Genomic DNA, 104,841 nt, shown 5'->3' with positions numbered 1-104,841 from the left:
ACTTACAGAAACCTCACTCAGCTGGAAAACATTTTTAACAGATACCTCAATCATTTACAGGATGACTTTTTTCACAATAGCCTTTTAAGGGAACCAAACATAAACTCAAAAAAGAAATAAAAAAAATACAAAAACACAAAATACACTCACAGACACACACACACACTACAAACAAACTCTCACCTCAGCAACCTCTTTGCAGTGTTTTAACTTCAAACATACAGATACTAGTTGCCAGTTGTTGTATAAAGAAGGTTGTCCAAGTAGAATCCTGTTGCCAGTAGACCAGTCAGTATATGAGTGGATCCCAATGTTTCTAAATGTTAACTGTCACTCTATCTCTCTCCTTTTTTTTATTTTTTTTTCTGCTTTACTCACTTTATCCTCATCTCTGCCTCATTCTCTGTTCTCTATCTGTACTGTCTCTTTGTTGTCTCTGTCTCTACAAACAGATGACGTGCCGCTAAGCTTTGGCGCTGCGTTTAACCAAACATACTACCTCTCCCTTCCGCACATATATTTTTTTTTTCTTTTTTTTTTGTCGCAGAATGATTGTGTTTATTATAAAGCATCAGTTTTTATTTTAACACTAATTTAGAAGGGTTTTGTTTTCTTTCTTTTTTTTTATGTATTTGTACAGTATATTCCTTTTTTTTTTCTCTCTTTTTCAAATGCTGGATGATTTTTACCTCAACGAATCTCAAGATAAGCCTACAAATCTTAAGTCAGTAAATCAGAGGCCTCTTTTAGCAGCACTTTACCGCTGAAGTGTGCACATGCATAAAGTCAAACTATGTTCATATCGCAGCTGAAAACAGCCCCAAACTCAAATCTAGTAGTTTCCAATGATTTTAAACAGCTAAAAGCATCGTTTCCATCTGGACGACATGGATCGGGGAGTGCAAATGGATCCAATTATTGAGGTAGCTGTAGCATGCAGGACAAAAGGAAAGCCAGAAAGCTAAATAGCGTGGTGTTTGGGGTGATTTTTGTGATGCACTTAAAACTGGAAGAAGCATTTTATAACAGAAAAGGGAAAAAAAGGACTAGCTTGACAGTTGACCATTCACGGTGTCGATAAAACTTAGCAAAAAAAAAACCCAACTGTCCAGCACTTAGCCCGCAACATAAAAAGAAAAACAAAGAAAAAAACAACAGCAACTCACTACTTGTTGGTTTTAGTTCTTCTTAGTTTTCTGCTTTTTACAATTGAAATAAGAAAGATAATATGGCCATTAGTGAGTTATAAAGATGCTGGAAGGTAGATTTTATGTTTTAGAAATGCTAAAAAAAAACAAGCTAACTGTTTCCCCCAGGCTCCAGTGTTTATGCTAAGCTAACCGTCGCCTGAATGTATCTTCATATTTAACATACAGAGATGGTAAAGATCCTCTCATCTAGTTCTCAAAAGTCAATAAGCTTATTTCACCAACATACTTGAGTTTCCTTTTTAATAGTAAAGAAAGAAAAATGACAAAATAAGTGAAGGTTGCAGCAGTCAGTGAAACAAAATAAACTGACAAAGCAAAATCTGTATCTAAGCATAGTTATAAAGAATTTTAAAAAAGAGAGAAAAAGAAAAAGTGGAGAGAGGACCAAAAGAGACAATGGATTAATATATATATTTTTTAAAGTTTATCCAAGAAAAAACATTAGCATTCTGAAGCACAGCAGACTGGATCTGGCTAATTCAGAGCGTCCTAGAATAGAAATAATCCAGTCATTTCACATGTGATCAACAACTTGGTGGTTTTACTCTTAGTTTTTTGCTTTTCACAGTTTAAACAAAAAGATAATATGTTAATTAGTGAGGTGTACAGGTGCTTAAAAGCATATTTGTCGTTTTAGAGCCAAGCTAGCTGTTTTTCTCCAGTTTTTATGCTAAGCTAACCACGGTCTCCTGGCTGTATCTTCATATATAACATACACGCTTCTCATTTAACTCTCAAAAGTAAAGATGCTTATTTCAAAATAGTGAGTTTCCTTTAAATAGCAAAGCAAGAAAAACGACAAAATAACTGAAGTTTGCACCAGTCAAACAAAATAAGCTGACAAAGCAAAATCTGTATCTAAGCATACTTAAAAAGAAAAAAGAAAGAAAAAGAAAAGTGGACCAAAAGAGACAGTGGTAAAAAAAAAAAGAAGTAGTTAACTCCAAGGGAAAAAAAGAAAAACAAGCAGTTTAAAGCATAACATGACTTGTTTGCTTGAGTTTAGGGATCTGGCTAATTCAGAATGTCCTAGAATAGAAATGATCCAACAATTTCACATGTGGTCAGCAATTTGGAATTGAACCCGAGGGTCTGCATTGTGAACATAGTATACAGGCTTAAAGGCTTAGAGGCGGTGTAGATTAGATGTGCATCTAACCATCAACGCACACTTCAGAGGCAAATGATGCATGAAGAGAATCTGCAAATCTGGAGGTCGCGCTTAAGGCCGCTCCTCCTCCAGTTTAGCGACGCCTTCAAAAACTGTAGAGCTACTTAACGACAGGTGGTGATGTAGTAAACCGCCTCCTGATTTGGCCAGAAGACGTGGGTTTTTTTGTTTTTGTTTTGTTGTGTGTTGTCTGATGGGACAAACTGCCAATTTTTTTTCCTCTGGGTTGAAAGTGTTGAGTCGGTGCCACACAGACGAGTAATCTCTGGATGTGGAGGCCCCTGCCAACACTTTCAGCTTCACACACGTGTCCAAAGATAAGGGATGGAGGTTTCTGCATTGATTCATACTGACTCAGATAAAAGGGAGTGGTAGTTAGAATTTGATAACCATCCTTTTTATGACATCCAAAATGTAAAAAAAAAAAAAAAAAAAAAAAGTAGTGGCTGTGGCCTGGTTTTAACACCTAACACTATGGTGTCTCTAAGTCGGCTTCTCTTTCGCATCGCAGGTTTCCTGTGCATTTCGTCTCTAGTTGTAGCTTTTTCCTCAAAAGGGTTGTAACATTGGGATCCCATTTTTTAGATATCCTAGAAACAAATAGTGTGTCAATCTTTCTGCTCAGTAGCCAAGCAAGTCTCACACACCTGCTCCAACCCAACCTCAGCACTCTGCCTTCTTCTAACTCTTCCTAACTCTGGATCTGACTCCTTTTTTTTTTTTTTTTTTTTAATTTTTATTTGCTGCTCGCACTCAGCTTTCAGGAAACCAGGCCTTCAAACTATATGCTGTGAATGACACACCAAGCCTTTTAGTGATCACTCTTGTATCATAGAGACAAATGAATCACATCTCAGCTCGCAGCATGTGGAAGTAAACGCTCTTCGAAGGTTCATTTATATTAAAATCAGCTGCCGTTGATGGAAGACCTCGGGCAGATACTCAAAGAATTGTCAGTAGCTAAGGATATATTCAACATTGAAAATGCTTTGATATATTATTAAATGCCTCGATATGTTATCTGTGGCTTGGCAAAAAAGTGAGACCCAATTTGTTGACTAATTGATGGCACAAAAAGCTCTTAGATATGGATATTAGGAAGCTCGTGTTGAATAAATGTTTACACTTTAAATGAGCTGCATCCTGAAAAATGAAATGAAAACAACTATTGAATATGTAGGTGGACAGATTATTGAGTAAGTCTCGTTGACCTCAGTGGAGGTCCGAGGCCCATACTGAAATAAGGTTGCCCGTGTTTGAACCTGATTAGAGCATGTAGGTAGAACGTCGGCTTTTCTACCGTCGCCACAGATGGATGGTTGTCATTCAAGACTGATTGTCATCTGTTGCTCTGACTGCATTTCTCTGCTACCTCTTTAAATATGCGCTTGCTCATACACACATGAACTTAAACAACAGCAGTCACAGGCGAACACACACACTCACACACTCATACACTCATACTGACTGACTCAACACATACTGAACACAGCACACACACTCAGATGGACACACACACATACACAACGCACACTTGTGTGCACGTCTCTCTCCCTCACCAGCAGTTTTTGCCAATGATGCACTTGTGTTTTTGTCTCTAAATGCTCTGCAAAACGTGTGACATCTAAAAAAAAAACAAAAAAAAAACATGATTTGTTGTCATCATTTTGCTTTTCTTTAAATATAAAAAATAAACTCTCTAATCTCTATAGTAAGACCTGGACTAGCCAGGTGGATAGACATACATTGAATATTAATTCATCCAGTGCATACAGAAGGTTTCATGTATTTACAAAAAAGAAAAAAGAAAAAACATAAATGCACATATTGCTCAGCTCAGTTTGTACCTTGGTGTGCCTAGAACCCACAGCCTTATTTTGGGACAATATCAGGGGTTTTAATGCAGGACGATCTGTCTTTGTATTGCTGATGTTAAGACAGTTTCATTGAGTTTCAGTAGCTGTTTTTTCCTCTCTTCATATCCACACATTTGTTAGTTTCTTCAGTTTTTGTATAGGTTTTATGAGTCAACAGTAGTTTGCTGGTGGGAGGTGCATGACGTTCTGCTGGTTGTTCTTTTATTCTATCCTAGCACTTATTCATTCCCCTTCGGTTGATTTGGCACTGACAGTTGGTTCTTGTAAAGCCTGCGTGGTTTAGATCAAAGGACGGGAGGTCATAAATGAATCCGGTTAACTTAATTAAACCAGCTTGCAGCTCAACTGTTATCAAGTTAAACCCTTTCTATTTGCCGTGATGCAACAGTCCAATTAAACTTCTTAAAAAGAGGTTTACAGATTTGATCTACTAAGAATACCCAGCAGACCGTAACCTTCCATAGCACAAACTATTCTCATTATTAAAACTAAAGAGAAAAAAAAGTTTTTAGAACCGTAGTTGAGTCCCAAGATAAGTACTTTTACCTTCACACATGCACACCACCATGCAGTAAAACTCACCAGACCTCAGTGCTTCTAGCGGAAACTTGTCTTCTCAAAATATACAGTTGCCATGGCATCGCTGTTGATGGCACCATCGACGGCCCTATATAACAAGAAATAGTATTATACATACAGGACCTTAATCAATGTCTCTCTTCGTGGTCAAATCACCGCCTGTTTTTGTGTTGCTGTTTTTCTTTTTCTTTTTTGCTCTTCTTCTCTTTGAAGTTGATCCATTGTACTTTGATTACATGCATTGTATGTAGTAAAATACTGATAATGTTTTGGGGAAATCACAAATAAAACAGCTGTACATAATGATGCAAAACATTCTGTGTGTCTGCTCCTGTTTTTTTTTTTGTCTGGAGGTTCATTTCTGGATGACAGTCAGGTTTAACACTCAGTTTATCCAAATGATCAACAGTTACAACTCAAAGTCTGGTTATATTTTCCCTCAGTTTGAGAGATCTGGCTTGACTTTTTTGGCACCACCCATACATAATGAGAATCTGTTGTACAGAAAGTGTGTACCTGTTTTAGGATTATTTCTCTGGTAGAAAGTAGTTCCAGTGAAGACAGCTTTTTAAAAGAAAAAAAAATCAATATATATGCTCCACTAATGAAATTTAATTCACCTCCAAATTCACATTAGGATTATTTTTAATGTTTAAAAGCATGGTTTGTCCAAGAATGAAAAAAAAAGAATTAAAAACGGTTTTCTTCAAATCACTTTACATCTGTACTTCCTGGGTAGAATATATATATAAAGCCAACATGAAGGCTGTTAGATACTATCACACAGACTATCACTTTATATGTTATGGTGTGATATGGATCATAAGTGACAGTCAGTGGCTATTGGGATGAATTAAAACAGATCTGATGTGTTATGATGAGCTGACACAGCTCCCGGGCCTTCTATCTGATCTCATTACATTTGATGATAGTCATTTATACACACTATGAGCTTTTAAATGGTGGCGCATGATGCATGTGCACGTTTTTGGTCAGTAGAGGGCGCTAAGATGCTATTATAGGCTTGTGTATGCAGGTCAAAAAAAAAGGGAAGAAGGAAACACTACCCTGGTTTGTTTTTTTTTTGGCTATTGTTAACTTTATGGCATAAGACAGGTTTTTATTTTATGATTTGATGTATTTCTCCATAAAATAGGATGATGATATATAAACAAATATAATGTTAGACTCAAATAGACAGGCAGCTGTATCCAACAAAGTTGCTCTAAAACATACCATCCAGCAGGAAGATATAGAACTTTTATACAAAGATATACAAAGAAAAGCTGGAGCTGCAATACTGAAAGTGTCATGGTATCAAAATATGATTAAAACATCCAAATATTTAGTTGTTGTCATTGTTAACCAATCTCATGATGTCTGGGCTGCAGTAAAGCTTTCCCTCCACTATCTTCAAATGCTGCAGAATTTCACATTTCTTCTTTAACAACTCAAAAAACATAGCCTACTTAACCATTTTTTTTCATTAAATCACATTTATATGTAAAAAGTTTCCAAATGTTATCAATTGCTTTTTTACCTGATTTTGAACTGATTACTTGCCTCAAAAGTCCACCATAGAAAATGACCCATGACACAACTACCACACTGCTCAGGTGTCAGCTGTACAAATGACATTGCGGTCGCTGTTGTTATTTTTAATGCAGCACTACTCCTCCCGAATCCCAGGGAAGTCCATTTGCATTTCTCTAACTGAACTCCTACAGTATACTTCTGAGGTCTGTAAATACTGTATATTTCAACTTGTAAGTGGAAATCAAAAGGAATGTATTTGTTCATGCACAGCTTATACAACATACAAACCATTAAATCATCCTGTAATTGCTGCATTTCCTTATTAAATGATCCTCATTTGTGTAAAGAGGGGAGATAGGAATAGTTTATTTGTATGTGTTATATTTTACAGTAGTAGGACCACATACAGTAAAGAATAAAGTATATTTGAATCATGTTTCATATATTTAAAGTGAAAAAAGCCCACAGAACTGACTCGGTAGTGTACAAATCCTTGTTTATCAGGGATGTTACATTCACTTCCCCTTCTCTAGTGATAAGACGGCAGCTGCGGCACCATGAAAGGACAGAAAAGATGAGCATAAACAGAATAATTCACCAGAACTGGAAAGCTTGGACGCCTGAAAGTCAAATCATTATTTTAGACATCTCTTTGATTGCGGATAAATGTGATATTTTCTTAATTTGCCTTTTATTTTGACGAACCCCACCCGGCTGAGCCCTCCTAGCGTGGATGAAACAAACGCTTTGGGGAGTTATTTGCTTTAAAGGAGGATGACAAAGTGCTTGGCCTGTCTGTGATGAGAGTCATCCAAACATCATTAGGCGAATCTCCTCCATGTGACCCTTGCAGGAGACGCCTCGCATGCAGATGCAGATCTGTGGACTTGGAAGAGTAGAGCAGAAGTTCTGATTCTATATATTTCTTTGAATCCAAATCTCATGAGGAAAATTCCAACATTTCAATCTAATATCGCACAGTTAATGAAGTATTTTCCCTCTTTTCTGTTTATTTTAATGACACAGCTCCTCATGGTTGGATAAATGTGTTCTCAAGCTTGAAGTAAACTACACTGAAGCTGCCATCAACACTTCCACTATATTGCGCTCGTTGCGGTTTTTCATAATAACTGCTCCTCGCATATTGAGTTCTCCTCCGACCGCCAACCAGATGCTAATGGCTCTCGCCGGGCTGTGTTGATTGACTATTATCTCACTGGCTTTCACGGCTCATATAAAAAGAGTTACAATTATGGATGAGACAGAAAAAGCCAAGCATCTCAAGTGTCTCTACAGTCACATTCCTGCATAATTACTGCGCGCGGCAGTGTTGGGAAACAGCTCTGACACACAAAGACATGCTGAGGCGTGAATACACACACATTCACATATACACTTGTCAGATGTTATTGATATGCCCGCTTGACTTCCTTAGTCACGTCCTGCTCAGGGTGACGTGTTCAAATTCTCTTTTACTGGAATGTTACAGTGACTTCGCAGTGAACTTGGAAACATCATGATCACACAGGGTAAAATGGAAATTCAGCTTACGCCTCTGAAATATTTTCAAAAAAACCATGGAGACAGTTTACATGAGCTCTGTTTATGTTGACTGATTACTTTTTCTTTTTTTTTTTGGACAGATAAGGGAGGAATGTATGTTCTTTTCTGGCCAGGTAATACGTGTTTGGAAAGAGAACATTGACATATTATCCAAAGATTCAGGACTTTTTTTCTTTACTATTTAATACCCAAAAAGAACGCATAACTGTGTTTTTGCTCTGTGAAGCCATCACTACTCAAACAGGTGTTTATAGCAGTAAACAGAAGTCCCCATGCACAGACAGTATATATTCAATAGGGAACATCTTCAAAATGAACCACTTCACACTGAACTGACTTAACTGTGACTGCTTCGGGAGGGATTTTGTTTTTATCAGGGACTATTTTCAGCAGCATATTAATACACCTTTGCCATACTGAGGCCGTGTATATGTGATGGGTTACAATAAACTACAGTGTGTGTGCTCATGGACAGTGAAAACAGTGTGGCCAAGTAGTTTTAAGACAAAGTTTAAGGTGGATTAATATTACATTTGTGGTCAGTTATTTTTAATGTAACATTATGGTCAGATATCAGTTTAAGGATGGAAGCCTGTTGTTATTCTACAAATTCCAATAAAAGCAAAAGTAAATGTGATGGGTCAAAATAAACTAGAGTGTGTGTGTGTGTGTGTGTGTGTGTGTGTGTGTGTGTGTGTGTGTGTGTGTGCTCATGGTAATTCAGGGACAGGTCACTCAGTGCAACAGTGTAGCCAAATAGTTTTTAGACAACATCAGAGGTCTGCAGCACAGAGGAATAAAATAATCAGAATATGGATACATTCATTGCTTGTTTGGTGTTGTCATTGGAATTTGTTGCAATAAAAAGATATAGACTTAATCTGATTTTCTCACCATAATTTGACATTAAAAATAAGCACAAATGCAACATTAATCCACATTAAACTGTGACTGAATCATATTTTCTACATAATATAAGCACAACACTGATTATGTCTGCTTTCTAATGAAGAAAACCAAGGGAGAAAAAGACTTTCTTCTCCTTGTATGTAACAAAACAAAACAAAGAGACAATATTGGCTTCATGTATCGGTCCGTTCACAGAAGGGAGTCACCTCCAGTATTTCTTACTTGTCTCATTTTCACATCAGCATTTCCCAGTGCTGCGCTGCATTTCCCAGCGGAGGAGTGTTTTAGTGAATAAGATTCTTGTTTCTCCAGCCAAGTGTCCGGCATCCACAGCTGTTGCTGCTGCAGACAAATGGAGGAGTGGAGTCTTCACTTTTACATTTTATATTTATGCCTCCTGTTTCTCACAGTTAATCAGGCCTGTACTGAAAGAGCCTGCCATCTTTACACGATCAATGTAACATAGTGTACATAACATAAAGAGAGGAGGGAGGGAGAGGGGGGGTCACAGAGGGACAAAGAGATAGTGAGAGGAAGAAGAGGGAGGTGTCGGGTTGAAAACCAGAGGGTGGGGTGTTTAAAACATGGAGGATCGTGGGGCTACAGAGAGAGAGACAGAGAGAGAGAGAGAGAGAGAGAGAGAGAGAGAGAGAGAGAAGTTGCGGTAACATTGCTGACGCACATGTGAAACACGGAGGGGAGGGAGGGATGGAAAGGAATCTCTAGCTGGGATCACCAAACCTCGAGACGAGGTCAGAAAGCCACTGGCGACATGATGAACACACACACCCACACGCGCATACACACACACACACGCTGGAGTCGCGGTAGTAATAATAACAGTAATAATAGTAGTTTAATAGGTGATAATCATCGATGGGGTTATAATCGTGAAAACCACGAGGGGCGAGGGAACCTAAAACCTTTCTCTCTCTCTCTCTCACTCACTCTCTCTCTCTCTCTCTCTCTCACACACACACACACACACACACACACACACTTACTTTTCCTTTTCAAAGGCATGCTACCTCAAAAAAGTAGAGCTTTGGTTTGTTACTCAGGGGGCAGCCCTCTGTCACCACTCCTTTGTCCCTGTTCATTTCCTCTATATATGTGTGTGTGTGTGTGTGTGTGTGTGTGTATGTGTGTGTTTATGTGTACAAGCATTCTAACATTTGCCAGCATGTTGAATGGTTTATGTTTTGACTGTTTGTGTAGCTGTGTTTGACAGTTCTGCCGAGAATTTCTATTGTGCAGCTTTTCACCATAAATGTCTCACACACACACACACACACACACACACACACATACTGTTTTATGTCGTACATGTTTTCTGATTCGTGCAACAGCGCGTGTGCACACATGCAAAACTCAAGTGAGTGTGTGACCCCCGCAACTGTTTTTATTTTTGCACGGGCATGTGAATGAATGTGTGTGCGTGTGTGTGTGTGTTTGTGTGTACAGTATGCATGTAAGTGAGACAGATAGAGTCCCATCAGTATGTATACAGGGTATGGATGTGTGTGCGGTTGCATGCTGATGTGAACATGTGTGTGTGTGTTCTGGCCAGTCAGAGCGTGGGAATGTGGTGAAGGATTTCTGTGGTATTTTTAATGTTTGTTATTAAATATTACCACAAGGGACCACGACCAAACCCCAGACACTCCTCCTCTGCTCCTCCTCGTCCTCCTCCTCCTTTTCGATCCTCCTCCTCTTCAAATAACAATGAGACGAAGAGGAAAAAAAAAAAAACTCACTCAACTTGGTTTTAAATAAACTTGACGCTCAAGGAAAAAAGGTCATACAAGTCAAAACCAAACTAAATGCAGAATAACTAGAGAGTAACAAGAGAAGGCAAACCTGCGTATCAAAGCTATGGAAAGCAAAGCGAGACATTCGTAACTAATCTGGAAATGATGAACAACAGATCAAGTCATCAAAGATGTAAAGAAGCGATAAAGAGAGCCACGTCATGGCAGGTGTCTCCGGGTTGTTTCTTGTGTAGACAGTAATATGAGTCACTTTTGGAGCTTTTTCTGCAGCTCGGATGAAGAGGAGCCTCTTTAGTTAAACAGATCAGTTCAACAGGTAAACAACTGTAAGCAGATAAACAATAAAAAAAGATGTGATGTCCTTCTCTTTCTTTGGCTTAAGAGGTTGCTTTGGATTGTTGGTCCAGGAGCCAGCAAGCAGGATTGGAGAGGACGTCAACAAACTACCTGTACCTCGGTAGTTTAGGTGGTTCTTCCTAGGCCTCCACCAGCCAGATGGGTTCAGGTTTTTGTGTCACCCACACACTGCATTCATGACTGACTAACATGATATTGTAACTGAAGTTGATACTAAAAGTTATTTTGGAAGCTTTATTCCTGTGTGATTCCCCTTTTTTTTTTGTGTCTCTGACTCTGAGTCGAGTCATGATAATGTGGGGACTCTTCCAAACATTTTTCGCTATGGTTAAAGCCTAGCTTGAGTGTGACAAAAGGAGAGCTTTTGTAGGATTGTTTGTTGGCTTGTCTTGTTTAAAACCTCGGGGGATGTTGTGGTATCCACATGGCATTTTTTTTTAGTAGGCCTCGGTAGCATGCTTTTATGTTGCCAATGTGTATGGGTTTCAAACATGAAATTGTATATAAATTCTTCGCCGGATTCAGGTTTTGGGGTCAGGATGGTCTGGTGGGGTTGGGAGTTGAGGGGAAGTACTTGTGCCCTGTTTTGGTTTTATTGAGCTAACTTTGTTTTGCCTGTTTCAGTTGAAGTGCTTTCAATCGTGTAAGCATTGGGTCATTTCAATTACAATGCCTGGGCTTGGGGTAGCCATTTTTCCCATTGACCCATTGATCCGCCTCTTCCCATTAGGGAATTGGTCATGTAAATATTTAGTGTGGCTGCAAACATGGGTAGAGCAGTTGTCTCGGGAGCACGTCCCTGGATGCAAGGAGGTTGCTGGTTTTCTGCCCCAGCGGTTTGCGGTACATGAGAACCCTCGACAAGCAGTGGCACAAAGACTAGGGTTGAGTGAGAGTTAGATATTTTTTGTGACAGATGGACAGGGTTGGTGACTGTCTGGATCAGGGTTATTATAGTTAACTATAACTAAGAGTAAAACTAAAGTAAAACCAGCTTTTGTTTTTGTTGTTTTGTTTTCTCCCTTCATTTTACTGTGTCATGTTCAGTGTGTCATCTTGAGATAACGAGCAGTTCCAGTAGGTGGCAGCATAGCGGATGCCTGCTTCTGCAAAACGCTGATGCTTGACGTGTAATTTACGATTTTCTAGAAATGGCTAAAATTCCAGGCAGATATATGAAAAACTAAGATAAAGCTACTTAATCACGTGTTAAACTAACTAAAACTAAACTGAATTAACAAAAAACAACTGAAAAACGAAATGAAAATGAAAAACTAGTGAAAATTTCAAAACTATGCTAACCCTTGTCTGGATTTGATGGTAGCTGTCCCATACCTTGTATTGTAACTACGGTTACAGCACAAATATTCAAAGTATTTTGGGGGAGTTTTCCTGGTTTCCCTACTGCTAATCCACTGACTGTTAGACTTACACCTGCTTCCCAAAATCTGTGAAAATGACACTTATAGGTTTCATATTGTAAAGTAGTGGTTGCAATGAAGTGGCCCATTAAGCACGCTTTGGTGTTAGATGACTCAGGCATGCCTCAGGATTAACAAGCAACAAGTCAGAAGGTGCCAGCCTGTCCACATAAAAACTGATGGATGGAGAAGTCAACTACAATTCCCATGGTGCATTTCATCCAGTCACTAACCTTAAAATTCTGTTATGTCCGCTGCTAACAGTAATTGCGTTGCAGAGAAAAGAGATATAAATTTACAGGCACCTGCTACACAACTGATAGACAAAACATGATTTGGTAGGAAGCTAACGTAATTAAAACTGGTGGTCACGCCATAAACCTTTAGGATTTTGTTATGGTGCTAAGCTAACCTAGGCTTATTTGATGTTGCTAACACCCTACTAAGGCTAGCCCAGTATTTAACAAGTACCTGCGGGTCCCTACATGTTTTGTTGAACGTGGGTGTGAGACCTGCTCTTACCTGGGTGAGTCTGGATATCTTTCCTAGCTTGAAAGGGTTGTGGGGTTGGGACTCACCCAGTACGGCTCTCCGGGTGCTCCAAGGCCAGCGGTTCCGAGAAAATGGTAGGTTAATGAGCCCAAAAACACCACGCCCCCCTCACCTGTGCATATCAGTCTAGACCACACCAACACACCAAAGTAAAATATACTGAATCGGAAGGTCCTTTGTGTTTTTATGTAACATTGAGGATATCATAAAAACTATGTTGCATCTCTATTGTTTTCAGTACTTACCTGTCAGTGTGGGTCCATGCAATCAATCTACGTGACTTTTTGCCGAGCACTACTATTTTTGTCATTTCTGTAATCTTGCAGGCAGGCAGCACACAAACAGGAATCACAGTAAAAGATGAATAATCTTTCCTCCACAGACATTTGTTCATGTCTGGTAAAGAGGCCCACTTACTACCCTTTTCTTAAGAAATTTAGAATAATGTTTCTATGGGAAGTTTGCAAACAACTATAGACTTACTTCCTTTCTTGTCTTCCTGGTCAGTCCGTCTTTACCAGAGTCATCACTTTCATTTTGACAGTGATTGTGGTAAGATGCATTCAATGTCATCAACAGATACTACCTTGCACAGAGCTCTATCATGCCAGCATCCAGTCATGTACGTTTGTAGCATTTTTCACCACAGCATGAAAGTAAATTTAACCTTGTTAATTCTCATCTGACCACACCTAAACTAAGGAGTTGGCTCAGGACATTCATGAGTGTTGTCTAACTCGTTTATTACACTTTAAATCATATTTTTGAATGCAAACCATAACATTGGCTTGACTGCTCTTGTTTAGGCCATTGAAGACACAAAGATCCCATCCTACTACAATTTTTGGCTACACTAGTGGCATGGCTCAAAGGATGGTTGTCTGTCAGCCCATGTTAGTCCTCAAAGTAGTTTTTTTTTTTAGTGGTTACTTAATTTCCCCCCCAAATTTCATCAAGTTGGACTAACTTCAGTCCCGTGAATCACAGTGGGAGTTAAAGTCAGTTGAGAAACCTCACAGTGTGATGATGTGTTGGTCCGGTTGTAGTCAAAAAGGGAGGATTTAAACCAGTCAGATCAGTTTTCACAGTGATGAGTAGAGTAAGCAGTTGGAATGTTTATCTGATCTGTCTACAAGATCAAGACAAACCAAAATACTTCCTCATGTGGTTCAACATCTTATCAACTGTGGCGTAATTTAAGAGTTGCTGCAGCCTCAATGTACTGCAAGCGCTTCATCCCTTCTGACTGCAGTTTTGAGTCGTCTGGCATTAAGCTGCGTTACGCTCTCTTGTTAGAGAAGAGAAGGTCAAGTTTTGGGTGGAGCTGACAGATGGAGGGATTCATACCATACAGTAAACATCTTTCTTTACTTACCGAATGCAGGACTCAGGATTTTTTCTCTGTTTCCCTCCTCTTTTTCTTGTGTTTCTGTGGTTTTATCTACAGTTTGAATAACATATCACCCACTCAAACCCTCTCTCTCTCTCTCTCTCTCTCTCTCTCTCTCATCCCTCATCCAAAGCAGTTGATGTTTGTGTCCTCGCAGGAAAGCATGATGTTTATTTCCTGCCAAGTCAGATATGAAGAGATTCAGAGCAGATCAGAGGTTGTATAAACGAACGTTCAGAAATACACTGCAGGAGGGCCTATTTTTAGTTTAATATGAGGACTTACATTTTTCTTCTGTTTTACAAAAACGACTGATGGAAATCTTCCAATGACATGAAGTAACCTTCTTCTGGCACAGTTAATGTTATTGAAAAATATATTTTTAGCTTTGATGGGAGGGGGGGGTTTCTGTCATTATGCAGTCCACTAGTATATTTGTCTTCCTGTCAAGCTTTTTTATCATCTAAAAAATTCTTATAAATATCAAGACAGCTGCAGCGCCTTAAGGAAGTGCTTCAGGGTCAGAGCGGAACATTTCTAAAAGACATAATGCTGGTTTTTTGACCCACACATTATATGGTGCATTGGTAATTTTATACTGCAGTCCAAAGTGTACTTTTCTCATGTTTTCCCAGTGTAGACTCATGCTTCAAACTTTCGTGAGGAGTCCTCGTTTCCCCCCCAATCAGCCCGTTTTCCTTTTTATGTCACCCATTTCCATCTGTTCCCACCTCTCTCCATTCCTGTTTGTTCCCCTCATCTCCAACTCGCTGCCTCTTAGCTATCTTTCTTTCTTTTTTTTTTTGTGAAGAAAGTATGTGAGAGCGCAATCACAGAGACTCCAAGCTTTTCCGCACAAGCAGCCAAATTTATCCTTGTGGTTTTCCACATGTTTATTTTGGGTTTTCTTGAGGGACGACATATCTGCGGGAAAACCAAACGGCCCGAAGCGGGTGCTTTCCCTCAAGGGATCATCGCGGCGCGGGTAAAAATAGGAAAGTCTTTTTTTGGGAAATGGAATTAAGGATTGGTGAACGCCTCCTGAGGGTCTCGCTGTCTCAAAGCTGGGACAGGACCAGCTGACGAGAGAGATCATCACTCATTTATTCTTTTTGTTTGTTTGTTTTTTTTATAGTCTTCTCTTTCCATTCTGCAGAGCATGTGAAAACAGCAATTTGGCTCTTGTTTTAGACACAATAGAAAAAAGCACCACAGCGCTCGCTCAGTATTTTAATAGCACTGTAATTTCCCTGTACAATTAGCACTAAAACATCACATAATTACCAAACAAAAAGAAAACAATGAATTATTTCTTTTACAGATTTAACAAGTCATTCACCGTCGCCTCCTCCTCTTATCTTTCCTCTGTCTGCTTCTGTATGTAAATCTGACCCGAGGGGAGAAGATTCATCTCTGTCATCCCTCTCAAAAAACACTCTTCTGCACTTCTCCTCATGCTTCTCCTTCCAGCTGAACTCGATGGCTGTCATTGTAGGATGTGTGTGTGGGTTGATAGGAATTCTGGGATAGGAAAAAAAACCTCCTCTGCTCTGACTTCTTGGTTTGACCTGTGTTTAACATGCAGTCTGCTACGGCAATCTACTAAACTACTACTACTGCTGCTGCTGCATTCATGGAAATTGTTGCTCTGCAGGGTGGGCGACCTGCTCAGATTGCATCAAGGGGAATGGTGGGCGAGTATTTAAATTGTTTTGCTCACCCGGAATTCGGCACAGCTAACCTGCATGAGTTTTTATGTTATCGCACTTTGTTGACACTGGCCCTCATCCAGCAACTGTCAATGATATGATGGAGGTTCCTCCCTGGCAAAACCTCTGACCTTTGACAATTCATTCTTCACTTAAAGGCATTAATGTGAGTTTTCCAGTGAATGAATACGGGGGCTCGCCTTGCCATGAAGCTGTCAGCACACCAAAAAAGAATTTTATTCCTCCGGCTTTCAGCAGAGAGTTTTAGTGTCCCATATTGGTCTAAATCCTGCTGTTAAACACTAAATATTAGCATTTTTTCCAACATAGAAAATCATTAAATTACAACCCTGTCTCCTATATCTTTTTTTTTTCTTTTTTTATCATGATCGATGTCTTAACTTCATGATTTTAGCATATTCATTGTGCTTAGATGCTGCATAAGTAAGAGTTCACAATCATAAAACTTCAGAGGGATAGGTGCTGGATTAAAAAACAATCTGTTCAATTGCAATACAAGGAGTATCCACATTTATGACATTTTGACCAACTGCTTCCTCAGGTAAAGATGTTGCATATCGATAACTACAGAAATAAAATTAAAAAAAACATGCACTTTTTTGGCTATACAGTGTATGTAAGAGTCACTCCTCTGATTTTACATAGAAAGGTCAGTTTACTAGTCATGAGGTGTACTACGCAGCGTGTGAAAAGCGTTATAAAATGTATTATGTGGTGCTGGAGGAACTTTCCAAAGTTACAAATAAATAAAGAAATAAATGAAATGATGTCATATGACATCATGGCTATGTCAGGTTATCTCATCAGAAAACCTGTGTTATAAACTGGTGACTTTGAGTGCGGAACAAGTGGGTATTTATCAGGCAAGGAGAGTCTAATAAAAAGCTGCCATGGAGTTGCATTATGGAAAATTCATCATGGGATTTTGCATTTTTGGCCTCTGCTGCCTTGATTTTTGACCATTTTATACACTCAGAAGTCCCAGAACTGGAAGTGCAATTTTAAAGTAGTAGTAAATTACTGGAGTACCCTTTTAAAATTAAAAAATAATTAGTTAATTTATTGATTCAAAATGAATCTAAATGGCCAAACTTTGTTTCAGTTGACAGAGTCAAACCAATCAGTTATTCAGTGAGACGGTCATTTCCCGTCTCATCCCGCATTGTTCTGTAATCACTGCTCATAATTGTGTGGACAGATGTGTACTATGGAAACTAAAAGGGGATGTTAGTCTGTGGTTGGCAGCTGTTGTTCTGTTGGCATCAGCAAATATTAGTATGATGCAGAGTGAAGATATGTAGTGAACTGAGAGTGAGAAGTGTGATGTCGGGCAAACTGCGAAAAGAAAAACAGTGTGATAATTACCTTTGAGGCAAACAACACACAACTCAATACTTAAGCTGAGAACAGCACTGTCTGGCACTGAATAATTGTATCAAGTGCGATATGATGACTCTTCTTGCTCACTTTCTTATAATAAATAGCCTGAAAGCAGCTTTATGTCCACGTCAGCACTGACCACAGTTTTCATCACTCAGCCGGTCACTTGGGTGTGTCTGGGAATCAGCAGGCTGCTGTCACTGAGACTAATAAGAAACATGTGCACATACACAAATATAAACAGATGTACAGACTATTTTATACGCACGGGTACACATGCTAGCATGCTCACGTGCAAAACTCCTTAAACAGGAGGCTCCATGTTGTATTTGCGAGTGCTTGCAGAAGAAATTCATATTCGGAACATAGTTTGGATTCTGTTTGATATACAAAGTGGTTGTGTGAAGGCTGCTGCAGTGATTGGAACCAGAAACCAGGAGAGCATAGAATCCAAAACACCCAGAATAAAGACACAGATTTAACAGAGGGCATTAAAGACTTGAAGTGCTAGTCATTAGGATTTATATGCCATCATAACACCAGTGTAAGCACAGAGTAATAAATGGATAGACATACTAGTTAAAAGGGCAACAGTGTTTTCACTTACATCTTATGTAACTTAAGATCATTGTGAGACACAGTTTGAAACACAGTGTAAAAAAAAAAAGTCCAGACAAGAAAAGAGTCAGAGGTGGAAGAAAATATACATGGAGCTTGTGTTAAGTTCAGTTTAACATGCAGACCGGAAACAGGGAGAAACAGCTAGCCTGGCTCAGTGGAGACTTCAGGAAGTTACTGTTCCCTGTAGTACTAGTTCAACACATAAAACAGCAACTTGTTGTTTTTAAACTTTAATTTTAATATGGATAAAACCAACTACATATAATGTTTTGATTATTGAGATTTACAGGTGCTTTAAAAAAAAAAGAAGTAAAAAAGCTTGGACAGAGCCAGGCTAGCGGTTTCTCCAAGCTACATTTAGCTAAGCTAACGGACTCCCAGCTTTAGCTCTATGATGAAAATGAGAATGCTATCAATCTAACTCTCTGTAACAAAGCAAATAATTATATATTCACCAAAATGTCAAACTATTCATTTAATGCAGAAATTGAACAAATAAAGATATAATAAACAAATATTGGAACCAGCCAGTCTGTCTTACATGAACATTTGACAGCAACTAAATCTGTCACAACCCCAAAAAATTGAAGATCACACATTTTTATTGCAGTACAGTTTATTGTAATAAAAATACATGAGAAAATAAACTAAAAGCCAAAGTTAAGACCATATGACACAGCAAACACTAATGGTAAACAGTGACAGAATCAAGAGTAGAACACCCCCCCCCCCCCCCCCAACTTTATTTAAAGGTCCCATATTATAATCCTTTTCAGCAAGTTCACATAGGTTTCTGAGGTTGTGAGGTTTTCCCCATAGACCACCATTGTGAAAGAGATGTCTGTCAAAGTGCTGATAAGACACCTCAAACTTAAAACAAGGTCAATTATGACTCTTGCTATAGTGAATTGTAATCCATGGAGGTTTGTTAAACATGAGCCAAGAAAGGTGATTTAAAAACCTGTGACAGTGTAAAGTCTATGGACCTGGTGGCAACTCGTGGGCAGGGCCAACCAGAGAAACACAGCTACACATATTTAGTGGACCACATACCCCCAGAAATAAACCCGGGAGCTTGAAACCTTTTTGTACTAGTCAAGAAATTCTTATTAGAATTAATAGTTGTCATTTTCACTCTGGTGTCTAGCTCTTACAATACATCCATGCTATTATCAGTGCTGCATTAGCTAGCAAACTAGGTAACTAGGACCTTAGCTGAGTGTGACAGTTCTATTTCCTAATCGTCTCATGTTGCACTGAGAGCAGACTGGACGTTACAGTGAATCATTGCCACTTCTTGAAGCATAAAGCGCTATTGTGAGACAGGATGGCTTGGGGCTAGCTGGTTAGCATGCTTACTTCGGTAGATACCTCCGCAATAAAATACATTGATTTAAGTGATTGTGATTAATCAACTTTCACTACTCTTGTTTCACTGTTATAAATCTCATTTTTTAACATTCATTTTGATTACAGATAAAGAAAAAAGTGATTCAATAAAAGAAAAAAAACATGTGCTTTGGATGTCAACCTCTCTCTCTCTCTCAGACTGTGACCTATGTTAATCCAATTGCAGTGGCGGAAAGCACAGATGCTCCAATGTGCATGCATTCACCGTCATGCATTCAAGGCGATTCGAAGTTCCGGTCATCCTTTTGAACCTGTGTGCTTCTGAATGTAACAAATACCACAAAGAAGACCCATTTCCTCTACATGTCCTCACATGACTTCCTGTGTACGGATGACCATTGTGGTTTGTTTTAAATATATTTGTGAAGGGACCATGTACAATATTAAACATAAATGTTTCCTTTTGATGTATTGCACCAGAGTTAGCTTATAACTAATTTACATCTACACACACAAGCATTCTCCTACATTAAGTCCACCAGGTTACTGCAGCCAGGTTACTCTATGTGAAGGGACAGACTATAACCAGGCAGGCAATCAGTCCAGGTGAGTTGAATCTTCCTGACGAGCCCACTCTCCAGGATCGTGCAAGGAAAAGTCCATGAAGCAGGTAAATGTTTCCACTAGTCATCACAAATTCTCCTTTTTCACAAAAGATATTTTGACATGTCACGCATCCCGCGCATGTGTAAAGACTGAAATGAATGATGTCAAAGTCCTGGTATTTGTTCATGCTGGCTCACTGTCACCCTGTCATGGCTTACTGGGACACTGGAATAAAAGTAATTAGTAACACCTGTGTCCAACCATTCTTGATAAAAGTATATAATTTTTTTACTGTGTTGTTTATTCCTCATTTGTGACTTTGCTTATTTATAAAAAAAAGACCTGACACTGTAATTGATGGGTTTGACTGGGTTGGAGATTATCTCACCCAATCTTTGGAAATAATTAAATCTAGGATTTAAGAGAAATCTAATTGGTGTTGCAGTTTCTCTAACCATTGATTTATTTGTCTAGCTCATCCATCCACGCTTACTTGCCCTTTAAACCTCACCACACATTCAAGTACATTCTTGGAGTTCCTTTGTTGCAGGTCATGAGCCAGGTCGTCAGCCTCCAACCTGGTCAAAGGATTGATGTGTTTTAGAAAATAAAAGTTGACATTTTAAAAAAAAAGATGTGGTTAAAATTACTGCTGGGCAGATTTAGGGGGTTTAATTTAAAAAGTGGAAAATGTTACAACTTTAATAATTGAAAGATCATTTTTGATTTACCCTTTAATTTTTAAGCGAAATGCCTCTGGATCAACTCAGACTTAAAAAGCCAGCGGAGATCAATTCGACAATCAGTTTGTTATCTTGTCTATAACCGCTTCACATCCATCATTTTCAGGGTTGGATGACAGACTGAACCAGATGTGATTTTGGGCTCCACAGGTTTGGTCTAAAACTACCCAGATCCCACAGTGAGCCCTGGTCTAGACGATTGTAATTCTCTGTGTGTGCAGCCGCAGAGTCAAGGTCCCCCATCAAAGAGGAAATGACTTCACGAGACTCAGAGGCCTCTGCAGTGCCTGGGGGAAGGGCTGGTATGCACATACACACACACATACACATAAACACACAAACACACACACACACACACACACACACACACTGGTAAACACATGCAAGCATGCATGGACGTGCACAGCACAGCAGGCTGCCACGCACAAATGCACAAATTGCAAGTGAAAACACACCCTGCAGGAACACACATACATACATATAGGTAATTTAAATACACACACATTCCAGCCTGTCACCCTACATGGCTGGGTGCTGAGTGGGTAATTTATTTTAGCAAGCCTATGTGAGAGTTAAAAATGGAATGTTTCAGCTACATAAAACACTTCCTGTTTTGACGACTCCCTCACTGAGCTGTTCCCTCAGCTAAACAGTCCCAGAGCACCACGTAATGACACACAGGAAAAAATGTGTGTGTTTGTGTCTAAATAAACCGCGTACGGTTATCCTCTCCGTGTATGTGTTATTACACATTTTCCCCACCAGTCTGCTCGCTTTTGTGTACAGATGGAGATGTTTTTATGTTTGCGTGGCACGGCTGCATGTCTGCCCACAGTTTGTATGTGTGTGTGTTTGTGTATGTGTGTGTGTTATCACAAGAAGAACAGGGAGAAAAGCACTGTGGAGTACATCTCTCACATTTATGGTACTGGACTCACTGTATTTAGATTATGCGAATGATCTCATAATAGTACATTCAGTTTTTCCAGGATTATATTTTTCAAAGCACAGGTCAGCACCCACATTTGGGCTGCTGGTGCCTCTCCTGCTGGGCACCCGGTTGGGTCAATAACACAACACTAAGGAGGTGATCACTTTAAAGATTTCTTGTTCATGTTGGCTTAAAAGATGAGGTTCAAAGTTTTTTCTCAACCATGAAAAAATAAGTTCCATAATCTTGTTTGTTCACCACAAGGCCCATTTAGCAGCTGTTCTGGAGCTTTCAATCATATCACATGATGTTCATCAGCAGCTTTGAAAAAGTGAAAAATGTAACATTTACAAATGCATGAAACTGGGCACACTCCCTAATGACAGCTGATGCGATATGATCAAAAGCTCCAGAACAGCTACTAAATAGACCTTGTGGTGACATTGATTTCTCCGTATAATGTTTTTGTAATAAACCCACACAACAGTATAACAGTACAAAATGAGAGCGTAACAGTTCTCCAGCTTGCATTTACATCAAGAGACATATTTCTCCCACAGTCAAATTTATTACCCATGCAAACCTCCTTTGTGTAAGATTTACAATCAATCTGTTATCTCTCTCTTTGTTCCATAGTTATGATTAAAAACAGATAATCATCTAATGGCAGAGATCCCACAACCAGATGTTTAATCATGTGTACTTTGGCAGGATCCTCGCAGTCGTCTGTCCAAATCACCTCACAAGTTTTTCATTCACTCTGCTGACAAAACCAGTGAAAAGCTAAACTCTCTTGCAAAGAGAAGCAGGCTGCTGCAGATTGAGAACTGATTGCATCTCTCCGTGGTGTAACATGTTGACTTCTGGCTGACTGAAATTACAGGTGTTTCCAACAACAAAGTATAAGATCATACAAAAAACACATACACACACACACACACACACACACACCTCCCACTCACTGCATTTAAGCCACAAGCCCACCACTGAGACAAACCAACATATAGACGCTTACTATAGAGCTGTGGGATGTATAGTGTGTGTGGTGCTGCCGCTGACTGTGCTCATTATCTGCAACATGCATGGATTTTTTTTTTTTTTTTTTTTAAGCGCCTTTATTTTTTTCTCTTTGCGTCATTTGACATATTTGTCTATCGTACCCACTGCTCTTCTCTTTGTCTTCTCGCACGCACATAAATACACGCACACCTCACTTTACAATGTTTCACTCTTTCAGTCTCTGCACACCCCCCCTCCCCACACACACACACACACACACACACACACACAAACACACACACTCCATCTTCCCTTTCCCTCCCTTGTCTCTGTAATCCCTGCAGCTGTTGCTCTTACTCACACTGCTGCCTCCTCCAGACAAAAACTTGTGTGTATGTGTGTGTGTGTGTGTGTGTGTGTGTGTATGTGTGTGTCTGAGTTAGAAATAGAAAAAGCTTGATTCTGAATGAAGGAGCGGGGACAGAAAGAGCAAGGGTGAGACGTGAATGAGAGGATGGGAGACGGAGCTGTGGAAGAAAAATCCCCGTCCAGTTCCCCCCTGAGAGAGCCTCCGTCTTCCCTTTCTCCCAGACCCATTGTGTTCCCTCTTCACCTCCTTCCTCCCTCCATCCATCTCCACATCCTCAGCAAATACAGGCTCTGCACTCGGATATCACAAATCTATCAGCCACATCTGGCTCCATCATGAATGTCAAGCGGAGGGATGGCTGTGCGCAAATAATAGCTTTATAACAAGCATGTTATATCTCTCAAAAGACGATTGCGGTTTGGATAGCGTTCATTTCAGCCATGTTGTTAGGGAACAGTCTGATAAAGTAGATTTGTTTCCAAACTGAGGTTACAGTGACACAGGAAATATCTTGTTTTAAGCACTGCTTTCTTTTTTTTGGTCTCTTTTCTCTCTCCATTTGTGTTTTGGCTGAGAAACAGAACAGAAATTAACCCTTTTTGATTTAATTGACAAAGTCTGCTGTTCCAGTCACTAGTCCAGGATCTGAGGAACTCCAGTGTGGATTTCAGTGAGCAGATTGTCCTCTTTAAAGGGGAACTCCGCTAATTTTTCATATGAATATCAATTTACTAGTCATGCGGTGTACAATTCAGGCCGTGAAAACAGCTGTGCAGTATTTTCTGTAGCTCTGGAGGAGACTGTGAACTGGGGGCATGAAGTTGAAAAGATTGTGGATATTTGCCAGGCAGGGTGTAACTTCCGAAACACGTGTTTGAGTTGCAACATGGGAAGTGTAGGATATTGGTGCACAGTGTAGAAAAATGCACATTAATTCAAATTGTAAATTCATGTAGGACACACTGCAATCAGAAAGCTAACAGGCATCTCTTTATTCATCTCTTTAGGAGGCTCTCGAGGGACTGCTATCACACTCATCCACTTCTCCACTGGCTCTCATCCCCTTCTTTGCAGGATGAGTAACATTAGCTGAGTTAGAAAGGCTACCGAAGAGTAGCCAAGGATTCCTTTAGCTGTCACGTGACGCTCTCCTAGCACATTATAGGGGTCCCTCATGAGTATACTGTTATTTTTCCCTAGACTGGTTTAATAACAAGTCAGAACTAATCACAGTGTGATCAGAATCAAGATAAAGAACTCTTATTTAAAGCAGAAATAAAAGCAAAAGCCTGTGATCAGATGGGATTCATCCACATCCATACAGCATGTTAATACCAGGGAAAATGGTGTTTAAAAGTCAGGATATCTTAGGCTCTGCTGCATCATTTAGTACCCTTTAAAAAAAAAAAAGATATTTATAGTGCAATGTTAAATCACTGTAGTGCTGCTTTAACTACTCAACATCAAGACCTCAAATCCACATTCAGTTCCAGCCTTTATTTCACCACCAAGTTCACTGTCCAAGCTCTCTCTCTCTCTCTGCTTGATCTCTACAGTGTCTTAGAAAATACTTTAAAAAACAACCACTTGGTTCAATTTTCCAGCTGGAAAGAATTACCCAAAACTACTGTGTCACCCCCTGTGTTCTACTGGTAAAGAGTACTAGAAAAAAAGCTACCTGTGGTGCATAATATCTATCTTTAGTTCAATCCCCCCCCCCCACAGGTGTCGTCACTGTAACCACAGAGCCGCTATATAATCCTATTTCATTTTAACGGGCCGAATCGAATGTACAGGACGTCTAAATTCACACATGCAGAGGAACCTAAAATACACACACACACACACATACACACTTGAATCTTCAGTTCTCATTTCGGTGTTTTTAGCCCATTTTATAAATACTTAGTGATCAAGCAGATGTTCTATTAAGGTAATTAGTGACCTCACAGTGGTTCAGTAAATATACAAGCTTCCTGTTTTTATAAATAACGAATGAGTTCAAATCATCCGTACTAGTTCATTTTGTTCTTTCCTGCATAGAGGGTTGTTTTTCTTCTTTTTTTTTTTTCTTTTTTTTTTTTAATGTTCATTCAGTAATTTCTGACACTGCTTTGTGACTCTTGTGCGGGCTGTTATAAACAGTTCTAATGTGCTGGATACACTGAAATGCTTGTATACATCACTGGAAGCACCATGTACACACTGATGTTTGGATGAAGCCAGAGTTTATTTATATTCAGTCAGGCCAGCAAGCAGCCGTAACAACAAGCTGTTAAACACATTGAAATATGACTGTTTATGCAGGCTGTGCACAGCTAATGATGTGCTGTTGTGAGGCGCTGCTTCATATCTGGCTTCATCAGAGGGGTCATCGTATCATCACACCGTTATACAACCGATGATCACAATCTCAAATCATGTCGCTGTGCTTTAAAGTATGTCATGTGAGCCACTTTAAGTCTAGATTTGTGAATATCAACAATCTTTCCAAAACAAAAAGGGGGACAGCTCAAGAAGTAAATCCTGGATACACTTCATTAGAAGTGTGTGTACTGTAGGGCTGTATAGCAGCTTTGTTACCACAGTGACAGTAACCATGGGTGATAGGAACAGAAATATGGACACATCCTCTGCTCCATAACTCACACTGTCAGTCAAATATTTACTGTCAGAGCAGCGGCACTGCATTGCTCCCTTGATGATCTCATTTATGCTATAGGTTCAGAGCTATGGGTGTGTGTGCATGTGTGTGTGCATGTATGTGTGCTGTATGTGGTCTGCCAGAAAAAGACATGACCCGTGTTGGAAGGCTGCCGCCTGAGAGGCCAGAACCACACCACTTAACCTCTGCATTACTCACACACACACGCACACACTCTTCGCCACATCCATTCGTAAAATCCCCCAACATATGGATGCTATAAATTCAAACAGACTACGCTATAAATTCTTGCGCAACATATTTCAGTTTTTCAGTAGAATAGTTCTGACTCCTCTGGGTTTGACGCTGGTTTTTATAAGAAGTGAAGACCATAATTCTTCCCAAAATGACAGCTGGCATGTTAAATTGGCCATGATATTGGCGAGCAGTATACTCTGACACCAGGGCTTCAAACGGCTCTGTTATATATTTTGTGATAAGAAGTGAGAAACCTGAGGTGATGCTAGCACTTTGTAGCATTAAAAAGACATAAAATGGATGAGAAAAGGTTCAAAATTCAAAACAATTCACCTGGCAAACGTTTCTGAGGCAGGACTTTTACACAGACTTATTTTAAGGCTCAGCTTCCCCAAATTATGTGGTCTTTCAGCAACTGCTAATAAAAAAAGATGGCAAAACAATGTGTGTCACTGCGCGTTGGGTAGGAAGTGAGTGAGTGAGTGCTGGGAAGTCGGGGAGTATTGCATGTCACCTAATACAAACATTCTTTAAGTAGGTCAAGTAGAGAAGTGATTCCCAGCGTTTTCCATAAACCTACTGATGTAATGCTGACCTACAAAACAGCAGCAGCTGCTAGGCTCAGGGGTCTGGACCCCATCTTATCCCCTCATTCCTCCTTCTGCTCCTCCTCCTCTTTGTCCTTTCCTTTCCTTTCCTTTCCATTTCATTTCCTTTCCCTTCTCTTCTATGCAGTTTAAACTCACCCACATCATTACATCACTCTTTGTCAATATCTCTGTCAACATAGTATTACCTTTTAATCCTAACCTAACGGACAGGTTTGAGTAAGCTAACCTTAATCCGTTACCATAACCGCAGCCGGTTACTTGTCTAAACATCCAGGTTACGTACATAGTTTCCTTGCAAACAAACAAAGATTTGACTTGATGACTTCAGTGTCTCGTTCGACTCAGCCGACTGTGTTGAATGAAGTCATTACGGTAGCAGAAACAGTGTTTGGAAAATCTTGATTTTTACGTTTATATAAGTGGACCACAATGCTTACATCTTGGGTTTCCTTGCAGTGGCTTGGAGAGGAAAGGTCCCATCTCTTCATTTGATCAATAGCCTGAGTCACAGATGGCCAGGTGACAATAACAGTGGCAGCTGCAGCAGGCAACAGGTAAGGAACTCTGCATTCTCTCTCTCTGCGTTTACTGATTTACTCTGTAGAACAAGGTGAACACATAACATTAATATATTATATATCACCTTATAAAGTCTTTATGGCAAATCAATACATCCAGCAGACACAAAGCAACATTAGAAAACTGCTACAATGAGGGTTTCAGGCCAGAACACCAAAACATCTAATCTAACTATAAAAGAAGGAGCTCCTGTGTGTGTGTGTTTGTGTGTGTGTACATGTGTGTGTCTGTCTGTCTGTCTGTCTGTCTGTCTGTAGGTCTGTCAGTGTGTGTTTGTGTCTGTCTGTCTGTCTGTGTGTCTATAGGTCTGTCAGTGTGTGTGTGTGTGTGTGTGTGTGTGTGTGTGTGTCTGTCTGTCTGTGTGTCTATAGGTCTGTCAGTGTGTGTGTGTGTGTGTGTCTGTCTGTCTGTCTGTCTGTAGGTCTGTCAGTGTGTGTTTGTGTCTGTCTGTCTGTGTGTCTATAGGTCTGTCAGTGTGTGTGTGTGTGTGTGTGTTTTTTTGTCTGTCTGTCAGTCTGTCTATAGGTCTGTCGGTATGTGTGTGTGTGTGTGTGTGTGTGTGTGTTTGTCTGTCTGTAGGTTCGTCAATGTGTGTGTATGTGTCTGTCAGTCTGTGTGTGTGTTTGTTCTGTGTGTGCGTGTGTGTGTGTCTGTGTGTGTGTGTGTTGGCAGGTGTTGTGAATATGATCTCAAAGTAATTGGTAATTAATGAAAATGATTACATTTTAACAATGCCTTTAACCAGCACAGCTTTTCTAGTCTTAACTGCAGCCCTGGAAACTCACAGACCAATTGCATGCATTGTAAATCAAATCACATGATGCCACTCAGCCAATCGAATCTGCGCTCTCCAGTAGGCATTGTTACTGGACCCGAAAGTGTTTTACCATCATGTAATTAGTGTTTTGCTAAACCCTGTCTCCTAGAAATGAAGTTGATTTAATATTAATTTGTTTCTCCAGCTGTGTTTTGAGGGGAAACTGTATCTCTACTTGAATTAGGTTCGGTGACAACATTTTTCCAGTGAAGAACAGTTTTATATCACACACACAAGATGGTGGGTGTACAAAGCGCAGGACTTTGACATTGGAGATTCACAGCCTGAGTCTCATATGTGGTTATAGGCTCATGGAACAAAATACTAAGGTGAAGGTTAGGGAAATATTTCTGTTTCAAAGTTCACAACTGGTATTTCCCTAATATTAACTAAACACTGTGACAGCCCAAAGATAAACACACAAATGTAAATCATGCTCTATATCCAAATATTGTAGGAAAACAAATTAAATACGTAATCAACAACTAGACAGATGGGTTAATTAACAATATTTGCTCTGTCTGTGGTGATAAAAAATGTAATCAGGGTGACATTATGTTGCTATAAACCATATTTGCTGAAGTATAGTTGCACAAAATAAAAGTCATTTCTAGGAGACAGGATTAGTTTAGTTATATGCTTGTAGTTACTATCATTGTCTGAGCAGCACATCTAGCAGGATACAAATGAAAGGAGAGTTGGATGGATGCCAGACTTTTTCAAGATATAGAATTTTGAACTTGAGGCATCACATGATTTGATTTAATCAGAAAATAAACCCCTTACCTCAGCTGACTTTGTTCTCCTGTGTTCCAAATTCAATTTTTTATTTAATGTGTGCAAGTTTTCTCCGGTTTCTCCGTTTGGAGTCCACATGACCGACTAAAGGCCACGTGGTTGTGACGTCAGCTTTTTCATATATATCTTTACCTGCTAAAATATGAACACGCTTTTCTGACCTGATATGACTTTTTTGGAAACCAACAGTTCACTTGTAACCTGACCGGCAGCTAATCTGTGTCTGAAAGGATTCATTTGGCTCAAACACTGTAGCGACCCTGAAAAAATGTGTTGATATAGAGTTCATTTCCTCTAAAAGGAAATTATTCTAAATGTTGATAAATCTTCTTTATGAATAAGGGGGGGGGGGGGGGGGGGGTAATCATCTAAAAGGCTGTATATTTACTATAAGAAGATCAGTATGGAGTGTGTGGCGTTCTGCCATTGACAATCCAGTCTATTGTATGTGAATTGTTCTGAATGTTCAGGCCTCGGTCTTGTGTTTCTTCTCCTGACAGCAGGACTGATTAGTGAGGCTTAGCAGACAAGGTTGGTAACCAAAACAGAGGGGAGGTGGAAACACACAACACAACACAGCACACTCACACACTAATCACCGCGTACAAGCATCACGCCCACATCTGGAGACATCTTTCCATGTATGTGAGTGTGAAGAGTTTAGTCAGAGAAGATGACAGAAAAGGTGTGTGTGTGTCTGCGTATGTGTCTGTGTTATGATGTTTGCTGAGGTTGCTGGTTTGACTCTTCAGTGGATGAAAGTACCTAACTTTTTTCTGTCAAACAACATTAGTTAAAAATGCAAATCTCCATTGTGTGTGTGTGTGTGTGTTTGTGTGTGTGGGTGTGCATGCTCTGCTTGTAGATAATGTAGCTACCCACCCCTCCAGAGGGACCTCGCCCTCCTGTTCAGTCATTTTAATGACAAACACATTCTCTTCCTCTGGACACTCTCTGTTTGTAATACACACACACACACACACACACACACACACATATTCACACTCTTTCACGTGCGCACACACTCCTTATGTTTGCCATGCATTTGACAGTGACGCACAGCATTGTTTTATTTGGCTAAAATGAGACTCAGATGTGTTGAGTAAGTCTGATAAACAACCTGCAGCGAGCCAGCCGCTTCATCAGGCGGCTTTACACATAATCAGCGGAAAAGCCTGCAGAGCTGACCTCTTGCTTCATAACGAAGCGTGAATTTTTATTAAAAGATTTCATCCCCAGATTCCAGTTAAGAATTTAGTGTCTTACTGTGAGACTTGAGATTACATATTGCTAGTTTGTGCTCTAATGGGACCTGCCAGAAACAGGCCTGCAACATATTTTGGGTCCTTACTCGTAGTTCAAGAAACATGGGAGGGGAACAAAAGCGGCCAAAGAGCATTTGAATCCGTCCCGGCAAAGTCGGACCAACAACTGATTCTCATAATATAAAACTGATGTAGCTCTGCATTCTTCATCTCCACCCTGATTTTAGTGAATTTGACTCATCACATGTAATTTTCTTTGGAAGCTGTAAGAAAAAACCTCCACAGAGAGACCTCCAGACCTCTAAAGGGGAAAAAAGGCTCAGCTTTAATTAGTGTTGAGTGCTTTTACAACTGGACTGTAAAAACTATAAATTAACTGTGTTGATGTAATCAAAAATACTGTTGGTTGGTCTTCATTCCCAGCTCATGTGGCTCACTCTGCTCTCTCCATATTTTTCCTGTCAGAAGAGAGCACACACACAGCGAGTCCCACAGTGGACGTTCATTCAGCTGAAGACAAAGTGAGATGTCAAAACACCAAACCAAAACATGCTTAGTCCTTTCTATTTAAGCAAGAAAAGACACAACACGGACTTGCTTTGCAGTGAAACCTGCACTGCATCTTAGGGCTGTTAGAGTAATATTTATAGACATTAAACTTTTGGCAACAACAACAAGCTTCTGGCACGTCCTCTCTGCTTGAGCAACAGCGGACTGGATGTTAACGTTACATTATGCGCAAGACATTTACAGCCGAACAGTATTTCAAACCACAAGTCAAAGCATCGAACTGCGCTGACTTTCATCACAATCTTACATTTTGTTTTAGGGTCGGTCACATCATCTTCACTTTACTTCACTTTTATTTAACAACCACGCGACAAGTTAGTGGAATTTATGTTTGGTACAGCATGGAGGAAAAAAAACACCCAGTATACAGTACCAATAGCACAACATAAAGGTAAGCATATTACACAATAAATAAAAATACTGAAAATATCCATTTTTTTCCATCTAAAATTGAAATGAAAGTTAACAATAGCTGGAGCTTTGACACAGTCACATATGGCAATAGACTCAAATAATTAAAGGTACCCTATGAATGTTTTTTTAAAGCATGTTTACATTGGCTGGTAGTCTTTCACTGGTGGATTCTTGACTGTCTTGGTATGTTACTGTCTGTCACCAACTGTCAATTGTAGGTGGGAGATTGCAGAATGCATTCCCATGAAATTTGGTACAGACAGCACCAGTACAGTCGATGGTCTCCAGAGGATGAACCATGTAGATGTTGGTGATCCCTTGATTTTTCCTCAGGTGGCACCATGAGGTTGATATTTGTGGTTCAGAGTCAAATATCTTAACAAATACTCCCCTGAAGTGGCGGCGGTTTCAGTTCAAAATCCTAAATCAGCCCCAATACTTGGGTTCACGATCAAATACCTGGAAAACTAACCCCATGACATTTCCATTGGCTTCAGCTATATTTTACTCTCCAGGGCTAATTAGCAAATCCTACCATGCTAACAAGATAAACTGAAGATGGTGTAAAATTCCCAGCTAAACATCAGCACGTGCTGACAGTGAGGACGCTTATCTGCTGACATTAGCATTTAGCTCAAAGCACCACTGTTTCTTGCAGACTGTAGCGTGGCTTCAGACTCAAACCACAATATTTCCTTAACCTCAACAAAGCCATTTTTGTGCATAAATCGGACCAAGTGAGAACCATAGCAGCATCAGATGAGAAAACAGTCATGTGAATATTTTTTGTAATGGTTTGGAAATGGATGACTTATGAATTGTTGGAACAGAAAAGGGAGGCAAAACGACTTCCTTTTCTATTTAGTTTGGAGGATTTGTACTGTATTACCTGTGTCATTTTGCATCACATTCAGTGTTCATGCATGCATGAATGTATGCATTACACAACATCCCTCTATACATCCTGCTTCACCTGTTTGTCTTCTTCTGCTCCATACAGAAAAGCTAGCGAAGACTGTATATAGTACCTTTGATGTTATATGTCTAAAATAACCCTGACAAACAGCAACGGGTACATCTTTTACATCAGCTGTCATAGCTGAAACATCTTGCTATACCGGATAACTGCTCATAGGACCATGAAGTATCTGGCACTCCAGCAGACAGAGTTTTACTTTCAATTGAGAACGGCTAGGAGCATTCAAAAGCTCCAAAATCTCAAGAATTGAACTAGCAGCTATGGTATTGATAAATGACTCCATCCACCCCCCCACAGGTTATTGCAGTCAGGTTTTGAGCATGCCGCTTGTTCCCTTTAACAACTGCTTATTAGTTCCTCCTCATATACTCACACACACACACACTCACAGACACTCTAAAGTTGACCCGGAGGGGAGGAAATTGAATTAGCAGGGTGTAATGCAGCTCCTTGTGTGTGTAATCAGAGCAGGCTCAGAATACAGGGCCATTGTAAGTCACTGTGGTCGGAGCCCGAGGAGCCAGCGACCGCTGGGGGAAGCTGTCCTTATCACTAGATATGATTACAGCTGGGGGAATGTGTGTGTGTATGTGTGTGTGTATGTGTGGGTGGTGGTGAGATTTGTGTGGGAGTCATGGCTGACTGACTGCGCGGGGGGAATGTGCATCTACACGCTCGTGATGGCGCACCAGTTAGTATGACATTAACTTTTAATGAAAAAGCTCTTGAACTCAGGAGCTATGGTGCAGGTTGTACGTTTTTGCATTTGATGTTGCACTTAGGAAAAATAACACAGACACTTGTAACCTTTATCGCCAGCAACCCTTTAGAATTTGGGGATTTTATTAATCCTGTGGTACCAACAAAAAAAAAAAAAAAAGAAGTTTGTTCTTACAGTCGTTTCCACTGTCATTGTTGAGTGCAGACTGCAGGCTGTGTTTTCCACGGTGGATGTCATTGTTTTTCACTGTCTGTTAATTATTTTTGTGCTGGTATTTTGCCTCCTCCTGATATAGTGTTTCCTGCTATTGTCTTTTCTACCAGGCTGGCTGCCTCTGGACTCCAGCCAGCCGGTCCCTCCTACCTTAAAATACACACATACATACACACACACACACACACACACACACACACACACACACACTACAACACACACTGCTACAACACCCACACACATCCATGATCATGAACACACATTCACTCCGGTCTCGCTCTGCTCTCCCTTCCTCCCTTTTGGCACTTGAGAGAAAACACAAGAAGTCAGTGATACGGCAAACTAACTCTGTGTGTGTGTGTGTGTGTGTGTGTGTGTGTGTGTGTGTGTGTGTATGTGTGTGTGTATGTGTGAGGGAGGGAGAGAGTCCACCAGTCAGCTCAGAGGGGTTAATCTCTCTCTCTCTCTCTCTCTCACTCTCTCTCTCTCTCTCTACCTCGATTTCTCCCTCCCTCCCTCTGTTGCCTTTTGTTGCGGCCCCTCACTTTCTCAACACTTGGACAGAGGGAACTGATACTGTGCCTGCATGTGTGTTATGTGTGTGTATGTGTATATGTGTGTGTGTGTGTGTGTAGTTTTGGGTGTCCTCTTCGCCGCTCTCGATCTCTCTCTGGACTGAACTGTACGAGAACATGAGTGACGGGACTTTCTGACAACACTCCTCATGCTGAATGTTCACACAACAGACTGGTAAGTCGTCACTCTGATGTGCAATTTCATGTTGAGTGTGTTTGGGTTGCAGAGGGATTAGTGTGTGTGAATGTCATTTTGAGTGTGTGTGTGTGTGTGTGAGGAGGGGAAATACTGTCTGGAATGCAACAGGTCATTTGTTTGAGCTCAAATGACACGTTTTCAAGATGTGGAGAAACGTTGCAAAAGACACTTCTCCTATCTTCCTCCTGTCTTCCTCTCCTTACTCCACTCTCTCTCTCTGTCTCTCTCTCTCTCTGTCTCTCTCTCTCCATTTCTCTCTCTGCCCGGCCCAAGTTACTCAAGTTACCGGCTTCCTCCTGTTGTTATGAGCCCCGTGGTTTCTCTGCAGCACTCCGAGGGCGCTCCCACGCTCTCCCAAAGAGAAATAAAGGAAGGAAAACAGCGATAACCATTTCAGAGCCACAAAAGAAGTGGGAGAAGCATGCTCGGTTCTGCCCCACGTCTTCTTCTTCTAGACAACTAGATGCATGCTTTTGTCCCTTTAACACAGAGCAACTTAGAAAAAAGAAGAAAAAGAAAAAAAAAACGCCTCTGCCTTTTTTGCATGTCTGGTTGGCTACTTTTTTTTTTGTTTTGTTTTGTTGTTGTTCTCTGGACAAAAGTTTTCTCTTTTCTTTGGAGGTGGTGGGGTGGCTGAGGTGGTGAGAAAATTGGAAACAGAGCCACCCACAGTGGAAGTGAGTCAGCCCAGCATTTAGTGGTGTGTTGACTTTGGAAATGGCCGGGATTCGGGGGTGTGTGTTGGGGTGGGGAGGGGGAATTGGGGGGAGTGTGGGGGGGGCAGTGTGTGCAGATGAAATTGTCAGAAGAAGGAAAAAACAGAAAGTGTCAATTTGTTCATATTTGCTGCTGAGTGTGCTTCAATCTCTGCAAAGTGTTTTTTTTTTAATGTGGTGGTGACTTGAGTTGAGGAGGAGAGAAAAGGAGAGGAAAGGAGAGGAGAGGAAAGGAAAGGAGAGGAGGGGAAAGGAGAGGAGAGGAAAGGAGAGGAGAGGTAGAAGCCAGAGGCTGTTTATAAAGGGAGGGAGCGGCTTGTGTCCATCTGGGACAATCCCAAGTGCTGAAAGCTTCCCCACCCTGATCCCAAACATCTCTTTTCCCCCCCTCTCTTCTCTCCCTCTGACTCTCTTGTTGTCTCTCCCTTGCTCCTTTACAATAAGGTGCAAGTGATTCAAAATCTGATTGCAGCCTGCAAAACGAATCCAACTTGTTGCTCTCGCTGCTTGTTTCATTTACTTTCTACGTCTTTCATTTCTTTCTCTCTTTTTTTTTGTTACTCTTTTCCTGACAACCTCTGTCATTTTCTGGCTCTCTCCTCTTCTCCCCTTGCCTGCAGCTGATCTGTATTTGCCAACATGCTACATGCAGTTGCTCCTAACAACATGAAAAACACAGCTCAAGAGTTTGGGGCCACTTGACAGTGATTTACGGACGGCCCGACACCTTCTCTATTCCCTCTTTTCATCCATGTTTGCTTCTCATAATCCTACTGGAGGTGCTGATGATGTCAGTAAATGGGAGACTAAATTTCCGGAGCGATTTGTCTTTCGGCTTGCATGCGCTGCTACACAAAGCGTTCTTTGATGTTTTACAAGCTTGGATATAGGCTACTGTATGCATGTTACAGCTTTGTTTCTTTGCTGTGTAATGATTAATATTAACTTGTAATACCCAGCAGCCAAATGCTACTGTATTCTCCCAGACAGCTGAAGGCAGAGATCACATTTAAATAAACTAATCTTTAACTAGATCTATACATCACCATAAATACTCTGCAGGCTTGCACGGAGACATTTTACACATGTTCTCCTCATCAACATCCTCCTTTGATCATGATTTACTGATTTCTTTGTATTAATTCTACCAGACAGACCCTAAAAAAAAAAAAAAAAAAACCCATTGGACACACACACACACATCCTTATCTGCCTCCTCAGTCCTTTTCCCTTTGTCTAAGCCTGCTTTGACCACCCTCCTTCTCCTCTTCCTCCTCCTCTTCCTCTTCCCTCCCTCCCTCTGCGCTGCCTGTGTATCCAGCGATAAGGGGACAGCGACGGTAGCACTTCCCCTTCGCCACAGGAAGCAGGAAGTGTTGATTTCCACCGCAGCCTCTCCGGGCAAACTTTGCTCTCAATCTGCTGGGATCCTCATCACTCGCACACACGTGCACGCACACGCTCGAATGCACGTGGCACACACACATACACACACACACACACACACACACACACACACACACACACACACACATACACACAGACAGGATAAAGACATAGAAATGCATGTGTTCTCTCTCTCTCTCTCTCTGTGTGTTTGTGTGTGTGTGTGTGTGTGTCACCTGTCTGCATACAATGACTCCACTATATCTTTATTTTACCTCTGCCTGATGGTTTTCATGGGAAACCACCTGGGAACCAGCAAACTCTGCCCCTCTTTGACCTCAGGGGTTGGCTCACAGGTCAGAGGATGATTGGCTAATTATTCCTCTAATCACAGCAAATGTTTGGTTATCTCCCTCTTTGGCCACGCGGGCCGGGGGTGGCGCTGTTGAGCTTAAAAAAACACAAACAACCATTCATCAACTAATGGATTCCAGTTATACTGCAGAGTGGGAGGGCTGGGTGTGTGTGTGTGTGTGTGTGTGTGTGTGTGTGTGTGTGTGTGTGTGAGAGAGAGAGAGAGAGAGAGAGAGAGAGAGAGAGAGAGAGAGAGAGAGAGAGAGGCTGACATGAAGAGAAAGTGGGGGAGGACAAAGAGAAGGGCGTCTGAGGGCACGAAAAGATACCTGATGAATTTTTTCCAAAGAGAGAGAGACTTCTGTTTGTTGTCAAGTTAAGACTTTTATAATTGTCACGGTGGTTTCCATGATTGTGGCTTTCAGGTTCACACTGCCAAAGAAGTGACATAAGCTTTACTTCTCTTTGGAATTTGTTTGTAACAGCGTTTGCAGTATCCTGAAACAAGGCACAAAAAAAAAAACGGTTGAACACTCGAGTAGTATTGAGAAAATGACTTTTGATTCAGGCCGACAAATTATTTCCAACTCAGATTTTTTTCACTCGGTCAAAAATAGAGTCCAAGAATATTATTTTGCAGCACGTTAATGCTCGTAAAACAAGTGGGGTTTCGGTGAATGTGTCTAAAAGTTAAAAAAAGACACTATATATCATTTTTCTCGACACTTCTCTTTTGTTTCTTTCTTTGAGGTTTGCGGCATCTATGCATTTCTAAAAAAGAAATACAAGGAAATAAAACCACTCAAAAAATAGGTCAAAATAATGCGTGCAGTCCTGTATCACTGACCAGATATGCAATACATTTATAGTTCATGTATACCACAAACTATAAATGTACAGTAAGTTAAATGTATTTATATCAGAGTGTGATGTGATGGTCTCTCACTTCTCAAATGGTAATTTGTACTTTGTACTGATATAGGCTTAGGCTAGTTACTATATAAAAGTGTGCCTGGGTATATTTATAATACAGTCTTATTATAAACTTGGCACTTGTGAACATTTTTTTATTTTTTTAATGATGTTGGGAGATCATATGACAGCTAATCAAGCTCATGATGGACAGGTGTTGGCATGGCAACTTAAGCAACAAAAGGCCAAGAAGTTGGATCATTTTTAGTGGTTTAAAATGTAATCACATACCAATATTCTACCATTATTTCAACAAGTCTTGAATTATTTCAGGGGATTATTATTTAGTATTTCAGATATTTGTTTCTATTATTTCAGAGAATTTCATTTGTTCTCATTAAAACTGCATTTTGTTTAACCACAAATCTTTTATTTCAATGTACACTGTAAAGGTTTCTCCTAGTGTGTATTTAATCTAATTGTAATGGCTTAATATCCCAAATGAGTAAATATTTCCTTATTATTATTATAAAGAGATTAAGAAGAGAACATAGAGGATATGGGTGGAGAAGGGTTGGAAGTATTTTGAATTGGAGCAGACAAAACAATTAAGAGAAAAAAGGAAGGAGAGAAAATATAAAAAGTGACACCTATTAAGTATGATGGAGGAGTTATAGCAAAGAGGCCGATGCAAAATTGAGAAAGAATGAAAAGATTTGGGGGCGATTAGGAAACGTTAGAGATGTAAGTTAAACTATGAGCGGGTCAGAGGTCAAGAGGGGTGAGGAGGTCACTGTGGGCCCAGCAGCTCTACTTAGAACAGGATATCCTGCGAGGAAAACCCATCTGTCTCTCTCTTTCTCTCTCTCATTCTGCCTCTTAAATTCTCACCGAGGGCGCTGCGGAGAAGAGAGGTGTAACCTTTCACTGAAAACACCAGAGAAAACACAAAGTTCCCAGCTGAGAAGCTTTCATCAATCATCGGTGACAGAGACAGATAGCAGATATGCACGCCCGATGTGTCTTTTATCCGACAGAGCGAGCGTGTGAAGTGTTTTATAGTGTGTGATGATAGCTGTGCAGTGTTTCCATCCTGCCCTGTGCTGCTGTTTGTTGCTGTTTTAATGCGCTCGCTGCAATGGCTTTACCAGCCAAGATAAATTTCCCTGCTGGGACAATAAAGTTGTTCTTACTGTAATCTTATCTTAGTCAGACAGACAGTGTGTGTAAATTATGAAATGTTCCCCCTACTATTTGAATTATACTCAAGCTTAAGGTTAATATCAGCATGATGGACCCTGGAATAACAATGTCATCCAGCTGTGGGTTTCAAAACGATTGAAAAAAAAAAAAGAAGAAAGTATCCTTTGTGTGAGATATTAAACACTACAATAAGAATAATACAGATATGGCATCAAATACTGTTCACATACTGTTCAGGTTTGGATGATAGAATTGCCCAAACTTGTTTCCTTCACTACTGCTGAAGTGTCTTTGGGCAAGCCAGCTCCTTCCTGACCCCTGACCCTTACTGCAGAGGAGAAACACACACACACACACACACACACACACACACACACACACACACACACACACACACACACACACACACACACACGCAGGCGCATACAAAAAGACAATCTGCTGTACAGCTTGTTTATGTGTAGGAGAACAAATAGAGCAGATAGAGCTTTGCGTCAAACTGAAGCATTTCCTTTACCTTTCCCCTTAATTGTGAGGCTCTTCTAAGAAAACTGTGCTGTGATCTGTCAAGTATAAAAAAAAAAAAAAAAAATGAAAACAAATAGAAAATGAACACCAGAAACATAAGACACATCATGATTTGAATAAGCTTGTGTTGCCACCGTTGGCCCAAACATACAGTAGAAGAATAATTCAGGCTTATTAACAAGCTTTAGGGTCTAATTTCATAGTTTTGGTCATCATTCTTATTCTCCATAAGAACTTAACAACTCATCTGGTGGCCTAGGAACACGTTTCTTTCCCCTTCAGAGTTTGTTGTGGTGACTTTGACGCATTCACAGATCTCTACGATTACTCTAGCGAGCACGTTGTTATTGTAACCAAAAGAAATGATAGCACAAAACCAAGCACATAAGGCCAAAGTTATAATAAATCAGAAGGATCTCCTCTAGCAGACGCACAGAGGAACACATTCACTCCCACACGCTTTGTATATTTTACAAAGACTGCAATTACATTTGTTTGAAAATCTCCAACCTTGCAGGATGACAGGTTACTAAAACTGTCCAGTAAACACACTAGCTTGTGAGTCAATGTGACTTTTTGTTTAGAAGTAGCTGCTTCACTTGTAATCGGGTATTTTTAAGCAAAACAAACCCCCGAACAAATTTGCCACCACGGTTCGTACCGAAGCAAAATATATGTAGGTGTGCCTGCGTCTTAAAAAAAAAAAAAAAAAAAAAAAATAGTGAAAAAGATGCAGGGGGAATTTAGGCTGAGCATGTTACCAATTATTTCATTTCCTCTTAAATTAGCTTCTTTTAAACACGAGAGAGAAGAAAAAGTGCTTTTTAAATACCAGCTTTGCTTCGGTTTTTTTTCACCATTTTAACAACATTCTCGAGACCTTTCTCATCGGCTCGACGCGTCCGACTAAATATCAACCCGCTTAATGTTTTTCTTCCTTTTTAGAACCCTTTTTTTTATGTTTTTCCCCCCTTGTGCAACAATTAAGCCAAAAATATTCACAACTCTCTTCATACACTCATATACTCAGTCTCATATTCTCACATTCAAGTGGGTGATATTTTCCGTATGGGAACATTAACTTCTTTTTCCCTACCGATGGTTTATAGTGACACAAGTGATAGACAGAGAGAAACAGAGAAAAAGAGAGAAAGAGAGAGAGAGAGAGAGAGAAAGAATGAGCAAGGGATTGAAAGCGAGAGATGGAGAATGAGTGTAGAGCTATTTTTGGCCTGTCTGGGTGTTTCCTACACACACACACACGCATCTTAGCTTGTTGTTGTTCAGAATGGTGGGTGTTAAAAGGCTGAGTTTTGATTTGATTTGATTTGACTGTGCATTGTGAGGGCTTGTATGTATGCATGTGTGTGTGTGTGTGTGTGTGTGTTTGTGTCTGTGTGTGTGTGTGCGCGCACGTCGTCGATATCCCTGGGATTTTCCTGTGGTTGCTATGGTTTCTTGCCGTGTTTTGAACAACTCGCCATAACTCCAAACATCCTTTGACCTCAGTTCACTTTCAATTTAACCAGATCAAACGTCCAGAAGAGGCTGTAACTCATCCGGAAATGACCATCTTCCTATCCTGAGACTCTCAATCATTTCAATTTAAGACCTCCGTGTTTGCTGCAGTGTTTCTGTACTTATAGGAAGATTCCCCGAGATCTCCTCACAATCAAATACTGTCAACACTGTTTTCTGCCAGTGGAGGGGGGTGTGTGTGGGGGGGGGGGGGGGGTGTGGGGGGGACTTCCTTTTTTAAACCTATTCAGTTTCATTTCTGTTATTTACTCTATGCAGAATATTGGAATTTGTAATATTGCTTGTGAAATTGAATTGAACAATCAGTTGTTCTACTTGCCACTGAATAAAAGTCTCATAGCTTCCTGGTTAGTGATGAGTGCACATATGACACCGTTGCTCTGTTGTGGAAAGCGTCTGTCAGCAGTCCATTGTGTTCCTGTGGACTACACATGTCACCAGTACGCTCTCTCTCTCTCTCTCACACACACACACACACACACACACACATACACTCATATATACACACCATGGAAACATTTCAAACATACTAGTGTTTCTTGTGTGCTTTCTGTTGGGGAATGTATGACCGTGTCTTACTTGTGTTTCCATGTATTGTCTGTGCTGATATACGAGTGGGATGTATGTATTTATTTGACGTAAGCCACTTTCATGACAGATGTTGGGTCAGAGCTTCAATTTAAAATGCTAAAACTGATCAAAACCTGATCAAGATTTAAAAAAAAAAAAAAAAAAAAAAAAGACCTAACAACACACTTGGAACTGGAAAAACTAAATATTGTAAAATAAAATATTATATCTTTTCAAGTTTTCATGCTGGCTAATAAACAACCTTTTCTTTTTATTTCTAGGCGGATTATTTTATCAGAATTATGTTTTGTAAATTTCCCCAACGTGGGACTGATCAAGTAGCGTCTTATCTTAAATATGCCATTTAAATGTAGATCAAAGCCGTCATGATCAATGTCTTTGTGTTAAACAATGGATAATATGACTACTTTTATGTGGAGGGGACCGCTCAATGTGACAAAGCCACAGAAAAGTAACAACTGACTGTGCAGTTCCCGTCTATGAGGTGTTTTAACGCCTTGACGCTGACTGTTATGGCTGTTAAAAGTAGATTTCAGTTATGGCAATCTCTAGCCCAGACATTACCAAACCAAATATAATTTATACATTCATAATAATTTTTTTTTAAAGTTTGACATTAAAACACATGCTGAAAAATTCAAATTCTGCTCTTAGCTTTGTAGGTCAGTACTGTAACTTTCTTTAAAGTGAGTTGAGTGTGTGGAGGCTAAATGTGTAATTGACTGCTTTAAATAGCCTTCTTCTAGCCTTCACGGTTATCTTCCATGAAGCCCGAGCGTCACACACGATTTGAGTGTGTACGTACTGATGTGCAAAGTCTCTGTCTGTCTGTATCTCATGATTATCAACTGACTGCCACAAGACTGAATCAGACTCTCGCCAAAGGAGCCGTCACACACACACACACACACGGAAAGTGAATATTTTCTGTAGAATACTGCAGGTGTGAAGTTGAAGTTACTGGCACTGAAACTCAGAAGAAAAGTCAGCTGCATTTAGAAACCCTAACTGACCACACCCTTGATACTCTCCTTCTCTCTCTCTCTCTCTTTTCTCTCTCTTTCTCTCCACACACACACATGAAGTATGTAAACACACACAAACACATGGTAGCGTGCATAGGAATATCCGCATGCACAAAAATAAAAAAAAACACACAAATACAGCTCAAGTTTTTCCTCCCAAATATTTTCCAGCCTTATTATTTTCATCGTCTTTGTTCTTGTGTTTACTCAGCCCACTAAAGATAATAAGTCTTTTCCTCCATGCACCCCCCCTCCCCCCTCCCCCCTCCCTCCACCCCTCCTCATATTTCTCTCTGCCTTCATCTTCCCGTCTCCTTCTTTCTATCTTCATCTCGCTCTGGATTCCCCGCTTTCCTCCCTCTTCCTCCTCCTCCTCCTCCTCCTCCTCCCTCCTCCTCTTCTTCTTCGGCTTTTCTTTCTTTCCCATCGTCCTCTTCTGTTTCTCCCCCTCTTCTCCGCTCCTTCCTTTTTCTTCTCATGCAGCATTCCTTACATTCCTGTTGGCTTCTTAAGGGGAAGGACCCCGCTGGCAGACCAAGGCCAAACATTATTACAGTGCTCTCGGCCTCTCTCTCTCTCTCTCTCTCTCTCTCTCTCTCTCTCTCTCTCTCTCCCTCTCTCCCCCCCTCTCTCTCTCTCTCTCTCTCTCTCTCCTATCTTCTTTCCTTTTCTTACAGATTCTATCTCCCCGTTCACCTTCTCTCACTCACTTTCTGACTTTTGGCTCCCCTTTCTAATCCTTCCCCTTCCATAATTTCTTCTTCTCTAAATCCTCTATCCCTGCTAATGCTATTTAACAGATAGCGGCTGCTTGTACTTTAACTCTGTTAAAACAGCTTACTGAGACCACTGTGTTTCATAATTAGTGGAAATAAGGGTCATACCCTTCCCTGTTGCGTAAAACAGGCTCATTCATGTTTATACAAGCATGTGCTGTGTTTTTTAACAACTACAGACTGTCGACACATGGCAGATAAAATATCAGACACACAAATGTTCACAGAAAAAGCTCAGCACTCAACCAAAGGACCCAACACACACTCATATCCAGGCAGCCAGGCAACTCTCTTAATGAAGTGGGTGATACGGTTTGAGTGCGTATGTATCTGGCCTTGTCATTGAATGCGTCATAAATTAAGTTAAATGCGCATAATTAAATTTTATTTGACAGTAAATTTCCTTTAGATTTCCAGAATTGTGTTCAAATTCCTGTTTTTATTACCTCATTATGTCAGACAAAGAGATACTGCGTCACTGAGGATGATTAAAACAACAGACACGGATTGTAAATCAAATTAATTTAAGCCAGCTGCTTTAATATGATGTGCAGTTTACTATAATAGAGACTTTTTTATTTAAGGGAACAGAAAAGAGGAACAATGGTTGGATTTCTTGTTTTCTTATTTAATGATCTCAAGTCGACACTAGGAATGCATGTGTACATTTGTGTCACGCGTACAGCTTTTGGCACTTGACAGTTTTCCTCCTGGCTCTGTACAGATGATGAGGTTTGATCCCCAGCTACGAACCATTAATTTCTCGACTCCCACCCTGGGCGTTCTGACAGCCCTCACCTATTTGTTTAACTGTCATCCTGTGAGGATCTCAGTTGAGTATAGCGTACAGTTTTTTGTTTTTGAAAGATCACTTATTGTGTCAAACGCTTTTATTGTAGCCTAGCAGGAGCACATCTTTGCAGGTGGGAGGCAACTAGCACACAGTTGACCACATCCTGCCCCAAATAGTACTGACAAAAAGCTACATACGTCAGACTGACTGTTTTTAACGGTGTCGTTTCTGTATAATTTACATCTAACGTTTGACTGATCATGTGTCTAAAAAACTGATAACGATAGCACTCATTTTACACTGAAACTGTGTTGACTTGACCGTGTTGAATTAGCAGTGATTTCTGTTGGTATTTGCAGAGGACAACAAGGCTGGTCAGTGTTAGATTCTTCATAAAAAGCCATTATTGGCCACATACTGTATTTGGGCTAACCACTTTTTTAGGATAAAACCATTTTGCAGTTACTTCATACAGTTACATTCATCATGTGGAGGCTTTTACAATCTTTTGAAGAGCATTTTTGTGTTTAAAGTCTCAGTAATGAGAGGATAAAACACTCAATTAGGCACCAGTTCTGTAAAGGAAAGTGCTCTTTAGATAGATGTTTCTGGAAAATACCAGTGCCAGTACAAGTGACCAGTGCTGGACCATGTGTATGTGTGTGTATGTATGCATATATGTGTGTGTGTGTGTGTGTGTGTGTGTGCGCATCAGTGTGTGTGTGTGTGTGTGTGCATGTGTGTATTCCTCTCTCCCTGTGGGCGGTTGCCTGCTGTGCTGCTTTTCTGTCACCCTGTGGTTTTGTTATTTTCAGCTTGAAACCGGATGTGATTCAGACTGTATGGTAGATTGTGTAATTGAATGGACTAACCACATACACACATGCACATAGACACTCACACACATGCACATATGTGCTTACATACACACTTAAAGTCAACGTGCATAGACACTTGAAGCAATCACAAACACACCGAACACACACATACAGAAAACTCAAACGCACACACACACACACACACACACACACACACACACACACACACACACACACACATACACACACACAGTTATGTCGCTCTATACACCCACACAAAGGGTTTCTGGGAACGGTGTTGGGTTCCCCCCGTTCAAAGAGGCACCCGAGGGTGCGCGAGCGGACGATGCAGCACCACCAGAGGTAGACAGATGCACGCTTCTTGGTTTCAATATTGGTCTGAAACATCAGTTGTTGACCTGGCTGACGCTGAGATCGGAAAAAAGGATAAAACACACACACGCACGCACACGCTTGTGCTTTGTGGAAACAAAAGAACGGTTAAAAGCGGGGAAAACACTGAGAAGTGCTGAAACTCATAATAAATGTCAATTTCTGCCTGAAGAATTAACAAGTGTATGATGCAGGTATTATAAGGAACAAATAATGAGAACAAACTGAGAAAAAAGTAACTAAAGACAAAACAAACAATACAATATGCTCCACTGATGCTACATATAGGCTTCTTTTTTTCCTTCATACATTGGCTGTTAATTTGTTTCTATTGAAGAACATTTCATTTTAGGATAACATGTATACACTCTGTGTTTAAATGCAGGGGTAACAGTATATTGATTTTACAGATTTATTTTACTGGAGCAATTAAAATGTATAAATAAACAGAGAACGGACAGAGGACTTTAATCATGCTGACCACACTTCAGTGTATGTGTGTGAGGCTTTAGTAATGTACGTGACTCAAGTGTGAGCGGCTGCAAAAACAGCCTTTCGGTTCTAGGAAAACCCTGGACCAAAAAAACTGACAAGAAAGTAGCCATGCGTCATGTAAGCTACCACAGTAACGTATGTACTTTATGTGTGTGTGTGTGTGTGTGTGTACTTCTACACTATAGCTCGCATTGACAGGATGCTCTACTTCCTCTTATATGGGCCCGGGGTGCCCTGCACTGGTGGTCTAACAAAAGCCAGTAAAGATTTGTAACTGCATTGTCAGAAAACTGTAGAGAATAAACCGACTTTAAAAAGCAGCACGCAAACTTATATTATCTCCAACTATCACAAAGTACACCAATATAACCAATAATCAAAAGGGATTCAATTAAAGACACTTTTAAACCGTGCCAACTGTGATGTGTACTATGACTCAACCTTATTAAGTATTACGGCTACATATAAAGGAGGAGAAGGCTGCTTTACCTTTCAACACATCCCTGTTTTTACTGTAACTGTTTGCAAATCTTCTTAACCATATTACCTCACAGCTTCCTATTAAATGATTGTCTATGACCACACTCAGTCATTCTGTATGTCTTTAAAACTTTCACTTTTATGGGTATGTGTTTAAGTACAATGCGTTAAATTCAGTATTAAATGTGTCTGTTTTGTGTCAGAACTCATTTGAATTAGCTTTGATTCTTTACTGATTTAACTTTTAATCCCACAACACATGAGCATGGGTGGATTACAAGTCATTTGGGGCATAGTTTAGGTCATTCAGAGGATGAAAAGTACACTAGTGAGTAAAGCTATTTGTACAGTCAGCCCAACAATATATGACATTGTTATTAGACCAACAGAAACTATTCCAAATATTTCCCTTCATGTGGGCCCTTTCAACAGACTTTCTTCTACTGTTGCTGAGGATGTGAAAACAATGTTCATGAGACCCGTCGGTCCTTTCTCAGAATTTATGCCAAAGTGAGACCAGTTGTTCAAATCTAATGACTGTTATGAAATGGAACATATGGTAGTTTATACGTTTAAAAGGATGTTAAAAATTAATCATTCTGTTGTAAATTCTTTCTATAATTCTGTTAAGTGATTGTTTTGTGATATTTGCTAACATGTTACATTTAGAGCAGTTGTGTGACTGGCAGGAAAGGTAAGTTAAAAAGGAAACAAAATTTGATTGAAAAGAGTTTTTCCCCCCTGAAAAGATGTTTGTATCTTTTGCAGATGTGGTTTTCTGCAGAAACTGTAGCTTACCAGTCCCTACATGCATCCACACCAACATAATCATTTGTATAAAGGTTTCATTAGACATTGACTACATTTTTTTTTGTCCCCACCTACATTACAGACAGACAACAACATCTTGCCCCCCCCCCCCCCCCCCCCCCCCCAACCCACTTACTCGTCGAGTTAGTGGGAAAACTTCTGAATAGACATTTTAAGCATACAGCAGACTTGACACGTGCTTCATGTTGGAGTGTCACATGTTGGTCTAAATGCTATTTCACAATGATAAAAAAAACATGCTGGGTGAAACCTGAAATAGATTCTTTTTAATTTTTTTTTTTTTTTTTTTTTTTACATTTGAAAATTCACGTCAGTTAATGTAAAACACCAGAGCCAAGTGCAAAAACACACAAAAAAAGGGAAGTTGAAACCCTACCACTGACTGGTATGAAAAGTGAAAATTAAAGAATTTTTTTTTCGGGGGGGGGGGGAGACCCTCTCAAGAGCCCCTTGGAAGGTGTCAAGCCCCCTATAACCACATCACTCTACTAGGTGCTATAACAGTGCAGGTTTTGACAGCAGATGGAGCCACAGTGTAGAAGCCATTATTTCAACTTCACACTTTAGAAACAAAGTTAAGACTGTTGTACAAGTTTTTATAAAGGAGCCAAGCACGGATTGGCTGTTGTACACCCAATGAGAGTCTGTCAGTTGGAGAAAACAATAGTCCTGAAGGGTCCGTGTGAAGTCGAGGCTATTTTTGGTGGGGCCCGCCTTGCTTGCTATTTCTGTCAGCAGGAGAGCAGAGGGGTGGGGGCAGGACTTCAGGGGCCGGACTTTCTCTCTCTCTCTCTCCTACTTGCTCGCTCTCTTTTCTCTCTTTTTCTTTTTCCTCCTCCTCCTCTTCTGAACTGTCTGCTGACAACACCAGCGGTTCCTACACCATCACCTCCCGTCAAGGCTTTTGTTGTTTTTTGTTTTTTGTTTTTTTTAAGCTAGTTTCTCGGATGCACGCGGACTTGTCTTGCTCGATATTAAACTGGATTATCTTCAAGTGTGTGGACTCCCGACTGTTTGAAGAGGCTGTTTTAAATGTTGACGGGTTGTCTGTCTTGTAAGGTAGGAAGACACTGGTGGTGACAAGGGGCTGATGCGGGAACAGCTGGGAGTTGTTTAAATAGCCTTTACTTGTTTATTGTGTAGTTGTTTCTTGTTGTAGTGTTGCGTTACCTCAGAGCGCATTGTGTATATTGACGGCTGAGCTGCGCAGGTGTTTGCTCTGTTTAATTAAGTACGTCAAAAAAGAAAAAAGAAAAAAAGAAAACAACTCCTCTAATGAGCTTAGCAAAAAGACTAGTACTGTAAAGTCTATATTTTGTCCTTTTTTGTATATTTGGGCGTTTTTAAAGTGATATAAACCACAAAATCACTTTAACTCTTTGTTTCTTATAGCCTAGATGTGCTTTGTTTCTAAAGAAATTCCTATTACGAAGTGTTATAAAGTAGAATATTAACTTTTTTTTTAGCTTTCTTCATGAAGAGAGTTTTGTTGAAGCAGTTTGAAGCCATACACATTTACCTACTTACTTTTCTTATCTGAAATGTTATTTAAATATTATCTGCTTTATAAGCCATTATGTGTGACCCCAATCCTCATTTGCTCGTTTTGCTGCTCAACAGATGTTGGCCAGCATCAAGAGTTCAGCAGCAACAGATCTGACACACACACACACACACACACACACACACACACAGAGAGAGAGACACACACACTGAGAGAGAGAGAAACTACTTTTCTACTTCTAGTTATCTGTCTCATTTGAGTGTGTGTGCGTGTGACCGTTTTCTTTCTACTAACCACACAGCCAGCACACATTTGGTGGTTTTTCGGTCCAGATGTGGGTCAAATATGAGACATCACAAAGAGCACCTGGTGGGTGCCCAGCCGCACCCGTCAGGTGGCTAAGTCAGCTAATAAGAAGCATTAAGTCATCTCTGACTTTTATCTGCCTCTGTTGGCTGCCGGTGGGAACTGCAACAACTTCTGTGGGACAGCTGACAGTAGTCTGACATCGGAATTGTTTGTTATTTTTACATTAGGAAAGGAAGTGTTTCATTTGACTTTAAATGACAGGAATGTACTTTCTGAGCCAGGTTTGAACTCAAAGCTGACACGATTGCCATTTAAATTGTATAATTCTGTGTATGTGAGCTGCATTTCACCGTATTCTGTGTTTGTCTCCACAGATGGCATCAGCACCTCAGGGGACATCATAAAGACAGACAGACAGGACAGCACATACCATACAGTGGCAGGTAGGATTTTTAACCTCCTGAAGCACAACTGTAACTTAATAAGTAGTTGTGGTTTGGTAATATCTTACTTGAACCTGTTAAAGTTGGGCCACAGCTGTCAGCGCTGAAACATTTATGTGGAAAAATGCTGCCAGCCTACAGTAAACCCCCTCAGGACTACCAGGACTACGTCTTGTCCACTTTACAGCATTTCTTTTTTCTTTCTTACAGCGTACACACGCACATTACACACAGGCCCTCGCACTCCTCGCACTCCTCGTGGTGACAGCAGTTTTTCCACCGTGCAGAATGATCTAAGCTGTTCTGATTCTCAGAGAACTGCTGTAAAGTACAGAACAGGTGTTGGCCTAGTTGGAAAGACATAGTCGGTCCGCTGTATGTTTTTTTTTTTTTTTTCTCATGTGTGGGTTTGAAATCTGGTTTGCTGCAGGTCATGCTGAAGTGTATTTTATTATGTGTCAAAAAGTCCAACAGAGGTATGTGAAAGTTAAATTTAACATGTGAGACTTTCAGGGTTTTGTTGGCTTTGGCTGATTGTAACTCTGCAAAATATAGCCTTGCAGCAAATGTCTGCGGTGCCACTGTACAGTGGTGGGATTAACTTCACTTCCTGTTAAATTCTTTCACTTATATGATTGCATCATTTCACCTTAGCAATGGATTGATTTGCTTATTTGAAAATACTGACGCTTATTCTTAAAGAAGTCTCGACATAAATGAAACAAACACCTGGAATTTTTCAGTTGAAACCAGTTTTTCTTTCTGAACGTGGTTGTGGTTAGATCATGAAATGGACTACTAGTACGATACAGGATGTGTACCTGATCTAAACCATATACGCTTATCTCACCTGACTTTCAACTGAATATGAGACTATAATTGGCATGTTAAGACTCCCTTTCTTCACAATAACCATCAATTTTCATGCACAACAGCAAACTGCTTGATATCTCCATGGCAGCTTTCTCTCCATTCTGCTTCCCTTCATTATGTAAGCAAATTTTTTAGAAAAAAACAGCTCAGGTCAGCTCGGTTAGTGCTGACTCACATGGGAAACGCTCAGGTTTCTCCTTCAACCTGAGATCAAAATGTATTTGATCCACTGCTCCACCCATCAGAAACGAGTCACCCGGCCGTTTCTTTGTGTCCTGCCTTTTAGTTTAGATTAGCATTCTCCGCTGTAAGGCATGCCTGTGTGTTCACACTGTGTAGGATTACAATGCATGACTCTCTGAATGGAAGTCGGCTCTTTCTGTGCCAGGCTCCACTGACTGTATGCTAACCAAGGACCCACTATGTGCCCTGCGTGTGTGTGTGTGTGTGTGTGTGTAAATTTGCCTGTGTGTGTGCGTCTGTGGAAAAACCCGGTGAGGTCATGGCCATCACTGCAGGGTCTGGTTACATATGTGTTGTCCATGCAGGGCAACTGACACTGGCTCTCTCTTCTTTGTCTTACGGTCTAATCTCTTTTTCCTTACACGCATACACGCACACACGCACACACACAGTATATGAACTCACATCAAACAGTTTTCACTGTCCAGCATGATGCCCTGATGCCAGGTGTCTCTCAAGTTGGAGACTGGTCAGTTGTTAGATGGCATCAGTCAGAGCCAGGTGTGCATAACATGCGAAACTACCATTTTAAAAGCCTCTTGAGCTCAAACAGTGCTTTTAACAACACAGGATTGTTAAACAAAAGTCTTTGTGCCAGGACAATGCACACACATCGCACGCCATTTGTTCATATTTTTTTATTACTATGACTACTCACGTCTGCAAAAGAATCTCTTGAGAGAGCTACACACAAACCAGCGAGGTCAATCCTATAATATCCACAAACAAACTGAGTTGTATCAAAGAAATATAAGACTTTAAAATGTTTATGTCTCTTTTTTCCTACCTGGTCCATCGAACAGGGTTAGGAGGAACCTTCATGGACAGATAACAACAGGCCTGATTGTAAAAGCTGCAGTGGAGATCACATTTCCTCTTCCCAGTCTTGCTTTCCAACCACTGAGGTCAGCTGATCAGCGCTTTGCTCCTTGTTTCTGTTGCTAAATGGAAGTAAATATACACCAAAATATACCAGATTTTGATATGTTTAAAACCAAAATCTTTAGGTACTTCCCTACTTTCCCTCACGTCAGTACATATGTTAGTGTATGGGAAAAGGTTTTCTCTTTGATAACATCAGAATGCAGGAATTAGAGGGAGTCAATGAGTGACAAAGCTTTATTCCACAGAGCTCATGTTAAGCCTTAACTCCGGTTTAATATTCTCTTTCCTTCCTCTTCCTCACTTCTTTTATACGTCGAGTAATCCGACCTCACTTTAACATTTAATCAAGCCTTCATAATGTGCAGAGGTAATATATCACCAAGCAACGTACTGGAATGATAAGACATTTAGTTATTCAACACTAAATTCAGCTCGGTCTTGAATGTCGAGTTTGTGTGTAGCGCTTTTGTTCCATAACAGTTTAAAGTCATCAAATCCCCGCAGCTGCCCCCCCTCCCTTACCTACCCCCCACAAAAAAATGGATTGACTTATTTTTGTGCAGCCCTATTAACTGCTGCTGATATATTATGGTCATTGTGTGAGGCCCTTAAAGCCGGTGCAGACACAAGCGGCAGCAGTAGTCGTGCTAGTAATGGTAGTAATAGTAGACGGCAGTGAAGGAGGCGGCTATTTTTGACCTGCTGAACAAATGGCTCGATTGTGCTGCCTCTAGGTGCGTAAAATCACTGGATATGTCAGGGGTAATGTTATATAATACTCTCTAAGGGGCTGCAAAGCATTATGTGTGTGTGTGTGTGTGTGCAGTGTTCTGCCTTTTTATGTCAGTTAATTGTGCGAGTATGTGTGTGTGTGTTTTCTTATATTTCTGCACTTATTTACAGTGTTTTGGTGCAAAAATGGACCAGGAGACGGTGTCTAAGTGTATGTGAGGTATGGTCTGAGGTAATATCGTCCTCAGCATTTATTAGTGTGTCCAATCAATCCGTGTTGTGTTAACCTTTGAGCTAAAGGCCGCTCGCTGTGGTCAGCTGGGTAACCGGTCTGTTATTGGCCTCCAGCCGCAGTCTGTATCCCCCCATCAGGACATCTGTCTCACATACACGTAGACACACTTAATCCTGTCGAAATTGACTGAAGTTGACTGAATTATTTTTTGAAGGATTTATTCCTGTGGCATTTGGCATTTAGGGTTGTAGAGACTTCAATATTCACCTCAGTCCCACCTACTGCTCCAGACCAGGATATTTGGATTTAAAACAGCATTGTTGAGCCACTCACACTTTATCTTTTACTTCCATCATATAGCAGGTTTACTTTTAATTAGGACGACAGCATGAGCTCAGGAAATACGCTGGTGAATATTGATACAGACATTTCCATTAGTATCAGGTATTTGATCATTTTCATTCTTTTAAAATGAAGCTTGAAGCGGTAGCTCTTTAAGACATGCTGACCTCATTAGTTATTTGACACCTTAATGAAAAGATTATGTTTAACATCTGTAAACAATTGAAATCCTGATTTAAAATATTCAACTCTTGTAAAGTTGTATTTTAAACGATCATGATAAGAATGTATGATATCAGATATCTGATTAAAAAGCCAGTGTATTAGTCTAACCCTAATCAAACCAGACTCCTCACAGTATTTGTATTTGTTTGACCTGAAGCGCAGCAGAAAGTAACGGACGGCTCACATTCACTCCACATCACCTCGGTGACCGACACTGACCTCAGATCAGATAGCCTGTTGTTAGCATAGGTGTAATAGGATCTCCTCTCATCTGGACGGACTCCTGACTTTACATCTGACTGTGAGTGTGTATGTGTGTGACGAATGGTCTGCAGTGAAATTTACAGCTTCAGGCTAATTTCAACAACTCAGTGTTGAAGGAGAGGGAGAGAGAGAGACACAATGCATGTTTATTTAATGTGAGTCTGTGTGTGTGTGTGTGTTTGTGTAGATGGAGAACAAAAGGGGGGAGAAGTTGGGGGTAGTTTGTATACAGACTGGATTTCTTCATCAGATTTAGTGTGCACACAATCTTTCGATCTCTCTTAATGTTCCCATGTAGCTGTTAAAGAATTGTACTTCCCAATCCTGTGTTGACAAAGTGACATTTAAATGTTGTATATGCCCATCTATGTGAGTATGTTTCACTACTACTGTATCCCAGTTTGTCTAAAACTGTATTTATGTCTGGATCCTTTTTCGACTGTGTGTGTGTATGTGTGTATATATGTGTATGTGTGTGTGTGTGTGTGTGTGTGTTCGTCCCTGTGCAGAGTGCAGAGCATGTGCAGGAATGTTAATGTCTCCTTCCTTTGTTGTCCGTGCAGACAGCCGAGTGTGACTGTGCATATTCATGAGGCTGCCTTCTCGGAATGAGCCGTTAACTTTTACCAAGAAAGGAACGTAGATTATAAAAAAAAAAAAAAAAAAAAAGATGAAGATGTTGTTGAAAGAAAGCAAAAAAAAAAAAAAAAAAAAAGAGTGGGAGCGAAAGAGAGATACAGGCATAGAAAGATGTATCGAAAACGAGAACATGAAGTAAGAGACGGAGGCAGATGTCAGAGTCCTGTCAGCAAATCCCGTTTCAAATAGTCGCCTCGGTTCATTAATATTTAGCGTTTGCACCAGGAACTGAAGTTGTTTTCCCGTGTTAGTTGATTTGGCAGCTCAGTCAAAACTTAAAAAAACTTAAAAACGATTTTTTAAAAAGTCTCCATGTAAAGAGGTCAGTGTGTCCAGTATTACATCCTGAAATTGTTTTTTTTTTTTTAACAACAGAAAATGTAGTAGTTATTACTCTTTTAATTAGTGTAAAGTAAATCACTCATTAAGATGTGCTGTTTAACATTGTTCATACAGTACGAGTCTTTTCTGTACTGGTGTGACTGGATTTGCTGGTTTTGTCAACGGCATTAATTAAACCCTCTTTTTATATTTGCTCCATCTTACTGAACTGAAGGTGGATTGGAAACCTGCGCTGGCATTGTCATCCAGTTGACAACATAATAGTAAAGCATTGGAGTCTGTGTGTAATTTAGCATGGAGTTAATTCAAATAGTCTCCTGGCTGCAGGATAAGCAGATACATACTGTCGCTGTTATCAGCAGAAAAGCCTTTTCTACAGACTGTAGCTTTCTTTCTTTTTCTTTCTTCTTTTGTAGCTGCCACCACTACCACATGCTATCAGTCCATCAGTCACCAAGTCACCACTGTTTTCACCACTGATAGACAGCAAGAGCACTCGGTTCGTTTGAAATCATTTCCCCCCCTCCGCTATTGCAAACGTGTTTATGAGAAGAGCTTAAACAATGGACACTTAAGCAAGAGTTTGGTGGTGAGAAAGTTTTGTTTGTTTGTTTGTTTGTTTGTTTGCAGCGTGTTCATAGGTAAGTGATGAGTACACCGTGTGAGTGTATTGTGGGTTGCGGTGATAAAAGTGGACTGATATCCGTGTGATGTGTGTGTGTGTGTGTGTGTGTCATAAAAGATAAAGGGGGAGATCCCTTTGAGCGAGCTGCCGCGTTGAGTGGCTTTATCTGTGTTGGGAAATTTGGAGAATGTGTTTGATGTGAAGGAGCGCAGGAGAGAGAGATTGTGTGAGAAAGAAAGAGAGAGAGTGATGGAGAGAAAGAGAGCTGATGTATCAAGATTAAAGTACATTTATCAGTAAGGTTGCTTGTGTTTTCTTGATGATGAAGGGTTTCCCAGTGCTCTACTGGGAGCTGCCCATCATACCCAGTGCTGCTGTTGGCTGCTGAGTATTTGTATCACAGCAGCAGCAGCACAGAGGAGGTGGAGGTACTTTACCAAAGGACATTTCCACATTACTTGTTCCTGTTAATGCAACACACAGAAACATTACCTCCTCACATGTGTTATGATAAAGATGATGTCATCCCATGTTGGTTGAGCTGTCATCACTCATGCATACTACCCATGGCTTCCTCTGATTTGTCCAGATTTAAAAGAAACAAAATAGAGCACCTTTCTCTCCACTCAGGATTTAACCTTCCTTAGTACAATCCCATGTATTTGAAGCTGATCAAAGCTTTTACAGTGTTTCTATCAAACAGCCAGTGTATTGTGCTTAGCAGCATACAGCAGATAGTGTGAAAGACAACAAACAGAGATGGGAATGTCAGTAGGATCGTGAGCCGCCTCTTAGCTGTGTCTGTGTTGTGTGTGTTGAGTGTGTCTGTGTGTGTGCTCCAGATAGAGGATTTACTATCATTTCTCAAACAAGACAGCACACCTGGTGTCTCTTCTGACAAACAGAGGCATTCACAGTCCGCGCGTGTGTGTAATGAATGAGCTGCTCTAAAGTTTCCAGCCTCAGGCGAATTGCAACATGGAGTCAAGCGGATGACAGGGACACATGGAATGTTTATGTAATGTTTGTTGTTGTTGTTGTTGTTATTTAAATGGACGTATTGTTGGCAGGCGAAACCAGCGGAATCTGAAAGCACCTGTTTAGTTGCAGGATGTAATAGCTTACTTAGATTCCTCTTTCAGAAGTTTGCACGACATTCATAAATCTCTTTTGAAAGAAGAAAAAGCAGCCAGTTTGGAAGCCTGTAATTTGATGAAAGCAACATTGTTGCTGGTGATGACTTGTTTATCTGCATTTTCTCCAGATGTTTACCCGAACCCAAAATTAAAGCTCTTACTATCTATTAAGAAGTTCCTCTTTGTTACCTACATCCTTGCACTTTTGCATTATTTAGTATTTTTATTGGTGCAGTTCTTCTTTCCTAACATTTCACAGATGGCAATAAAATGGCCAATGTCATTTTGGCCTCTTTAAATAGAAGAATACAATTATCCCCCCCAGATTCACCATTTGTAGCCTCAAGCAGCGAGATTAACTGCAGATGATACAAAAAACACTAGCTGCACTCACTGTAGCCTCGGTAGACCAGAATGCATTGCGGTCACAAGACATGTAAGTTTGGGATGTGACTCTTTATCGCCATGCTAGAGACATCTATGAATGGCAGTGTGGGGCGGTGACTCATCCAGTCCACAACATAAGTCCAAACCTCAATATCTCCACATCTATTGCCTTGAACTTTGGTAGACATCCATGGTGTCCAAAGGATGAATCCCAAAGATTTTGATGATCCTCTTTTCTTTTTCTTTAGCACCACCATGGGGCTGATATATGTGGTTTTGAGTGAAATGCCTCAACAACTGTCAGAAGGATTGCCATGAAATTTGGTAAAAACGTTCATGCTTCCCACAGAATGATTTGTAGTCACTCTGCGGATCTCAAACTAAATTGAGCTCAGGTCAAAATCTCAGTTTGTCCAATGCTTTGGTTTAAGTCCAGTTAGCTGCAAAACAAAAATGCTAAAAGACTAAACTGAGATGGTGAACATGGTGAGCATATATAACTGCTATATGTCAGCTTAGCTGTAAAGTATTCTAATGTTAACTCTTAGCTCTGTGCTAAGTATATCCTTCCAATGCTAACATGGCCCACATGCTTTTCACCTTGTTTGTTTCAGTTGCAGCTGTTACAATTACTTCTTCTTCTTCAACAGCTTAGAAAAACCAGTGTAGCAAATGCTGATGTGTAAATATATTAATTGTAATGGTTTATAAAAAGTTAATGTTCCAGTAATCACTAAATTATTCATCAAGTAGTTTTACTTGTTTAAACAGAAAATATGTAAATACACTGCTTACTTCAACTACTACTGCTCCCAGTCTTCAAGGGTTCATTATCGCAGCTTTCCTCTGAATGCAGCTAGTTCAACATCAACACTCTGGGAGCTGTTAAAAGGAACTCTGGGAATTGTAGGTAATGAGCAATCAAAGTATAACGAGAGCAGGGAGAGAACACTTCCTGACTAAAGTATTCATGCAGCCAAACATTAAAGATTGATGGGCCGTAGGAGTGTGAGAGTATCTGAGTGTGGTCTTTTAGTGCAGATGATGGGAACATAGAATCATTCTTGCTTCAAAGAAGTCTCACATGAAGGCCCAGAGCAAGTGATCCACCAGTGACCCATGGATAATTTAGGTGCCTCCGGTGTCCTCACTTAACCCTCTGTAGATGTGAACAGCAGCACAAGTTTTTCACTCAAGAGGGTCATTCTCATCTCGCTCTGCTTGTAGCGCGCACACACACACACATACACACGCACTGATAGTCCTTAAACTTGACGACAGCCACACACACACTACCATTTACACTTGAACACTCAAGTATGCACCAACAGAGCAACACCATAAATATAGAAATAGTTTGGCGACAGTTGTAGGCAGACGGGCCCGAACACACACACACACACATGCACGCACACACACACACACACACACACACATAAACCACAGTCTGGCCAGCTGCTTTGGGAAGACGAGAGGTTTTGAATGGGAGTGACAGCTGTGGATTCCTCAGGATGAAGGAGGGAAAAGAGAGAGATAGGAGATAGATGGAGTGAGGGAGAGAGATGACTTGGAGGATTTGTGGCAGCGAGAGCAAGACGTGGAGAGAGAGAGAGAGAGGAAGAGACAGAGCCTGAATGGCAATGAGACAAGAAGAAATGAAAAGAGGTGAAGTATGTCAGAGAAGGAACACCGAAGATTTATTTTCTACTCAACTCCTTTTAGATACTCCAGCTTACTTCTTTTCTTTTTAAAGCCGAAATAAACTATCTAGAACCTGAACTGACACACTGATATCACAATAATATAGTATTCCATTACTCAGCTGACTGTATTTTCCTTTACTCTTCAAAAGAATTAGCTGAATCATGCGTAAAATTAACAATTAGTATTTAAATCAATCAGTATCTGTTCTAAAAGTCTTGAGGTCCAACGAGAGACAGACAGAGGGACAGACTGAGTTCCCAGAGTAAGGAGCATGTGATCCTAACTGTCAGTACCAGACTATTCATAGAGATCCTGTGTTACACAAGGCTGATTTAGCAACACTTCAGATTTTTTACTCAAAAAATCTGAAGCAGGACTTTTTTTTTACTGCACCTTTTTTTCCCACATTTTGAGTAATAACCACTTCTCTACTGATGAGTATTGTTTGCCCTGCACTAAACACTGAATGTTATAAACTGAAGATAATCAGCCAAAATGCTTTAATTGGCAGGAGATGATGAGTATAACAATCCCAGAAGAACAGGTCATTGTTTCGAACGAAGAAGCTAAGAAGGGAGTACTTTCATGATCCGCAGCACCCACCATAGTTAAACAGACAAAGACAACAAACAGCACCACCTACAGAGACTCAAATGTCATCGGGCAGAAACCACAGGGAGAAAGATGTCACTGTATTGCAACCAGTGTGACTGACAGGTGATCTCTGTAGGAACACCACTGCACAGCACCCTGCTGAAACTGAAGTAAGCATGTGTGGCATTGCTAAATGAGTAACAGTGAGCTGAAATGACCCATGCAAGGAAATAGTTTCTCTTCTATGGGCTATTAGGCAGTGATTGTAACTGAACTAAACATACAAGCCACAAGTTGTTTTACATACAAATATATTTTAAGTTCCTCCAAGTTATATTTTCAGTTAGTGACAGTGTAGTCCCACATGCAATTGAGACATAAAACACAATTTAACCGGACTGTCAATAGTTTACCTGGTACTTTTCCATGCTCCTATAATGGGTGTGTTGGTAAGTGAGTGGGTTGAATAAATGTGTATTGCCTTCAGGGCCACCGTTAGTCATTAATCTGATTTGTTAATCGATGTCAAAGTCTTCAGCTTTCACTTAAGCCACACATTGAGGGGAACAGGAACACAGATTTGGAAGTCTATGTGTGTGTGGGGGGTAAGGGGCACTCAGACAAGTCATTGGAAATGGTTGTTTTAGCATTACTGTCCAAGCATGTATTGCCGTGAGGAAATATTTACAGCTATAGGGCTCAAGGGCACTGCGGCAGCAGCGTCACAACAACAGCAGGGGGAGGAGATGGGAGGAAATGGGAGTCTAAACTCAGCTCTTAAACAGGAAGCCACCCTAGTTCTCTCATTGTTGTGTTTTTATAGACTTGACTTCCTGCCGGCTCGACCGCCCCCATTACCACGGTTGCAATCCTTGTTGTTTATGGGATGGCTGGTAAAGATTCTGGAGTGGTAAGAGCTGATGGTTCATCACTGGCCAATTTGTAACACTTAAATAATTTAAAGTGTTAGAGAAGAATAAATGTTGTTGCTGTGCAACAAGGTCCCTTTAAAAAGTATATGAGTAAGAATTTCTAGTTATTAGAGGTCTAATGTTTCATCACTTCATTAATTTCTTTGTAGTCTGTACACTGTCTAGTTTAGAGACACTGCCTTGTCTCTTAATTTCCCTTTCATTCAGTCTTGATTTTATTATTATTGTAGGCAGCATTTAAAATAAGTAAACTTATTTTAAAAAGTCTATTCTATCTATAGTCTATAGATCCCCTTCTGCCGAGGTGAGGTTCTACCACTATGTGATTGAAATGATTAAGTCAACACTTTAGTGTCATGCAGCAGCAACAAATAGAGACAGAGATAAATGGGGAAGGGGGGGTGGGAGAAGGAGTTAAAAAAAAAGAGGATGTGGCCGACAGTAAAAGATGACTGGAGGGGAGTGGAGCTCTCTTTCTAATTATAGATCCTGCTGTGAGCTGGCTGAGGCAGAAGTGCTACTGGGGTTTTCACATAGCCGGATATTTACAAGACAAACACGGGTATGTGCCTTTGAGCCTTTGACTTTATCACTTTCTTCATATTTTTGTGTGTACATGTGCAGTTGTTTGTCTTTGGATATATATACATATATACTGTGAATATGAGGTAAAATCGGTTGTATTAAATTCCTTGGATATGATTCGGCACTGGAAAACGACTAGTGTGTTTTGCAAGTGAAACAAAGTGATGATCGAGCCCGATCAGCCCAGCATGGATATGCAGAGGAAGAGGAGGAGGATGAGAGGATGTCACACACACACATACACAGAGGGATTTTCTCTCTGGTGTTAATTAAATGTTCTCTGTGTGTCGCTCTCAGCCAGTGACACTTTTTCCTGTGCTGAAACTTTTTACACCATTTTAACAGTAACAATCCATAAGATTGTGTGTGTGTGCGCGTGTGTGCGTGTGTGCGTGTGTGTGTGTGTGTGTGTGTAAGCTTGCTGATCTAACGGACAGTGGCCTTGGATGTTTATGGAAACTCAGTGAGGACTTAGGAAACTGGACCCATGCTGCATTATACATCAACCTTCCTCTGTTACTGTTACATACACACACACTGAGAATCCTCTCTGTCTCTCATGTACACACACACACACACACACACACACACGTGCAAATACCTGCTCAAATCTTTTCGTCACACACACTCGGTTTGTCTGTGATAATGATGATGATGATGATGATGACTTGAAATGCTCTCTTAATGTGAATGAGAACATCCAGTGTGCGAGCAGCTGCAGGAGGTCACTGACTTTGGCCTGTGTGTTATTGTTAAGTAACTGTCTGTTTTGGGATTGCAGCTATTTTGGGTTTGTTTAGCATCCCACCGGTTCGGTCCTCTGGGAAAGCTGCTGTACATCTAACTCACAGACAAATGTTGTTAGAGTGGCACCACGCCTCGAAAACTTGGAAAAAACCCCCCACAAATTAAATCAAATTGACAAATCATGTTATTTCCATGAAGAAGCCCCATCTGTAATCCTGTGCTCTGTTTTTATGTTTTCTCATCAGAGTCTTCTATACCTCCTGTCGTTATAAATTGTGTCAGTAGTCGAGTCAGCTATATAGAGGAAGGTTTTAAAATGCATTTTCAGCATTAAGTTCATGTTTTGCTTTTTTAAATCAGGAAGTGAGTAGTAGTAAGATCTCGACAATATATAACTGTGTCCAACAGTGCAATGAACTTCTAGAAGTAGCCTGCCGGCTCTGTAATTCTGCTGAATCATCAGCCTTTTCGATCACCAGTTTTGTTAGTCATTCATGAGGTTTGTCAGTTTCAATCTCTCAAACAAAAGGATTAACTGCTTTTCTTTGTTTGATCTAATAATCTGGGCTCGTTGATCATTTCAAAAATAATTTTCTTGAGTGACACAATGAGCTGACCGTTTCACATTCAGCAACATAATTACCGGGGCAGTATGTTATTTTTCTGTACATATTATCAAGCGTCTCCTCTTGCTTAAGAAAAGCCAGACTTGAACCTGCAGCTTTGACCCTGCGTTTGTTTGCTTTAGATGAAATGGGAACCGTCTTCTCTGGAATAGAGCTTGAAAGCCATGCTGTAAACTTGGAGCAGTAATTCTTTGGAACAAATACTGATGAACACACACACAAATCAAATATTGACCACCCTGCTGTCTACACACACACACACACACACACACACACACACACACACACACACACACACACACACACACACACACACACAGTCACACACTCATCATGGATATGTGCAATTATTTTTGAATTGCCATTACCGAGAAGCAAATCGTGTATCTTTTTTATTGCAGGAGAACAAAGAAAGTTGTGTCAGGTTTCTATTGCAGGTTATACCATGCAAAGAATCTATTCACCATACGCGCGCGCACACACACACACACACACACACACACACACACACACACACACACACACACACACACACACACACACCACACACACACACACACACACAGGTCTCCAGTCTTGTGGAGATAAAGGGAGTGACGGAGAAGGAGTCAGCAGGAGAACGGTTGTCTTTCTTTCTTTTCCGTGTCAGGTCATCCTGTCAGTCTTTCTGCTCTGACCTCTAACTCCATATTCCCTCTTTTTCCCCGCTTATTTTCTGTTCAAGTCTCAAGTTTTTTCATCCGCTCATCCTCTCTGACTTTGATTTTCCTCTCTTCAAACATCCAATAAATTGCGCTCATGACTGTCCCCCACTTCGTTCATTTACATCAATGTCTTTTTCTGGTACTTTCAGCAGTGACAGATACCTCGAAATAATGAGATCTTTATCTACTGAAAGTAGCTGTTGCTTCGAAAAAGGTGTATGACTTAGACACACTCACGCACACAGTACAGTCAAAACAGAAGAAGGCGTTGCAGCTATATTTGGATGTGTGACAAGACATAAAGTGGTGGTGTCCGCTCAGTGTCTATCTGTAGTGGCACTGTGCTGGCTGTCAGCTCTCCTTCAGTGTGAAGAGAACTTATCTACAGGTTGTTAAAGATTGCTGACCAACTCTGCCTTTCTTGTCTTTTTAGTCTGGTCTTACTTTCTTTCATCTTTCTGGGCTTTTTTTCTGTTTTTATTGCCCCTCTTGTCTCACGCTGTGTGCCTTTTTCTCTTTGGCAACATCTCTTCCTTACAGGAGAGAGTATGTAGGAGCAAGAGAGAGAAAGAGGGAGAGAAAGAGAAGAGGGAAAGAGACATCCTGGTCATACCTGTTGAACCAGTCCTGACTAAGCAGAAAACACGTTTAGAATAAAAGAAAATAAAAAGGAGAGGAAACTGCAAAATGCTATGTCTCTCTCTCTCTCTCTCTCGCTCTCTCGCTCTCTCTCTCTCTCTGTCTCTCTCTCTCTCTCTTTCTCTCTCTCTCTCTCTCTGTCTCTCTCTCTCTCTCTGTCTCTCTCTCCTTCTCACTCTCTCTCTCTCACTTGCTCTTGCTCTTGCTCTCTCGCTCTCTCTCTCTCTCTTTTTCGTGCACACCTACAGACACACCTTATCTACCTAAATCAGCACATTTTCAACGGACTCCATAGCCCGCCAGGCCCTATCACTCTGCGTCGTTGGTGATTTCCATAATGACACATTAACACAGACACATAACCCCCCCCCCCACACACACACACACAAAGTAAACTTCACAGTGTATTTTTAGTCTGCTTTGTCAGACAATGAGCTCACTTACAGTGCACAATTTAATCTGATCCGTCACTAAACTCAATATTTCTGTTTCACATACTTAAAAGTTATGAAGCTGAAAATTTGGTACCTGTGGTCACAGCTGGTAATGAGAAGTGTGTTTTCAGAAAACCACTTGAAATGACACCTGTCTCAACTTTTGGGGGAAAGCAAACAAGCCTTGAGCAGCTGCTCCGTCATGAGCAAGGCAGAAGAAGAGCAACTCTTGTATCGTTCTACAGTTGGTCCTTTTTAATGCTGTAGTCTGAGGCTCATTACGTCGCTTTATTTTAGTGAAGAAGAAGCAACCTTGTGTGACTGAATGATTCAATGAGTTGTGCATCATGCTCATGCACACATCCGTTCATGTTCATCCTCTTTTTTATGGTAATTCATTTTGACTCTTGTGTGGAAAAAGGCGGACTCTGCCAGTAGCCATGAAAACTGTATTTAGCCTGGGATTTTAGTTCTCTTACAACAGATTTCCATCATTGACAGTCCATAGAAGCCATTTATGAGCTCAGTATAGATCTGAGGAAGAAAAAAATAGAAGTGTGATGTAGCCTACTAAAAGCAATGTGCCAAATTGTTGTAACCTAACCAGCAAACAATTTAGTCTTTGCATAGTTATTTATTTATATATTAGCTTACCTTGTGCTTTGCAGTGATTGAAACAGCTGCACACAACTTAAGCTACAGGCTGTGTGCACAGATGACTATAGGCTATATGTAACAACAGCTGATTATAACAGCCCTACTTCTTGTGTAGCCATGCTTTAGCTTTTCATCCCAAAAATGCAAAGTTTAGTAGAGCCTAAAGCACAGTATAATTGTTTCATGTCTTGAAAATTAGCCTCCCCACTATTTTTACTCCTCAAACAGGTATCAGGTGTAGAAAAGCTCAAGGCTCATGGTTTCACTGCCAAAGAGAAAAAGTGAAAAGCACTCCAGAGACTTTTTAAAGTTGCACTTATTGTTCTTTAATGCTGGTGCTGTTTGGTGTTATAAATAAAAAAGAACATGTACTATGAGGTTATATAGATGGTTGATTACTTGAAAGAGTAAAACCTGAGACAAGCTTTGCAAGAAAGAAAAAGTATCAGTTTCAGTTCGTAGATAGGACATGTCATTGAAATTACTCAAAAGTAAACTCCTAATAGAAAAACTGTCACGAGCATTCTCTTCCTTTAAAACACTGTTAGACCAGAGTATGTAACTATTTAACTCTGTATAGAGACACTCAAAGTTGTCAACCATAACCATAATCAAAATGAGTTTCATATATGTTGATATGATATAAATGGTATAACTTTAAAAGAATTATGATGTAAAGAAGACATTTAAAGACCAATGTATTGTTTTTAGAAGAAGTGTTAGACTAAAATAAACAAATGTGATCATGACTGACAGTCAGTAGTCTCTATTTACACCTGTGATGACAATGACAGTTATAGGGGGCTGTGCTTTTATAACAGAAACCACATTTTTCCACAATTCCAGCCACGTCCTGACTCACTTCCACAAAAATTTATCACAGCTTTAAATGCAGTCTATGAAAATCCAACATAATGCTTGTCCCGGCTGTTGAGAAAAAGAAACTACTCCATCTGAACTGTGCAGATCATGTATTTTATGTTTTTGTCTTTTGACCTTCCTGACAGAGTTAGGCTAAGGCTTTCTCATTGCAAACATTTCATAATACCTCATGCTCTCACATGGACGTGTTGTGTGTGTGTGTGTGTGTGTGTGTGTGTGTGTGTGTGTGTGTGTGTGTGTGTGTGTGTGTGTGTGTGTGTGTGTGTGTGTGTGTGTGTGTGTGTGTGTGTGTGTGTGTGTGTTAGTTATTGTAAAACATGCCTTCCCCGCTGTATTGACACAATAAAACTGCTATTTAGGTAAAATGAGCACGTCAAGATTTATTTTCCCTTCTCAAAGTAAGACATGCAGATGTAGTGAACTGTAATAGAATACAATTCTTGAAGAGAACTACAAGCAATACAGCTGAAGAATGAAGCCACTACACTATTTCACGTTGGCTACATAGACACTGTTATTATCAGTTACTGAAGGATATTGTGTATTTACTCGCGTGATGTTCAGATTACAACCAAGTGAAAACCACCACCACCACCCCACTTTCCAAGCATGTAAGAGAACCTACAGTGGCTGCTAAACTTGTGAAATATTTGTGAATATTATCTTCCATTTCTGCCAAGTCTGTTCCACTAGATGCCACTAAATTCTACACCCTTGAAGAGACTTATTCTCCAACTGAAGGAACCAGTTTCATGTACCGCCAAAGTGCCATTACACTACATGCTGAATCATTTGAGGAAACTCTAGTTAACAAAGTCAAATGTAGTTACCGGTGTGAAACTAAACAGTCAATCTTTGAAAAGCTAAATCAAATTTCACTCCAATAGTCCGTAGTTGTGACATGGATCACGTAGATTCAGCCATGATGAGCTCCAAATGTCCTTAATCATATATTTATAAAAATAAAGGGAAAAAATATGGGTGTTGAGTCAGTGTGTAGCCCTCCCAGACATGTTTACATGCCTTACATTCTGAAATGAGCCATAGAGCCTCCTCTTTAGTGGTGTGAACTAACTGGGGAACTGTTACTGTTTAAGTGGTCCCTGGACAGAAAGTTAGGGGAGAAAGGAGTCAATAAAAACTGGCACAGTCTTCCAATGATTAAGTGATTTCTATTAGTAAGTGATTTATATGTCTTATTTCTTTATCAGCTGAAGAACGTTTTGCAACACTTTGCAATGCTGCAAAACCCTTTTTTACATTCACCCTACTTCTAACTGGAAACTGATGGTGACATCACTGGATTACGCTACGTGTGTGTGTGTGTGTGTTTTTCCCTGTAAAAATAAAAGGCCCTGTGCAGGTAAATGTTGGACCAGTGTGCATTTTACTATTTATAACCCGTAGGAGGCAGGGAACGAGAAAGACACTGGTGTTCCCAACTCTGTGTGTGTGTGTGTGTGTGTGTGTGTGTGTGTGTGTGTGTGTGTACTGTAGCAGCCTTTGTTTCCTTGTATAAGCATGTTCTCCTCTCCTTTTCCTCAGAATAAAGGCCTTGTTATTCATTGCTGTCATTAGAGAGAATATGTGTGCATAGCTGTGTGTGTATGTGTGTGTGTGTCTGTGTCTGTGTTTGCCAAGGGATTTCTGTTATTCCAGCCATGGTCGGCATTCAGACAGTCTCTCTGCATTTGTACCTCCTAATATGGAGGAGTACTGACACTGTAGCACATACTCACATACACACGCTGCTATGTCACATTAACCCAAACAGTGATGCTAATGAGACCACAGTAACTCAAGCTCACTGTGTGTCTGTGTGTGTGTGTGTGTGTGTGTGTGTGTGCGCGTGCGTGCACATTCGATGTAGACAACATAAGTAACAACATATCTGTCTCATTCCATTCTGTTGTGTTCCCTTTCACCCATTTCCAGTGCTGTTGTTGGCATCAGACCAACCCTCTCTATGAGTGACATTTAGGCCTACTTCACACACTGCAGCTTGACATCTGAGCACCAGGCGCAGCAGCACGGAGATGATGTCACACCAAGTTACTTCAAGGCTTGCTCTGTGCACGCTCATGTCTGTGTGTTCAAAGTTTTGGTTTAAGCGTCAAGGCAGGTTTGTGCAATAGGTGTTTGCTCAAGCCTGTCCTATGTGTGTATGAGTGTGCAACATGTGGATGTGTTAAAATGTCGTTGCAGTATGTGTGTGTCATGTTGGAGCACCAACGCACATGAGCATGGGCACAAGCGAATGTCTGTATGTGTTTACCAATGTGTTCCTGTGTTTGTGTGTGAGTCAGTGCGCATGTACAAGTTGATCTGTATGCCCGTGTGTGTGTGTGTGTGTGTGTGTGTGTGTGTGTGTGTGTCATAGACAGAAACTACCCCCAGCCTTTTCCCAAGCTGTTCCCTTCCTGGATCCTGTTTTTAGCTCCGGATGAGGCAATCTTTCCCATTGACTCAGCCATGCAATGCAAATAGCCCCAACAGCATGCAAAGATCATGGAAATGTGTGTGTGTGAGTGTGTGTGTAGGTGTGTGTATGTGTGTGTGTGTGTGTATGTGTGTGTATGTGTGTGTGTGTGTGTGTGTGTGTAAAAGCCAGCCAGTGAGTGTAAGATACACCTGAATAAAATGGAGAGAGAACTTATGAGGTTGTTATTCTTTATTAACAGAGAGAGACATATAAAGTATAAAGTAAATATAGCAACCGTTTGGTAATCTCTTGATCAACGGCTAATCAGTTGTCAGTTTTGAATCATTTGAACTGGTGTAGTTTGTGGTTGAGTGTCTTGCACTGGGTGGTTTCAGTAGGAAGGGAGAGCCTAGCTAATCATTTTTACCCATCCACTTGTCTGTGAGATGCAAAGACTTTGTACGTAATGCACACAACATAGGCAGATCATTTTAGCTTTGGACTGGTAGTTTTCTTACTGATAACTAATTGAAGTTACCTCCTCTCATCATTTTATAAGATGGCTCCAAAATTATGCTGTGCTTTTCCAACAATATTCAAAGCTAAACTGGTACATAATAATATATACTACTGTACTGGTTAATAAAGTTGCAACACCTCGTCATATTTTGACTATGACTGAGTGTGTACCAACAGGTAGACTCATATCCTGATGCTGAATGCTAACAAAATAGTTGCTTGATGAGGTGTATAATAGGAATTTATCTCACAACATGGACAGAAACCCCACAGAAACACATCTCAGACCACTATAAGAAAATGCATTTTCTGTCAGAGGCTAGTAGAACAGAGGCAAGCTTAACTGCTAACATAACAATCCCTGGAGCGGCCTAGTTGCGCTGCTAAAAAATAAGATACATTTATATCTTACTATATATAATTCATTTTCTAGGTTAGTAGAGCTTGCTACCAAAAAGAGAGCCTAAAACCAAGTGTTTGTTCTCTGCAACTGATTCTAAAACTGTAATTGAAGGTTATTAAAATATAAAATATAGATGTTGTTTAGGGCAGTTTACACAGTGAATTGTCTCAGTTAAGTTTACTGTGTGTTAGTATCATCTATTGGAACATACAGTAAGTTAACCATGTCAGACATTTAACTTTATCACATTTAAATGTTTCTACAGCCATGCCACAGTATCTTGGTTGTTTTTATAGCCTGCTCATATAGTCAGTTCTCCCAGAATGTTTGAAAACAGTGTTAATGTTTTGCTATGACTTTTGCAAATGTGAAATACCTGTTATATGACACCATAATTCTGGTGTGTATTTTGAATGTTTTCTCCAAACACTGGTCACATTTGCTTTTGTTTACATGTGCTTACAGTTTCCCAGGTAGGGTTTCCCACAGAGTATTGTGTAAACCAAGTCATCTTAGCGGGGATGAAACAAACTGACGCCTCTTTCTCTCTCTCTCTCTCTCTCTCTCTCTCTCTCTCTCTCTCTCCTCTCGTCTCCCAGATTCCTCGGTGGCAGTGCCGGTGTCGTGCGCGGCCTTGTTTCCCATGGACCTCAGGGTGGGAGAACGGGGGATGCGCCCTGGCTCGGACACGGCGCTCCTCACCCCGCTGCACCCGCCGTTACTCCTCTCCCCATTCTCCCCTCAGCCCCGCACCTCCTTCTCCCAACAGCAACTGCACCAGCACATCCGGGTAAGATATTGACAATCCTGATTTTCCAACATTAAATATAATATTCACTGTCTGAAAAATAGACTTCAGCGTACTCCCTGAAAACAAACTGTACATAATTTCCCTCTATTGCTTTTTTTATATGTTTCTTTAATGTAATTGTGTGTGTTGGTGTTTAGTTTAATATGGAGCAGAGGAGGCGGGAGCAGGAACACCACGAGAAACAGCATGAATTGCAGCAGCTAAAACACAAAGACAAGAGTCAACAGAGTGAGTCCCTTCACACATACACACACACACACACACACACACACACACTCACACACTCACACACACGTATGTATATATTTAACTTCAGTGACACTAGCAAGTTTCATTTTACAGTTAAAGTTTATTTTCATATGAACCTGTGTTCGCACACTAAAAATAATCATGAACTTATGAGTGTTAATCGTGATCGTCAGCTTTATTGAACAGTGTCACTCCGCTTTTAGAGCTGTTTGCTTTAAAATGGGAGCTAAATATAACCTGACAAGTGGAGCTACAACAGTGGAGTTAAATATAGCTTTGAGTCTGGGCACAGGTCACTGGGTCAATATTGACTTGAGCACTCCTAGCACTTCCTGTCACCTCTGTGTGCACACATTCACACACACACACAGGCGCACACACATAAATAGTAGAGAACATAGTCACAGACAAAGCTAGGGACTTTACCATGCGACACTCATAAATGCATGTTTATTCTCAACCATGCACACATTTTCTGAAACTCCTCACAGTATTGTTACCGTTATCTTGGTCATAGATTTTGCTATTAGTCAATGATTATGCACAAATATGCAACAAGGGATGGTTGTGCACAATAACCCACTGTGCTTTTGCTGTGTCTATCCTTGACCTTCTGTGATTTTGATGGTGTTTTTTTGTGTGTGTGGTTGATTGATTGACAGGTGCAGTGGCCAGTTCCCTGGTAAAACAGAAACTTCAGGAGGTGATTCTGAAGAAGCAAAAACAGGCGGCACTGGAAAGAACAAACTCCAACACTCTGAGTGCAACACCTGTAGCATACAGGTGACAACAAAATGCAAAACTCACACAAACAGATTAAAAAAGGAAAATATTGAAGTACAAAATAGGCTGATGAGCACACGTTTGAATGTGCTTATATCGTACTTATATTAGAGTAACTTTGATTCTTTTTCAGCTCTAAATAAGAATTTTAAATGAATCTCTACCATATGTGGAATGTATTTGTGTGTTGTGTTTTCCCAGAAAGCTGGGCCCAGACCCTAGTGTTTCCTCCCAGAATCTGGTCTCATCTCCATCGCAGCCTGCTTCTGAGGGGTCAGAAGGGACACCACTACGCAGGGCAGGTAATACATCTAAAATCAACCCTTAGAACTTTGACTTTATCCACAAGACATCTTCACATCTGTCAACTCAAAAGGCTTGATGAAACAAAATTCAGTTTAAGCAGTGAAAGTGAATGAATTGTCAGTGAATGTATTAATTATCCTCCACAATCACCAGTAGTAGTAGCTAATGTATTTGTAATTTTTAACTCCTTCCGAAATTACATCTTAAAAAGTTTTTTTTGTTGTTTTTCTGGAAAACCAGCTGTCATTGCATATGGGAAATTGTACATACAGTAGCCATCTACGTTGCTCTTCCTCTTTTCACTTCTTTACTTTTAGTGTTTGACTGGTAAATGGTAAAGATTTCATGAACAGGAAATGGGTTTAATCACTGTTGTCTAATGACTGTCACAATTATTTGTCAGCGTCTGAGCCCAATCTGAAGGTGAAACACAAACTGAAGAAACATCTAAACACACGAAAGAGCCCGCTCACCCGCAAAGAGAGCGCCCCGCCCACAATCAAACACAGAGTACCTGACACACTGGGTAACCACTCACACACACAGACAAAACTTCAAGAAAATGAACAGCCGCAGCAATACATTATTGTTATTAGACAAGATAACAGCAATGTCAAAATGATGTGAAAAACACCATTCATGTATAATAAAATGTTATTAAAATATGATCAAAATGTATTATCATCTACTAAACAAGCCCTCTCCCTCTCTTTCTTACCAGACTCGTCCCCCAGCAGCAGTAGTACTCCAGTCTCTGGCTGTAGTTCTCCTAATGACAGTCTGCCCAGTGAGAATGGACTACTGCCATCTGCAGGCGGCCTTTCACATGAGGTTAGCAAACACACATACAACCACATATACATTGACAATTGAGCACTTTCTGAATGTTAATAATGCTATAAAACTGACTAAAAGTGACCGTCTGACTAAAATAATCTCACCTCAAGATGAACTACAACATAAAAGATAAAGCTTTTTTTCCCCAATCAAATCGTGGGTAAAGGTTTGATAGAAAAATGCTTTGGCTAAATAGTTGTTAAAAAGCTTGATGTTTAAATTAAGCCGGTTAGATTAACACATTTATATTGATAAAAAGACAAAAGCTTGATGATGGTGAATGCTTCCTTCTTTCCCATCTAGACAGGCTCTTCTGTCTTAAAAAAGACGGAAAAGTACCAGCATTTTAAATAAGTAACCAGAATGTTTTGTTAAGAGGAGTTGTTGTTTCATGTACATGAACTGTGCTGAGACGCTGATTAATGACATGTTTAACGCAGCAACACAAGAGCATGAGGGCACTGACTGTGTGTCAGCTGTTTATACATAATTCATTTAATCACTGAAAGTCAGAACAAAGGAAGCTCTGTCACACCTGCTGTGGATGTCTGACTCATAATTCCCCAGTGTCACAACAACTCAGGTTTAAGTAGATTACATTATCGTAGATTACTGTTGATCTTTTTTCTAATTGTAGATTTTACAATTTGTAAAAACTAAACATTAAGCAGAGAAAATGTGTTTATCTGTCACAGAGCAGAGACCATGGAGAAGTCTTAATCAGGGAACACATTACCAAAACTGGTTTTAATTGTTAAATCAGATTTCTCTTATGTGTCTCTTGTGTTGTAATGGCAAAAACAGCTGTTTTTATAAGTCCAGGTGTAAAATATGTGTTGATATGAACACAGTTACATTCAGACTTGATAATGGATGTTTTCTGGAAAATAATCATGTTTGTTTTTTTCCAGGCACAGAAGCTGCTGCTCAGAGATGGCACTCTAGCTAATTTCACCATCCAGAGTCCTTCCACTTTGCCCACCATCACACTGGGGCTACCGGCCAATGCCAGGGTAAGCACTGAAATGCAAGACATGTTCATCATAACAACTCTTACATCATGTATATTCCCTAAAATGTGACAAAAGCTGGCAGTGGGATTAGATAATCGTAAGGATTAAAGACACACTTTTAAGAAATATTACAAATTAATCTCACATTCTTATGTTGACCAACAAGATTTATAGACTTTGGACTAGATTAATTGGGTGAATAAAAAGTGCAGTGTATACAGGGCTAGAGTAAACCAAATAAATGATACAAAATCCCATGACATGAATATCTCAATGAAATTAAATGAATGAAGTCTTCCCTTCCCTCCACTCAGTTTTAAACAGGAAATACATCAAATTAATGAAGCATGGTTCTCTCAAAATGCTGTTTCACTATGATACTGATACTTGTGAGTTTTGTAGTACCGTATATAGAAATGTAAGTTGCTTCTTTCACAGAATGATCATGATCATCACCTGATCACATTATTTAGTTTACTACAGTAAAGTACTTCAGTCACTGTTATTAGTTATATTTCATTTTATTCTATGTTGACCTTTAAATTCAGCTGTGATAAAAAGTTCAGATGGCATGATGGCTCCACAGTAACGCTGAGGCATTTTCACTGTCAATGTGCAGGCTGATGGAGAGCTGTCCTCTCTGAAGGTCGGCCAGATGCCCATGGTTACAGCCGGGGGCTCACCGGTCTTCCTCCCTCTGAGCAGAGAGGATCAAGCTGGGCAGCTACACCCTCACCTGCCTGTTATCATCCTCGAACCCTCCGGACTAGTACACACTCCACTACTCACTGGTGAGACACACACACAGATATATATACACATGCACATAAGTATACACACTCAGGCTCAGCACAATGTGCACATGTGCGGGAACAAAAGCTTTTAAATAAATTAATTCATTTTACATTTTTATGTTTTTACATTAAAATTTTAAACATTTTACAATTTAAGATGTTGATAAGGAATTAATCATTTTACTTTAATATTTCAGTCTAGTATCATACACACATGAACCATTGCACAATTCATCCATGTGTGCACACAAATACATGCATTAACTGAAAGTGATTGGGGAAGCAGTGGTTTTACATGCAGTAGGGCTTTTAATTTCACAGTCTGAAATGTTAGAGCACCACCCAGTGGTTACATTTAGTATAACCATATTTTCTTCTTTTTTGAAAGTAAACCACATTAACATTTATATGTGTTACAAGGTCAAAGAATTCTGTTGTAATAATCTGTTTCTGCTCACATTAACTACTTTTTCTGCCCCTCTATCTCTCTGTCTGTCAGCAGTTCCAGGCCTCGACGCCGTCTCACTGCAGTTCGCCCCTCAGTTAGACCATCTGTCTCCAGGAGGCACTCAACCCCACAAGCCACTGAGCAGAACACGCTCGGAGCCCCTCCCTCAGAGCCCCCGGACCCTTCACGCACATCTCCTGCAACAACAGCACAACACACAACTACTAGAGAGGCTCAAACAGCAGACGCATCTGGGGAAGGTACGAAGAAGAGAATGCTCATACTGTGATGTGTATTCATAAAAACAATCATCAAAAGCATTCCTCTTATGGACTTTTGAACTTGAATTTACTGCCTCATTAATTTACTGCCACAGTATCAGGTCAGACTGAAAGCTGCAGGCTGTAAACCTTTTCAAGTTAGCATAAATATATATAAATGTTTTATAACCTTTGAAATGACTTACTGTATTGTGGAAGGAAATCAACATGAGAGGCAACCTTGGCAGCAATTGAATGATATTTGAAAATGATTCATTGTGAAATTACATCAGACTGCTAACTTTAGAGTCACGGGGCAGTCATTCTTTAGATGGAGAGTCACGACAATCTCACAGCTGCAGTCTTGGATGTGGACACAGCAATTTAAATATTTCAACACAGAGAACACTCGGACAAGACTAATCATCATACTCCCACTTAAATCCACTTAAACCACTTCAGTAGGGTTTAAGAGGTTTTAATCATGTGGTGACTGAGACAGAAACTTTAGTTCAGAAGGTTTAATTGAACATTTTAGTTTTTTGGGGGGTTTATCATGTCTTCACGTGAATGTTTGAACGCAAACACACTTTGTATATTTGCCTGCATGCAAATTTTTACCGACTCATTCATACCAAGTATATGTATATGTATTTGCAGCTAATGGCCAAGTCTGAGAAGCCCAGACTGCATCAGATCCCCTCTGAGGATATGGACTCAGAAGATGGTGGCTGCCCATCGCCAACAGAGCCAGCCTATCAGAGCAGAGTGAGGTCAGAGTCTCTGAGGGAAGCAGAGCCAACAGCATCCAAGAGCCATGAAGAGCAAATCAACCTGCAACATGCACTCATACTCAACCAGGTCAGAAAATACAATACGCTTAAACACACAAGATACAAACACATAGAAAACAGGTAGATAGAATGAAAGAAGACCATGTGACTGTTCTTCATTCAACTGTCCTGTAGATGGCAGCCTAACATATCCACACATTATTCTTGTTCCCTTCGCATGCTGCTGTGGTTTGACATCTAGTCATTACATCAAAGTGGTTTCGTCAGCCTGTTGATATGATGACAGGGTGTATGTAAGCTGAGTTCTTACTCTTTAAGACAAATTTTCAGTCACTGTTTGGCAGTATGATCCATTCTGAATCTCACTTGCCAATGTAATAAGAGCAGGGTAAGCGAGAAGTAGTCTCTACACGTTGGTGAGAAAGCTAAGATTCTGGGAGGCCCATTCTGAACTAGCTGGGATATGGCTTTAGGGTCAAAAGGCTGCAGCACTTTGAATGAAGATCACATCTAGAAGAAGTAATGGCATGAAGGATGTTTTCAAAGTCAGCTCAGGATAGGCAGTGCTTGGTTTTGGAGATCATAAGATGGAGGAAACAGAATTGATCTTAGTAAACTGATGATAAAAGCACAAATCAGAGTTAAAAAGATCAATGACAATGGAGAGGTTTCCAGGCTCTACTCTCTGGGAAACACTTGTATCAAATGTTTCATGAGATTTTAACACCTTTCTAACTCAAGATGTCTAATGACTCAAATAAAAATTTAAAAAACACTTCCACCTTACTAATGCACTTTGTAGTCACATTCATATTTATTCTTTATCTTTGCACTGAATGTTACCTGATTTATATTGTTTGATGTACTGTTGTTGTGTTATATTTGCCTTGTAAGGTACCCTTGAGTGCATTGAAAGGCGCCTTTAAATAAAATGTAGTATTATTATTATTATTATTATTATTAGCTTCTCTTTAAAAGACACATGTATGTCTGTTGTCTTGAAAAAAGGAAAAGATCCCATAGATTCTGCTAATTATCATCAAATTTCATTGCTCAGTTTTGAAATATGTTTAACCTTTCTTTAGTCATTGCTATGGGAACAGCAGAAGCAGCTGCAGCAGCTGCATCGACAGATGGAGACCCTGGCAGTGCCCATGTTACGCAGCGGCGGAAGTGGCGGAGTTGGTAGCAGTTTGGGTGTCCATCGCCCCCTGTCACGTACGCAGTCGTCCCCAGCTTCAACATCTCTCACTCTGCCTGAGAAACCCCTCAGTCTGCCGGGACAGGATACCAGCAGCAAGCCACGCTTCACTACTGGTAATTCTGACACACTTGTACAATTTAACTTATTCTCATCATCTAATATGATGCACTGACTTGCGATCTTTAATAATGGACACCAAAAATGAAGAAGTATTCCAAATTGTGGTTAGTGTGTGTTTGAATATTAATAATTGCACAACTGTCTTGTCTCTTCTTCTAGGAAAGTTTAAGAGGTGTTCTAGATTTCTAGTATATGTCTTCCTGAGGAAGCAGAGTCATGTTGACTGTCCTTAAACCCCCAATTTGTCTCACGCAATATAGCGTATAAACTTAGTTTTTCTGATTGTTTTAGAACATACTTTAAAAAGGATAAGACGTAATGATAAAACCACCATTGAACAAGATCTGAAAAAGAAAAATGTAACTGGAGTAAACCTGCGGTCAATTTATTTTTTGTGTGGATGTGTGTTTCCAGGGCTGGTGTATGATTCTCAGATGCTGAAGCACCAGTGCACATGTGGAGACAACAGCAGTCACCCAGAGCATGCTGGAAGGATACAGAGCATCTGGTCCAGACTACAGGAGAGAGGCCTGAGGGGGCAGTGTGAGGTATGACATGAGACACACAAAACAAGCACAGGCGCATACACACTGATTTGGTTAGTCTGGTATCAATAATGTTGAGGATGTGCTAATTTGTGTAGAAAGTGAATGGAATTTTATATCAATCAACATTTTATCCTATCTACAAAAGTGTGAAAATAGAAAGAGTTTCTGTTGGAGCAGTTACTCTGCAGGCTGGCTGGCTGGCTGCTACTATTGATAACAGATTATTCATTATCTATATGCATCCATATGATATGTAATGTCAAATTCTTGATCCTCGGGGCTTCCAGGTGCGTATTGTCTGTTTCTACAGCATATAGTATTGAGATGGGGAAGTCAAATGGAAATTTTGTGTTCATACAGAGTATTCGCGGTCGTAAAGCCACGCTGGAAGAGCTCCAATCAGTCCATACAGAACGCCATGTGTTGCTTTACGGCACCAACCCTCTCAACAGACTCAAACTGGATAACCGCAAACTGGCCGGTATGATACACCCTAGACTGATAGATTTGTAAATTCTGCAAACTTATTTTAAATTCATAGTCAATTTGTGTAGTTTCAAGACAATTTCAAATGAACTAATAGTAAACATGAAAAGACATGTTTAATCAGTGTTCCAAATGTCCAGTTCAGAGCTAAAACTATATCATAACCATTTGCTTTTCAATTGTAATTTTGAGCTGTTAATTAAGTTAAAAAGAAATAACAAACATGTCATGTTGGTACATACCATGCTAGATACTAGTATAGTTTTCTCACGCTAGACATAATTCACATCATTTCATTTCATTTTGTTAGCTTATTATTATGATAAAATACTTATTGAATGAATGTATGGATATGTATGATGTGTTTCTGTTCCCTCAGGAATCCTCTCTCAAAGGATGTTTGTGATGTTACCATGCGGGGGTGTTGGGGTAAGAGAAAAGACACACACGCAAACAACTCTATTTTAGATCATAATCCTCCAGAGCTCTTAATGAAAGCTGTACGATGCAACATAATCACTGCGTTGATGAAAGACGATATTGTTTCAAATGAAAGCAACAAAGAAAATTACAAGAAAGACAGAAAGAAAGACAGGATATTAAAGAGGAAAAGAGAGAGGGCTTGGCTCAGTGCTAACGTTTGCCTGACAGTCCGTGTCGAACCATGGCAAGTCAGACTAATGAGAACAACATGTCCATGACCAGGGATAAAAGAAATGCCTTGGATTTCACTGTCCAAGCCAGATGGACAGTAATGCCAGTTTGTGAACAAACAGAGAAGAGAAAAAACAGAACGGAAAAGAAAATTACCAGCAAATATGGATCTGGCCTCAAAACGAGAGAGTAAAGAATACATTTTAAGTAATGGTTGTAGGTTTGGTCATTCATTTGCTGGAGAAGATTTTCTTTTATTGTTTCAAAGGGATTCGAGATGCAGTCAGGATTCATTCAACAGTAGATATTATAAATAGCTCCACACATATGGATAAGTGTGGAAAGATTTTTTTTTTATTCTATCATTTAGTGAGCTCCATCATTTGTCTGTTGATTGGCAGGTTGATAATGACACCATCTGGAATGAGTCGCACACCTCTACAGCGTCACGCATGGCAGCAGGCAGTGTCGTAGAGCTGGCCGTCAGAGTGGCCAAGGGTGAACTAAAGGTGAGACACTTTCTGTACATTTCTGTAGCAGTTTCATGTCTGAGTCATTCACTCTTTATTATTTACGGAAGTGATGCAGAAAATTCAATCAAATTAAAGCTTGGTTTACAGATTAAGTGGAACTAAAAACATTTAGGTCAAAGCTCACACACATACTTCTATAGGACTGTAAAGAGAGTATAGGGATCCACAATGCAATAAAAATGTAAATGGTTATATTGCTTTAATCGTGTCAAACTCATATACATTTATTATGTCAGAAGATGGAAAAAGCTGTTGTGATGTTTTTTTGGCAGATATGAAAATCACAGTTTGACTGTTATACACATGCACGCAAAGTGACTGTTTTTCAGTCACTGGGTAATGGACCAAAAACAACGTTGGGAGCACAAAATTCCTGTGAAATAATTTTGGAGTTTTTATCCACCACTGGCAATGTTTTATTCATGTGTGTCAACCATCAAGGTCAGAGAAAAACATGAACTTACAAATACATCCAGCAAAGGAGCGTGCCTCACCCTGCCTAAAGCAGAGTCTAACCAACTTCAAAGTCCAGCGGGGTTTCAGAAAAGAGCTTTTGCTGTCACATCATGGCCTCACAATGATGGGCCAGGGATAAACATGATTTGTTTCTTTTTTTATTTGTAGTGGTTAACCCTTAAAGGCACATTATAGACCAATTTTTCTCTTTTTTTTAAAGGGGGGGTTTCCAGGGGATCTTTAGGGCGGTGATAGCAGGTCAACAGCATGTGCCACATAGAAGCTGTATACAACATCTGAAAGCAGGGCACCTGAAGATTAATGTGAAATGCAGTTTAGCTATGTGTGTCATGTTTTTCTTGTCATAAATCTGTCAGGCACATTGTGTTTGGTCAGGTGCCTATTTTAAAAGTTTAAAGTATGTAACTTAATGCTCAGTTATGTCTCATAAATTGTTGCAGCAGTGTTTGGGTTGATGCTGATTTTGGTGCAAAAGTTAAGCATTTTTTACCTCTTAAGAACTGATAGAAATAGACAAAAATCCCTCCAAAATACCTCATGAAGACTCAAAGACCTGGAGAAACTTTACGCCAGGAATTGACATCAAAAACTTTTGACATTTGGAGATTTGTGTAAGAATTGACTAGTGAGCAATTGTGCTCTGAAACCACCTTATTGTCAGTATACCTGGGAGAGCCATTCATCCTCTGAATGACCAAGGTCTCTAGTTTGTGGTTGTAAACTTTCATGAGGCTGTCATTATCCCAGAGGTCAAAATAAGTCCTTTTATACAATGAAGTCAAGTTTAAAAAATGGTCTCACTACAATTAAATGACTATTATGGGGACAGTTTCAGCTTTCCAGTCATACCCAATTTATTAATTCCAAGACTGATTAGAGACCCTAAAATGTAGAAATATTCAAATATACCATTTTCAGAATAGGGGATTCCTGCTACAGCCTTTGACAAACAGTCATGTCAGCAGAGATTGTAGACACCCCTGTGGGTCTCTGAGGGTTAAATGTTCGGTAAGTATACAATTGGCTAAAAGCATTCATTGCTGGCAGCCACAATCCAAACAGTTATACCCTACAAAAAAAGATAGTCTTAAACAAGGCAGCCAGACAGAGAATGAAAACAATAAACATAGCATAACTCAGTCTATACAGAGCAGTGGTACAATGGTATACAACCTCAACACTACACAACAACCACATTACAACCACTCTGCTTTAGCAAACCTTTGGTTAAGCTATACATATTGCAGGGAGGGCTTACATACTTTCTAAACTGATTTAGAAGACAGCATAATAATTATCTTAAATGATCTTTATTGTCTTTACATTCTTAGAACTTTTGTTTTCTGTCTTAATGAAATGTTTGACTTTGCGTTTGGGATAATAAAGAAGTCAACTTCTGAAATTAAAGTGAAGAATACATTCAGATTCAGAATACACAGAATTTGTAGAATAGGCCTTTTTCACAGCAGCCATTTTAACTTGTTATATTAGGAAAAGCACAGGTGTTATCAACATTAACCATGGCTCCATTCTGTTTGAGTGTCTCAGTAAGCTGTGACAGTGACCCAGCATGTGCAGTACCAGGACCCAATAACACATAATAATAATATGACTACATAAAAGTGATATCAAACTAAACAGTAATGTATACAACAATAACAAAATAAAACCAGAAAAAGAAGTGTGCACATGTGTATGTATAAATGTGTATGTGAGGGGGGGTATTTGTTTATCTGTATATGTATGTGTATACATGATGACTATGAGTGAAACATAGATAGATGGACAAAAATACACTGAGAAAAGCAAACAGATGTTAAATGTTCCTTTCTTCTTTTGTAACATTTTAAACAGTTTCAGGTGGGAAAAGCCATTCTATAATTTAGTATCCCTGAATCTTGTAAAACTGCTCAGGAACATTCCCTTCACTTGAATGTATCTTATAATAAAAACACACATATATGAGAAGTATTTATGTCATGAGTAGAAATAATCTAAAGTTTTTGAAATAGAGGAGCAGATGAGCTGTGTGACTCTGATCAGGTGCAGTCCTAATAAAACAACTAAGTAAACCAACCTTTAAGATCAACAGGATACATTGATATTTTTGATTTACTGTGTTATGAGACCTGTCAAACAATTAAGTGATAGCATGTTTCCATACTGTCTTGAATTTTGGTGATGGGTATAATGCGTTTAAAGGAGCCTTAGATTGTGCAAGTAGTTCATATCCAGTGACACACTAATTAATAACACGTTTCTCTCCACAGAATGGCTTTGCTGTGGTCAGACCACCAGGGCACCATGCAGACCCCTCCAATCCAATGTAAGTGTGTGTGTGTGTGTGTGTGTGTGTCACATGCGTCACATGCTCAGCTTTCCTGCTCTCGCTGCACTGTCAGCAGCTTGTCTGTGGGGGATATTTATGAAGTGACACAGAGACAAAGGTACAAAATAAGGAAGATTAATACCATGTTTTTTAGGTATGTCGTGTTTTTTTTCACTAGTGCTTGTACTACTTATCTTTGTTCTCATTCATCCTGAGCACATACAAGTACGACTACAGTTTTCCATTTGTGATATATATACTAAAAGATACTTTTATTAAGAACAGCGGGTGCAACATGAAAACAAGCTACACACATACACACACACAATTCAAAATGTTCATCCAAGAATGGTGAAAAGGAAATGAGCCAAAGAAGAGCTTCAATATTTTTCTTCTCAATTAAAGTGATTATGTTATTCTAAAGTGTATTTTAACTTGTATCCACTCTGGCTGTCTCTACAGGGGTTTCTGTTACTTCAATTCAGTGGCCATAGCTGCCAAGCAGCTCCAACACAAGCTCAGCGTCAGCAAGATCCTCATTGTTGACTGGGTAAGAGACAGCTTGTCAACTCTGGCTTCATGCTGGTATTTTCACTACTGTTGTTTTCTATTGATGAAAATACGCATGTACGTACTCAAAGCATGTATGTGATAATAAGTAATGGGTTTAAATCGCCTGGTTCCACTACCGTAATATATAATATTGCTACCCCAATCCTGTTGCTAGGATGTCCACCATGGTAACGGAACCCAGGAAATTTTCTACAGTGATCCCAGCATTCTCTACATCTCACTTCATCGCTATGACGACGGGAACTTCTTCCCTGGCAGTGGGTCACCGGCTGAGGTGGGTGAAGCATCAGAAACTGCATATCTTTACTGAGAGATATTGCAACAAGGATGACATCATTACTAAATGAATTGTTGGTTTTAGGTGGGTTCTGGAGCAGGCGAGGGTTTCAATGTGAATGTGGCATGGACAGGAGGACTGGACCCACCCATGGGAGATGCAGAGTACCTTGCTGCATTCAGGTAGAACTACTACTCTTTTTAAACATAAGCTTACACGCTGATTAGATAGCATTATAATGTCATTACATCTTATGTGCAGTTATTCCTCATAAGGACTTATGATTGAACTGTATTCATCAGTCACATTTTGGATGTGTTTGGTGTTTGTTTTAGCGTGTACTAAAGTGGTGCCAATAACTGTTTTCAATTCATGTCTTAGATGTGAGCCCCAACATTAAAAAACAGTTTAAGTTGTATCACTGTTTTTGCTGCCACCATTACTCCATCTTTCATTGATCAGGATTAGGGTATACAGTGGAGTTGTAATGAGATGCTCTCACTCTCTTCCTTCACACTGAACCACAACAAACACACTTTAGCTGATCAGAGGCTCCACATCTCCTCTGACGTAATTAATAATCCCTGTCATTTGGAGAGCATGTGTCTAGCACTCTCTGTTTCCAATAACTTCTGATGCTTTACAGTAAATGGTCTCCAGGTCTTATGTTTGACGGAATGTCGACTGTTACTTCCTGCTTGTGGGTTGGATAATTGTCATCGGTGGGTGGTTGGCACCAATAAAGTTTCAGTAGGGTGGGCCTTCTGGTTGTCTGGTGCATCCAACCGACAAAGGAAAACTGTGACAACCACACGTTTACTGGAAAAGGGGCGCAGTGGCAAACCAGCAGACATGAAGGAGGAAACAGCACATGTACACACAAGCATGCGTGTGTTTATATGCAGTTCTCATTCACAAACACACGTGTTGAAACATGTATAGTCGGTGGGCCATAATCGTAACAGTAATAAAAGGACAACATAGGCCAGCACCCTCAGCAATCATCTGCTTCAGTGCATTTAGTTACTGTCATTATTTTGTACCTCCAGTAATACACAAAGTCATTTACAATCATTACTAGTGTCATGCACCCAGTGTTTTTATTAGTCTGGAGGAAGGAAAGCATTTAATCCATTTGCTCGTAATTTAGATTTGAATTTGTCCCACCCTGTTTGTTCCTTAACATCAGAACAGAAAATTGTGAGCACAATGAAGTAGGTAATGCTGGCTTCAGTGTTCTGTTTTCATGGTGAGTGACCTCCCTAATGTTTTTGGATGTTGTGGAGTTTTTGTTATGCTGGGAGGGAATTTTGTGCCTTCCAGAGTTTGATTTTTTTTTTCCCCCTTTTTTTTTCAAATTTAAAACAGAATATGTTATGGAAAGTATTTCATGACAAAACAGAGTTTAACCAATCTCCAAAGTGATCAAATCGAAGAAGAATTGAAGAGACATGCTCCCTCAAGTTCAATGGGAATGACAAAACTGATTCAAATTATCATTATTATTGCATAATGTCAATCGTATGGCCCAGTATTCAAGTTCTGGACCTAATAGAAGTTCACTTTTCTCAGAGCTGCAGATGGCGAGAGTTGACCACATCAAAACATTTCAGATAATTATCTGCTCAGCTACAGAAAATAAGACTCATCTCAGGACCTTAGAATGGGATTTGAGTTTAGATCACAGAGTGCATGTGAAACTTGAATTGTAGTGTAAACTCACACGTCTACAAATACAATGTGGTGCCTTTTTATACAGAGGGATAATTAAGAGTTAACGAAGGTCATGTTTTTTGGCACTATGAGCCTTTAGTTCAATAGTAGAGAGTGAGGCACATGACAGGAAATGTGTTAGTGAAAGAGAGGGCATGATACAGCTAATAATCATCATCATTATTTTACCATAAGTCTACATAATCTTATTGTAGGCCCTAATGGGGAGGCCTGTTGCCTTAACAACTCATAAAAAGCAATGTTCGTTTCATATGGAGTCGAAATCTAAAAAGGCCCCTACCTCCCACCCACCACATACACGCCATACACCTCCTCTGTAATTAATAAAGTTTTCAAAATGCTGAACGGTCTGTGGGGTGAAAAACTTTAACGTGTAAGCCATTTAATGGAATTCATTTTATGGGTTTAAGTTTGTGAGTGCTTCAGCTTCAGAGGGGGAGCTTTGTTGCATTTTCACCTTATCCTTCATTCTCCACAACCCCCCACCCCTCTTACCCCCTCCCCCCTCCTCCTTTTCCATCACCCTCAACCCCAGCCCCATCACCCCTCACACACACACACACACACACACACACACACACACACACATTCTCCCTCTTCCTCTCCTCCTTTGATTGATCTTTAATAAGCGTCCCCTTCTCTCCTCCACCCTCCCTCCCTTCCCTCCATCTTTCCATTAGTTTGTCTATAGTTACGCTCTCTGGGGGGAGCGTGGCAGCTTTAATGGGTCTACAGGGGAGGTGGGGTTGGTTTTTGCGGTTATGTGTGGGGATGAGTGAGGAGAGTGTGTGTGTGCATGCTTAATTTTCACATGACTATGATAAAGTTTAGGTCTGCTTCATGGATTGACTTTATTTAATGAATCATCAGGTAATACATCCTCAACATATAACATACAGCATTATTAAAGCGGGGACAAAGTCAAAATGATTTCTCGCGTGTCTGCGTCTGTATATGCGCGAACATTCCTCGTCATCATTCTATCTTGTTTGTCTTTGTGTTATTGTGTACTTGCATGTATACGCTCATGCTGGAATGCGTTTGTGTGTTTTATCTGTGTTCTCATTTTTGTCTATGAGCTCATGTTGCCATCTGCATGCAGTCATGGCAGCAGTATGTGTTTGTGTGCGTGTGTGAGTGTGTGTATGTGTGAGAGTGTGTGTGTGTACAAAAAGGGAGGGAGGGAGGTCTCCAAAGTCCCCAGGCAGAATAATGAAGGTAAATGGATCCCATATGGACTGTTTTTCCTCTTTTCTCTGTGTTGTCAATGACGTGAGGAGAGTGACAACCCTCTAATGGGAAACAGACTCACACGCTCGACTTTGAACTCCACCGACAGCATCAAGCTGCAGAGTCAAGTCCTCCCCTCCTTCAGGACAGCACGGCTCTCTTTCTTAATAAAGAATAGCATTAAGAAAACCTTCATCTGTTTCAAGTCCACAAACAACACCAAGCAGCTATAAGAGCTGACAGAACAATATGACTTTGTCAAGCAGACAGTGTTACTGAAGGCTCGGCAGCCTCTCCAACATCCAAACAAGAGTCAGGGATCAGACCAACTTTGGTTTCACTTACTATGTTAATGACTTTTTTTAGATTTAATTATTTGTCCTTCAGGCAACTGCAATGATTAGAAATGTGCACTTTGACTTTTAAAACAACTACTGTTCACTTAATATTAGGGACAACCCTCATGAGCATATGATGAGATGTGGTTGTTAGAGTGCAGTATCATTACAGGGACAGTGCATAGAGGTGTTCTTCTGTTGTGGTCTTCTGTGGATAATTAAATGTCACTGTCTCCAGTGATGTCTCAGTGGGAATGTCATTACTGTAATGTAAACACTTTTTCCAGTGTTAAAAGAACTCTCCTAGATCGTGTGATTAATGAACACATTGTAGCTTGGCTGTTTATGTGACTATAAACAAAAAGCCCAATTTCCTCTCTTTCTTTTCTTTCTGTAGTAGCATAAAATTAAAGGTGCAGTGTGTAGAATTGAGTGGAAACCAGCGGAACAGACTTGGCAGGAATATAATATTGTTAAGTATATTTTCATTAGTGTATAATCACCACAAAATAACAAATTGTTGTGTTTTCATTACCATAGAATGAGCCCTTTTTATAGGGAGCGACAAGGACAAACCAATCACTTGGTCTAGAGAGAGCCTTTCATTTTTTTTACAGTCACCGTACATTCCTCTGCATGCCTGTGCACCTTTTAAGGCTCAAATGTGTACGTGGGTTCATGTGACAAACAAAAGATCAGACTAACAGATGTTTCTGACTGTAGCAAACACAGCAAAGTTTGTATTACCTTTACCTAGTAAAGGAAAACTGGACTTGTATCAACCTTTATTGGCACCCAATAGGAACTGTAACAACACAGACATTTCCTAACAGCGTGTGTGTGTTTGTGTGTGTCTGCAGGACTGTGGTGATGCCCATCGCTCAGGAGTTCTCCCCGGACGTCGTTCTGGTGTCGGCTGGTTTTGATGCTGCCGAGGGCAACCCCGCTCCTCTGGGAGGGTACAAGGTCTCCGCCAAATGTAAGCATGACTCTCCACCACAGACTGCACAGTCTGTCCTCCAGTCTTCAGCCCAACGTCTGGTTTTTATCAAGGGATGCCAATAAGAACTTTATTTTGTGGTCCTGTGGGTATTTGGAGATATTAATAGATTATTACAGCTCCTGTCAAGCATGGACCAAAACGCAGGAGTTGTGCCTTCTACAGTACCATACCTCGGAGCATCACTGATGTAACCATAATTATAGTAATTAGTAGCCGGCATGGTACTGTGGGAGGATCCACAAGGTAAAAATATACTGCACATTTGTTTAAGAGAATATTGGAAATTATAGCAAAAGCGGTTTTAGTGCAGTAAGTCGTCTCATGATTGCAGCTTACCTGCGTAGCTTTATTCTTATTTTCTTTTGCATGGTTCATATCTCATCCTGACATTTCTGCATGTTTGTCTACCAAAGGTTTCAGCTTCCTGACCCACCAGCTGATGTCTCTAGCAGGGGGTCGTCTGGTTTTGTCCCTTGAGGGAGGTCATGACCTCACAGCTATCTGTGACGCATCTGAAGCTTGTGTCAGTGCACTCCTAGGCAATCAGGTAAGGCATGCTCGGTAATGGAGTTCTTATTAATACCTTCATCAGAATCATCTGCTTAACCAACAGATGAAGGGAACATCTGTCTTAGTGCTGAAATTCCCAGAGTTTGTGGAAGATCAGGGCTTTTTAAAGGTCAGACACAACAGGCAGGGAGGTCAGGGAAACTTCCAAGTCAAACTTACTTACTGTACTTACTGTAATTATGTGTCCCATGGTACTATGTTGTATACTAGCTACTGTAGAAAATGTGCACTTTCATATTCATAAGGTGCCTATGTTTTTTGTGGTTGTTTAAAACTAAGCATTGACTGCGTCTCTGGTAACAATTGAAATGATGTGATTGTGTTTTAATGGTTGCCTCTCTGTCCTGTAGGACCCACTGCCAGACGAAGTCCTGCTCCAGAAGCCTAACGCTAATGCAGTCCGCTCCCTGCAGACTGTCATACAGATACAAAGTGAGCAGCAACAAGTGTATTCATGTATTCAAACATATATTTGTTGTTTTATTTAATTGTGTTCATTCTGCTCTGCTACGTTTTCATACCATTATCATCAAGACATGCGGCATCTGGCCTCTGATACTTTGATCAGAATAGTATTAAACATGCAGTATTACCTTGACAACACCAGTAACCTGTAAATGTGCATGTCACAGGTCAGTACTGGCAGAGTGTGAAGGCTTACAGTGGATCAGTGGGTCTGTCCTTCCTGGCTGCTCAGAGAAGAGACTGTGAGGAAACAGACGCTGTCAATGCTTTGGCCTCGCTCTCTGTGGGAGTTCTTTCCAGCAAGAGGTACCTCACACACATTCAGCCACACACACACACACATACACACACTCATACAACCAAACAAATATGAAAATCTAACTTTCACTCTCTCACCAGCTCTCCCCCTAATGCCTGTTTTTTTTTTTTCTCACCTTTTCCTCCAGCCTTCCTGCTGAGCCGATGGAGCATGACAGTGACTCCATGTAGAAGAATCTGACCGATCACCTCACAGAACTCACTTTCAGGAATTTGGCCCAACCTGTAGCCTTGGATCTCCTGCGCTGTCAACCACCATGAAGGGGACATTTTTGTAATGCCACTGAGCCCCACCACCTACTTGCCTTATTCACACACATGTACATACACCAACACACAATGCTGAACCCCTACCAACCTGCCGCATGAGCGCCTCAATGCTGGCAACTATTCAGCTGAAGCCAGCAGCACTACCTGCAGCTGGGAATCCTTCTGAAACCTCACCAAAGAGCAATACAGGATGCTTTTTTTTTTCAATAGACTTTTCATGTCTCCTGACTGACATTGGATTTTGTGTGTGTTGAAAACTCAGAAGAACGGCTCTGTGACCACAAACCATATAGAAACAGACAGAATTCAGATGCAGAGTCCTGCTCTGATTTTTCTTGAAGCACTATATACCAGCAGCTGTTTTGTTGCCTTAACTTTGCCTTAACTTAAGGACCAACATCAGGGTTCAGAGGGAGGAGACTTTGGATTATAAATTCCTCTCTCCTGTGCCATTTTGCTTCCCATATCTGAGGCCAGCTGAACAGGATGCAGAATGGCTAATGACTGAGTGAACCTCTGACATCAGGTGAAAGCTTGCATGCTTACATCTGACGGATAAGATGAAAAACAATAAGAAGTGGTCACATCATAAAGAAAGAAAAAGAAAAAAGACACAGAGATTGTCTGTATTGTTTTAATGATGTCATTATATGCAGTTTAACCACTAAAAGAAGACAACAAAGAACTTGAGGTAAAGAGAGAAAATGAAGACACAAAAATGGACATCTGTGGTTTTGTAGAAACAAAGAAAGGGCAGACGTCCCTGTTGTTTTATTGCACTGTGCATTCCATAATGTGAACCATAAGAAATTCCAAAGCTCTGGGAAACACAAAACAACTCCTCTTTCTAGGTTATTTAATTGCTTATTGAAGATTTGGATGAATGGCGTTTGCTCTCTTTTTCCCACTCGCAATCTGAGATGTCTTATGAAGTCTCCGACTCACTCAAAGGACACGAATTGACCGAAATACTGTGGAGTTGTATTTCCCATGAAGTTCATCTGGAAAGTAGGAACGATTTTAAGAGCAGGATTTCATTTTTTCACTGCTATTCAGTGTCTTAAATGCACACACACACACACACACACACACACACACACACACACACACACACACATATAAATACCTAAACACACAAGTACTAAATAATGAACTTTTGATGTACCACTAGTATTGAATACTGTATATTATTGTTTATATTTGAGACTAAATGAGCGTTCATTCCACCACTGAGGACCATTGTATTGTTTTGTAGTAGCAATAATGTTAATGCACTTAATGGACATCACCCAAAGAAAACTGCCTTATAACAGCCTGCACTTGGCAGTGGGGCTGTGTGGAAGCAACACGAGGGACCAGTATGGATACTGCTCTTACAATGACTCTTGTTCTTAAGACAGCATTTAGAACCTGTGGATTTAGATGAACATCTTATATGCAGACTTTTGTATACTGTTTGTTGCGAGGATGAGTTCATTGATGTCCACATACATGCTGTATAAGGAGATACAATTTGAGAGTCCTGGTTTATAGTCCTTCAAATGTTTTGTTTGTCATATATGGTTAGGAAAAAAAAGAAAAAAAGTGGCCGAGTCACAATCTAATTAAGGAAGCTAATCCTTTGTGTTTTGTTTTGAAGTGAACATGAGTGTTTTCCCACATGACTCTTCTCTATGAGTACACACTTTTACTCAGCTTAACGTCACCGTGCTTGGAAGCAGCTCTGCTTGTCATGCTACCATCAGACGATGCTATGCTAAATGTGTGAAAAGTGTCTTGTCAGTCATCTGTACTGAAGTGATGTTTGTAGCAGAAATCATGTGGATCAGTCTTTTGAAGAATTTTCTGAGAGCTCTGCATTCCAACAATCAAAATAAGAAGATCACATTTCTTAGACTGGAGGTTATTATGTAGCAAAGCAGAGCTAGTTGAAGTGCATTTTCCCTGCATGCTAGAGGCTTACCAGTTTAGGCTTTAGATGGACAATACTAATGTTTTTAGATTAGAGCTGTAGATAAGAGTCTAAATGTCTTTAACTTTGACAAAATACACAGCCCAAAACAAACTTTCTGATTTAAATTTTTTTTTTAGGGTTTTAAAGTTTCTTAAAATAGCATCTAGACAAAAACACTCTTCAATGAAAGTGCTGGCATCTGAAAACAGCTTAAGAGTTTTCTCTTTTAAGTCCATGATTGGACTGAAAGCAGCATAATCAGATTTTTAACTCTTGTTGGCAAAGATTTCAAAAAGTGAGACCTGATTTGGCGTTTGTGTTTAAATGCCGTTTTTTTTTTTAAAAAAGGAATAAAATCTTGATTTGAAATGAGCACAATCTGAACAGCATGTTAATTTGACCGGCCAAAGGAGATATTGTCAGTTTAACGTGTAGGAAGGAATCTGTAAGTGCGCCAGGAGTTCAGTTTGCTTTAGTCAGACTCTGGGCATCATCTGCCCAACAGAAGGCCTCAGAAGCTTTTATAGAAACCAAAATGGTAGGAAGTCCCACTGCTGTCGTTCTACTTCTCCACCCTAAGTAGGAATTATGTAGGAAGTATTGCATGTGGAATTGGCATTCACTGAAAAATGCGTCATTCTTTTTAACGTTGTTCATAGTAGTCTTAGCAGCAATGAAACAATGTGCTGTGTCTCTCTTATACAGTGTGCCCAGCAGGTGCATGTGGTGTCGATGAAGTAACTGTCTGACGTGTCGATGAGCGTGTGTGTGTGTGTGTGTGTGTGTGTGTGTGTGTGTGTGTGTGTGTAAGTTGTGTTGGTATTTGCATGTGCACTAGTACATATGTACACTTGTGTCATGTGTTTCTGTGCATGCTTTTGCAAGTGTTAGAATGTGTGTGTGGGTGTTTTGTGTGTCTGTCAAATACTGTAAATGACTTCTGTATTATATTCCCAGTGGATGTATTATTGTCTTATGTAGAGGCCAGTATTGCCTCAGCTCTTAATTCCCTTTATTACTGATGTCATTTGTACCTTCTTCTTAAAGAAAGACACTGTAAATAGAAACTCCAAGACCAAAATACACATGTCACACATGTGCCTTGATGCATTCAGTAGTATGTGTATTGGTAACTAACTGGACTTACAGTAACTCTGTATCTATAAACATGACATTGAAATCTTTGTTTCATACTATTCTTTATTATTTACCTGTATGTGTTGTTTTTCTTCCATATTTCCTACCATTTGTATGTATAGAAAGATTGTCTATTTTGTACTGTTATTTTTGTCTTTTCCTCTTGATTAAAAAGAAATAATTTCCAACACAAGCTCTGGTTTTGCCTTTTTGTTAGAACATGATATAAACGCTGCATATATATACTGTGTGCATGAATGCATTTGATAATAAGAACATTTGTTGCGTACGGTTTCCAAAAAGTTATGGGGGTCAAACTGATAAATTATAAAAAGTTTTTCTATAAAAATACTAAAAATACAACATCACCAGCAAATGATCATGAATGGAATCCAAAGTCAGCTGTGAAGAAGATGCATATACCTGGTCTAACATGATTCTTCTTTTAAAAATTTTGTTCTTTTTAGAGGAAACACATACAAGGGAGGCCGCTATGCGCAATGTCTCTTTAAAAGAGTGCAGTTTGTTAGTTTCAAGTCCAACCAAAACAACAGATTACATATAGAAACTTTTGAAAAATAAGTACAATGGGAGATTATCAGAGTACAGTTTGAGTGACAGGTGCTAATTCCTCCAGACAGAAAGCTAATTTGCTAAATCAATTCCAGCTGTTTACACATTGTTTGCCAGCAGATTTACTGATGCCATAACTACAGCTAAATATTAAAGCCAAACATAAAGAATGAATGTATTCCATTTGTAAGAATGCTGAAACTACAAGCTATTTTTGCCAGAACTTTGTTATTGCTCGCTGCTAACTACGAAAACACAACTTATGTGAAAATGCCTTAAAAAAGTTAATAAACATATATATCTCACGTCAGCCAACATTCAACATTTAAGTAAATCCATTAAACACAATGTAGAGCAATATTGTCACAATGTGAGTGTGTACATGCACAGCGTTCTTTACCTCTACCACAGAGGCAGTAAGAAAACAATATTGTGTTCAACATGCCGGGTGAGGAATTTTTCCATTAATCTTAAAATGACTGAAGCCTTACTCAAGCATTAGGATACACAGCAGTAAACCTGCAGGCCAGCGTCGCCTAACTGAAAAGATCAAGCTACAACTCCGAATTGAAGTCCAAACAGGCTATAAATATTCCCAGAGCCCTTAATTGCACATTAACGTGTTCTTTTTGGAGGAATTAACTGTTCCTGACTGACCAGGCAAAGGCACACAGACCTCATTAAAAAAAAAAGAGCAGATGAAGGAGGGAGGGAGTTAAATAGAGAGAGAGAGAGAGAGAGAGAGAGAGAGAGAGAGAGAGAGAGAGAGAGAGAGAGAGAGAGAGAGAGAGAGAGAGAGAGAGCAAGAGACAGTTTAACAAGACAGACAGGAGACAAAGAGGGTGTGGTGCTTGTATAAATCTTGCACCTTTCATCATCCAGTTTTAACAAAAACAAGAATCTCATGAATAGTTTGAGAACAGTTTTTTATTCTTAAGACAGTCTCAAACTATTAAGATGATATACAAGCTGCATGTCCAGGGTTTTTTTTCTTACTCCTTAAAAAACAACAAAGCTTTACACGCCACCTATTAGCCTCATTACTGTCTGAAGTCTTGTTCCTTAGCTGCAGGTTTCAGATTATTTTACACTGACAGCTCTTATATAAGTTTCTTTAGGATAACATCTTAGGAAAAGTGGTTTAAAGGAAGAAAAAAAAAACCCACAAATACCAGTCCACCACATCCACCTGTACTGTCAGTTTCTTCTCAATGAATGACAGTTCTTTGTTGGTTAACTTGTCCCAGAGAAAAATGTCCTCAGTCTGCATACTGATCAAGATGCCTTCAAGTCCTTTTTTTTTTTTTCTTCTTTTTTTTTTCTCCAAAAAGTGAGGTACCTAAAATGTTTCCACTTCTTTCAAAGTCCACATGACTAGAATGGTAAAATGGTAGCACGGAGCAGAGATGAACAGGGAAGATCACAGTCACTTTATTCAGCAGCTGGAAAGACAAAAAGGCAGAAACGTTTCAGTTTACTTATACTCATTTCAAGTATGTGTCCGTGTGGGTGTGTGTTAGGGTGGGGGTCATATTGGCTACATTTTAACAATTCAACATTGACATATGAATAAAATCTTTCCAAATTATTCCCCCCCAAAAAAATCAAACCTACAACATCATTTCACATTTCCAAAATAACTCCCTTAACTTCTCACAATTCGTTTCGTGAATGGAAAAACAACATGAGGTAATTGTTACATATTTTATACAAGGTGATACACTGCACTGTAACATTAGACTGAGATTCAGTATTGACAGCATTGACAGTAAATATACTTTGGATCATAGTTGTTGCCAAAAATCACTGTTTAAAAAACCTCTGACACCAGTAAGTAACAGTAAAACTCAAAGCTGTCACTGCCTCAGCAAATAAATCCACATGTACTCAGTATTCATCTCTCTGATTTTTAAAGCCAGTCACCCTCGTTTCATTTACAACATGCACATGGGCTGCTTTTCCTTTTCTGGCCCAAAAAGTGAATTCTTTTTAAATGTCAAGTGTCTTCTAACATGTCAGTGAAGGTTAGTCTTCTGAGACCACACTGTGCTGACTATGAGGCTCAGTAAAAGTCTGGAGCTGGAAACATTAGCTACCTCCCTGGGACACTCTAATTATAGGTTGCAGGGCTTCATGCATATTCACAGTGATGGAGGAAGTTGTTTGTCATGGATATGCACCAAATACAAATCCCATGTCAAACCCTGTTCTACTGGAGTTTGCTTGTTTATATGAAATGAAAGCTCAATGTTTGCAGGTGATGCAGATTTGATTTGCATTAGTTCTCTTTAAGCCAAAAAAAAAAAAAAAATCTGTGGTACAATAACACACTGGATTTTTGTTGCTTTAGAGCACATATTTAATTTGGTAAGGCTGTCTTAGAGAATGGTTCTTTTTTTAAACTATGAAACGGGGGGGTGGGGGGGAAGGTGGGAGGCTACACCTATGCATGTGTGCGCATTTGTGTGTGTATAAATCAGCTCTCACCTCCTCCATCACTCCCAGCGGTTTATAGGAGCCCAGCAGGGAGCCACATCAGCCTCCCCTTTGATGGTGACACGCATGATTCATAGCTTTTAGAGACCGTTTGTTTTCATTACGCCTCCTCGTCAGCTCGCCGTAGCTGTATCACGGTTTCATGCAAACGCAAGCAAATTTGGGCCCGAATGAGAGGAAAGAATTTCAGAGGAGAGTTTTTCTGGCACTAGAAGAAACAAAGGGGCTTGGTTTTGGGTATAAAGAGGAGAAACTTAAGTCAGGACGACGGCTGCCCACGGCTACTTTTTCCACCGTCGTTTGGGTTCAGAGGCGGTCAGGGATTCATAACGTGTCAGAGTCTTGGAAAAGTAGGAGATCAAAGTGTACTGAAATAGTCCAAAGGTCCAATATCTCCTGAAACATCCAATTTAGTCTTTCCAGCTCTGACTTTCTTCTAATCCTTCATCTGCATTCTCTTTTTAGATTTTTTTTTATAAACCTTTATATACTTGCTAGCCCCAGAGATAAAGCTCCAATGTAGCTCAGAGTATGCATACCTATAATGATGAAGATGACAATGATGATCATGATACTGATGGCAGTTATGATGATAAAAATCAAGGGGTGATGATGGGGATGAAGCTTCAGCACCCAAGGAGGTCCAGCAGAATGAGCCGAGCTGTCACATGTGGAGGCAACATTTAACCATCTGGCTCGAAATGTTGTTGATACAAGTCCGGCTGTTTTTGTCTCTCACCTGTCTTGTCCTCCACTGTCATCTATGTAAACAGAGTGTAAAAAATCCTTTTAAAAAGCTCCCACCACAATCATACACCCACCACAATGTATGATGTATTTCTTCAAATGCCAAAATTGCCACACATGAGCAGGAACAGCTACAAAAACAAAAGCACCTCAAGAGGTCATAGTTAGAAATGATTGAAGATACGTGGCTGGACAATAATGGAAAAACTACAATGGATATATGTATATGTTTTTATGTAAGGGTAGTGGTTTAAAAATCAGCTAAATCCAAACGCTCAACATAAAACTACTGGACTCTCCTCTGGTCTAGAGTCACGCAGTCTTTCCATCATCACTGAGGTAAACAGATGATGTAAGCTGAGGTGTTAAAATACTATGAGTCAGCCCTCCACATCAAGTAACAGTATTTCCCTGTAATGAGGAATTTATCATACATTTAATGGCAAGAGTCAAGACAAGACAAATCGTGCTTTCCGGCAGGTCTAGTGACCAGCAGACATGGTCGACCAGGCTCCCTCCATCCTCCAAACCGAGAAGGCGTAGCTCAGTCTTTCGTGGGCCAGGTAGTTACACCCAGTCAGCTTAGAGTCCATCTCGTCACTCTGCAGAACCTGGTACAGAAAGTCAATGTAGCGCGATGCTAGTTTAAGGGTCTGGATCTTGCTCAGTTTGTCAGAGGGGAGCGTTGGGATTATCTTACGCAATGAGGCAAAGGCTTCGTTCAGAGATTGTGTCCTCTGGCGCTCCCTGATGTTGGCGATCACCCTTTGTCCATGTGGGTCCTCGAGGCCTGAGAGATCCCCTGGACTAGGACCGGGGACGGGAGAAAGAGAAGGGCCTGAGGAAGGAGGTCGATGCTGAGGACTCTTCTTGAGTCTTTTGGGTCCAGCTGGCGTGAAGACCTGGTTGTCCTCCCCTGGCTTGATCTTGCCATCATCCAACGACGTGGTGGCGATAACTGTGGTAACGTGATCCTCTGTGTGTGAGCCCGTCTGCCGTTTATGCCCGGTGATCCCCGGTGTTGCTACGACGACGGGACAGGCGTTAGAAGGTGGTCTTCCTGTGTTCTCCGCACTGGAAACCACCTCTCCCTCAGGGTGGTCATCATTGGACTGCTCCTCCTCTCTCATACTTGGCCACGGTTTATTTTTTTCTTCTCTTCTTCTGTCTCCTTTCTGTGACTCCCCGCTTCTCTCAGTATCTCTGGTGCTTCTCTCTTTCCTCTGGTATGTCTCTCTCTCTCGCTCTCTCTCTCTCTCTCTCTCTCTCTCTCCACTCCCCCTCTTCTTCTTTCAAACACTTTTCCTCTGTCCTGTTTCTGTTTGTCTTCAGGAACTCCCTCTGTTACGTTGCGCGCTTCCTCCGGCCTTCTGCTGTGTTCTTCTTCTTCTCCAACAGTTATCAGCTTTACATTTTGTCACGTCCGAACACGCCAAGCCAAAATGATTCACTAATCACTCCTCAATTTTGGGGTTTTTCTTCATCTACACACATGAAAACCTGCCTACGATCACTTCCCAGCCCCTGTGAGTGTACGCTGCATCGGCAAATCAGGCTCATGTCTCGCTCCTGTGGCTGCATGTGAGTCGACAGCAACCTGAATCTGACTTTTTAAAGGGAGGGAACTGTGTAAGTTACAGCTGCCCACTCGTCTGACTCGCTGATTGGTCCAGAGGTCTTTTTTTTCCGGACAGCTGGGCTTAAGACAACAGGAAGAACAAATCTTAAACGATTGGCCCGATCAAAGGGACGAGGCGGAGACAAAGGTGTGTCGTACAGCCAACCAAATCGAACCTTTGTGACGTTCGTTTCTTCTCATAGAAGTTGCCCAAGTTTATAGGTTCCAGATTTCCTCCAAAACAAGTCCTTACCATCCCCCCTCCTTCTTGCTCCCTGGTTCTCTGTCCTCCCCTGCCTCCCCTCTTTACAACTCAGCACCATCATCGGTTGCTTTCCGTTTGAAAAAATGTTTCTGCAGTTCAGACAAAAAGAGAGAACTGCAGAACAGTCTCTACACGTGCTTTTGTTTCCTGCTTGAAAGTTGTACAAAATTCGTCTACATTCTTTTGCCACATGGTAACTCTGCCTGCTTCAAAAACTGTGACCGATCTGATGATTTTCTTAACATGTAAAATTGGAGGCAGATGGAGAATTGGTGAAAGTTTTACTTTATGGCGGTGAATCAATTCTTTGAATTTTGGAAGATAATTCTTATTCTTCTTATTATTTTCTCGTTCTCTATAGAGTAAAAAACTGACTATATATAAATAACAGAAGGGTTAAGGTTAAACGGATATATGATGATATTGCAGTGTTTCTCTTTATCTACAGTGAAGTAGATAAAGATCATAATCATATATCCTTTTACCATCACACAAACTATGGCCTCCAGTCAACATAACAAAAGCTAAAAGGTATATCTACTGTGCTATGGACGTACAAAACAAAGATCTACTGGATTAATAATTGGACAAACGACCACATAAATATTCAAAGAACAGCATCTCGTGTTAACAGAGGGCTTTTCTTTTGTTTGTGAAACAACAGAGATGGGGTGTTTTATTTTACTGGCAGTGACTTGGCTGTAGTTTCTAAGCACAGACCTGGAGGGAGCATGGAGCTGGCATTCAGGCAGCTCTGCAGCACCGAGGTCCAATCACAGAATTAAGGAAAGAATGAGTTCTGTGGATCGAAAGTGAGGCCTGTGGGACGTTGTGTTACTTTCATCTACTGAGCTGCATGTAGAGAAAAGCCTCGGTCCAGGTCCAACGTGCACTTTGCTTTCCAAAGTTCTAGGGTGAACCTTCAGCGTGGACCACAGCCAAACCCCCCATAAGAGAAGAGTCTATTGTTAGGGGTTTCGCTTTTTTGGAGACAAGATGCTCTCAGATGAAAACGCTTGAGTGAAAATGGCTTTGAACAGGCACGCTTCGCATTAGGACTCAGAAGTGGAAAATCTTAATGTCAGTCCCTCCTCTCTCTGTACTGAGTCAAGATGGCTCAGGTCCACAACAAGAAGAGAAACCTCTATTGTCTGACCGCAGATTATACAATTTCTCTCATGCACACGTCACTGTTCACCACAACAGTGTAACTGTGTTTTTGTTGCCACAACAATATTTGCACTAATGTACTATGGGTAATCGCACATGGATAAAGGTGCTGCACTAGAGTCTCCTCAATGTTATCTTCTTCTTCATCATCTCCTTCTATTAAAACTTTTAATCATGTCAAACTTGAAAGTAAATAGCAGTGCAAAGAAGTGAGCAGTGTGCAGGTTTCTGAGATGAAATGAGGAACAAAGCAGCCAAAGAGCTCAAACACCTTTTAAAATATCATGGCTTAAAGATTGTGAGACTTGGGATTGGAACAACAACAAACAGATGCAGACATTGTGGTCAGGACATGGTAGCAGTTAAGGTAGCACAACATCTGGTTATATCTCACTGCCCATTCCTCCTAAAGCATAATCATGTGTGATTGTGATTAGCTGATGGTTTCTAAGACTAATGATAGACCTTGAGATTAAACAATGTGCTCGTTTTATCACAACCTCTAGTTATCAACTGTATACATTATGCATAATTGCACCAAGGAATTTCTGTCTACTTGTTCTGTATATTATTACATAGCTTCTGTTGCCTTAACCAATGTCAAATCAGGGTCAATTCATGACTCACCAAAAAATTGGATTCAAATGCAAGTTTGTCACTGTTAATTGCAGCCAGACTGCATGTACTTGCATGTGATCTGCCTGCAAAATATACTCTAAGTGACCCAGATCTTTTACTTGAAAGAGAACTGAGAAACATACGCAGTGAAATGAAATAAGATGAATTCTTTTCATGTTTGCATTGGTTTCCTCTCATCCAAGACATGTTAGATAGTAGAAATGCAATCCTTCTGACAAACTGGCGTTTTTCAACTGGTGCCTTCTTTTTTGCACTGTTGCTGCCCACTGTACCCAAATGTGAAAACGTTTAAAATGCACATTATTTACTTTACTGGGATTAATTTAGTTTGTATTTCATGCAATGCACATGCATCTACACAAGGATGCAGCAATGCAATCCTACATATACTTTCATATTGTTTAGCTGATCAACAGTTTCTGGCAGCTGTGCCAAGTAACGTGAAATGTACCTGCAAAGGTAAAGAGGAAGACTGGCATCTGGTGTAAGCATGGAAGTTTGTTGGTTTTTGTTTGATTTACATATATTTAACATATTTGCTAGGCTTCAAGGATTCAATGTGTTTTGGTGAGAAAATATAAACATAAACATAATTTTGTATGCACAACAACTTCACATGGTAACCATAAGAACTTAACTTTAAGGACATTAATTGATACGGTATGTCTGACCTGATTAATATAAGAACAATATTCAGAAGAGAAAGAAGTGAGTATGTGAGCAACAGTACATCAAACCAGGCATGCACTCACACAATGATCAAATTAATATTAACGTTAAGTCTGTTGTTTGATTGAATAGAAACATTCAGAGTGGAAAGCCAGAGTTAAAGTAACAAGCCGTTCTCACACACAATGCTTCAAGTTGTTGTGGGAATTAGAGTCTGTTTCATCCTCCTCACTGTAAACATCATCAGATTGTGTGTCCTGTCTGTGGGCGATGGGACACCTGTAATGGATCACAACTATTTACATATCACAGCTTCTTTGAAACTGTTCCTTGCTTGCTAAAAATAAATACCTCAGAGCCAGAGGAATGACGGAAAATGGATATCAGGTCTTGATATAAACACTCATATATTGGAACGGGGGAGAGGGGAGGGGCGGGCCACGCTCACAATGCTTTGTGTTGTATGGGAAGGCCCCCCGGAGGCTGACGGGGTCTGGAAAAAGGGGAAAGAACACCGGACCCTGTCTGTTTGAACTTCACGCTTAACTGAGGACTTAGCATAAATATTTCCACTGAGAGAAATGAGAGAATGTTATCACATGTGGAGCTTATATATACACACACAGCACACACACACACGCATACACACGTACACACACACACTTGAAAATGCATGGGTTTACAGTGTGGCATGCATTTACACAGAAAACACAATATAAACAGAAGGATGTCAGGTACAGTACCTGGTAACATGTGGTTTGTTATTCTGTAAATATGGAACAGCACCTCCTCCTTTAATCCACTTCATTAAATTCATGGACAGCAGCTCCAGGAAAACAAGGGCAGCAGCCAGAGGAGACTGTTTGTCCCATTTACCTACAGCAAGACTTGGATATCAGCTTTTTCTGAGAGAGCAAAAAGTCTTTGGAATATTCTACCAATAGAAATCAGGAACTGTGCTATATACAATGTTTTAAATGAACCTGAAATATGATAAAAATCGAGCTGCAATGACTACAGTTACAGTTAGAGGCTGCAGCCAATGTGAATGTACCTTCAAATGCAATACCACCAACCGCTGCTAGATGCTGCAATTGACTCACTCAAAACTGACCTTCCTTCTAGAAATTCTAAGTCAGTCATTTTTCTGAACAGCTCATTATGGTCTCAGTGGCTGAATTCTGACCCTTCCTACTCTACCTCACTGTAATAAGTGGGTTGGTGGTCATTTTGTAAATTGGTGTTCCCTTACTAAGATGAGAATTGAGTAACTTTGATGTCTGTCATGCGGGTGTTGATTGACAGTTGCCTCACTTGCTGCTCTCTCCTTGCACTGTTGTAATACATTGATAAGTTTAAAGTTATGTGACACTTGCCCTGTTAGTGCAATTTAGCCAAAATAGCTAACGTTAGCTTTGGTGTGAGGTACTCCTTATTTGAAAGTCCCTGGCTTCAAACAGAAAAGATGGAGCTGACGATGATCTGCAACTTTGGGGTTCAAACTTACTCCAATGTAAACCAATAGGTGACATCACACCTCACTACAACTAGTAAAGATGTACATACAGGCTAAAATGATCAGGTACGGATCAGGACACAATGAAGGAACCAATGGGCTCAGAATCGTTTATGGCAGGCAGGGGTCAAAACCAGGTATGCAATTCAACAGGCAAAGGTACAGTTAATCAGCAGGCTAAACTCACAGGAAGATACTCAAGGAAATAATATGCTGGAACTCTGACTCTAAGGACAAGATGATCTGGCACAGAAGGGAAGGGAAACACTGCTTAAATACACAAGGAGGGGGAAGACAATAAAACACAGGTGAAACACATTAGGGCGGGGAAAGCAATCACACAGGCAGGAAACATGACAGGAAGACAGGGGTAAGACGAGGACTTCAAAATAAAACAGGAAGTGGCACAACAAGAACAGATAAACTAAAACCCTAACAGACACTAACAGACCCTGACAAAAATCTATTGAGATATGCACTCATACTGTAAGTGCTGCGTTTAATTAATTGACTCTAACTTGTTCTAATATTGTGACTCTGGTTGTAAAGTAGCTATCCTGGCACATTTACATTGATGTTGTTTAAATATTAGTGTTGCGTAATGTGCATTGTCCCCTATAAATAAATAAACACATAAATAAATCCACAGTCTGTCCACGTTTCACAAACCATGTAAGGTCTGGGTTGGATTCAATAGAGTTGGTGTTTTTAGAGTTTTCTTTTACTGGGGAAAAAATGGTGGCTGACCGTATGTCAAACAAGAGTTCAAATTAACTTGTTTGGACATACCCGATTCTGCAAGAATGAAAAGAGCCAACCGGTGGGTATGATGGAGTCAAATACAAAGGATAGCCCTCACACCTTAAGAACCCAATTACAATGTAAATGATAGGAACCATGGTCAAATGCCAAGTCACTTCATCATGTTGTTTGTTATCCATAAATAATCATGACAGCCCAGTGTTTAAAACAAATCATGCCAGGTATGCTATTGAACCACTAGTGCCACAAAATAAAAGGAATACAGTATGTCACTTTACACCATCAGCAAAACATATATCTTAGCAAATGATATACACCAATCATGATCACACTTTGGCATACAAGTATCAACACAAAACTCATGGTGCAGGTGAAATATAACCATATTAAAATAATTATTGTTGCTATTGTACATAATGACCACCGCCCCCAAGGACGCCTGTATAAGAACATAATAAGTTGTTTAAGGTAGGGTTCAGCAGGAATGGAGGCTGCACATAGACCCATGAACACCTGTGATAGCCTGCTGTGGGCAAATGAGGATAGAAAAGCACCTACAGCTGCCCCCACTGTCACACCACACCTTCCTACCCAGCCATAGTGGTCTACTACTTGTCCATACTGGTCTGTTACTGCCCCAGCTGCAGCAATAGATACCCCTATTGCCCCTGGAACCCCCATCAGAGCTCCAATAGTGAGCCCTGGACTTAGCATTGGAAGAACACCTTTTAAAACACCTAAAACTGCACTACCATAACTTGCTGCGATGAAACAGATTTTACCTGCTCCACCACTTTGCCATGTGTCAAACAATGACATTCCCATGACAACTGCAAACTGTTGAGAGGCTAAAACTCCTACAAAAATGCCCTCTAGTACAACACTGCTAGTGTTTATGGTAGATGGTGACTGTTGGGCAACAATCGGCTGTCCTACAATATTAAATACATCAGTTATGATCAACATCAATGGCACAGATGCAATGTTTAGTTTGAATATTTTTTCATATACATTTAGAGCCAAAATAGGTACAACTGAGAGAATCATAAGACACAACTTTGATTTGACAAACATAGTCATTGTAAGCCCAGGGAGAACAGCAAATGATAGACACCACAAATATAAAACTGAAAGCTTGTAATAATGGCAATGTCTAAAACAGACATGCGTTACAACAGCTAGAGTTGGTATCATTACTAAAATATTCATGAAATGTTTCAAATGATCTTTAAAGGCAATGGACAGAAAACCTTCTAACATGAGACCCAGAAGGCATCCTGTTGCAGTGACACCCATGAGACACACTAGCCCAGCCAAACATAGCGCCTTCCCCATCGCTGCTTTGCCCATTTTTTTAATCACCAGGGCATACACTGATAATCCAAAACAGATTCCTACAGCTAATGACAAGTTTAAGGTGAAATTACAAAACAAGTTAGCCAATATGGATATGTAATCGTTATACAGAGGATCATCCCTTTGTGTCGTTTTCGTCTACTGTCGTCTACTGTTTTCCAATGGTTGTTAATCATGATGTATTCGTCTAACTTGTCCATGAGCGGTCTGTTGTCAGCCAGAAGTTCCACAGACTGAAGCGTAATGACAGCTGTTCCTCCCAGCAGCAGTCCTCCTACAACTCCACACACCACTTCAATGCAAAAGGTGGCAATAGAGGGTAGGCGTAGACCTCTGTCACAAGAAAAAAAAACAAGAAAAACCTGACTTTAATGTTGTTGTGAAAACCCAACACTTCAATCTGTTTTTGCAGACAGGACACAGGACATTCAACATTGTAGCATAGCAAGAAAATTCCTCAGCTATCAACAAAGTCAAATTCATGCACACAGACAGTGATCATGATCAGCCTTCCACAAGCACTGAAAAGCTGCACACACATGCTGAAAAGCTGCACACACATGCTGAAAAGCTGCACACACACACACACACACACACACCGCAGATGTAGCAACTGCATAAATTCCAATAATACACAATATACATATGAAAACTATAACCAATAAACAATAATATTGAAATACATTATTCATAGACTGTTATTAACTAAATGATCCAGCTTTCTGATTGGGTGGGCCTGGGTGCATATGGGGCTTTTGAGCATATGCAATTTTTATGTATCTGGTCTGCTGTGTGGCTCACCTTAAAGTGAAAAAAAGAAAAAATCATAGCAGTAGGCTACAACTTCATGTCATTGTGTTCACAAATGATAAGAGGATGCTGATACATGTTTTGGACATAGACCACAGGGTATACTTCAATGAATATACTATCGAAGCATAACTGAAATTGTTCCTGCATATACACACAATTTAGCTGTTTTTACACAATAATAATGTATCATTACATTAAAATATGTTTAAAAAGGGAAATAAAAACAGCATACATTTATTTAAACTGTATTGTATTGTAACTTTATTTTTTCTTTTACAGGAGAGGAACAAAATATATGCTGCCTCCAAGAACATGGTATAGATCAATTTAGATGTGTCCAAAAATAAAAGCTTTGACTACATCATCTATGTTCTTCTTTGGGTTATTCATTGTGAATGTTGCATTGCTTTCAGTATTGCTGTCTTATGATACTGTGGGACTGAATGTTCTCCTTTCCTTTTCTCAGGGGTTGGTGCAGTGTACCCCAACAGAGATTAAACACTTTAGGCAAGTCTAACCTGTATTTAGCTGAGGAGTTTCTGACAGAGTTCAGCACTGCACTCGTGCAAATCAAATATCAAAGTGAAACAAGTCATGTGAGTCAAGTGTCATATCCACAAATCTATAGATTTCGTGATTATTTCACAAACTGTTGTGAGACTGTTGGAGCTTGATGTAGTTGAAGTATTAAGTAAATGTAGTGTTTTGGTCCCTCTGACTTATAATAATATAGTAATATTCTATTACAAGTGACAGTTGACTTTAAAGTAGTTATAACAAACTACAGTTACATGCTGCTCTAACACTGATGCTTTGGTGTTTGGTAATATTCAGTATTATTATAAATGACATCATTAGATTATTAATACTGAAGAATCTAATATACATATGTATGAACAGGACACTTTTAATATAGTAATACTTTCATTATGTTCATGATAATGAATAGCAATTTCACACTTTTAAATGTTAAGATATTAAGGTTGCATTACCTTTTTAAATAATTGTGTATTAATATACTGTTAACATTGACATCATCGTTTTTTAAGATGAATGATCTCACCTGTTTGAAGAGTGAATCACTGAGTCCTCCTCCATGGTATACGGATGAAGCTCTGGTGTTTCTGTAGCTGTAATGCAGGTGAAGATGTTGGTGAATCTTTCTTCTTAATTCTTTCTAAGCATAATCAATGTTGATTAAAACTAGATCAAATGAGTGTAAACCAACTGAAGATATCATATCAACAAGGCAGTAAAGCATGATGTTCTCCACAATTCATGGTGTTCTGTTATGATCTATAAAACATTTTCTTGTTATTTTAATGACTTACCACTCTGTGTCTGTGCCATCACCTCAATCCACACGTATTATAAGGGCTATATTTAGTGCTAGTAGTATATTATTATTTATTGTTTGCCTCACACAAAAGCAGGTTTTATAGCTATCCAAATCAACCTTTGTAAAGTCCTCATCAAAAGTACTCTTCTCACTCTGTGTGATGAACTGCTACTGTGTGATGAACTGCTACTGTGTGATGAACTGCTACTGTGTGATGAGCTGAACATACTAGAGGTTATATCTGTCATAACAGCCCAGACCTCTGAATCTGAACGACAACTTTTCAATAGCTCAGTGTACGTAGAAACAGATCACACCCTAACCTTAATCCTGGAAGGAAGATCCATTGTGTGCTTCCCTTTGGATATAATTATGCAGTACAAAACTGGTGTACTGCAAATGTATCTTTACAACATTGCACAATATTCAAGCAATTTTAACCTCTTGATCATTTTAGTTGCATACTGAAGTGTTCAAATGTGTGTTGATCACTTTTGATGTTTAAATTCACAAGAGTTACATTCTATAATACTGAAAACATGAGATTGATGAGATGTGTCGATTTGGGTTGTTTTTTTTATTTGGAGCAGTTTTTTGGAAGTTACTCGAGGTTGTTACTGGAGTGTAACAACCTGGTAAACATAACTCATCTTACAATCTTACAATCTTACAAAAAGTCCAGCTGTCAACACCAATGGTATGTGAAAAAATGGAACACACACACACACAGAGACACACACACACACACACACACACACACACACACACACACAAACACAC

The 104,841-nt window shown here is 40.1% G+C and overlaps 2 protein-coding genes across 3 annotated transcripts; one reads left to right on the top strand and one right to left on the bottom strand.

Annotated features, from left to right (window-relative positions):
• Window positions 1–33,558: 33,558 nt before the first annotated feature.
• hdac7a (histone deacetylase 7a) lies at window positions 33,559–88,950 on the top strand. 2 transcript variants are annotated; one of them, XM_053318247.1, is made up of 26 exons: window positions 33,559–33,687; window positions 48,739–48,807; window positions 68,183–68,373; window positions 68,532–68,622; window positions 69,306–69,426; window positions 69,628–69,728; window positions 70,136–70,258; window positions 70,454–70,563; window positions 71,481–71,582; window positions 72,202–72,373; window positions 72,879–73,084; window positions 73,745–73,945; window positions 74,964–75,195; window positions 75,617–75,750; window positions 76,111–76,231; window positions 76,616–76,665; window positions 77,292–77,399; window positions 80,171–80,226; window positions 80,692–80,779; window positions 80,957–81,076; window positions 81,164–81,261; window positions 85,242–85,360; window positions 85,798–85,931; window positions 86,305–86,386; window positions 86,587–86,725; window positions 86,866–88,950. In XM_053318247.1, exons 1-26 carry the CDS (start codon window positions 33,669–33,671, stop codon window positions 86,906–86,908), a joined length of 3,030 nt encoding a protein of 1,009 aa, XP_053174222.1. In that variant the 5' UTR covers window positions 33,559–33,668; the 3' UTR covers window positions 86,909–88,950. The 2 variants fall into 2 exon arrangements, with proteins under 2 accessions (XP_053174222.1, XP_053174224.1); XM_053318249.1 differs by lacking the exon at window positions 33,559–33,687 and adding an exon at window positions 47,314–47,610.
• Window positions 88,951–94,162: 5,212 nt separating this feature from the next.
• Window positions 94,163–95,086, bottom strand: LOC128357449 (twist-related protein 2-like). The gene has a single exon (XM_053317802.1). It carries the CDS (start codon window positions 95,042–95,044, stop codon window positions 94,397–94,399), a length of 648 nt encoding a protein of 215 aa, XP_053173777.1. The 5' UTR covers window positions 95,045–95,086; the 3' UTR covers window positions 94,163–94,396.
• Window positions 95,087–104,841: the final 9,755 nt, after the last annotated feature.

This window comes from Scomber japonicus, chromosome 4, assembly GCF_027409825.1.
Source record: "Scomber japonicus isolate fScoJap1 chromosome 4, fScoJap1.pri, whole genome shotgun sequence".
NCBI lineage: Eukaryota > Metazoa > Chordata > Actinopteri > Scombriformes > Scombridae > Scomber > Scomber japonicus.
Note: the sequence above shows the minus strand (reverse complement) of the source record. Positions and strands in the feature narration are given on the sequence as shown.

What these genes read in the sequence shown, in the direction of transcription:
- hdac7a (XM_053318247.1), top strand. An exon ending in ATGCACTCATACTCAACCAG is followed by an intron (nt 73,946 to 74,963) that starts GTCAGAAAATAC and finishes ACCTTTCTTTAG; the next exon opens with TCATTGCTATGGGAACAGCA. An exon ending in CAAGCCACGCTTCACTACTG is followed by an intron (nt 75,196 to 75,616) that starts GTAATTCTGACA and finishes GTGTGTTTCCAG; the next exon opens with GGCTGGTGTATGATTCTCAG.
- LOC128357449 (XM_053317802.1), bottom strand. Translation starts at nt 95,044, where the DNA reads ATGAGAGAGGAGGAGCAGTCCAATGATGACCACCCTGAGGGAGAGGTG.